Source organism: Myodes glareolus, chromosome 14 (assembly GCF_982192425.1).
Source record: "Myodes glareolus chromosome 14, mMyoGla1.1, whole genome shotgun sequence".
NCBI lineage: Eukaryota > Metazoa > Chordata > Mammalia > Rodentia > Cricetidae > Myodes > Myodes glareolus.
Genome location: NC_142039.1, coordinates 63,305,428 through 63,448,644, shown reverse-complemented (window position 1 = coordinate 63,448,644; position 143,217 = coordinate 63,305,428). Strand labels below are relative to the sequence as shown.

Here is a 143,217-nt window from a genome sequence, read left to right as displayed (position 1 = left end):
TCTATCATAAGAATTATGTGGTTAATTCATTAAGGTCTTTTTTGGTACCTAATTGTCTTGCTGTTGGGAGTATTGCTATCGTCAGCATGAATGTGTGGGCATTTCTTTGGCAGGATGTGGACAGCATCCTTGGAGTCTATGCTCAGGAATGACAGACCTGGGCCTATGGCAGTTCTGTTTTTAGGGACCTCTATGCCGATTACCACCATACTCCTCCATTTGCACACCCCATGGCAGTTGCTGAAGGTCCATTCCCCACACCCGTGACAGAATTTCTCACTTGTTGTCTGACCTCAGACGTTGTGGTTTAGGTGAGATGGAATCTCAAAGTGGCCTTAACTTAAACTTACTTGAAGGACAAGGATGTTGAAGACTTTGTAAAAATATTTATTGACCTTTGTGTGATACCTTTAGAAAACTGTTCAGTTTGTTAGTCCATTTATTGACATTTTTTTGTTTTTAATATTTGAAATTCTAAGTCCAAAGGAATCTCTTCCTATCCACGAGACAGTAGGATGCTCGTGACGTCATTAGAGACAAGCTGCTGCAGAGGATGGGCTCTGACACAGAGGCCCAGCATATTGAAGATGACCAGATGAGGAACCCCAGCTCTCTGAGAGCAGCTACTCCCATCACCAGCAGGGGGCACTATGCTTAGACGAACAGAGTGGATCATGGGCTGTGGCCATCCTACCAGCCCCAGAGGCCACAGCCACCCAATGAAGAACAGGTAGGTCACTGATAGGGACAGCAATCAGACCTCACTGCCCAGAGAATCTATGTCCCCAGGGGACTCTATCCTCATAGTCCTCAGGGGACAGATTCTGGGCTACCTTTACCTTGTCGTCAGGCAGTCATTCAATAATGTGGCTGGTCAGACCAACCCAGTGTTTCTCAGGCATGTTGGCAGAGGAAAGATTCTTCAGTAAAAATTCATCCTGATAGAGTAAATGCTTTCTTTCTTGTGTGAGCTCAGCTGCTTCTTCCCAGGATGGAGACTGCTTTGTGATTTTCTTTCTTTCAGCTTTCAGCGGGGTGGCTTCTGGCTGCACTGAGCTGGGCACAAGGCAAGGTCAGCATTTGGTCATCCTTGAAGCAGCTTATAGAAGTTAAGGGCACAAAGACATGACAGTGGCTCTGAGACTCACATTCACTTCTGTAACATGTTGGGCCTGCTTGTTTGTGTTTTCTGTCCCCGCCTGGTACCCCACAACCGGCAGGCCCCAGAGAAAACCAACCACACAAGAGTTCTCTATAAGTTATAATGCTGATTGGCCCATTAGGTCAGGCTACTTATTAGCTAACTCTCACATCTTGATTAACCCATTTTTCTGATCTATTTTAGCCATGTAGCACAGTACCTTTTTCAGTGGGGCAGCTCACATCCTGCTGCTTCGGTGATCTGGGCAGGAGTGGGAGGAATCAATTTCCTCCTCCCCCGAATTCTCCTGCTCTACTCCCATCATTTCCACTTCCTCTCTGGTTTTCCCGCCTACACCTCCTGCCTGGCCAATCAGTGTTTATTTAAAACATGATCGACAGAATACAGACAATTCTCCTGCACCACACCCCAAATCACTAGCTGCACCATAAGACTTGCCATCCCAGCATCAGAGAAGCCAACCCAGAAAGCCTTTACATATGTGGAGATGCACTAATCCTCAGGGTCTTGCTCAGCCTGGCCATCTGCTTTGTTTTACATTTGTGCCAGTGAAGGTATAGGTGTGCGGAGACACATGAAGGCCAGTACCTCACATGTCACAGGAGGGTTCAGGAATGTTGGGGTGTGGTGGTCTTCAGTTAAAAGGAGACTCCTGCATCATGGGTTTCCCGGGGAAAATAAATCCACAGGAGAGAATCCCCTGTGCTTCCTGATGGAGCCTGTGCGAGCTGAGCCCCACAGCCCCTAAGCTCTGCCTGGGTCACAATATAGTGTCACCCTTGAGCCTGTGTGATCTGAGCCCCATAGACTTTGAGTTCTGCCTGGGTGACAGTGTAATGTCATCCCCTGAGCCTGTGGGAGCTGAGCCCCGCAGTCCCTGAGTTCTGCCTGGGTAACAATGCAGTGTCAATCTCCCAGTGTTTGCCTTGCCCCCTCTTGTGCCACATTGAACCTAGGTTCTGCAGTGTGGTGTTTACAAGGTGGCATTTGAAGAGTGTGTCACCTGCCCAGGGTTCTCCTGCCTTTCTATCTGCTGAGGCCTGTGTGTGTAGTCATAGTTGCCACGGACAGCAAACCTCTGCTCTCACAGGACCTGGCACTAACTCTACCGATGAGATCTCCGACTCTGAGCCATCCTTTCTGTGATACGGTTCAAGGGTTCCTTGCTCTTGGACTCCACCACAAGCCTGGAGAGACCAGGTCCATCCCAGACTTCTGACAGCAAGCAGAGTCTTCAAACAGAATACTTATTCCTAAAAGCAGAGCTGACTACCCTGCTGTTCTTGCCCGTTTAATTCCAGAGGGATGAATCACTAATTGATGGGAAAGCTAGACCTAGGAAGTCTGGGACTCCTAGTCTGGCGACCTTCATGCATACACATGGCACTACCACCACATTTGGGGCAGAGAGGGGACATGATCAGAACATGACCTGGGAATCACACAGAAAGTCATTCCGGGCTTCCACCTGCCTTCCCATGACCAGCAGGAGACCAGGTTTTCCTACAGGGCTGGTTCACACAGGGAAGGGACTTGTCCACAATGTGACTGCAGCCTATGCCTTCCTCAGCTTCCAGCCATGCTTTGAGTCCCAGGACCCATCCACAAGGACACGAGGATGCATCAAAACAGAAGAGCAGTCACAGCGACTCCCATCAGCACCGTTTTCCTAACTTAAGTGCATGTGTGTGCCTGCTTGTCTCTATGGGCCCCACACACCTGCAGTGTCTGGAGAGGCTTCAGATCCCTGCGATTGGAGTTACCAGCAGCTGTGACCACCTGATGTGAGTACCAGGAACCAAACCCAGGTCCTGAAGGAGTGCTTCTGATGATCCATTGTCCCAGCCCCTCCACCTTCATCTTTGGAGACTCTGATAGAGCTCACCCAGGTTCTCCTAAGATATGCCCTTCAGACCTTCACATTTCCCACACAGAGAACTCTGAAGTCACTCCTAGACTCCCCATGGACATTTAGTGACACCCACACAGAGAATCCCAAAGTTCTCCCTCAGCCCCCCTCTTTCACAGACCTCTGGAGTTCCCTGCAATCTTCAGAGACTTCCACACAGAGTCCCCAGCGCTCCCATGGGGCTCTACATAGACACCCTCAAAGACACACTCACCACACCCTCTAGAGTGGCCACAGATCTCCACAGAAGGGCAGAGAATTGTACAGTGCTAACATTGAGAACCTGGAGAGACTTCTGACCAACACAGAAATGCCATGCAATAACACCTACAGCATGCAGCAAGAGTGCATGAGTTTCATGCACTAACACCTACAGCACGCAGCAACAGTGCATGAGCTTCATGCAGTAATACCTGCTGCACACAGTAATAGTGTACGAGCTTCATGCAGTAACCCCTGCATCACACAGCAGTAGTGCATGAGCTTCAGAGTTCAGAGATCTCACAGAAACCCTTCCAGACATGCTCACGTCACCATGCCAGCCACACTACACTGGAACATGCTAACATGTCATCTAGGAAAGGTGGCCAACAGGGCCTCTTGATTCTGACTTGACTTGGCTCCAGCGATTTGCCCTCCTCTGCGGTGATAACAGGGAAGCACTTGCTCCTTCACTCAGGACCTGGACCCCCTCCCCTCTACCTACCCGCTCACTGTCCCTGAATGACCTTTCCCATTCCTCAGCAATAGTCACATGGCCCCAAGATGCCTCTCAGTTTGGGGATCCTTCTGAAGCTTTGGAGTAGGCACCCCACGCACTTCCCTTATGTTCCCGAGGTAAGCTGTTGAACGTTTCACACACCATTTTCAGTGTCGCGGAGAGCTCAGAGAGAAGCGTGCTCATGTTGTGGGCACTGTGGTCGCTGGAGGGAGGCAAACTTCAGTGTTTGGAAACTTCCCTCGCTTCATCTATGAAATGGGGCAGGACTGAGTGTTAACATTGCATGCTGGAAACGAATTGCAAAACTGGGAACTCTGGGAGGCACTTGGATTACTTTTTCTTATTGCTTTTATTTTTTATGAATTGTTACTAATGTGATTTTCACTTGCTAAATAAACCATGCACAAAAAAGTTTTTTTTCCAAAAAAAAAATCAGTGTCATTTTTACACCTACTAGAGAAATATACCTGGGAAGGGCTCTGCTGGAGAGGTATGGAGGGAAACTGGAGGGAGGAAACAGGAGTAGACATAATCCTATTTCACTGTATATATGTATGAATTCAAGAATAAGGGCAATTAATTAATAAAAAACAGATTCATCACAGTGATGCTGTGAAATCCAAGCACTTGGTAGGTTGAGGCTGTAGAACTGTAGTTCTCATCTATCCAGGCACACATACTGAGATGGCTTCAAACCAGAAAACCGAAAGCAGCTCCCCAACTGCTGCAAAGACCAGATACAGATATTGATTTGCTTTTCTGTTGCTGCCACAAAACACTGACCAAAAGCAACTTAGGGAAGGGAAGGGTTTGTTTCATCTTTGAGTTCACACAATCCATTAAGGGAGGAGCTTTCTTGATAATTTGGGGTGAGGCTGCTGGTGGGTGGGACAACACGCTGGGAAAGCAGTGGGGCTGGATGCCAGGGGCGGGGCTCCTGTGAAGGGGTGGGCCTGTGTCAGGGGCGGGGCCAGTCCTAGCCTCACCTGAAAGGGTTCTAGGGATCAGACAGTTGAACGCCCCAGACCTAATGTACAACAGTCGTTGAGTCACGTGGTCACCGACTGCACACGTTGGAGCTGCGGTTCCTTCTCGCCCTCGGCTTCGCTGCTGCCACCGACTGTGGAGCTTAGCAAGGCACAGTTCCTGGCACCACGAAGGCCTCCTTGGTGTCCAAAGAGCCCTGAAGCCCTGTGGGTTTCCTCTGCTGCCTAGGGACACAGGGACTGAGGTCCTCCAGGGAGATGGCTATGGGCTAGTCTGATGGAGGAGGCAGAGGATTGAGGTAGTGATCTTTTTAAAACCGTGGGGTTATTTATCATTGTTCTTATACTAAAAACTTTTAAGGAACTTTTTTGTTTGAGGATCTGACTCAGTAGATCATCAGTTCTGAACCTGTGTCTCGCAGCCACCAAAAAAATTTCGATGGTCTAAGCAACTGAGACACCACTCGGTAGCAAAATTACAGTTTTGAAGTAGCAACGAAAATAATTTTATGGTTGGGGCGGGGGGCGGTCACCACAACATGAGAAACTGTATTGAAGGGTCACAGCACAGAGAAGGTTGAGAACCAGTGCTCTACGCAGACAGACACCCGTGGCGTAGACAAAAGGAAGCATATGTGGGAATTATTAAGATACTGGTAGCTAGTAGTAAAATGTGCCTTTATGATGCCTACTATATGTCCAGGATGCAGAATCCTGTGGCAGTTATTCCCAACCGTGGAATACCAGTTTTCAATTAGAAAAAGTCCACAACGTTTATTTTTGTATGTGAATTTATCTGAATAGTTCCTGTGCTGGCGTCCAGCCACTCGGCTGCCTTAAGACACGCAGCATCAGCAGAGGCTCCGAAAGGACAGCGTTCACTCTTTCTTACTCCTGGCCTTCACTTTCTCCTCCCATGGCACTGAGGCCCTGCAGAGGTGGCTGGCAGGCTTGGGCCCTAGCAAAGGCAGGAGAGTGCCTGGGAAGCCTGGCTACAGCACACTGCCCCCAAAATCTACAGCAAGAGGTGTATGATCGCTTTTTTTATATTTGAAATTGATGTGCTTTAGTGTCTGCTTTTTACTTTTTATCTACTTTTCAGAGTCCCCATCTTGCTGTGTCGAGACTGACCTGGACCTCACTGTGGCGCTCAGGCTAATCTTGAACTCTTGATCCTCCTGCCTCTACCTCCAGACTCATGGCAGGTTTGCCCAAAACATACCTGGAAAATGTACCAACACTTTGTTGAGTTTAGGAGTTGTGTTCATGACAGATATGGGTTTGTTGTTTCTGTTCTTTGCCTGGTTTGGGTATTTGGGTACTGCCGCTTTAAAAAAAAAGTTAGGTAGGACAGCGCACAACCTCTGTACCCTGAAGTGACTGCAGGGAATTGAGGGCAGGAGGCTGTGCTGGGGTCAGTCTCTGACACCGTCCAAATGAAAACATGGGGAATTGGTAGTTTTCTTCCATGAATGTTTTGAGGAATTTGCATTGACTCTATACAGCACTTAAGGCCAGGCAGGTAGCACACACTTATCCTCTCCAGACTCAGGAGGCAAAGGCAAGCAGATGTCCAGGCACGTCAGTGATATACAGTGAGACCCTGACACAGAAAAAAATTCTTTTTAAAGGTTGGTCCAGTAAGTTATCTTAGCAGGTAAAGGTGCTTGGCACCCAGCCTCCCTATCTGAGTTCAATTCCCAGTACCCATGTGGTGGAAAAAAAGAGCCAAGTCTCACAAGTTATCCTCTGACCTCTATGGGCACACAACAGTGCACACACTCCCACACATGTACACACAGAGTGTGTTTTAATAGAGTCAAGATGATTGACACCCAAAGAATGACAATAAATGTTGACCTTTCGCCCTACATATACGCACATACAGACAAACCTTCATATACACACCATGCACACACACACAGACATGCACCTACAGGCACGCACCACATACATACATACACACACACACAATGTACACAGGAAACTATAAATACGTGGTTTCCATATGAAAAAGGCAGGGAAATGGAGGATAGAGGAAAGGAAAGGAAGGAGGAATTACTCATCAGACTGGATGTCACCAGAACCAACAGTTCCAGAAGACCTGATTCTCTATGTCGAAAACAACACTGAATCTGTCAAACAAAACAGAACATATTAGAACTAATAAATAGTTTTAAGTTTATGGGAAATAATATTTCTACAAAAACTGTATTTCCACAAACCAAAAAATGTGCAAAGGGAACTAATCTAATTCTACAGTTTCATTCACAAAAGGACAAGCTATTTGGAAGTGAAGCGTTAAGGAGAGGAAGGGAAGCTGTGGTCTGTGGGTGTTGAGTGAGGACAGCCTTCCTCCAGAGGCATCTATGATTTCAGTGCAGCCCTTGCTCAGAATCCCAGCAGATTCTTGGGGGAAGGAAATTTGGCATGCTAATCCTAAAATTTACATTAAAGTGCAAAGGACCTAGAATGCCTGAACACAGGGAACTAAAAAGGTAAAGGACTTTGCATGTAACCAGTGATTACAAGAGAAGTAGAATCTTAGTAAGACATTTTCATGGGATCGCCTAGGAACATTCCCAGGATCCTGCTTAGACATTCAGGTTAATTTTCCAAACCTGTGACTTTGATGGTAGAGTACTAGGCAGTCTTCTTTACAGGGAGCAGGGGAGTGAAGGTGCAGAAGGACCTACTGCAGCTGTGAGGAGGATGCTTCCGGAAAGAGCTGGTGCTCTACAGTTGGTGAGAACAGCTTTTAGAGTTGGCCTTCTTTAAGAAGATAGACCTGTTTTATGTTGGTTTGTTTGTTTTTGCTTTTGTTTTAGCTATGGGTGGCTACTGTAGTTGCTGATGGAAGCCAAGGTCTTGTCCTGTATCTGAGCTCTAGTGTGTGTAAGTATAAGAGAATCATGAGTGGGAAATCGTTGTCCACACAACATTTTATACGGCCAAGTACAATGTCTCAGAGCTGTGGTCCCTTCAATCGTTAAAGAAACATAATTTTAGTTTGGATTATATTTTCCCAGTGGGTGCTCAAGACTATCTAGGTAACCAAAATTAATTTTAAGTTTTGCACCATTAAGGCCAAATGAAGATCTAGTCCTCAAGGGCTCCTGTGATTTTTGAGGAATCTCTGGCTCCTTGAACTGATCTTCACCAGTTGTCCATCTATGTGAGGATAAGCAAAGGCTTTTCCCACCCTGGCTGTGGCTTCCCTGGAAGCACGGAAGTGATCATCCCTCTGTGCTGACCCTCTTTGTAGACTGGACTCTGTTAAACTCATTAGAGGTCTCCATGGTCTCCCTGAGCAAAAGAACAGGTGATTTTCACAGTTCCAGAACATTTCTAGAGTTGACCAGAGACCCCTGGAACATCATTAATCTTGTGGGTGAGGGGGAAGTATTTTCCCTTTTAGTCCCTCTGACCACATGAGAATAGCCTTCAAGGATGGTTAGTTCCTAACCAGTTACACCCATGCTTTTAGCTACTATTTGACATTTTAGTAGTCAGATACTTTTAGATAAACTTTGATAAGACTTAGATTTTAGCCAGTTTTTATAATTGTTGTTGATAGACGTTAAGATATTTTAATAATATGTATAGTATCCTTAAGTCTTATCTTTTATGCACCTTAAATTACTTACTCAGAACTTTATAACTTCTAAAAGCTTAATCTTCATACACAAATGTTTCTATATTTAAGCAATTTCCATATTTTCATCATTATAACATTTTTATTTCTTAATGATACATGATAGCTTTAGAAATTAATTTACTAAGTCAATTTAGTACTCAGTACAAGATGTAAATAATAAAATCATAATCATATGTAAATAGACGGTTTGTATAATCATATGTAAATAGACGGTGTGTATCTATTTAATCATATATAAGACATATTTTTAAAAACTAAGATTTTTAAACATTGTTGCTTTTTTTGATTTTTACTGTGAAAGAGAAACTTAATTTATAGATGTTTAGTACTCATACTGTTAGACTGGGCAGAAACAAAAACAGTCCTGTGTGGAACAAAGTGGTCTGAGGAGGAGAGAACGTTTTATCTCAGGCGCATGCCCCGAGAGAACCAGCAGAAGTGCCAGGCATAGCGATGCAGCAGAGCCTGCTGCATCAGCTCCTCAGTCACTCACTGCAGCTCCGCTCCTAGTAGGGGCAGCAGAGTGGTTTCTCAGGAATGGTGACCGCTGCTTTGGTAGCGGGGCTGTATTAGCCAGACAACATCAGAGAGAGTGTTTAGTGAGGTGGGTTTCTAAGAACAGGAACGAAGATACAAAAGAGACATGGAGGTAAAAAAAGCCGAAGGTGCAGATGGAGTTACATGGAGGAACCTTAGACCATTTTTCTCCTGTTTTATGAAGTTAAATGAGCTAAGATATTAAAATCAAAAGGTCAAAATTCTGCTCAATAATGTTATACAGTGTTTATTGAGGTCAAACCTATACTGAGAGGCAAAGAGTCATCCCAGGTCTCAGTTCTCCTAATTGGAATTCACTGTTAGCCCACAAAGTTGAACAGAGTGTACAGATAATTTGGAGCCCACAGTGTGTGAGAGACCAAGGTAAAAAAAATGGGAGTCAAATTCCGCAACTGAGGCATCCCTTGAGTTTAGGGATTAATCAGACATGGAAAGCAGGAGAGGCTATTCCCTGAGTTGTGCCTTCAGGAGCCAGGAGATTGTGGAGCCTGTGCAAAGTTCCCAGAACTGTCAACTAAGTGAGTCTCAAGACGAGATGAGTGGACTCCTGCAGTCCTAACAGAGCACATCTGTTTTAGGTCTCATGAGTTACCTTGACCAGCTTGCTAACTGTGTTGGATGTATGTTCTAGTCAAATGGAAAATGACCTCTGAACTAGAGGTCAGACAATTATGATAGGGAGGAAGAGTGAGAGAAGCAGGGGTAGAGAAAACAAGAGAAAGGTAGAAAAACTGTCTAGCCATCACCCAAGCAAATGAGTTGGGATTACACAGAGCTCCATTAAAGCCCAAAGAGACTGTGTCTGGGGACTTGACCTGTTCACAGAGGCAGAGGCCACAAAGATCAGAGCTCTCAAGTAGGCTGGAGACTGTTTAGCCTTTATATTAAGATCACCAGGTATGTCTTTGCTCCTGTAGGACTAGATCCCAAGAGTAGACAAGTGCAGGAAGGCAAATTAAGAAGAAAGACCATGAGCCACCAGTGGGCAGTGGCCCCAGAAGTTCTCCCAGGTTTTGGCACCAGATGTTAGATTTAGAATGCAGGATATAGAAGCAAAAGTCAGGAAAGAGTCAGGATCTGACCTCAAGAGACGAGGCTTAGAGCACACAGCAAGGGCAGACTCTCTCCTGTAGGAATGGACGGTCTGTACAAAGGAGGGAACTGGTCAGGACTCATGAGAGGGGGTGGGAGACATAGAAATGAAAGTTGATAGAACTGTGGTGGGTACATGCAGGCTAAGACAGTCTTACGGAGGACTTCTCATGACCTTCTTTACTGAGAACTGATTTGCCCAAGAAAAATGGGATATCTTGAGAAATTGCTTGTCTTAACAAATAATTCTGTCTGAGATATGACTGTGGCTGACCAGTAACAGTTGAATAATGACAGAAAGACAGTCTAGTCTGAGGGGACTTCCGGTTTTCTTCAGCCAGGCATTTTATCACTTACAGACTGTTCCTGTCATGGATAGTGCCGGTCCCTTCAGAGGAGGTGGGCTTTCAACTGACATCCAAGTGCAGGACAGCAGCAAGTGAGAGGAGATCCTGACCTACCTCCAAGAGCCTCAAACACCCAGGATCCAGGTAGGAGCCTGGGGGCTGTGAGATAGAGCACAGGTATTATGGAGAGGGCTCCAGTTTCCTCTGCTCTTCCCCCAGCAGTAGTTTAAGTCCATCTGCTCCCGAAACAGAAGATCTCAGGTGGAACATCCTAGAAGATCAAGCATCCAGAAACTAATGAGAGCAAACAGGAAAAATAGAATACACTACGAACACAACAAGTGGTCTAACAGGATGGGCTCCCATGTCTCCTGTCTCTGCCATCCCTGCCCTGTGCCTCCTTCACCATGGGCATACCCAGGACAGGAATATGCTTCTCCCAAAAGCCTGTTTTACCATGTACTTAGTTTCAGTAGATAAATAAGATGCAAGAATATGTGTGAGAGTGTAAGCACCCCCAAAGCTGAATAGTTTACTAGAGCAAGGGTGGCAGCTGTGTCACACGCTCCCCTGTTTAGGAAGTCCATGAAGAGAGTGGGGCTGCTGCAGCTCATCAGCCAAAGGCCCCGAAGTCTCTTTATTTGCAGAATTTTTGCTGTTAATCTCTCTAAAGAAATTACTGAAAGCCTTTTGCCAATGTTTGTTTTCTTCCCATAATGAGGCCATTTCAACATTAGTAAAAGGTACCACAATTTCTGCTGGGTCTGTTCCTGCTAGTTGATGAAGTCTCATTTTTGCTTTCTGAATCAATTGAGAAACCTTTTCTACATAGGCCTTTAATTTCCTACTCTGTTGGTATGGTAAAAATATCCACTCTAAGATACTGTCTTCTCTGTGCATAAGAATTCCTGTGGAAGAGTGAGTAGAAGGCAAAGTAACTAAGACAGAATCAAGCTTTGAATTCCAGCAGTGCACGTTTGGATCCTGTAGTCTCCTTTCTACCAGAGTCAATTCTCTGTATGTCTCTGCTGATTATTCTCTTGGACTATTTATGTCCTTATCACAGTGTAAGACTTGAAATAAATTGCTTAACTCTTGGGTTGTTTACCTAATTTTGGGCCTTAGCCAATTAATATTTCTCAGCAATTTTTGAAATCATTAGGAGTTTGTAATTGATCTCTCCTGATTTGTACCTCCTGTCGTTGAATTTTCAGTAAGTCTGTCTTATGTCCTTGGTAATTTAAAAAATCTCCTCTTTATATTTTTTCAGTAACAAATTTTAATCCCTAAGAAGGCAAAGTTTTCTTTACTTCATCAAATATTTTTCCTAAGGTATCTGTATCTGAATCAGCCAGTAAGTTATCATTCATATAATGATAAATTATAGATTAAGGAAAGTATTTATGAATTATTTCTAATGATTTTGTACAAAATATTGATGTAAGTAGGACCACGTTACATTTTATATGGCAAGACCCTACACTGGTACCTTTGAACAGGTTGAGAATTATTATAAGTAGGCATTGTGAAATCAAATTTCTCTCTACCTTGCTCATGCAAACGGATCATGAAAAAGCAATCTTTTAAATCAATTACTATATAGGCTATATCTTATGTAATAAAGAAGTTAGTGGGATTCTAGTTTTAAGGAACTAATTGGTTGAATGATTTTATTGATTGCTCTCATATCTGCTAACATCCTCCATTTTTGAGATTTCTTTTTAATGACAAATATAGGAGAATTCCAAGGGCTGGTGAACTCTTTTATATGTTGAACCTCCAGCCACTCTTGGAATAGCTATTCTAATGCCTGTAACTTTTGTTATATAGTAACCAAATAAGCTAATGAATGTTGGTTTTTTTCTAACAACTTTTGTCTGACCTTCTTTTATTTCATTATATGATGATGTGGTGGCTCTTCTCTTAATCCTCCTGTCTCTGTCTTAGTATCTTTCTCATTGTTATTTATAAGTCTAATTTTTCTTCTAAGGCATGTCTTTTATCAATCCACATTTTATATTTTTCCTTCTTCTGTATTTTTAAAGCTTTGTTTTCCTTTGAGAAGCACAGAAAGCCACTGTGGCTCTTAGAATAAACTATGAGATGCCAGAATGAGAGTAATCATAATCAGTGTTATGCCAATCTCAGTTAAGTTCTTTATCTCTTCATTTTCTGTTTCTGTTTTTAAAGCATTTAATGTAGCATTATACAGGGTCCAAATGCCCTGTTATGGTATTTCCCATCCTTACATGGCTTATTCTTTTTATATTGATTTATTTTCTCTTTAAGAATTTATCTTTATTATTTTCAAATATTTTTTCTATGACTGTCTACACCTATTTTTTTCTTCAACCCCTAAGCACATTTTCAAGCATACTTACTGCACCTCTTCAGAAATTTTCTTGGTTTGAACCTGGCCTTCTGCATGCCTGTAGCTATTCTCTGACCATATGAGCCAAGCCTTAAAGGACCAGGCCACTTACCACAACCTATCCAACAGGAATAGGTGGATGCATACACCGAGCACTCACAAGCTTGCCAGAGAGAATGGGGCATGTGCGCCATGGTCCCGGGAAATGTTTGTTTTGTCCATCCATGCATCTGCAGGCTCCTTCTGTGGCTCCACTTGGCACATGGCACTGGCACCTGGCTCCACCTCCCCCTCGTGCCTTTCTAGCAGGCTACCCTACTGGTTCTGGTCTGTAGCAATTTCTTGCCCCTCTGTGAGAGTTGAGCCTTATGCCTATGGACACTGGCCTGGGGTGCCTACCTGCCCCTGCTCTGGAAAGTTGCTAGGCCCATGGTGGGGCTGGCATTTCCACCTAGCTTTCACTTAAGTAGTAGGGAGCACAACAGCTGCTCACAGGCCCCACTCAAGTGCTTGCTGCACAGCGAGGCCTCTTAAAGGAGCCATGCTTCTGTATATCACAAGGACAGAGCCTGTCTGAGGAACTGCTGTTGCTAGGGAGCCACATCCAGCTCCTTGTCTGGAGCTTCTCTGTTTTTTCGGGCACTATGCCTGGATAAATGTGCTCCACATTGGGCACCAAATATAACAACTCTTTCTCTCGACCACCAACTTCTGAATAATGACATTGAGACTTTTAACAATTATGAAAGCTTGGCTTTAACTTAGGCTTGTTGTCAACTAGCTCCTAAACTAACTCATTTATATAATCCTATGGTCTGCCACGTGGTTCATTATCTCTCCTCTCCTCACTACCATAGATCAAACTCCTCTGCGTCTGGCCGGGGATTCTCCTGTGTCTCAGATTATTTCTCAGAGTTCCTATCTCTCCTTGGAAGTCCCTCCTATCTTCTCCTGCCTATCTATTGGCCATTCACCTCTTTATGATACTAATCAAAAGGTACCTTAGGCAGGTAAGGAAGAACAGAGATACATCTTCACACAGTGTTACAAAAAGATTGAACAGACCACCATCCTGATTGTGAGGTGGAGTGAACCACCACTAACTTGTGTATGTCCTGAACAGCAGCCAACAATTATTGCCATCTCTTGATCCTGATTCAGGCTATTGAGCAGACACAGATACTATTCTTTATTTTTCATGCTTGCTTTTGTTTCTTGAGATAGGGTTTCTCTATATAATAGCCCCCCATTCCAGAATTTACTTTGTAGACCAGGCCAGCCTTAAACTCAGAGATTTGCCTGCCTCTGACTCCTGAGTACTGGGATTAAATGTGTGTGCTACCTTGAGCAGCTACAGATACTGCTCTTATGTTCTGTGCTGGGCTCCTGTTTGGCAGTTCCTTGAAAAGCTAGCCATCTGCCTAATACAGATACCATAAACTATAATGCAAACAGGAGAGGATCATGGAATCTACTGTATCATTGGTGCCATTTAGACACCATCTGTGCTGTATAAGCACGAAGGGTCCATGAATAGAATGAAGCATGAACAAGCCTATGCCATCACACCATCGTGGTGCCCATTGGCCCATCATAGAGCATGAGGGCCCAGTGAGTTTTGTGTCCATGGTTTGACCACTACACACAAACATACCTGTTCCAGCATTCAGACATATAAATACACGTGTGTGTTCACAGGTACACACATGCACACGCACACATAAAAAGATTTAAACAAACCAGAAGGCAGCAATGCATGGCGGTCATCAGACATTGTCATCTATAGATGAGCACTCCTGCCTGCTCCTGACTTTCTACAATGCAACAAGTGTTTAAATAATTCAGGTATCCATGAAAGACACATGAGGTGATGGAGCAAAACCTATGTCCATTAATCTTTTATTATCCATTTTAACAATTTATAGTTTTGTACAAGCTTCCCAAAAATAACATAAAATCAAAAGTGGGAAAACTTCACATGTACTAGTTTTCTATTTTTTAAAAAAAGGATTCTAACATATATGAATCAAAGGAAACGTATTTTTAACATATGTAAAACAAACAAAAACCACCAGAAAAAAATAGAATATGGTGTTGGTTAATTCTGACTAGAATAAACCATTTTATGGGCTTTTCTAGGATAAAACATCAAAAACAGTGGAATAAGACAGTCCACCATCTTCTAAGCCACTGAGGCCCACTGAAAGGCAGCCATGTTTGAGGGCCTTGGGGGAAACATCCAAGCTCATGAAGCTCGCAAGGCTAACATCCTTGGGCCTATCACTGTATACTCCACATGTTGACCTTCTGAGCCACCTTCTCTTTCCCTCCTAGGACCTTTGTGGGTCCAAAACTTTCACCTACTACTTTTGGAAACCCCAGATTACCCTAGCCTCTTGTCCCACACTGAGCCCTGCAACTCTCTCCCAACCTTGTCTTCCACCAAACCCCTCTTACTCCTGCTCAGAGGCAGTAGAGACCCTCTGCTCTCCCTGGCCTGGGCTTTTAGACCAAGCATTTGCAGATCCTGCCTCACTACCTTTGTAGATGGGAGCTCACTCATGGACAGATCAGGAAACTGCCAACAATCTATGCAGTGGTCATCCATACCAAGATTGTGGAGGCAGTCTGTCTACCAATGAAGACCATGTCACAAAAGGTGGAGCTGATTGCCCTCACTCTGGCACTCCAGATAGCTAAAGGAGAGGGTCAACATCTATACTGACTCAAAATATGCTTTCTTAAAAGCCCACACCCTTTCTGTCTTATGGAAAGAAAGAGACTTCCTCACTACCAAGGGCAATCCCATTGTCAATGGACCCCTTATAACCAAACCCTTGGAGGCCCTCCAGCTCCCAGCAGATGTAGCTATAATCTACCATCTGGGGCACCAGGCCTCCAAGGATCCAGTGGCCTTGAGCAATGCCAGGGCCAACTAGGTGACCCAGAGTCTGGCCTCTAGTTCCACTGAATCCATGAGACATACATTTTTTACTTCCTCCTATTAACTCTGTTACCAACCAGAGGAAAGAGACAAGCTCCCAAATAAAGGCCACACAGACAAAGATGGATGCTCTACCTAAAGAACTGCCTCATCCCTCCCAGGACCAGGCACTCCCCATCATTTCTGACATCCACAATACCCTGCATAGAGGTCCCAAGGCTTTGTTCCACTCTTTAGAGCCCTTCTTTGATCCCACCAATCCTCAAACCTATATTTTTTACAGATTCACACTTCCTGCCAGAGATGCACCAAGGTCAACCTTATTCAGGGGGCTCTACAGATAAGACAATCCCTGCACCCAATCTACAACACCAACCAGGCATGAACTAGCAGATTGACTTCACCCATTTGACCATTCATAAAAGGCTCCACTATCTCCTAACCTTTGCTGACACCATTACAGGGTAGATCAAGGCATTCCCAACTTCCAGGGAAATGATGGATGTGGGTGCTCAGGCATTCCTTGAACACATCATTCCTCAGTTTAAGCATCCAAAGAGACAACGGTCCAGCCTTTACTCCCTAAGTGGAGGAGCTCATCTCTAAAGTTTTGAACATTTCCTGGAAACTGCATATTCTGTGTCCTACACAGTCACTGAGAGCCAAAGGCCTCATCAAACAACTCTCCCAGCTCTCCCTGGAGCTCAGGTTGCCTTGGCCCTCCTGCTAACCTCCAAGCCATTCCATGCTCTCCATTGGCCTAGCCCCTTTGAGCCCCTTCATGGATGGCTGTTCCTCCTCAACCACCATCTGGTGGCCCAGGCTCCCTCACTGGCTGGCTACTTTCCCTTCTCTGGTCCCTCATCCATTCACATGCTACACTCTCTCTTGGTCACCACATCAAGGACTCAGCCACCACCAAACCTGCCCTTCTTTCCCCAGGGGATTGGATGTCTCTTAAACAGCTCTCTTCCAAGCTTTTGGAGCCTAAGTGGACAGGTCCCCATACGTAATCCTCACCATCTCCTCAGCAGCTATGTTCTTAGGATATCAGTGTTGGAACTACCTACCCAGGCTTAAAAGGGCATCTAAAAAGGATAGTTGGTCTGTTCATGGGCTGGTCTCCACCACCCTCTGGTTCAAACAGCAAACTCTATTGGCACTATAGGGACTCCTTCCTACCCATGTGAACCCTCAGCTTCTGGAAGGTCTGTACCCAGGTAATTCCAGCAGTCTTTGAACAGTTGATGAAAACAAAAATGTCTACCAAGAGGAGAGTCCCTCTTGTCCCAGGTGATGGTGTTTCACCAGTATCAGGTGGACAAAAGTGACCTATGCACTACCCTAGAGAAACCTCCCTTGATGTGGGACGCCCTTTATATGCTGTGAATATATATTATTACCATGGCCATTTGTTAAAAAAGCTGTTTTGGCCAATAGCTAGGCAGAATAGAGCCAGGTGGGAAATCCAAGGAGAATTACAGGGAAAAAGGAGGTGGAGTCAGGGAGATGCCATCAAACACTCCAAGAAACAACATGTCATAGCATTACTGCTAAGCCACAGGTAGGTGGCCATACACAGATTTATAGAAATGGGTGAATGTAAATGAATGTAAATGTAAGAGCTAGCAGGTAATAAGTCTGCCATGGCCAATCATTATGTAATTAATATTAAGTCTCAGAGTGATTATTAGGGAACTGGTGCGTGGAAGAGGAACCCCTAGTTACACTCTCTTCATGGCAGTACCTGTGTGAACCCCTTTTAAGGCCCTACCTTCTTCAATTCTACCACCAGTTCAGTCTTCCCTGATCCCGAGGATTCCCCTTTTCCAAGACCCCCTAGACTCCCAGTTTTCCTTTTGCTGTTCGGGTTCGCTCTCATTCTCCAACGTCACTAACCATCAACAGTCATTTGTGCACCCCTGGGATGGTTCTGGTGTAAGGGGAGCCTGCCTAAAAATCTCTCATCCACAGTCTCTCCACCCACCTCCCTGTGCCAGCCCTAGTCTCTCTGCCTGCCTGCCAGTGAATCGGGATATAAGATCTCATCTTCTGGACACAGAGGCCTCTGCAAATACAGTAGTGCATAATAGGTCCTACTGGGTGTTTACATGCCAACCTACAAACACTGCTAAACATCCTGTCCCTGGGTCACCATCCCACATAGGCTATCAGGGTATAGTTATCAGGTCAAGCTGAATATGACCTATACCTCCACGGCGAGTGTATGAGGGGTGGCTGGGGACGACAGTAGGTGCTGATTCGTAGCAGTGGACTTGGGGCAGCAGGCAGGTTCCTGTGGGGCACGGACATATCCAGCAGGGCCTGGTGCCTAACAGTGTTGATGCGCAGCTGCAGGGTGGTTCGTTCACTGGAAGTTAATACTTACTATGTGGAGCAGTGATGGTGTGTTTAGCCCTAGCCTTTCTGGTCTTTAAACACAGCAGGGTGGAGACTCCCAGTTCCATGTTCCACCTCTTCTCCCTTCTCAGCTAAATTCTTTCATCAGACCAAGGCATTTTTGCAGCCCTGGGCAGGGCCCAAGACTGTCAGAGCTGGAAATAACCCAACCTAGTCTTTGGAAGGGTTCTGCTCCTAGCCCAACCCCTCATACTGCAGGATGGAGGATGGAGAGGCACCTATGGACAAGGAAGAAGGGCAGAGTACATTTGCCTGAACCAATTCCTGTGCAGTGAGAACGACAAACAACCCAGATGGCTTAGAACAGGTATTTGTTTTCTCCAAGATCTGAGGTCCTGGGGTGTAGCAGGTCCAAGTCCTCTAGTGGCCTTGGGGGGGGGGTCTGCTCCAGTCAACCTCCAGCTTCTGTTTCCTAGGCTGGTGGCAGCAGAGCTCCAGTGTCCTCAGGTCATCTTCCCTGTGAGATTCTGTGTCTCAGGCTGCCTGGTCATAGGGCACAAGGCTGTGCGGGTTTCTCCTATGACTTTACAGCTTCCGTGACTTGTTTTAATTTTTAGACTTGCATCAGCCCTAATCATTGTGACAGGGAATTTTTCCACATGGATTTTGTATTGTTTGCTTTTCTAATATTTGCCTGCAGTCATTTGTGGACAGACCATTTTCTCTGCCTTGATTTCCATGGTTACCTCTGACAAAATTAGTTGACTTGATTTAGGGGGTCTGTTGCTGGACTCTGTGGGCGGCTCCATCTGTCAGGCCTCCATTCTTTCCCCTGAGGACTTTCTGCATCACTGAGGCTTTTGTGAGTGCGGGGACCTAAGTATGGGGTCTTCAGGGGTCTTCCAACTTCTACCAACTCTTCCAGGTTTAAGCCTAGTTGATTGTAGCTACATTTGATGTGTTGGGCATCAGTTTGTCATACTTTTGAGTCTATAGATGAAGTTCAAAAGATCTGTCACCTTAACCGTGCTGCTGAAGAACAGGGCTCCGAGCATCTACCCCTTTAAATTTCTTCCAGCCATGCCGCAGTGTTCTCAATGCCAATGTATGTCAACTACTCTGGATTTCTCCTCTAGTGCTGCAGTGTTAGGGTCTGTGGGAAACTGTATCTATGTGATACCAGAGAGAGATGGCCCACCTGGATGACAGGGGATGGGGCCCATGGTCACTGCCCTCCTCAGGAGATCCAGCCCAGCAGCCAGAGGCACGAGCGACCTGACTGGGACAAGGCAAACAGGGCTCAAGGGAATTGTCCTCTCACACCAAGTTTCCCACTGAGACCTTTCTCCTTCCCAAGGAGAGCCTCTGCTAAACCTCAGATCTGGCTTGGGAAACAAGAAGGGTACCCTGAACCTTAGGTGGACCCCGGAAAGGTAAATGGTTTTGTCACTCTCCACAGGGCATCATGTTGTAAGACTGGGTGGCAAAAATGAACTGGCTCCCAGAGCCAGTGCTACTCTCCCTAGGAGGCCCTAACCACATCACAGACACCACAGCTCCTTCATAACAGCATTAGCTTAAGGGTGACATGTTACAACCGCATCTACTCAAAGAAATTCCCCATAGCAAGGACTGTGTACATGGCAGAGTGTGCCTAGTGTGTGGGATTCTGGGGCTAAAGGGAAATACAGTGCCTGCTTACTTACTTTGTGACCTCTTTCAATGGACACCAGAAGGGAAAGCTCAGGGACTTCTGTCTGCAGGAATGAGCTTGGCCTGGCTGGACCTCAGCTGGCCAGAACCAGTTCCCCTTCAACATGGTTGCACCTGGGCCCTCTGCCTTGCTGCACTCTGCCTGATTTTTTCTCCACCTGAGTCAGGGTAAACATTTGGTCAAAGAAGCTTCCAGGTCACACCCAGCACAACTGCTGAGCTAACAGCTGTAGAAAGGAGCTGTGGGCAGGCCTGCTTTTCATCCTGCCCGGCTCCCACACAGCTAGCTTAGCCCCAGAAATAATAACACACAAGTTATATTCATTTAATATAACTGCCTGGCCCATTATCTCTAGAGAGTTAGTTACTGACTAACTCTCATATCTTGATATTAACCCATTTCTAATAATCTCGTGGTAGCACCACGAGGTAGTGGCTTACCGGAAAAGATTCAGCATGTCTGACCTGGTGGCTGGCTCCATGGCGTCTGCCTCATAGCCCTCTTCCCAGCATTCTGTTCTATTTACTCCGCCTACCTAATTTTCTGTCCTATCAAGGGGCCAAGGCAGTCTCTTTATTGACCAATGAAAATAACACAATAGACAGATAACCCTCCTCCATCAAACAGCTCTGAAAGCAAAGCACTGGCGTGCACTTTGGAAACTCCAAGGGCCCTGGATGTTGCTACAGCAGACATTGTTGCTGGGACCAAATGGCCTGGCTCATAACTTAAAGAGCATCCCCACCAAACATCCTCTGTCCCAGTGAGCAAGTTACTGAGCATCTCTGAGACTCAGCTTCCTCCCCTGTGGGGTGGACATCAGGGCTACTTTGGAATGGTGTATGTAAAGATCCTGGTGTACAGTAGCTTCTGGTGACTGCACACATCCCTCCAGCAGCGTGGGTATTGTGCAGCCAGGCACTGAGTGTGGTGTTGGGTTTGTGGACCTGCTCATCGCCTGACTATCTCCTCTCATGTTGAAGACTAAAAGCAACAACACGGCTTACTAAGCAGAGAGAACATCATCCCCACCCCACAGAGCTACCCAGGTACCCCTATGGTCTTTGGATAAAGCCTCTTTCAGAAAAGACCACCGAGTTAGTGGAGCATCTGTCTAGGGGCTAACAGGACATAGCTGCCACCTTCTCCTTGCCCAGGCCCTGACTTTACTGGGGTGTGGCTGGCCCAAGGGCCTAACTCAGTAGTTATCCAATGACCCGGACTCACTCTGGCCCCACTAACAAGCTCAGGGCTAGGCGGTGTGAGGTTTGCCTCCTACTCATGACCCTGATCCCATTCAGATGAACTGTCTGGCCAGGGATAGAATTGCCAAGAGGGCATGTCAGAGAAGCAGCAGGGAGCCATTGATCTCAGAGCATGGGCCCACCAGGAAGGAAAGCTCTGGTGGATGAAGCTCTGCTGGGTAAATCTCCAATAGGAAAGGCCCTGGCAACCTCAGCCCCAGCATGTCACTTGCTACTGCTGTGCCTTTGCATGTGTGCTGCTGTCATCTTTCTCTGGTATCTGACATGGCATGAATGGGCATGGGAAGATCCCCGCTGCCCTCCATGTAGTCTTGGAAATATCCTAATCTACTGGGCACTTTTACTCGTGGATAACTGTGAAGGTGATTTCCTCCTAAGCTGTTTAACTGAAGCAAAGGTTTTATATAATAATAGTATTGGTTTAAATAGGAATTTGACGATTGGGGTTCTTAATAAACATAGTAAGGGATTATGAAAGAGGTTAGGTTTTTTTTTTTTAGTGGAAAAATTAACCTAGGTAAATACAGGTAGATAAAATGTTGTCCCTGCCTCTGATAAAGCAGAGGCTCCAGAGGATAAAAAATGAAACAAGGAAGTATCACACAGCTAGAACACATGAGCTTCTGTTGAGGAGTTGTATAGGCTGTAACTTAAGTTAATGATTAAGGACTTGTGTCCCAGTAGCTTAAACTCTTTCAGTCTCAATATTGGGAGATGTGTTCGCAGGTTTCAGAGTACATCATAGCTGAAACAAAGCTATGAAAATGACGTAAGGCTATATTAAGATGTTTCATTAACAGTTCTGAGGTGAAAAACCCAAGGAAACAATCTAAAGTTTAGAAAGGCTCATGGCTGAGTCAGGGACTCATTAAGGTTGGTAAACAGGAACAAAGCAGCCCAAATATTATTAGGTGACATGCCTTTCTTGCCAGGATTGGTTGGTGACCAAAGGTGATGATTAATCCCTTATACTCACTTCTGCCCTTAGATTTCAGATAAAAAAAAAAATCTGTTGATGAGTTTGTATGCCCTGAGAACTTAGAGACGACTGTTTTTCATCTATGAAAGTTTAGGTTTGTGATTACTTTAAGATTCCTTATAAGATAATCTTTTGAAATGAATAATAAAATGATTGGTTCTTTCTTTTCAACTGCAAAGTGGTAATAAAATGATTGGTTCTTTCTTTTTAACTGCAAAGTGGTACCTGCCAGAAAAAAAAAATGGCTGAGAAAAATACCTTGATTGCTTACACTGATTATTGATAACGAGTTGCTTGGGTATGAATATATGTGGGTTTTTGCGACGACTTGTTTTTCACTTGTAGTACATAAAACATTTAATCATGATAAAAACATGGTGTTTTTTAAACTCGTAATTTAAATTTTAATCATTTTTGAAAAAGAGAATATAATCACATTGTAATTAACAGTTTTCTGTGGTATATAACCTATAAGGGAGAAAAAATAAAGTTAGAAGGAAAACATCAAAAACGAAGAAAGGAAAACATCAGAAAAGATGTAGAAGGAAAGTTAGAAGGAAGACATCAAGATAGAAGGGAAACAGACAAAAATATAGTAGATCAAGTGACAGAAAGAACTAACCTTTGGCCCTCAGGAAACTCCTCCTGTCTCTGTGTGTCCACTAGTTCACCTGCTCTGCATCTCCTCTTTTCTCTGACCTGCTGAAGGCTTGCCATTTATCAGCACCCTGGGGGAGATCCGGATATGTTGAAGATGCATGAGGTGTGTGTGTGTGTGTGTGTGTGTGTGTGTGTGTGTGTGTGTGTGTGTATGTGTGTGTGTGTTTTCTTTCATTGCAGGCCCCAAGTTGAGTTTTTCTCCCTCAGAGAAGTCCAAGGTCCACTGACTCCTTAGGCTCACCTCCAAACCCTGAGCTCTTGGAGGCTGGTCCTCATGGCAGAGATACAGGATGGCTGTCATGCTGTACAAGTGTGAAAAGATGCTGTCCATCTTCAACCAAGCTTTTCTCCATGATGGTCTAGGCACATGTCTTAGGGTTTCTACTGCTGTGAAGAGACACCATGACCATGACAACTCTTATAAAGGAAAATTAACTGTGGTGTCTTGCATTTCTAGAGGTTCAGTCCATTATCATCATGGCGGGTCATGGCAGTGTGCAGGCAGACATGGTGCTGACTGTGTCATGATCAGAAAGCAACAAGAAACGATCTGAGACATTAGGTGTGGCTTGAGCATATATGTGCCCTCAAAGCCCGCCCCACAGTGACACACTTCCTCCAACAAAGCCACCCCTCCTCCAACAAAGCTACACCTCCCAATAGTGCCAATCCTTTTGGTGATTATTTTCTTTCAAACCACTGCAGCATAGAAGGCCAGGGTGAAGGTGAGCTGTCCTCAAGACCCTTTCAAAGTCACACCTGTGCCTTCTCCCTGTCCTCCTTTGTAGGGCAGGCCAGTGACAGTTGTTCCTGGGGATGAGGCAGGCTGGCCTCAGCAACCTCATACTTCCCTTTGTACTCAGGCCAGGAGTGAGGTTAGATCAGACCCCTGCAGCTTATCTTTTCCCAAAGGACTCAGTGACATCTTCAGCAGTGAGAGCCCCATACATTTGGCCCCTGCATTCAACACTGTGTGGGTGGCCACTCTTAAGTGCAAGGAGCCACTCTCTACCCAGGAGAACATGCACACAACTCGTACAGCAAGACATACAAGCTGACAGTGCTGGCTAAAACCCCTAGCCTGATGGCGATCAATGTTTCTGTCTAGGCCTGACCCTAAATGTGGACACGGGGTTCAAATTAGTTCCACAACTACTAAGAATAGCATCTGGAGTTGCTATGCCCTAGGCCTGGCCAGGCCCACTCACCTCTACAAAGTGGTGCACAATTTCAGCCGTCCAAAGTGACACACAATCTTCTCCAGCTCGCTGGCACTGTCCTGAAAGACAGAAGACAGGCTTCCTTCTTGTGACCCACTGGCCCAGAATGACATGAGACTGGATCCTCTAGCCTGGACTGGACGAAGGCCATGGAACAGGAAGCAAATCCAACACCTGCCGGGGAGTCTGGGGAGTAAGGACATACAGCACTCTGGGGACACTGTCAAGCTCAGGTTTACCCAGGCTTTGCTCTGCACTGAGCTACAGGACTCAGCCATACTGAGAAGAATACCAAGAGGCATTCTAACACAGGAATCCCTCTGCCTCCTGACCACACATGACATCCACTAACCTGGCCACACTGGAATCCAAATCCTACAGCACCAATAGATGCAGCATCTTCTATTGTGTGACAGGTTGAGACCAGCATCCAACTAAGGTTACTCTACCTTGGCAAGACCATGAGTCAAACTGTTGTAGAGTCAATATACAAGGACGAACTCTGAGGCTCACAAGGGACAAGGACCTTAACAAAATCTACAAAGAGCTCACGACCTGTGTCAGGAGGTCCCCAAAACTGTCCTTGTAGGGCTGTCCACCCTGACAAGTGTCAACAATTTGTCACAAAAGACTGCTTGGGGTGTGGACTCAATCAGGCTAACCTACCTGGGCTCAGCTGGGGTAGGGATGGAGTAACCGTCGGTCTGGTGAGAAGATCATTGCTCCAACATTCTAAGCCATCTCCTCTCACACATGAGAAAATGACAGGTGAGAAGGGCAAGGGGATGAGACTAGGAGAATTCTGGGAAAAGGAAAGGCTCAGTCTGCGCCACCCAGACACTGAGGAAGCAAGATAAAAATGCTTCACTGAGATAAGGGACCAAGTCACATGGCTAAACATAGATAAGAATAACGAATAATTTAAGTTGTAAGAGCTAGTTGAAAATAAGCATGAGCTAATAGGCCAAATAGTTTATAATTAATATAAGCCTCTGTGTGTTTCCTTGGGACTGAATGGCTGCAGGACCAGGCAGGGCAGAAACTTCTGTTTATAGTCAACTTTCTCGGATTCCACATAAGGAGAGTGATGTGAGGTTGGGTCCTCAATTGTTGGCAGCACAGGATATGGCACACATGTTAAGGTACATATCCAGAAGCATGTGCAATTGCCATGTGTCAGTTACCAAAGGATGTTAGAAATGCATAAATTAAATAAAATACAGACGTGCACTTTGGTTCTCCTTACCTTTTGTGGGATTCCTGTCTTCCCCTTACACCTTGTTTTAGGTGACTCCATTGTCCCCTCCTTCCTGTGGAGCCACTCTTCTCTGGAAAGTACAGCTTCTCCTCTCAGCTGGCAAACAGCAGCATAATCTTCGTAAGCCCTTCACTAGTCTCCTCTTCACCTGCTTCCATCCACCCCATCGGTGAGGAGAGGCTATGGTCACTCTCTGGGGTTGGGCACTGGTGAGGTTTGGTTCCGATGTTTGCTGGGGGGTCAAGCTCTTGTCCTGATGAGCGTCTGTGGTGGTCACATTCTCAAGTCCCTCTTCGGAGCTCCTCGAAGATGGTGTATGCTGGAGGAATGAGCCGCTCTTAGGGGGATTTTCATTCTGGGCCTCCACCTGAGCAATGAGGTTTTCAGAAAGACTATCCAGGTGCTGCTCAAGGTCATGCTGCACAGGGCCACAGAACACACTCTTGGAAGCCCTGCTTCTCTTCTGCAGGCTCCTTCTCAGGAGCTGCTCATCATGGTTGGGCTGCATGGGACCACAGGACAAGCTCTTGAGAACAATGTCTCTCTTTTGTAGGCTGCTGCAAAGATGGTATTCATGGACATGCAGCACAGGACCACAAGACAGGACCACAGGACAGGCCCTTGGAAGCCCTGCTGCTCAGGAGCTGCTCATGGCCATGCTGCAAAGAACAACCCTGCACACCTGTGGAGTGAAGTTGGCTTTTTTGCTGGCAGCAGTGGACGGAAGGCATGCTGTGATTTTTTTTTCTGCTTTTCTTTATTATGAGTTTGTAATTTCCATGAGATGGATATTTTGCTGGCAGGGTAGAAGTGGAATTGCCGGCCTCACTCCCTATGCTCTTCAGGAAGTAATGGTGCCATGGAAATATTGGGCTGCATGAGCTTACCATTATGGTTGATGTTGTCTACAAAGGGTGACTGATATTTCAATATTAAGTGGGTGGCAATAATGCGGTCAAAGTTGTTATTACATAACGAGTCGCTATGTCCTTGGGGCTATAGCCCATGCCACACATGGCTGCCAAAATACTGGGGTTGGCCTTATTGGGGAGTGTTTCTAGGGACAGAAGAGGTTTTGAAAATTCTTCACTGAGCCACAGATATTTCATAGTATGATGTCTCTTGGGACTCAAGCTAGGATCAGTAGTGAAAAACTTTTAATATGAGAATAGAAAGTGTCCCAGTCCCAGAGTGGTGGCCCGAGCAGTCGTAGCAGACCAAGTGGTAGTAGACAACAGGCCCTTGGAGGAGCCAGGCCCAGGCAGAGACCACTGCCAGTCCCAGAGTGGTGGCTCAAGCCATGGGACTGAATGGCTGCAGGACCAGGCAGGACAGAAACTTCTGTTTACAGTCAACTCTCTCAGGTTCCACATAAGGAGAGTGATGTGAGGTTGGGTCCTCAATTGCTGACAGCACAGGATATGGCACACATGTTAAGGTACATATTCCAGAAGCGTGTGCAATATCCATGTGTCAGTTACCAAAGGATGTTAGAAATGCATAAATTAAATAAAATACAGAAGTACATTTTGGTTCCCCTTACCTGGTTTTGTGGGACTCCCCTGTTCCCCTTCCACCTGGTTTCATGTGACTATATTGTCCCCTCCTTCCTGTGGAGCCTCTCTTCTCTTGGAAGTACAGCTTCTTCTTTGGGCTGGCAAACTGTTGCAAGGGAGGGCCACTTGTTTTTCCTGGCAGCCCAGCCAGTTTAGTCTTGAAATAACTGTATTCATTAAATCACTGCTTGGCTCATTAGCTTTAACTTCTTATTGGCTAATGCTTACATCTTAGTTTAACCCATTTCTATTAATCTGTGTATCGCCATGTGGCAGTGGCTCACAGGCTAAGTTTCGGCAGCATGTCTTACTCTGGTGGTGGATCCATGGCTGCTCTCTGTCTCTCTGCCTTCCTTCTCCCAACATTCAGTGCTGTTTTCCCTGCCTACCTAAGTTCTGCCCTCTCAAAAGGTCAAGGCAGTTTTTTTATTCATTAACCAATGAAAGCAATGCATAAACAGAAAAAAACTCCTACACCAGCAAACAGCAGAATAATCTTCATAACCCTTCACTACTGTCCTCTTCAACTGCTTCCATCCACCCCATAGGTGAGGAGAGGCTATGGTCACTCTCTGGGGTTGAGCACTGGTGTGGTTTGGTTCAGATGTCCCTAGGAGTCTGTCTCTTGTCCTCATGAGCGTCTCTGATGTTCACATTCCCTAGTCTCTCTTCAGAGCTTTTTGAAGATGGTGTTTGATGGAGGAATGAGCTGCTCTTAGGGGGTTATTCATTCTGGGGTTCCAACTGGGTGATGTGGTTTCCAGAAAGAATACCCAGGTGCTGCTCAAGGTCATGCTGCACAGGGTCACAGAACACACTCTTGGAAGCCCTGCTTCTCTTCTGTAGGCTTCTGCTCAGTTGCTCTTCAGGGTTGTTCTTCACCAGACCACAGCATATGCTTTTGGAAGCCCTGCTTCTCTTCTCCAGGCTGCTGCTCAGGAGGAGTTCACAGTCATGCTACACAGGACCACAGTTCATGCTCTTGGAAGCCCTGCTTCTCTTCTGGAAGTGATGCTCAGATCTTCATCATGGTTGTGCTGCCTGGGACAACAGGACGTGCTCATGGCAGCCCTGCTTCTCCTCTCTAGGCTGCTGCTCAAGAGGTATTCGTGATAGCTGTGCTGCACCAGAACACATGGCATGCTCTGGGAAATCCTGTTTCGCTTCTGTAGAATGCTTCTCAAAAGCTTATTATGGAAAGGCTGCACTGGACCACAGGACATGCTCTTAGAAGCCCTGCTTCTCTTCTGCAGGCTGCTGCTCAGATTCTCCTCATGGTTGTGATACACAGGACCACAGAATACACTCTTGGAAACCCCATTTCTCTTCTGCAGGCTGCTGCTCTGGATCTGCTCACGGCTTTGCTGCATGGGCCACAGGACACATTCTGGGAAGCCCTGCTTGACACTTGCAGGCTGCTACGCAGGAGCTACTCATGGGCATTTTGTCCAGGAAACAGGACATGCTCTTGGAAACCATACATCTCTTCTGCAAGCTGTTTCTTAGGAGCTGCTCATCATGGTTGGGCTGCCAAGGACCACAGGACAAGCTCTTGATAGCCCTGCTTCTCTTCTGTAAGGTGATGCTCAGAAGGTGTTCGTCTTGGTTGGGCTGCATAGGAACACAGGACAAGCTCTTGGGAACAATGTCCCTCTTCTGCAGGCTGCTGCACAGGTGGTATTCATGGACATGCTCCACAGGACCACAGGACATGCTCTTGGGAACAATGTCCCTCTTCTGCAGGCTGCTGCACAGGTGGTATTCATGGACATGCAGCACAGGACCACAGGACAGGCCCTTGGAAGCCCTGCTGCTCAGAAGATGCTCACGGTCATGCTGCATAGGACAACCCTGCACACCTGTGGAGTGAGGTTGGCTTCTTTGCTGGCAGCAGTGGATGGCAGGCATGCTGTGATTTTTCTCTGTCTCTCTTTCCCACGAGTTTTTCATCACCATGAGATGCATATTTTGCTGGCATGGTAGATGTGGAATTGCCGGACTCACTCCCTATGCTCTTCAGGAAGTAACGGCAGGTGGAAGGATCTCCGGTTGCCATGCCAATATTGGGCTGCATGAGCTTACCATTATGGTTGGTGTTGTCCACACAGGATGACTGATATTTCAATATTAAGTAAGTTGCCATAATCCTGTCAAACTTGTTATCACAAAAAGAGTTCCTATAGTCCTTGGGACTATAGCCCATGCCCCACATGGTTGCCATAATACTGGGGTTGGGCTTGTTGGGGAGTGTTTCGAGGGACAGGGTGGGTTTTGAAAATTCTTCACTGCCCTTGAGTCATGGATATTGCATAACATGATGTATCTTGGGCCTCTGCCTTGGATCAGAGTGAACAACTTTATGATGAGACTGCCAATGTGTCCTGGGAGCTTCGGTGGAATGTAGCAATGTGGCTCCTGCATTTCTATCTGCATCTGTTCAAAAGCTGTTGCTTTGAAAGGGTAGTGCTTTGTCACCATGATATATAGAACCACTCCCATGCCTCAGATGCCAAGTGCCCTGGGGTCATAGCCTTGGCTGCTGAAGAGCTCTGGGGCACAATAGGGAAGGGTGCCACAGAACACTCTTGACTCTGGCTCAGTACTCACATTGACGGCTAAGCCAAAATCACAGAGCTTAACGTTTTTATTTGCATCCATCAGAATGTTTTCTGGTTTGATGTCCCTATGTGCAATATCGTTCTCGTGGTAGTATTTAATGGCACGCACCAGTTGTGTGAAAATGTGCCGGACCTCCACTTCCGGCATATAGCCCTCTTCTAAGATACGACTAGCCAGATCACCCCCAGAGGCATATTCCAAAGCCAAGTAGATGTGTTCAGTGGTTTCCATGACATGGAACAATTTGATTATATTAGGGTGTTGGAGGAATTTCATAATCTCCAACTCATTTCCAATTATTGTAGAATTTGTTCTACCATTTTCCAGCATCTTCAGAGCAACTGGTACCTCTGTGAGGAGGTGGACGGCCAGTTTCACCTGAGCAAAGTTTCCTGTGCCGAGGGTCTTGAGGATCTTGTAGTGATCCGTGATGACATCCTCTTCAGAGCATCTGTCCTGAGGATCCTGCTGCATCATCGCCTCCTCTGCCCTGCTTCCATCCATTGTCTATCTTGCTTCTCGTCTGCAAGCTGCTGCTCTGGAGCTGCTCGCCGTGGTTGTAATGCCCAGGACCACAGGCCATGCACTGGAAAAACCTGAATATCTTCTGCAGGCTGCTGTTCAGGAGCTGCTCGTGGATAGGCTGCACAGGACCACAGGACACGGCTTGTTAGCTCTGTTTCTCTTCTCTAGTCTGCTGCTCAGGAGCTTCTCATCATGGTTGTACTGCACCACAAGACACGCTCTGGGAAATCCTGTTTCTCTTCTGCAGCCTGCTGCTCAGTAGCTGCTCATCATGGCCATGTTGAACAGGACCACAGGAACTGCTATTGGAAGGCACGTTTCTTTTTTGCAAGCACCTACTTAGGAGCTGCTTAACATGGTCACGCTGCACAAGACCACAGGACACATTCTGGAAAGCCCTGCTTGCCTTTTGCAGGCTGCTACTCAAAAGCCACTCACGGTCATTTTGCCCAGGACCAGAGGCCATGCTCTTGGAAGCCACGTATCTCTTCTGCAGGCTGCCTCTCTGGAGATTCTCATCATGGTTGGGCTGCATAGGAACTGAGGACACGCCCTTGGAAGACATGCTTCTCTTCTGCAAGCTGCTGCTCAGGAGCTACTTGTGGATAGGCTGCACAGGACCACAGGAAATGCTTTGGCAGCCCTGCTTCTCTGGTGTAGTCTGCTGCTCAGGATCTGCTCACCATGGTGTACCGTACCAGACCACAAGACACGCTCTTGGAAACTATGTTTCTCTTCTGCAGGCTTCTGCTCAGGAGCTGCTCGTGGTGAGGCTGCACAGGACCACAAAACATGCTCTTGGAAGCCCAGTTTCTCTTCTCAAACCTCTTACTCGGGAGCTGCTCGTCATGGCCATGCTGCATAGGACGACGGGACATGCTCTTGGAAGCCAAGCTTCTCTTCTGCAGATTGCTGCTCAGGAGCTGCTCACAGTCATGCTCTGCAGGACCACAGGACATTATACTGGCCGCCATGCTTCTCTTCTGCATCCTGCTGCTCAGGAGCTAGCTGCTCATGGTTAAGCTGCACAGGACCACAGCTTTGGCTGCCTTGCTTCTCTTCTGCAGGCTGCTGCTTACTTCTCATCATGGTCATGCTGTGCAGGACCACAGGGTACGCACTTGAAAGCCACGCTTCTCTTCAGCAAGGTGCCTCTCTGGTGCTGCTCATCATTACTGGGCTGCACAGGACCAAGAGACATGGTCTTGAAGCCACGCTTCTCTTCTGCAAGCTGTTTCTTAGGAGCTGCTCATCATGGTTGGGCTGCCTAGGGCGACAGGACAAGCTCTTGATAACCCTGCTTCTCTTCTGTAAGGTGATGCTCAGAAGGTGTTCGTCTTGGTTGGGCTGCATAGGAACACAGGACAAGCTCTTGGGAACAATGTCCCTCTTCTGCAGGCTGCTGCACAGGTGGTATTCATGGACATGCAGCACAGGACCACCTGACATGCTCTTGGGAACAATGTCCCTCTTCTGCAGGCTGTTGCACAGGTGGTATTCATGGACATGCAGCACAGGACCACAGGACAGGTCCTTGGAAGCCCTGCTGCTTAGAAGATGCTCACGGTCATGCTGCAAAGGACAACCCTGCACACCTGTGGAGTGAGGTTGGCTTCTTTGCTGGCAGCAGTGGATGGCAGGCATGCCGTGATTTTTTTTCTGTCTTTCTTTTTTTTGAGTTTTTCATCACCATGAGACTGATATTTTGGTGGCAGGGTAGAGTTGGAATTGCCAGGCTCACTCCCTGCGCTCTTCAGGAAGTAATGGCAGGTGGGAGGATCTCCGGTTGCCATGCCAATATTGGGCTGCATGAGCTTACCATTATGGTTGGTGTTGTCCACACAGGGTGACTGATATTTCCATATAAAGTAGGTGGCAATAATGCTGATCTAAGTTGTTATTACATTAAGAGTCCCAGTGTAATTGGGGCTATAGCCCATGCCCCACATGGTTGCCATAATACTGGGTTTGGGCTTGTTGGGGAGTGTTTCGAGGGACAGGGTGGGTTTTGAAAATTCTTCACTGCCCTTGAGTCATGGATATTGCATAACATGATGTATCTTGGGCCTCTGCCTTGGATCAGAGTGAACAACTTTATGATGAGACTGCCAATGTGTCCTGGGATCTTTGGTGGAATGTAGCAATGTGGCTCCTGCATTTCTATCTGCATCTGTTCAAAAGCTTTTGCTCTGAAAGAGTAGTGCTTTGTCACCATTATATATAAAACCACTCCCATGCCCCAGATGCAAAGTGCCCTGGGGTCATAGCCTTGGCTGCTGAAGAGCTCTGGGGCACAATAGGGAAGGGTGCCACAGAACACTCTTGACTCTGGCTCAGTACTCACATTGACGGCTAAGCCAAAATCACACAGCTTAACATTCTTATTTGCATCCATCAGAATGTTTTCTGGTTTGATGTCCCTATGTGCAATATCGTTCTCGTGGCAGTATTTAACTGCACACACCAGTTGTGTGAATATGTGCCGGACCTCCACTTCCGGCATATAGTCCACTTCTAAGATACGACTAGCCAGATCACCCCCTGAGGCATATTCCAAAACCAAGTAGATGTGTTCAGTGGTTTCCATGACATGGAACAATTTGATTATATTAGTGTGATCGAGGAATTTCATAATCGAGGAATTTCATAATCTCCAACTCATTTCCAATTATTGTAGAATCTGTTTTACCCTTTTCCTGCATCTTCAGATCAACTGGTACCTCTGTGAGGAGGTGGAGGGCCAGTTTCACCTGAGCAAAGTTTCCAGTGCCGAGGGTCTTGAGGATCTTGTAATGATCCATGATGACATCCTCTTCAGAGCATCTGTCCTGAGGATCCTGCTGCATCATCGCCTCCTCTGCCCTGCTTCCATCCATTGTCTCTCAGTACCAACTCACAACACTAGACATAAAAAAATCAAAAGCAGTTCTGTTACATTTTGTTGTTATATTAAATTACTATGGCTGTAAAGTACATACAACAGAATTGATTTTGGTTTCCAGGGGGAGCATCCATAATGCCAGGCAAGGTGTGGTCAAAGTTGGAAGAAGCAAGAAGCTAAGAGGTCAATCATATTTTAGCCACACAGAAGAGCAAAGCAGGGGAGGCTATGAATGCTCAAAGCTCACCCCAAGGGACGGACTCTAGCAAGGCTGAACTCCTAAAGGTTCAATAACTTCAAACAGTGCCACCAACTAGGGACTAAGTGTTCAAATATGTGAGCCTATGAAGGACATCTTTTAAGGGGGAAGTTCATATTAGTAAATTCTCTCATAAAACAATCAGAGATATAAACAATCTGATCAAAACAGCCTAAGGAAATTAGCAGCAAGTGCTCAAAACAAGTGGTTAATAAACATTTTAAGTGTTTATCATCTTTAACCACTGATGTTGGGGGAACTTCTGTATTTTGAAATGATGTAGGAGGAACTTCTGTATTTCTGTTGCTTTCATTTGTTAATTAAAGAGACTGCCTTGGCCTTTTAATAGGGCAGAAAATTAGGTGGGCAGAGTAAACAGAACAGAATGCTGGGAAGAAGGGCAGTGAGGCAGACGCCATGGCTCTTCTGTCCGAGACAGACGCTGGTTAGACTCATGGCAGTAAGCCACAGTCAAGTGCCGATACAGATTAATAGAAATTGGTTAATCAAGTTGTGACAGTTAGCCAGTAAGAAGCTAGAGCTAATGGGCCAAGCAGTGTTTAAATAAATACAGTTTCTGTGTTATTCTGGGCTAAGCTAGCCATGCAGGAGCTGGGCGGGATGAAAAGCAGGTCTGATTGCCTCATCACTACAAGTCACCATAAAAATGCAAATTTAAAAGAGCTTGGAAAATCATTGCACTGCAATCAGAATGAGTATTATTAGAAAAACAAATCAGTAGAAATGCCAGGAGCCAGCAAGGATTTAGGGAAGAGGAACCTTTATTCACTGTGAGTGGGAGTACGAATGGGAGCGTGGGAGTACAAGCAGGTGTGTGGGAGTACTAATGGGTGTGTGGGAGTTCGAACGAGGGTGTGGGAGTATGAATGGGGGTGTGGGAGTGTGAACGGGTGTGTGGGAGTACTAACGGGTGTGTGGGAATATGAATGAGGGTTTGGGAATACTAACAGGTGTGTGGGAGTTTGAATGGGTGTATGGGAGTATGAACTAGGGTATGGGAGTAGTAAAGAGTGTGTGGGAGTATGAACGTGTGTGTGGGAGAATGAATGGGTGTGTGGGAATATGAACGGCTTAATGGCAGTATGAATGGAGTCCCTAAGGACTCCATCCCTACAGAGATTTACCTGTACTTCCGTGTTCACTGCTGCTCTCCTTATAGCAGGGGGGAGATAGAACAAGCCTAAGTGTCCAGTGGATGGATGAAAAATGAAAATGTTCATATCCATGATGAAATTTTATTTATTGGCAAAGAAATAAAAAATGATGAAATTTACAAGTGAATGGATGGCTCCATAAAATATCACACTGGGAGAGACAGATGCCATGAGAAGTCTCCTACAGGCCAATTTCAGTGATACATTTTTAAAGTTACTTGTTTAACATTGAATGCTAGTGATGGCCAGAAAGATAGAAAGGGACCATTAGATGGATGGAGGCATGAAAGAGGCCTTAAGGGGAAGGGGATAGCAGAACATATGAGACATGAAGGGGGAAGAAGGGACTGCTAGACATGGAAGCAGAAGCCAAAACTAAGGATATATGAAAAACGCATGTGAAAACATGATCATATAAGCTTATTAAAAACTACAATCTAAAAAGGAAATTTGTATGATAGTGTCCTCAATGAATGAATACATTTCCTTCTAAGAGCCATAGGTTAAGTAAATATCCCAGTGTCAGATACTGTCAGCCAAGGAAACCCCAAAGACCCTCAAAACAATACAGACCATAGCCACTATTCTTGGTTGTTCACCAGACTTGGTGGTGAGATCCTATTACTGGACACCACTCACTTGGTCACAGAAAGTACAAAAATCAAGTTGAAGATGAGTTGCAAGTTTTCTCCCTATGGGCGACTCTCCACAGTGCCAAAGGATGCTCTGCAGACTGCTGGGGGAGAAGAGTCACCAACAGTCTGACCCAGCTGTGAACCCAGGAGCTACAATAATGACTTCCCAAGCAAGACATGCTCTCTAGTGAAACTGTGGCTTAACAGGTATGGGGTTGACAACCACTTTCTGATTGGAGGGAACTCAAGTCTGATTCTGAAAACTGGTCAAGAACCCTTAGTAGGGAAGGTCATGGGCCCAGGGGGAACCTGCTGCTGTTGTTGACTTCATGTTGTCAGGTGACCTTCTAAATACACACGTTGATATTCATATATTCATAGATTGATGCTGCAGCCAACCATCAGTGAAGCTTCCTACTGCTGCAGCCAAAGTGACGAGATTAAGAGATAGATGGTGGGGTGCTTAGCCCTAACTGACACAGTCCTATCACCCCCTCCAAGACTCCAGGAATGCAGTCAAAGAGGCAAAGAGATGTCTCTGGACATGGCATGGCTTTCACACTCGTGAACTCACTTCAGTTGTGGTCATCCACACAAGCCTGGGCTCCTCAACTCTTTATCATTGGTAGGGGAGGGGTCTATAAGACCCTATGGCCTTCTGAAGGACTACTGGAAGGTACCATTGGTTGGAAAGGAATCATTTTCTTCAGTGATGTAGCCACTGTTAAGATGCCCTTGCTCAGGAGAACACTCCTCCATTGCTTCTGGGAGTGCAAACTTCATTATCACTATGGAAATCCATACAGCAGCTGTTCAGAATCCTTCCACAAGGTCACTCTTGCTCAACTATGTTCATTGCAGCTTTGTGCATAATAGTCAGAAACTGAAACTACCTAGACATCCCTCAACCAAAGAATGAATAAAGAAAATGTGGTACACTTATACAATGGAGTATTACTCAGTTGTTAAAAAATGACATGAAGAAACATGCAGGCAAAGGGATGGAACTAGAAAAAATCATCCTGAGCAAGGCAACCCAGATTTAAAAACTCAAACATAATATATATTCACCTGTAAGTGGGTATTTGCTGTTAAGTAAAAGATAACCACGCTATAATCCACAGACCCAGAGAGGCTAAGTAACAAGAGGGGGCTCTAGTGAGGGGGTACATGGATCTCTCTAGGAATGGGAAATAAAAAGATTTTGTGGGTGAACTTGGGGCAGGTGAGGATGAGAACAGGAAAAATCAAGTTGGGGAGGGAGATGGGAGAGAGTACTGGGAAAGATGACTGGAAGTGAGGTCATTTGGTGGGCGATGTGGAAAACTAGTCCAGAGAAAGTACCTGGAACCTATAAGGGTGACCCCAGTGAGGACTCCTTGTAATGAAGGATACAGAGCCTGAATTTTCCATCTGTGAACCTGGTAAGGTTCCAAGTAGTGGGACTGGGACATCAACCCAGCCACAAACCCTTCAATCTACAACCTATCCTGCCTGTAAGATGTGCTGGGGTAATGGCGGCTCAGAGCTTGTGGGAGTGGTCAACCAATGGCTGGTCTAACTTAAGACCCACACCAAGAGAAGGAGCTCAGGCCCTGACACTGCCTGGATCCCAGAAAGCTGGATCTCCCAGAGACCTAGGATAGAACCAAACATGACTGGCAAAAACAAATGAATGAAATGATTCCTAATGATATTCTGCTATGCTCATAGACTGCTGTTTAGCCCAATCATCATCAGAAAGACTTCCTCCCACAGTTGATGGGAGCAGAGGCAGAGACCCACAGCCAAACATTAGGTGGAGCTCAGGGAACCCCGAGGAAGAGGAGGAAGAAGGATTGTAGGAGCCAGAAGGGTTGAGGATACCAGGAGAACACAGCCCACAGAGTTAACTAATCAGTGCTCATAGAAGCTCACAGAAACTGAAGCAGCAACCACAGAGCCTGCATAGGGCTATTCTAGATCTTCTATAAATGTGCTGTGTTTATTTAGCTTGGGATTTTTTGTGGGACTCCTAACAGTGGGAGCGGAGGTGTCTCTGACTCTTTTACCTGCTCTGGGGAAGCTTTTCCTGCTACTGGATTGCCTCATCCAGCCTTGATATGAGGGTTTATGTTTTTAGGCTGACTGCATCTTCATGTCTTATTGTCATCTTTTTTGTTATGTCATCAGGTGATCTCCCTGGGAGGTCTATTTTTTTCTGAATTGTAAGGGAGAAGGAATGGATATGGAAGGAGAGGAGGGGGAGCTGGGGGAAACTGGGAGCAGTGGAAGAAGGGAAGGGTGTGGTTGGAATGTTTTGTATGAGATAATAATAAACAAAAAACCCTAAGCAAACGGGATGGGGATGCCCTTGCCCTTGCTCTGACAAATACTGTCTCACCCATACCAGAACAATACTTTCTAATGAAACTTAGGGGGCCACACATTAAAAAGAAAGTATGTAATTTGCAGGTGAGCTTCTTGAGAGGAAGGGCTCAGGCAAGACAGGGAGAGGCATGAGAATGAGAAAGGGGACTGGGATCTGAATGAGTAAAATTCATCCTATAACTATCAAACAATCAGAACTATACTAAACAACCTAATGATGCACTTCAGGCCGTAGAAAACAGAGCAAACCAGTTCCTAAGAAGTGGGCAGCAATGCATAAAAAAGAACAAAACTGAAATTAACAAAATGTTACCAGAAAAAAAAAGAAAAAGGAACAAAGCTATTTGAAAAAACGTACAAAACTAAAAACCCTTTACCTAAAACTAACCAAGAAAGAGGAGACACAATTTAATTAGATAAAAAAGGAGACAATATCATTTCAGGTACCATTGAAATCCGTGGACGCCTAGGAAATGTTTTGAAAACATACTTGAGTGAACTGGAGAATCTGGAATAAGTGGGCACATTTTTAGGCGCACATGACCTATCAAAATTGAAGCAACAACTTATTAAGACTTATTTGTAGATCAATAATAAATAAAGTTGAAAAGATAATAAAAAATCCTTAAACAGAAGAAAATTCCAGTGCCACAAAGAAATGTAGAGAGAGCCTATCAGAAAAATTGCAGAAATGATCCCTGGACTAGTCCATAGAAAGGGAAAGAATGCTTCCAAACTGCTTCTACAAAACCACACCACCCAGATCCCAAAACCTAATTAAGATGCCATAAACAGGAAAAATTATCAGCCTATTTCCTCGATGAGGCTTGGCTTGAAAATCTTAAGTGAGAATACACCAATTTCGGCAACACATGAAACAGGTGATATAGGTCACAATGGAGGGAGTTCATTCAGGACTCATCAATTCCTGGATGGTTCCACATATTCAGACTGATGAGGGATACAGCATATAAATAGCATCTGTGGGAAAATCACATGCTCACCATAAAGAATAAAATGTTGATGTTTTTCAGAAGCTTGAGATGATTGTGTATCATGTGACTAGACATTGTCATAATCAGAGGCAGGGAGATAAAGAGAGGGGCTGAAGGGAGGGAGGGAGGAGGGAGGGAGGGAGAGAGAGAGAGAGAATTAGATATATGGAAAAGGGTAATGACCCAGGAGAGAGAGAGAGAGCGAGAGAGAGAGAGAGAGAGAGAGAGAATTAGATATATGGAAAAGGGTAATGACCCAGGAGGAGAGAGAGAGAGAGAGAGAGAGAGAGGAGAAGTGGGTGGCCCACATACCATAAGGTGGGATAATTAGTTATATGGAAGAAGGTGGTGGCCCAGGAGAAAGAGAGACAGAGAGAGAAAGAATTAGGTATATGGAAGACAATGGTGGCCCAGGTGCAAGAGAGAGAGAGAGAGAGACAGAGGAAGAGAGGGGGAGAGAGGTATATGGAAGAAGGCAGTGGGCAGTAACATAAAACCCCACCCAATGAGGCACTGACAAATCACAAAACAATCAGAGTGAAGGATCCATGCTAACAGTGTAATGGCAAATGCCGTCCGGCAAGACTGTACCTGGGTGTTGGATGAGGAGAACAGGAAGAGCCTCTCCGAAATGTGTGACTCTGCACACTGTCTTTGCCACTGGCGTCCTTGTACTGAAAGCTCTGCTTTAAATACAAGATGGACGCCAACTGTCTCAGCTATCTAACCCAAACTTTTAACTATGAGTCCTGATTCACGACCTAGTTGGTCTCATGTGAAGAACCTAACCAATCAAGCCAAGCAAGCCAGGAGAGCTCATCTGATTGGGAAGGTTGAAGTCATGTGACCTGAGTGGCTCTGTAATGAGGAGGCTTTAAGGAGGGCGGGGTGAGTGACACAGCATGAGCATTCATTGTGACTGCTCCCCAGGGCTGTGCCTACCCAGTCTGGGGCTAAAAGCTATTCTGAGTCCAGCAGGCCTGGGAGAGTTAAAACAGTGTATGTGGGGTGTCAACTATGGGATGTCCAGCCAGGTCTGATGCCTAGCAGTGCATCCAGGATGGCACATAATGGGTGTGCCCACATACTCAATTAGGTATTAGACCCTTCTGGACCTTTCTCCACGGTAGCCGCAAAAACAGTTCTGCATATCCATTCCAGCTGCACACCCCTTCCACCATACATAATGTGCTAGGTATCCTGCCCTGCTACATACGCTCCTGGGGACTCTCAACATGCACTGCTCTTCATGAGACTCTACCGGTAGAAGCCTCCATATCACCACCTCCAAACCTCTGTGGATCAGGTCCTACTCCCCCACCCGACATGCATCCCACACGATTCCTAGCCTTGTAGTGAAATAGCCACAGTGTGGTGGTACCCAGGAGAGCCTTAAACCTAAGAGTGCATTTGAGTGTCCAGCAGGGCCTGATACATGGCGGTATACATGATGTGGCAGGCCAGGCTTTTGTCCATCAGGGTCCTAATGTAGCAGTGTATGTGGGTCATCTCCAGGGACCAGGGTGTTCAGGAGGACATGTTTTCTGATACATTATAGAGGGCAGGGGCAGAGGTCCAGCAGGACCTTATATGTAGCGGTGTAAGAGTGTTGAGAGCAGGACAGGAGTACCTAGAAAGGCCTTACACTTACAAGTTGATGTTGGGCAATGCTAGGCTGAGAAGTAGAATCTGAACCTAACTGAATATGTGTTAAGAGGTAACATGATAGAGTATCCCACGGAGCTTTACATCTCACAGCGTTTGTGGAGGTCAGTGTGCAGCAGTGAATAACACTTAGTAGTATATTCTGCTTGGCAGCCCCAGGAGAGGATGTCGTCTTCCAGGTTCTGATGCCCAGCAGTGTGTATGTGGAGGCAGAAACTATTCAGCAGAGTTTGATACTCTATGTATATGGAGGGAAGCCCAGGAGGGCATAACGTGTTCCAGTGTGTGTAGGGAGTTGATGGGGGTTACCATCCACGGTATGGCAACTACCAGCATATGTAGGGTGTTGTGAAGGAGGGTGTAGCCAGGAGTGATAGCTCACCATTTTTGAGGGGATCCGGGGGTGTTTTCCAGGCCCTGATACTTCATAGGGTATATAGAGCAGTTGAGTTCAGGTCATTCAGGACTTGATGCATAGCAGTGTACTCAGGGTGCTTATGGCAGAGGGAGAGGTGTCTAACAAGGCTTGGTATCTAGCAGTAGAATTTGATGATGGTAGGTGTCAGATGGCATCCAGCAGGACCTAACTGTATTGGATTGAGATGGCATAAAATGGCATAATATTTTATAGAGATATTAATTCACATGTAAAATTAATTATTTCTTATATTTCTATGACAATAAATAAAATTCATCTTGTTTATGAACATTTTCATTTTCCATCCATCCACTGGACACTTAGGCTTGTTCCATCTCCCCCCTGCTGTAAGCAGAGCAGCAGTGAACATGGAAGTACAGGTAAATCTATGTAGGGATGGAGTTCTTTAGGGAGATGCCCCAAAGTGGGATACTTGAGTTGTATAGCAGTTCTATACTTAGATTTTGAGGACTCTACAAACTGATTTCTATGGTGGCTGCACCCATTCGTACTGCCATACATCCATTCATGCTCCCACACAACCGTTCATACTCCCACACACCCATTTCTACTCCCACACACACGTTCATACTACCATACACTCGTTCATACTTCCATACACAGTTCATACTACCACACACTCGTTCATACTCCCATACACCCGTTCGTACTCCGATACACTCAATCACACTTCTACACACCCATTCACACTCCCATACACCTGTTTGTACTCCCATATACTTGTTAATAGTCCCACACACCTGTACATACACCCACACAACTGTTAATACTCCCACACACCCATTCAGACTCCCATACAGTTGTTAATACTCCTACACAGCCATAAACACTCCCATATACCAGTTAATACTCCCACACCCCCATTCATACTCCCACACCCCCATTCATACTACCACGCCCTCATTCATAATTCCACACACCCGTCAGTACTCCCACACACCTACTTGTACTCCCACGCTCCCATTCGTACTCCCACTCACAGTGAATAAAGGTTCCTCTTCCCTAAATCCTTGCTGGCTCCTGGCATTTCTACTGCCTTGCTTTCCTGATAATACTCATTCTGATTGCAGTGCAATAAAATTTCAAAGCTCCTTTAAATTTGAATTTCGATGGTGGCTAAGGATGATAAACACTTAAAATGTTTATTAACCACTTGTTTTGAGCACTTGTTGCTAAGTTCCTTAGGCTGTTTTGATCAGATTGTTTATATCTCTGATTGTTTTATGAGGGAATTTACTGATATGAACTTCTCCTTTAAAAAGTGTCCTTCATAGGCTCACATATTTGAACACTTAGTCTCCAGTTTGTGGCACATGTGAATCAATGTGAGTACTGAGCCAGAGTCAAGAGTGTTCTGTGGCACCCTTCCCTATTGTGCCCCAGAGCTCTTCAGCAGCCAAGGCTATGATCCCAGGGCACTTGGCATCTGAGGCATGGGAGTGGTTCTATATATCATGGTGACAAAGCACTACCCTTTCAGAGCAAAAGCTTATGAACAGATGCAGATAGAAATGCAGGAGCCACATTGCTACATTCCACCGAAGCTCCCAGGACACATTGGCAGTCTCATCATAAAGTTGTTCACTACTGATCCTGGGCAGAGGCCCAAGATATATGATGTTATGGACCATCAGAGGCTCAAAGACAGTGAAGAGTTTTCAAAACCCACCCTTGCAATAGAAACACTCCCCCAGAAAGCCCAAGCCCAGTATTATGGCAGCAATGTGGTGCATAGGCTATAGCCCCAAGGACATTAGAGACTCCTTACATGAAAAAATTTTAACAGCATCATGGCAACTTAATTTTAAACATCAGTCACCCTGGGTGGTCAACACTAACTAACTAAGCTCATGCATCCCAATATTGGCATGGCACCCGCAGATCCTCCCACCTGCCATTACTTCCTGAAGAGCGCGGGGAGTGAGCCCAACACTTTCACCTCTATTCTACCAGCAAAATATCAATCTCATGGTGATGACAAACTTGTAGAAAGAAAGACAGCAAGAATCACAGCATACCTGCCATCCACTGCTGCAATCAAAAAAGCCAACCTCACCCCACAGGCTCCAATGCCCATGCTAATGGCATGAGCATCCATTGCCGACAGTCTGAGAGTTAACTCGCTCCACATCATTGCTGGACATCCTGTGTACCTCAAGGACACCAAATATGAATTCTAACCCCGCCCCACAGGGTAAGAATGCTGTGGATGCCTAGAGCAGGAACACCAGTTTCCAGCAGATTGACAATGACAGAACATTCAGAAATTCATCACTTGACATAGTGTGTTACCTGAAGGATACGACCTGCCATTGTAACCCCGTCTATGAGCGATGCTGTGTCTGCTAATAGCGGCAATAGCACTTTGGAGGAGACTGAAATCAAACATCACCTTATGATATATGCTACATGACTCTCTCCAGAAAGGGAAAAAGCAAAAATGAAAAGAGTTGATCAGGGTTTGTACTCCAAGGAACCATCACCAGCTCCTGTCATCAACAAGGATCAGACTCAAGTGGGACCCACAGACCCCAAGACCATCAGAAGAAGAAGTTGGAAGGGGATAAGGAGGCAAATCATTCACATGTGTTCTTGTTTATTCTGCTGCCTTTCTACCTAAATAAAAGCAGTACTTTCCTCAGGTAAGGGGCAGCAAAGAAAGAAAATGTGGTTCCATGAGAAACTCAGCAAAGGCATGACCACCAACATTCACCTGTGCATGTGATCTTTGCTTTTTTAAGGCCCTTTTCCAATGACAGGCTGCACCCATTGATAGAATGTGAATCTTAAGACATTTTTCATCTTAAAATCTTTCCTCCTTGTGCAGGGGCCATGCTAATCTTCTCTGTATCGTTCCAATTTTAGTATATGTGCTGCCGGAGCGAGCTGGGACTGAGCGAGCACGTGATCCAGCCAGATTCTCTGAATGAGGCCGGATTCTCTGAATGTGGCTGGCCCGGAGTCTTTCTGAAAAGCCATTGACAATGACACTGGGACTTGTTTTCTCTGCATATACTGGATTTCTGGGATCCAGTCTGTTTGGATGCTCACCTTCCTGGACCTGGAGGGAGGGGGAGGAGCTTGAACTACCCACAGGGTGGGAGACCCTGACTGCTCTTGGGGATGGAGAGGGAGGAGGGGAGGGAGTGGGGGGAGTGGGAGGGGGTTGGGAGGAGGGGCGTAAATGGAGACTTTTGTATTTTAATAAACTTTGAGAAAAAAAAAGAAAAAAATCTTTCCTCCTACATTCTGTTGGGCCAAAATTATCTTAGAGCCTTTACCCCAAGGCCTGTAAGACAGAAAAAAGCCTGGTTGGAGTTTGAAGGATAGTCTCAACTATCATTCAAAGCAACAACTTTTTTATGAAAAGATGAAGGAGAAGATGCAAGAGCCACATTGCTACATTCCGTCAAAGCTCCCAGTACACATTGCCGGTCTCATCATGCAGTTGTTCACTACTCATCCTGGGCAGAGGCCCAAGATACAACATGTTATGGAACATCAGTGGCTCAGGGGCAATGAAGAGTTTTCAAAACCCACCCTGTCCCTAGAAACACTCCCCAATGAGCCCAATCCCAGTAATGGCTGCCATGTGGGGCAGGGTACTTAGCCCCAAGGACATTAGAGACTCTTTACATGAAAAAAATTTTCAGCATCATTGCAACTCTACTTAATTTTAAGACATCAGTCACCTTGATTGGACAACACTAACCATAATGCTAAGCTCATGCGGCCCAATCTTGTCATGGCACCCACAGAACCTCCCACCTACCATTACTTCCTGAAGAGCATAGGGAGTGAGCTGGAGAATTTCTCCTCTACCCTTCCAGCAAAATATCAGTCTCATGGTTATGACAAACTTGTAAGGAAGAATGATAGCAAGAATCCCAGCATGTCTGCCTCTACTGCTGCCAGCAAAAAAGCCAACCTCAACCCACAGGGGCCTAGTGTGGCCCTTAGCAGCATGACCATGAGCAGCCCCTGAGCAGCAGCTACAGAAGAGAAACATGGTTTCCAAGAGTGTACCACATTCCCACCAATACCAGAGTAACTGCCAAGGTCTAGAAAAAGGTTATCAACAAGCTACCAGGGAGCACCTCCTGGTGGACCTCATGAAAAGACAACAGCCTTATACATGGAAGCTATTTCAGTTAGTGAGCACAGCAGTAAAATCCTTTTGTGCACAGAATTTGTAGCAGGGGAGATTGGGTCAAACTCATAAGCAGCCTTTGGCCTTATGAAGAAGGAGGTACACCCCATTTTCTAGCAGGTGGTACCCACAGTTGAGTACCTTCATAAAAGAAACATCAGCCACTAGGACATAAAATTAACGAACATCCTATAGATGTGGCTGAAAATACCAAACCATGTGACGTTGGAATGGCAATCAAAGCTGTCATTTGCCAGATGTCACGGGAGATCAGTGGCACATACCGTTACTTAGCACAGGAGGTTGGGCAGGACAGAGGCTACCACGGACTTGCCAATGACACGTGGTGCCTTGGCACACTAATTCACTTTGTAATACACAGTACCAGGTAATTGTCATCTCCTAAAGCGTCTGACTCCACACAACTCTACACATGTTGCAAATCTTATCTCCTAATTTACTGTTGTAGATCCCATATAAAGTGTGACCATCTGCCATCATGTGGGGAACCCATGGCTGTGTCTCTGGGATGAAAGCTGGCCACTGGCCTACAGAGAAACAGCTTCCATGATCCCAATGGCCATGATTGTGGAAGTCATAGGAAGCATGGGATACAAAGGTCAAGAAATCATGTGAACTCTGAGAAAGCAAAGTATTAATGCTGCCATGGCTACCCACAATAAATATTCATTAAGTAGTGGATACATTTTTAAATGAACAGGGAAGCTTGTACAGCCCAGCTCAAACATGAGCCCGTCAGGTGGTCCCACCTGCTTTGCCCACTTTCATCTAATCTGGGAAGAACCAACTGCAGGAGGTGGATGAAGAAGGAAGGAGCAAGAGCTGCTCAGGGCTCAGCTTACATGATCTACAATGGTTCCTGGACTCCAGCTGCCCTTGGAAGTCTGCTCCACAGAGTAACAATGTGTATGCTAACATCATTAGCAACCACTGCCTAGAGACTGAGAGTTAACTCGTACCACATCATTGCTGGACATCCTGTGCTACCTCGGGGACACCGATTATAAATTTTAACCCCGCCCCACAGGGTTAGAACGCTGTGGATGCCTAGAGCAGGAACAACAGTTTCCAAGAGATTGACAATGACAGAACATTCAGAAATTCATCACTTGACATACTGTGTTACCTGAAGGATACGACCTGCCATTGCAGCCCTGTCCCATGAGTGATGCTGTGTCTGCTAATAGCAGCAATAGCACTTTGGAGGAGATTGAAATCAAATATCACTGATGATATATGTTTCATGGACCCTCCCCAGAATAGGAACAACAAAAATGAAGAGTTGATGAGGGTTTGTTCTCCAAGGAACAATCACCAGATCCTATCATCAACAAGGATCAGACTTAAGTGGTATGGACAGTCCCCACAACCACCAGACGAGGGGGCTGGAAGGAGATAAGGAGGCAAATCATTCGCATGAGTTCCTATTTATTCTGCTGCCTTTCTACCCAAAGAAAAGCAGTACTCTCCTCAGGTAATGGGCATCAAGGAAAGAAATATGTGGTACCATGGTAAACACAGAATAGGCATTACCACCAACATTCACTTGTGCATGTGTTTATTGCGTTCTTAATGCCCTTTGCCAGTGACAGGCTGTGCCATTTATAGGACGTGACTCTTAAGATATCTTTCACCTTAAAATCTGTCTTCCTGCATCCTGTTGTGCCAAAATTTTTTCAGGGCCTGTACCTTAAGGCCTGTAGGACAGAAAGAGCCTGGCTGAAGATAGAAGGATATTCTATTTAAGAATCATTTAAAGCAACAACTTGTGAAAAGATGAAGGAGGAAATGCAAGAGCCACGCTATTACATTCTGCCAAAGCTCCCAGTACACATTGTCGGTCTCATCATGCAGTTGTTCACTACTCATCCTGGGCAGAGGCCCAAGATACATGACGTTATGAAACATCAGTGGCTGAAAGCTGTGAAGAGTTTTCAAAACCCATTCTGTCCCTAGAAAAACTCCCCAACAAGCCCAACCCCTGCCTTATGGCATCCATGTGGGTCATGTTCTATAGCACCAAATACATCAGAAACTCCTTACTTTAAAAAAAAAAACTTAATAGCATCATCCAACTTACTTAACATTAAAACATCATTCACCCTGAGTGGCCAACACTAACCAAAATGCTAAGCTCATGCAACCCAATATCGTCATGGCACCCGTAGACCCTCCCACCTGCCATAACTTCCTGAAAAGGATAGGGAGTGAGTGCGACAATTCCACCTCTACCCTGCCAGCAAATTATCAGTCTAATGGCGATGACAAACTTGTAATGAAGAAAGACAACAAGAATTATAGTATGCCTATCATCCACTGCTGCCATCAAAAAAGCCAAACTCAGTCCACAGGTGCGCAGTGTGGTCCTTTGCATCATGACCATGAGCAGGAGCCTACAGAAGAGAATCAGGACTTTCAAGAGCATATCCTGTTGTCCTGTACAGCCTAACCTTTAGCATCTCCTGGGCCACAGCCTGCAGAAGTTAAACATGGTCTCCAAGAGGTTGTCTTTGTTCCTGTGCAGCAGTACAATAACAAACAACTCCTGAGCAGACGCTTACTGACGAGAAGTGTGGCTTCCAAGAGCATCTCATGTGGTCCTGTGCAGCCAAACTATGAAGTGCAGCTCCTGAGCATCAGCTTGCAGAAAGGAGCATGGTTTCAAAGAGCCTGTCCAGTGTGACCACTATGAGTTGCTGAGCAGAACCTGCAGAGGAGAAGCATGGCTTCCAAGATCGTCGCCTGTGGTCCTGTGCAGAATGACTGTGAAAATCTCCTGAACAGCAGCCTGCAGAAGACAAGTAGGGCTACCAAGAGCATGTCCTGTGGTCCTGTGCAGCACAACTATAATAAGAAGCGGAGCAGCAGCTTACAGAAAAGACGCATGGCTTCCAAGAGTGTGTTTTTGGCCCTGTGCAGCATGACCTTGAGCAGTACCTGGGTATTCTTTCTGGAAACCACATCACCCAGTTGGAACCCCAGAATGAATAACCCCCTAAGAGCAGCTCATTCCTCCATCAAACACCATCTTCAAGGAGCTCTGAAGAGAGACTAGGGAACGTGACCACCACAGATGCTTATGAGGACAAGAGACAGACCCCTAGGGACATCTGAACCAAACCACACCAGTGCTCAACCCCAGAGAGTGACCATAGCCTCTCCTCACCTATGGGGTGGATGGAAGCAGTTGAAGAGGACAGCAGTGAAGGGTTATGAAGATTATTCTGCTGTTTGCTGGTGTAGGAGTTTTTTCTGTTTGTGAATTGTTTTCATTGGTTAATGAATAAAGAAACTGCCTTGGCCTTTTGAGAGGGCAGAACTTAGGTAGGCCGGGAAAACAGCACTGAATGTTGGGAGAAGGAAGGCAGAGAGACAGAGAGCCGCCATGGATCCACCACCAGAGTAAGACATGCTGCCGAAACTTAGCCTGTGAGCCACTGCCACATGGCGATACACAGATTAATAGGAATGGGTGAAACTAAGATGTAAGCATTAGCCAATAAGAAGTTAAAGCTAATGAGTCAAGCAGTGATTTAATGAATACAGTTCTATGTGGTTATTTCAAGACTAAGCTAGCTGGATGGCCGGGAAGAACAAGTGGCCCTCCCTTGCAACAGTTTGCCAATCCAAAGAAGAAGCTGTACTTCCAAGAGAAGAGAGGCTCCACAGGAAGGAGGGGACAATATAGTCACATGAAACCAGGTGGAAGAGGAACAGGGGAGTCCCACAAAACCAGGTAAGGGGGATCAAGATGCACTTCTGTATGTTGTTTAATTTATGCATTTTCTAACATCCTTTGGTAACTGACACATGGCAATTGCACCTACTTCTGGGATATGCACCTTAACATAACCTGTGCTGTCAGCAATTGAGGACCCAACCTCACATCACTCTCCTTATGTGGAACCTGAGAGAGTTGACTATAAACAGAAGTTTCTGTCCTGCCTGGTCTTGCAGCCATTCACTCCCAAAGAAAGGCACAGAGGTTTATATTAATTATGAACTGTTTGGCCTATTAGCTCACACTTATTTTCAACTAGCTCTTACAACTTAAACTAACTCATTATTCTTATCTATGTTTAGCCATGTGACTTGGTCCCTTATCTCAGTGAAGCAATTTCATCTTGCTCCCTCAGTGTCTAGGTGGTGGCTGCAGACTGAGCCTTTCCTTTTCCCAGAATTCTCCTAGTCTCATCTGTTCACCTATACTTCCTGCCTGGCTACTGACCAATCAGCTTTTTATTAAACCAATATGAGTGACAAATCTTGGCAGGGTACAAGAGCATTATCCCACAGCAGTTGACTAGAGGTAGACAACAGAGGATGGTGACCAGAGGCTGGGGGAAAGGGCAATTAGAGGGCTGTTGGCTAAAGGGAGCAAAGATGAGGGGAGGAGTCGGGTGGGGCCTATGCACAGCAAGACTGGCACAATCAGCAGTAAATTCTGTGGGTTTCAGCCACAAGACAGTGCCTTTCATGTGTCTTTCTGCTTTTAAGCAATGAGCCTCCATGGATGCCGAACCACAGGGTGAGTGGGGATCTGCCTGGAGTGGACTGGGACAGTTGCAGCAGGAGTCAGGCAGGACATCTCAGTGGCAGTGTGTCTACATGTCCTGCACAGAAGGCTTTGTCCAATACAGGAGGAGGTAAGCAAACTACCACAGGCTTCTCCTCAGGAAATCCCAGCCAGGAGCAATCTGGCCCAGCATTTCACAGTGTCCTGCTTGGAGTGGGATTGACTGCCTGGGTGAGAAGCACCTGTAGTCCTTACTTGGAGCAAGCATCAAAGGTACCTGATGGGACACATCCCCCTGCCCTGCTCACCTGTCTTTTTCTCATGTGTGAGAGGAGATGGCTTAGAACGTTGGAGCAATGATCTTCTCACCAGACAGACAGTTACTACCTCCCTACCCCAGCTGAGCCCAGGTAGGTTAGCCTGATTGAGTCCACACCCCAAGCAGTCTTTTGTGACAAATTGTTGAAACTTGTCAGGGTGGATAGCCCTACAATGCTATCCAAAGCTTAGATGTATTCTTGTCATATTGCCATCCAGAATTTCTCCTACAGTAATCTTGATGCAAAGAGATGATATTATCTTGGAATGGATCTTTTTACCACACAAACCAAGTAAAAAATTAAAAACTTATGTGGAAAAAGTCTCTGAATTGATTACAAAAGGAAAATTGAGACTTCGTCAATTAGCAAGTATAGACTCAGCAGAAATTATAGTGCCTTTCACTGCTGATGAGATAAGAAAGTTGTGGGAAGACAATGAACCATGGCAAAGAGCTTGTGCTAATGTTTTGGGAGAAATCAATAACAATTACCCAAAAAGGGTGTTGGATCATTTGGGCATATGCCATGGAGTAGACTAGCTGGGTCATATGGTAGATTTTTAGCTTTTTGAAAATTGATGTCATCTTTTTTAATTGTTGCTGCCTTTTAAGCTATGACTAGCCTATTCAGCAACTGCACCTCCTGCCGATTCTAGCAATAGTTTGATCACTAGAGTCGCAGTCTGAGGAAATTTTGTTACCTCAGGCTTCAACTCTTTCAAAGCTACAAAAGGAACGTATCTAAATCTCTTTCTGAGGAACTCAAGATTCAAAGGTTGAGGTAGAATCCTGCTCCCCAGAGAGGCTGAATAGCAAGCAGCTCACCTAGCTCACCTCCTTGCTTCACCCGAGAAGTTCTTGTGCTTCTCCTCACCCTCCCTAAAGATCCCTTGTCCACCTGGCTCTAAAACTCTTCATTGTGTTTTTCCCATTCTGGGAGGGGCCATGGAGCATATATCATCAGGTGATGTTTGATTTCAATCTCCTCCAAAGTGCTAGTGATGCTATTAGCCTCGGCCCTGCCAACCTCCTGTGCTAAATAACAGTGTGCGCCACGGATCTCCTCCAGCATCTGCTCACTGCTGACTTTCACAGTTATTCCAAAGTCATACGGTTTGGTACTTCCAGCCACATCTATAGGATGTTCATGACTTTTATGCCCCAGTGGCTGATGTTTCTTTCATGAAAGTACTCAGCTGTAGGTACCATCTGCTGGAAAATGGGGTGCACCTCCTTCTTCATAAGGCCAAAGACTGCTTGTGAGGTTGACCCAATCTCCCCTGCTACAAACAATAGCATAGTTTTAAGAGCCATGGGTCATTATGAAAACAATAAAGAAAAGAAGATTCCTGCTCAGTTAAAAGTATAACAAGGTCACCTTTCAGTTCACTCCAGCTACGCACGTAGTAATCAGCTTCTGAAATTGGAGCCTGTGTTTTTGCAGAGGCTTGGAAACAAATGGCTGCTGACCACACAGCTTTGCACAAAGTTCCCTAATTTCATAGCACCCTGCTACATAACCTCTTCAAAGTCCGCAGAGAGATGAGAGAATATTATGCATCCAGCAAGCAAAAACTGGGTACTTTAAAAGGAGTGTTTAAACAGGAATATTAAATAAGCATATAAAGGAATAAAATCACAATGGAGATCTGGAGGCAAAACTCAGGGCATCGATAAAGCGTAACAAGAAATTGAGGACAGATTGAAAAAGAGGATGAAAGCGTTTGCAGATACAGCAAACGAGAGATAGTTTATGAGATGTTTGCGGGAAAGTTTCCAAGTCTGAGAAACAGAAATGTGTGTTGAGGAACAGACCATCATATACTCAGGGCAGAGACTAGAAAAAGACTCAGAGTGAGGAAAATTCTTCAATTTTTTAAAGATGTTGGACACCACAAGAAGGTGCATAAGCCATGACTTTTTATGATGTAAACTTGGAATTCACTAAGAAAAGGTTTTTAACATAGATTGGGCAGAGGCACTAAGGAGGAGAGAGGGGCAGGGGTGGGCACGGTACACACTCAGGCTCCTCAAGGGAGAGCACTTGTCCTTTTAGACAACCAGCTCCTTGAAGCCATGACTATCTGCAGTCCTGTTGGTCCCTGACTCCAGCAGCTGACAGAGACCCACCCAGTAGTGAACAGTTTCTTGTCTGCCACGTCCCTCAGAAAGAGAGCTAGTGGCTGGAGACAAACCCAACCTCCAACCTTCAGAAAGTCAGTGCAGGTTCTTTACAAGTGAGATGGGGACTGGGGAGGGAAGAAGTGTGCCCTGAATTCTGTGGACAGAGGCCAGAAAGGTGGGGGAGGCGGCAGGAGCAGGCACAGCCCTGGGGAGCAGTCACAATGAATACTCATGTTGTGTCACTCACCCCGCCCTCCTTAAAGCCTCCTCACTACAGACCCACGCAGGTCACATGACTTCAGCCTTCCCAATCAGATGAGCTCTCCCGGCTTGGCTGGCTTGATTGGTTAGGTTCTGCGCATGTGACCAATTTGGTCGTGAATCAGGACTCAGAGTTGGAAGTTGGGCTTAGATAGCTGAGACAGTTGGCGTCCATCTTGTATTTAAAGCAGAGCTTTCAGTACAAGGACGCCAGTGGCGAAGACAGTGTGCAGAGTCACACATTTGGGAAAGGCTCTTCCTGTTCTCCTCATCCAACACCCAGGTACAGTCTTGCCTGTTGGCCTTTTGTAATGAGCATGGAAACAACAGATCCCTCTGAATAAATAAAAAAAAGGAATCTGTAATGTAGGTAAAGTAGGAACGCTGTAGTATAAGGATAAGTCTAATATAGAAAATATAGGATAAGTATAATTTAGAAAATGGAAAATAAGTAAAAAAACTGTGTGGCAAATTATTAAGGAGGAATATTAAGGGAACATTTTGCCCACTTGGAGGCTGTCACACCCATCTGGCCCTGCCAGAGGGGAAAGCTGCAGCCAGTAACCTTGGAATGACAGTAATCTTGTCACACGAGAAGGACCCCAACCTCCTGTGTTAGGTCGGTACTGATAGCCTAGGACATCTGGCTATTAGAAGGATCGGACGGGAGGCCGTTTCCCATGGGCATAAAAAGAGAGGGCAGAAGCAAGGCAGTTACCTCACTTTCGTGATGGCCCTGGCATGTTGCTGAGCCTCGTGGTGGGAACCTCCAAACGCCTGTCTTCTGAGAGTACAGCCATGTCTCCTGAAAGTAGAGCTTGCTTCCTGAGAGCAGAGCCTCGTAACAGCACCATGGCAGAGCAGATGGAATGCTTTGCCTCCAGAGAGTCAACCCGAGAGCAGACAGAACGTTTTGCCTCCCCAATAGCAGACCTGGGAGCAGACCATCGCCGGACCACACAGACTGCGTGGTCAAGAGTTGAGCGGTTGGGCATCCATCCTGAAGAAACCCAAAAGTCCCTTTCAGGACTGAAGAAATCTTTTTTTAAAAACATCAATTTATTCATTCATTTATTATGTATACAATATTCTGTCTACATGTATGCCTGCAGGCCAGAAGAGGGCAACAGACCTCATTACAGATGGTTGTGAGCCACCATGTGGTTGCTGGGAATTGAACTCAGGACCTTTGGAAGAGCAGGCAATGCTCTTAACTGCTGAGCCATCTCTCTAGCCCAGGACTGAAGAAATCTTACAGAGGATATCAAGTCATAAAATGCCATTTAAAGATTAGGAAATGTTATTTGATAAGTTTTGTTAAGGTTAAGAAAGGTTTTATAATTGGTAAAGATTAGGAAATGTTAATTGATGAGTTGTATTAAGGTTAAGAAATGCTTTATAGATAATTGGTATGTCAAATGGAGGTTAGGAATTGGTTTTATGCATTAGGATTAGTAGGATTAATAATAGTGATATGGAATTATTTATGTGTTGTCTATTGCATGAGTGCTAAGAGTGTAAACCCCCTTAATGCATTGGCTATAGAAGCTACTAGTAAAGAATCATTATAAAGACAATTCTCTTGCTTGTTCTGGTTACTCATCGCTCTCTGGGGAGAACCTTGAGCTGAGAAAAGTCACAGTGACTAAAGTAACTAAACCCAACAGCTCATGACACATTTGCCATTACACTGTTGGCATGTATCCTTCACTCTGATTGTTTCATGGTTTGTCAAAGCCTCATTGGGTTGGGTTTTATGTTACTGGCTACTGCTCCCACAGGCTACCTAGCCCACTGCCTTCTTCCATATACCTCCCCCGCCCCCCTCCCCGCTCTCTCTCCACCCCTTCTCCTTTTTTTCTCCCCGCCTCTCATTATGACACTGGCTAGTCACATGATACACAATCACCTCCAGCTCCTGAAAATTGTCTACATTTTATTCTTCTTTATGGTGAGCATGTGAATTTTCTGTGGATTCTGTTTATATGCAGTATCCCTTATCAGTCTGAGTGTGTGGAACCATCCCTGAATTGATGAGTCCCGGATGAACTCACTCCATTGTGACCTGTATCTCCTGTCTCATGTGTTGCTGAAATTGGTGTGAAATACTGAGTATTCACACTTAAGATTTTCAAGCCAAGCCTCATGGAGGAAATAGACTTAATAGTTTTTCCTATTTATGGCATCTTTATTAGGTTTTGGTATCAGGGTGGTCTGGTTTTGTAGAAGCAGTCTGGAAGCATTCTGTCTCTTTCAATGGACTCGTCCAGGGATCATTTCTTCAATTTGTCTTATAGGCTCTCTCCACATTTCATTGTGGCACTGGACATTTCTTTTGTTTAGGGATTTTTTCATTACCTTTTCAACTTTGTTATTGATCTACTAATATGTTTTACAAATTGTTGCTTCAATTTTGATAGACCATGTGTGCCTAGAAATGTGCCCACTTATTCCAGATTTTCCAGTTCACTATAAAGTATATTTTCAAAACATTTCCTAGCAGTCCTGGATTTCCCTTCAGAAAAGAGCAGACCTCCAGGGAGATCACCTGATGCCATAACAATAGAGATGACAATAAGACATAAAAATGCAATAAAACTAGGAAACATAAACCCTCATAACAAGCCTGGATGAGGCAATCCAGTAGCAGGAAAAGGGTCCCAAGAGCAGGGAAAAGACTCAGAGACACCTCCGCTCCCACTGTTAGGAGTCCCATAAAAACCCCAAGCTAAACAAACACAGCACATTTATAGAAGATCTAGAATAGCCCCATGCAGGCTCTGTGCTTGCTGCTTCAGTTTCTGTGAGCTCCTACGAGTCCTGCTTAGTTGATTCTGTGGGCTGTGTTTTCCTGGTATCCTCAACCCTTCTGGCTCCTACAATCCTTCTTCCCCCTCTTCCTCAGAGTTCACTGAGCTCCACCTAATGTTTGGCTGTGGGTCTCTGCCCTGCTCCCATCAACTGTGGGAGGAAGTCTCTCTGTGATGACTGGGCTAAACACCAGTCTATGAGTATAGCAGAATATCATTAGGAATCATTTCATTCACTTTTCTTTAGCCAGTCGTGTTTGGTTCTATCCTAAGTCTCTGGGAGATCCAGCTTTCTGGGATCCAGGCAGTGTCAGGGTCTGAGCTTCTTCTCTTGGTGTGGGTCTTAAGTTAGACCAGCCACTGGTTGACCACTCCCACAAGCTCTGAGTCACCATTACCCCAGCACATCTTACAGGCAGGATAGGTTGTAGACTGAAGGATTTGTGGCTGGATTGATGTTCCAGTCCCACTACTGGGAGCCTTACCAGGATACACAGATGGACAATTCAGGCTCTGTATTCTTCATTACTGGGAGTCCTCTCTAGGGTCACCCTCATAGGTTCCAGGTAGTGTCTCTGGACTAGTTTTCCACATTTCCCACCAAATGGCCTCAATTCCAATCATCTCTCTAAGTACTCTCTCCTCCCAACTTTATTCTTCCTGTTCTCATCCTCACCTGCCCCAGGTCCACCCACAGAAGCCTTTTTATTTCCCATTCCTAGAGAGATCCATGTACCCCTTCACTAAAGCCCCCTCTTGTTACTTAGCCTCTCTGGGTCTGTGGATTATAGCGTGGTTATCTTTTACTTAACAGCAAATACCCACTTACAGGTGAATATATATTATGTTTGAGTTTTTAAATCTGGGTTGCCTTGCTCAGGATGATTTTTTCTAGTTCCATCCCTTTGCCTGCATATTTTATCATGTCATTTTTAACAGCTGAGTAATCCTTCATTGTATAAGTGTACCACATTTTCTTTATTCAATCTTTGGTTGAGGGATGTCTAGGTAGTTTCAGTTTCTGACTATTATGCACAAAGCTGCAATGAACATAGTTGAGCAAGAGTGACCTTGTGGAAGGATTCTGAACAGCTGCTGTATGGATTTCCATAGTGACAATGAAGTTTGCACTCCCAGAAGCAATGGAGGAGTGTTCCCCTGAGCAAGGGCATCTTAACAGTGGCTACATCACTGAAGGAAATGAATCCTTTCCAACCAATGGTACCTTCCAGTAGTCCCTCAGAAGGCCATGGGGTCTCATAGACCCCTCCCCTACCAATGATAAAGAGTTGAGGAGCCCAGGCTTGTGTGGATGACTGCATGAAGTGAGTTCACGAGTGTGAAAGCCATGCCATGTCCAGAGACATCTCTTTGCCTCTCTTTGACTGCATTCCCGGAGTCTTGGAGGGGGTGATAGGACTGTGTCAGTTAGGACTGAGCACCCCACCATCTATCTCTTAATCTCGTCACTTTGGCTGCAGCAGTAGGAAGCTTCACTGATGGTTGGCTGCAGCATCAATCTATGAATCTATGAATATCAACATGTGTATTTAGAAGGTCACCTGACAACATGAAGTCAACAAAAGTAGCAGGTTCCCCCTGGGCCCATGACCTTCCCTACTAAGAGTTCTTGACCGGTTTTCAGAATCAGACATGAGTTCCCTCCAATCAGAAAGTGGTTGTCAACCCCATACCTGTTAAGCCACAGTTTCACTAGAGAGCATGTCTTGCTTGGGAAGTCATTATTGTAGCTCCTGGGTTCACAGCTGGGTCAGACTGTTGGTGACTCTTCTCCCCCAGCAGTCTGCAGAGCATCCTTTGGCACTGTGGAGAGTAGCCCATGGGGAGAAAACATGCAGCTCATCTTCAACTTGATTTCTGTACTTTCTGCAACCAAGAGAGTGGTGTCCAGTAATAGAATCTCACCACCAAGGTGGTGAACAACCAAGAACAGTGGTTATGGTCTGTATTGTTTTGAGGGTCTTTGGGATTTCCTTGGCTGACAGTATCTGACACTGGGACATTTACTTAACCTATGGCTATTAGAAGGAAATGTATTCATTCATTGAGGACACTATCATACAAATTTCCTTTTTAGATTGTAGTTTTTTAATAAGCTTATATGATCATGTTTTCACATGCGTTTTTCATATATCCTTAGTTTTCGCTACTGCTCCCATGTCTAGCAGTCCCTTCTTCCCCCTTCATGTCTCATATGTTCTGCTATCCCCTTCCCCTTAAGGCCTCTTTCATGCCTCCATCCATCTAATGGTCCCTTTCTATCTTTCTGGCCATCACTAGCATTCAATGTTAAACAAGTAACTTTAAAAATGTATCACTGAAATTGACCTGTAGGAGACTTCTCATGGCATCTGTCTCTCCCAGTGTGATATTTTATGGAGCCATCCATTCACTTGTAAATTTCATCATTTTTTATTTCTTTGCCAATAAATAAAATTTCATCGTGGATATGAACATTTTCATTTTTCATCCATCCACTGGACACTTAGGCTTGTTCTATCTCCCCCCTGCTATAAGCAGATCAGCAGTGAACATGGAAGTACAGGTAAATCTATGTAGGGACGGAGTTCTTTGGGGAGATGCCCCAAAATGGGATACTTGAATTGTATAGCAGTTCTATATGGAGATTTTGAGGACTCTACAAATTGATTTCTATGGTGGCCACACCCATTCGTATTCCCACACACTCGTTCATACTCCCACACATGCATACATACTCCCACCTATGCGTGCATACTCTCACACACTCATTCACACTCCCATATACTCGTTCATACTACCACACACCTGTTTGTACTCCCACATACCAGTTCCTACTCCCACACACCCACTCATACTACCACACATTCGTTCATGCTCCCATACACCCGTTCATACTCCCATACAACAGTTCATACTCCCACATGCATGTTCATACTCCCACACACCCATTCACACTCCCATACATTTGTTCATGCTCCCATACACCCGTTCAAACTCTCACACACCCGTTCACACTCACATACACCCATTCACACTCCCACACACCTGTTCATAGTCCCACACCCTCGTTCGAACTCCCACACACCCGTCAGTACTCCCACACACCTGCTTGTACTCCCACGCTCCCATTCGTACTCCCACTCACAGTGAATAAAGGTTCCTCTTCCCTAAATCCTTGCCAGCTCCTGGCATTTCTACTGATTTGCTTTCCTGATAATACTCATTCTGATTGCAGTGCAATGAAATTTCAAATCTCCTTTAAATTTGCATTTCCATGGTGGCTAAGGATGATAAACACTTAAAATGTTTATTAACCACTTGTTTTGAGCACTTGCTGCTAAGTTCCTTAGACTGTTTTGATCAGATTGTTTATATCTCTGATTGTTTTATGAGGGAACTTACTGATATGAACTTTCCCCTTAAAAAATGTCCTATTTGAACACTTAGTCTCCAGTTTGTGGCACTGTTTGAAGTTATTGAACATTTAGGAGTTCAGCCTTGCTTGAGTCCGTCCCTTGGGGTGAGCTTTGAGCATTTATAGCCTCCCCTGCTTTGCTCTTCTGTGTGGCTAACATATGACCTCTTAGCTTTTTGCTTCTTCCATCATCGACCACACCTTGCCTGCCATTATGGATGCTCCTCTGGAAGCCAAAATCAACTCTGCTGTATGTAGTTTAGGGCCATAGTAATTAATATAACAACAAAAATGTAACAGAACTGCTTTTGATTTTTTTTATGTCTAGTGTTGTGAGTTGGTACTGAGAGAGACAATGGATGGAAGCAGGGCAGAGGAGGCGATGGTGCAGCAGGATCCTCAGGACAGATGCTCTGAAGAGAATGTCATCATGGATCACTACAAGATCCTCAAGACCCTCGGCACAGGAAACTTTGCTCAGGTGAAACTGGCCGTCCACCTCCTCACAGAGGTACCAGTTGCTCTGAAGATGCTGGAAAAGGGTAAAACAGATTCTACAATAATTGGAAATGAGGTAGAGATTATGAAATTCCTCCAACACCCTAATATAATCAAATTGTTCCATGTCATGGAAACCACTGAACACATCTACTTGGCTTTGGAATATGCCTCTGGGGGTGATCTGGCTAGTCGTATCTTAGAAGTGGGCTATATGCCGGAAGTGGAGGTCCGGCACATATTCACACAACTGGTGTGTGCCGTTAAATACTGCCACGAGAACGATATTGCACATAGGGACATCAAACCAGAAAACATTCTGATGGATGCAAATAAAAACGTTAAGCTCTGTGATTTTGGCTTAGCCGTCAATGTGAGTACTGAGCCAGAGTCAAGAGTGTTCTGTGGCACCCTTCCCTATTGTGCCCCAGAGCTCTTCAGCAGCCAAGGCTATGATCCCAGGGCACTGGACATCTGGAGCATGGGAGTGGTTCTATATATCATGGTGACAAAGCACTACCCTTTCAAAGGAAATACTTATGAACAGATGCAGATAGAAATGCAGGACCCACATTGCTACATTCCACCGAAGCTCCCAGGACACATTTCCAGCCTCATTTTAAAGTTATTCAAAACTGATCCTAGACAGCGGCCCAAGATACACCATGTTTTAGAATATCCGTGGCTCAAGGACAGTGAAGAAGTTTCAAAACCCACCCTGTCCCTCGAAACACTCCCCGACAAGCCCAACATCAGTATTATGGCAGCCATGTGGGGCATGGGCTATACCCCCAAGGACATTAGGGACTCTTTAGGTGACAACAAATTTGATAGTATCATGGCAACTTATTTACTTTTAAAACATCAGTCACCCTGTGTTGACAACACCAACCATAATGGCAAGCTCATGCAGCCCAATATTGGCATGGCACCCGCAGATCCTCCCACCTGCTTCCTGAAGAGTATAGGGAGTGAGCCCAACAGTTCCACTTCTACCTTGCCACCAAAATATCCACCTCATGTTGATGAAAAACAGAAAGACAGAAAAAATCACAGCGTGCCTGCCATCCACTGCTGCCAGCACAAAAGCCAACCTAACTCCACAGGTGTGCAGTGTTCTTCTTTGCAGCATGACCGTGAGCATCTTCTGAGCAGCAGGGCTTCCAAGGGCCTGTCCTGTGGTCCTGTGGAGCATGTCCATGAATACCACCTGTGCAGCAGCCTGCAGAAGAGGGACATTGTTCCCAAGAGCATGTCCTGTGGTCCTGTGGAGCATGTCCATGAATACCACCTGTGCAGCAGCCTGCAGAAGAGGGACATTGTTCCCAAGAGCATGTCCTGTGGTCCTGTGGAGCATGTCCATGAATACCACCTGTGCAGCAGCCTGCAGAAGAGGGACATTGTTCCCAAGAGCATGTCCTGTGGTCCTGTGGAGCATGTCCATGAATACCACCTGTGCAGCAGCCTGCAGAAGAGGGACATTGTTCCCAAGAGCATGTCCTGTGGTCCTGTGGAGCATGTCCATGAATACCACCTGTGCAGCAGCCTGCAGAAGAGGGACATTGTTCCCAAGAGCATGTCCTGTGGTCCGCTGCTGCATGGTCATGAATACCACCTGTGCAGCAGCCTGCAGAAGAGGGACATTGTTCCCAAGAGCATGTCAGGTGGTCCTGTGCTGCATGGCCATGAATACCACCTGTGCAGCAGCCTGCAGAAGAGGGACATTGTTCCCAAGAGCATGTCAGGTGATCCTGTGCTGCATGGCCATGAATACCACCTGTGCAGCAGCCTTCAGAAGAGGGACATTGTTCCCAAGAGCATGTCAGGTGGTCCTGTGGAGCACAACCAAGACGAACACCTTCTGAGCATCACCTTACAGGAGAGAAGCAGGGCTTTCAAGAGCTTGTCCTGTGGTCCCATGCAGCCCAACCATGATGAGCAGCTCCTGAGAAGGAGCCTGCAGAAGAGAAGCAGGGCTTCCAAGAGTGTGTTCTGTGGCCCTGTGCAGCATGACCTTGAGCAGCACCTGGATATTCTTTCTGAAAACCTCATCACCCAGGTGGAGGCCCAGAATGAAAATCCCCCTAAGAGCAGCTCATTCCTCCAGCATACACCATCTTCGAGGAGCTCCGAAGAGGGACTTGAGAATGTGACCACCACAGATGCTCATGAGGACAAGAGACAGACCCCCCAGGAAACTTCAGAACCAAACCTCACCAGTGCCCAACCCCAGAGAGTGACCATAGCCTCTCCTCGCCGATGGGGTGGATGGAAGCAGGTGAAGAGGAGACTAGTGAAGGGCTTACGAAGATTATGCTGCTGTTTGCCAGCTGAGAGGAGAAGCTGTACTTTCCAGAGAAGAGTGGCTCCACAGGAAGGAGGGGACAATCGAGTCGCATAAAACAACGTGTAAGGGAAACAGGGGAGTCCCACAAAACCAGGTAAGGGGACCAAAATGCACTTATGTATTTTATTTAATTTATGCATTTCTAACATCCTTTGGTAACTGACACATGGCAATTGCACATGCTTCTGGATATGTACCTTAACATGTGTGCCATATCCTGTGCTGCCAGCAATTGAGGACCCAACCTCACATCACTCTCCTTATGTGGAACCCGAGAAAGTTGACTGTAAACAGAAGTTTCTGTCCTGCCTGGTCCTGCAGCCATTCAGTCCCAAGGAAACACACAGAGGCTTATATTACTAGCTCTTGCAACATAAACTAACTCATTATTCTTATCTATGTTTAGCCATTTGACTTGTTACCTTATCTCAGTGATGCAATTTGGTCTTGCTTCCTCAGTGAGCCTTTCCTTTTCCCAGAATTCTCCTAGTCTCATCGGCCCACCTATACTTCCTGCCTGGCTACTGACCAATCAGCTTTTTATTAAACCAATATGGGTGACAAATCTTGGCAGGGTACAAGAGCATTATCCTACAGCAGTTGAGTAGAGGTAGACAACAGAGGATGGTGACCAGAGGCTGGGGGAAAGGGCAATTGGGGGGCTATTGGCTAAAGGGAGCAAAGATGAAGGTAGGAGTCGGGTGGGGCCTATGCACAGCAGGACCGGCACAGTCAGCAGTAAATTCTGTGGGTTTCAGCCACAAGACAGTGCCTTTCATGTGTCTTTCTGCTTTTAAGCAATGAGCCTCCATGGATGCCGAACCACAGGGTGAGTGGGGATCTGCCTGGAGTGGACTGGGACAGTTGCAGCAGGAGTCAGGCAGGACATCTCAGTGGCAGTGTGTCTACATGTCCTGCACAGAAGGCTTTGTCCAATACAGGAGGAGGTAAGCAAACTACCACAGGCTTCTCCTCAGGAAATCCCAGCCAGGAGCAATCTGGCCCAGCATTTCACAGTGTCCTGCTTGGAGTGGGATTGACTGCCTGGGTGAGAAGCACCTGTAGTCCTTACTTGGAGCAAGCATCAAAGGTACCTGATGGGACACATCCCCCTGCCCTGCTCACCTGTCTTTTTCTCATGTGTGAGAGGAGATGGCTTAGAACGTTGGAGCAATGATCTTCTCACCAGACCGACGGTTACTACCTCCCTACCCCAGCTGAGCCCAGGTAGGTTAGCCTGATTGAGTCCACACCCCAAGCAGTTTTTGTGACAAGTTGTTGACACTTGTCAGGGTGGACAGTCCTAGAAAAACAGTTTCAGAGACCTCCTGACACAGGTCGTGAGCTCTTTGCAGACTTTGGTAAGGCCGTTGTCCCTTCAGGGCCTCAGAGTTCCCCCTTGTATATTGGCTTGACAACGGTGTTACTTGGCAATGGTGTTGCCAAGGTAGAGACACCTTAGTGAGATGCTGGTCTCAACCTGTCACACAATAGAAGCTGCATCTATTGGTGCTGTAGGATTTGGATTCCAGTGTGGCCAGGTTAGTGGATGTCATGTGTGGTCAGGAGGCAGATGGATTCCTGTGTTAGAATGCCTCTTGGTATTCTTCTCAGTATGGCTGAGTCCTGTAGCTCAGTGCAGAGCAAAGCCTAGGTAAACCTGAGCTTGACAGTGTCCCCAGAGTGCTGTATGTCCTTACTCCCCAGTCTCCCCGGCAGGTGTTGGTTTTGCTTCCTGTTCCATGGCCTTCATCCCTTCCAGGATAGAGGACCCAGTCTCATGTCATTCTGGGCCAGTGAGTCACAAGGAGGAAGCAGCCCCTTTTGCATGGACTTAAATCAGAGTCAAGTCTGTCTTCTGTCTGACAGGACAGTGCCAGCGAGCTGGAGAAGAATGTGTGTCACATTGGAAGGTTGAAATTGTGCTCTGCTTTGTAGAGGTGAGTGGGTCTGACCAGGCCTAGGGCATAGCAACTCCAGATGCCATTGTTAGTAGCTGTGGAACTAATTTGAACCCCATGTCCACATTTAGGGTTAGGCCTAGACAGAAATGTTTACTGCCATCAGGTTGGGGGTTTTAGTCAGCACTGTCAGCTTGTATGTCTTGCTGTACGAGTTGTGTGCATGTTCTCCTGGGTAGAGAGTGGCTCCTTGCACTTAAGAGTGTCCACCCACACAGTGTTGAATGCAGGGCCAAATGTATGGGGCTCTCACTGCTGAAGATGTCACTGAGTCCTTTGGGAAAAGATAAGCTGCAGGGGTCTGATCTAACCTCACTACTGGCCTGAGTACAAAGGGAAGTATGAGGTTGCTGAGGCCAGCCTGCCTCATCCCCAGGAACAACTGTCACTGGCCTGCCCTACAAAGGAGGACAGGGAGAAGGCATAGGTGTGACTTTGAAAGGGTCTTGAGGACAGCTCACCTTCACCCTGGCCTTCTATGCTGCAGTGGTTTGAAAAAAACAACCACCAAAGGGATTGGCACTATTGGGAGGTGTAGCTTTGTTGGAGGAGGGGTGGCCTTGTTGGAGGAAGTGTGTCACTGTGGGGCGGGCTTTGAGGGCACATATATGCTCAAGCCACACCTAATGTCTCAGATCATTTCATGTTGCCTTCTGATCAAGACCCAGTCAGCACCATGTCTGCCTGCACACTGCCATGACCCACCATGATGATAATGGACTTAACCTCTGAAAGGCAAGACACCATAGTTAAAAGCTTTTCCTTTATAAGGGTTGCCATGGTCATGGTGCTCTTCACAGCAGTAGGAACCCTAAGACATGTGCCTAGACCATCATGGAGAAAAGCTTGTGTTGAAGATGGACAGCATCTTTTCACACCTTTCTGACAATAGGTGAGGTTATATAACATGTAGCCCATGGCTCCTTAAGCAAATGCTGTCACTGAGGAGCTGTGGTGTCCTTGATGTGGGTAGGGACTTTGAGGCCTCCTAGGGAGAGTAGCACATGATTTTCCCAGGCTCTGGGAGCCAGTTCATTTTTGCCACCCAGTCTCATGCTACCCTGTGGAGAGTGACAAAATGATTTACCTTTCCAGGGTCCACCTAAGTTTTTGGGTGTCCTTCTGCTTTCCCAAGCCATCTCTGGCCAGAAGAGTGAATCTGTAAAATTATGGGTTTGAGGATTGGTGGGATCAAAGAAGGGCTCTAAGGAGTGGAACAAAGCCTTGGGACCTCTATGCAGGGTGTGTTGGATGTCAGAAATGCCTGGTCCTGGGAAGGATGAGGCAGTTCTTTAGGGGGAGCATCCATCTTTGTGTGGCCTTTATTTGGGATTTTCTCTCTTTTCTCTGGTTGGTAACAGAGTTAATAGGAGGAAGTAAAAATGCATGTCTCATGGATTCAGTGGAACTGGAGGCCAGACTCTGAGCCACCTAGTTGGCCCTGGCATTGCTCAAGGCCACTGGATCCTTGGAGGCCTGGTGTCCCAGATGGTAGATTATAGCTACCTCTGCTGGGAACTGGAGGGCCTCCAAGGGTTTGGCTATAAGGGGTCCATTGACAATGAGATTGCCCTTGGTAGTGAGGAAGCCTCTTTCTTTCCATAAGACAGAATGGGTGTGAGCTTTTAAGTGATGTAGGAGAGTCTTCTATCTATCTGTTGCTTTCATTGATTAATTAATAACAAAAACTGCCTGGCCTGATAGGTCATAACATAGGTAGGCGGGGAAGACAGAACTGAATTCTGGGAGGAAGAAAGCAGGGTCAGGAGAGCCGCCAGCCATAAAGCTGCCAGGTCAGACATGCTGAATATTTCCCGGTAAGCCACGTCCTCGTGGTGAGATACAGATTATTAAAAATGGGTTGAAGCAATATGTGAGAGTTAGCCAATAAAAGGCTGGAGGTAATGGGCCAGGCAGTGATTAAAAGAATATAGTTTCTGTGTAATTATTTCAGTAAAGCTAGGTGGGCGGGCGGCAGGAAGCGGCCTGCCGTTCCTTTTTTACAGAGTGGCGGCCCAACATGGTAACTAACTCCACATAAAACCTAAGAGGAAAAATCTAAGAGGGCTTAAAAAGGAATTCTAGACACAAATATAGAGTTTAACACAGCTTTTGCTGTTTGCTAGGACATGCCGTAGAGAGATTTCCTGTTTCAGCAATAGCAGCAGAAGAAAAGCCTTGTCATTTTAAAGCGCGGCTTCCTGGGCTGTGCCACCAGAGCAAACTCTGGCTTTAAAGCATTTCAATGGCTTTTATGGGACTGGATGTTTATATGCCCACTCGGGATCGGGAAGAAAGTACTCTGAGACCATGCCAATGGCTCAGCACTCTCCACCTGCACCTAGGCAGATGGCGAAATCAGGCTTAGGCAGGCGGGAGAGCATGGCGGATTTCTGCTGCCATACAGAGAGATGTTTCCAGGCTGCGCAGTGCTCTGCCTATCAGATTTGGATGTAACTTGAATGAAAAGAGTTTCTGTGCTGCACGCTCAGTCTCAGAGTTAAACTGCTGACTGTGGCTCCTACCTAGTCATCCCAGAGCTAACAGAAATGGTACATTCGCCATTTTGAAATTGGAGAGAGGTGGAGCCAACATCTAGAGCAGCCTGCGACTCTGCAGCTCAGAGGCACAAGCAGTTCCGCCATATTGGACTGGGCGTGGCAAGAAGGCAGTACCTGTTTTTGACCTAGGAATGTCACAGCTTAGATTCTTAAGTGCTTAGCGATCTAAAAGTGCAAAGCAAAAAATGTTTCTGGACAGTAAAAAATTACAGATTCAAAATAGGACAGATTCAGACATAAAAGACCTCTAAATGGGTCACAGTGTTGGCTTGGGAGAGAGAAGAAAAAGAATATAGAGAATAAAATTAATGCCTTTAAAAAAAGGTAAAGTCTTTAAAGAGACAGAGTACAGATAGTTATAGATTGAAAGAAATAAATAAAAATAAGCCACGTAAAAATGGAAAATTCACAGAGAGTCTAGATTATGCACATTGTGTTTTCTTTAAAAGTTTTGACTGTGAAGGAGCTAAATACAAAGAGACATTTCATTGTATGGGCTGCTATGCTGACCTAACATGTATGTTCTAAAGGTATCATAACTTCCAAATTTGGGTCTAAGGATATGATGCTTTGGAGAGGATCTTCTTTTGTTTTCACAGAGGATGAGACCCTGTGGATTGCTTCTATCCCAATATGGTATGATAGACCATGCCCTCCTGAAAGGTTGCTGTGAACACCCTCAAAAAATTACTTCATTCAACTGCCAACTAAGATGAACCTAGCACACAGGTTTTACTATGAAAGACCTGATTAACAGCACCCCTACACAGCAGGAAGAAATTTAGAGAGAAATAACTATGTCCATATTCCCAGATATTGTTTATAAATGTTCTTTTACATTTAAAGGGGGATATGATATAGATACGAATAATTTTCATTGGTATGGATTTTAAGGTCAATTTTGTTATATGTATATGTATTTCTGCTCTTGATTAAGGTATTGTGATTGTGTAGTTCATTTTAAAAATGTAATGTATAATTAGGAAATGTAGGTTGTTAATGGATAATCATCAATAATAGTAAAGCTTGTAGTAATGTTATTTAGATTTTCTAGATATGCATAGATATATTTCAGATAGGCATTCTTCATTTCTTTCAAAGACTACAGAATATGACATTTAATGTTTTAACAACTTAGGGCTTTTCATGACAATGAGACACGTCTGCTCCTGGCAGCACCAATCTACTTCAAGAGAAAGATGGACATCGGAGAGGCTCTTTATGGAGTTGGTTAGCCATTTGGGCAAGTAACTGTTGCATAAACTGGACACAAAGAACCCACAGAGAGAGGACTGCTGAACTTGCCTAAAGGTGAGATCGTCTTTTGGGGTTCCTGATTCATGAAAGAGTCTGCAAGACATTCTACAGGACACAGCAGATAGTGACTGAACTGTCTTTGAATTTTCCTGCTTCATGGAAATGTCTACTGGATGCTATGGACCTGTAGGCTGAAGATGAATGCCCCAACAGTACAAAAGAACTTTGGGTGACTGTCCAGGCAGCGAGATGTCTCTGTCATTTCTAGAGTTTGGAAGTTGCTTACTTCTTGTTTACTTAGGTAATTTTATATCCTTCTGGAGTCTTTGATGGAGTTAAAGAATAGATAGTTAGTTATAGTTTTCTTTTGTTATGATAAAAGATAAAGTAGATATAAATATTGTAACTGTAATTCTTGCTTTATAACTGTTTTGCTATATGTAATTTTACTATGTTAAATTGAAAGCCTTTCTTTTTTGTTTAAATAGAAAAAGAGGAAATGATGTAGGAGAGTCACCTATCTATCTATTGCTTTCATTGGTTAATTAATAAAGAAAACTGCCTGGCCTGATCGGTCAGAATATAGGTAGGCGGGGAAAACAACTGAATTCTGGGAGGAAGAAAGCAGAGGCAGAGAGCCGCCCAACATGAAGCTGCCAGGTCAGACATGCTGAATATGTCCCGGTAAGCCACGACCTCGTGGAGAGATATAGATTATTAGAAATGGGTTGAATCAATATGTGAGAGTTAGCCAATAAGAGGCTGGAGGTAACGGGGCAGGCAGTGATTAAAAGAGTACAGTTTCTGTGTAATTATTTCAGTAAAGCAAGGTGGGCGGGCGGGGGAAGTGGCCTGCTGTTCCTTTTACATTTAAGAAAGCATATTTTGAGTCAGTATAGATGGTGAGCCTCTCCTTTAGCTATCTAGAGTGCCTGAGTGAGGGCAATCAGCTCCACCCTTTGTGACATGGTCTTCATTGGTAGACAGACTACCTCCACAATCTTGGTATGGATGACCACTGCATAGACTGTTGGCAGTTTCCCGATCTGTCCATGAGTGAGCTCCCATCTACAAAGAGGGTGAGATGGAATCTGCAAATGCTTGGTCTAAAAGCTCAGGTCTAGAAGAGCAGAGGGTTTCCACTGCTTCTGAGCAGAAGTAAGAAGGGGTTTTTGAGTAAGACAAGGTTGGGAGAGGGTTGTGAGGCTCAGTGTGGGGCAAGAGGCCAGGATAATCTGGGGTTTCTACAAATAATATGTGGAAGTTTTGAACCCACAAAGGCCCAAGGAGGGAAAGATAAGGTGGCTCAGAAGGTCCGACAGGTGGAGTATACAGTGATAAACCCAAGTATGTTAGCCTTGTGAGCTTCATTAGCTTGGATGTTGCCCCCATGGCCCTCAAATATGGCTGCCATTCAGTGGCCCTCAGTGGTTTAGAAGATGGTAGACTGTCTTAATCCAGTGTTTCTAATGTTTTGAACCTAGGAAAACCCATAAAGTGGTTTATTCTAGTCAGAATTAACCATCACCATATTCTATTGTTTTCTGGTGGGTTTTGTTTGCTTTACGTATCTTAAGGAAATATGTTTCCTTTGATTCATTTATGTTAGAAATGGTTTTTAAAAATAGAAAGCTAGTACATGTGACGTTTTCCCACTTTTGATTTTATGTTATTTTTGGGAAGCTTGTACAAAACTATAAATTGTTAAAATGGATAATAAAAGATTAATGGACATAGGTTTTGCTCCATCACCTCATGTGTCTTTCATGGATACCTGAATTATTTCACAACTTGTTGAATTGTAGAAAGTCAGGAGCAGGCAGGAGTGCTCATCTGTAGATGACAATGACTGATGACCGCCGTGCATTGCTGTCTTCTGGTTTGTTTAAAACTTTTTATGTGTGCGTGTGCATGTGTGTGCCTGAACACACACATGTATTTATATGTCTGAATGTTGGAACAGGTATGTTTGTGTGTAGTGTTCAAACCATGGACACAAAACTCATTGAGCCCTCATGCTCTATGATGGGCCAATGGGCACCACGATGGTGTGATGGCATAGGCTTGTTCATGCTTCATTCTATTCATGGACCCTCCGTGCTTATACAGCACAGATGGTGTCTAAATGGCACTAATGATACAGTAGATTCTATGATCCTCTCTCGTTTGCACTGTAGTTCATAGTACCTGTATTAGGCAGATGGCTAGCTTTTCAAGGAACTGCCAAACAGGAGCCCAACATAGAACATAAGATCAGTATCTGTAGCTGGTTGTGGCGCCGCACATCTTTAATCTCAACACTCGAGGGGGGGGGGCAGAGGCAGGCAAATCTCTGAATTTAAGGCTGGCCTGGTCTACATAGTGAATTCTGTAATGGGGGCTATTATACTGAGAAACCCTATCTCAATAAACAAAAGCAAACAAATGAAAAGTAAAGAATAGTTCCTGTGTCTGATGAATAGCCTGAATCAGGATCAAGAGATGGCAATAATTGTTGGCTGCTGTTCAGGACATACACAGGTTAGTGGTGGTTCACTCCACTCACAATCAGGATGGTGGTCTGTTCAATCTTTTTGTAACACTGTATGAAGATGTATCTCTGTTCTTCCTTACCTGCCTAAGGTACCTTTTGATTAGTATCATAAAGAGGTGAATGGCCAATAGATAGGCAGGAGAAGATAGGAGGGACTTCCAAGGAGAGATAGGAACTCTGGGAAATAATCTGAGACACAGGAGAATCCCCGGCCAGACGCAGAGGAGTTTGATCTATGGTAGTGAGGAGAGGAGAGATAATGAACCACGTGGCAGACCATAGGATTATATAAATAAGTCAATTTAGGAGCTAGTTGACAACAAGCCTAAGCTAAATCCAAGCTTTCATAATTGTTAAAAAGTCTCCGTGTCATTATTCAGAAGCTGGTGGTCGAGAGAAAGAGTTGTTATATTTGGTGCCCAATGTGGAGCACATTTATCCAGGCATAGTGCCCGAAATAGCTGAGAGAAGCTCCAGACAAGGAGCTGGATGTGGCTCCCTAGCAACAGCAGTTCCTCAGACAGGATCTGTCCTTGTGATATACAGAAGCGCGGCTCCTTTAAGAGGCCTTGCTGTGCAGCAAGCACTTGACTGGGGCCTGTGAGCAGCTGTTGTGCTCCCTACTACTTAAGTGAAAGCTAGGTGGAAATGCCAGCCCCACCATGGGCCTAGCAACTTTCCAGAGTAGGGGCAGGTAGGCACTCCAGGCCAGTGTCCATAGGCATAAGGCTCAATTCTTACAGAGGGGCAAGAAATTGCAACAGACCGGAAACAGTAGGGTAGCCTGCTAGAAAGGCACGAGGGGGAGGTGGAGCCAGGTGCCAGTGCCATGTGCCAAGTGGAGCCACAGAAAAAGCCTGCAGATGCATGGATGGGCAAAACAAACATTTCCCGGGACCATGGCGCACATGCCCCATTCTCTCTGGCAAGCTTGTGAGTGCTCGGTGTATGCATCCACCTATTCCTGTTGGGTAGGTTGTGGTAGGTGGCCTGGTCCTTTAAGGCTTGGCTCACATGGTCAGAGAATGACTGCAGGTATGCAGAAGGCCAGGTTCAAACCAAGAAAACCTCTGAAGAGGTGCAGTAAGTATGCTTGAAAATATGCTCTGGGGTTGAAGAAAAAAATAGGTGTAGACAGTCATAGAAAAAAATATTTGAAAATAATAAAGATAAATTCTTAAAGAGAAAATAAATCAATATAAAAAGAATAAGCCATGTAAGGATGGGAAATACCATAACAGGGCATTTGGGCCCTGTATAATGCTACATTAAATGCTTTAAAAAAAGAAACAGAAAATGAAGAGATAAAGAACTTAACTGAGATTGGCATAACACTGATTATGATTACTCTCATTCTGGCATCTCAGTTTATTCTAATAGCCACAGTGGCTTTCTGTGCCTCTCAAAGGAAAACAAAGCTTTAAAAATACAGGAAAAAATATAAAATGTGGATTGATAAAAGACATGCCTTAGAAGAAAAATTAGACTTATAAATAACAATGAGAAAGATACTAAGACAGAGACAGGAGGATTAAGAGAAGAGCCACCACATCATCATATAATGAAATAAAAGAAGGTCAGAAAAAGTTGTTAGAAAAACTAACATTAGCTTAGTTGGTTATTATATGACCAAAGTTACAGGCATTAGAATAGCTATTCCAAGAGCAGCTGGAGGCTCAACATATAAAAGAGTTCACCAGCCCTTGGAATTCTCCTATATTTGTCATTAAAAAGAAATCTCAAAAATGGAGGATTTTAGCAGATGTGAGAGCAATCAATAAAATCATTCAGCCAATTAGTTCCTTAAAACCAGAATCCCACTAACTTCTTTATTACATAAGACATAGCCTATATAGTAATTGATTTAAAAGATTGCTTTTTCATGATCCGTTTGCATGAGCAAGATAGAGAGAAATTTGATTTCACAATGCCTACTTATAATAATTCTCAACCTGTTCAAAGGTACCAGTGTAGGGTCTTGCCACATAAAATGTAACATGGTCCTACTTATGTCAATATTTTGTACAAAATCATTAGAAATAATTCATAAATACTTTCCTTAATCTATAATTTATCATTATATGAATGATAACTTACTGGCTGATTCAGATACAGATACCTTGGGAAAAATATTTGATGAAGCAAAGAAAATTTTGCCTTCTTAGGGATTAAAATTTGTTCCTGAAAAAATATGAAGAGGAGATTCTTTAAATTACCAAGGACATAAGACAGACTTACTGAAAATTCAACCACAGGAGGTACAAATCAGGAGAGATCGATTACAAACTCCTAATGATTTCAAAAATTGCTGGGAAATATTAATTGGCTAAGGCCCAAAATTAGGTAAACAACCCAAGAGTTAAGCAATTTATTTCAAGTCTTACACTGTGATAAGGACTTAAATAGTCCAAGAGAATTATCAGCAGAGACATACAGAGAATTGGCTCTGGTAGAAAAGGAGGCTGCAGGATCCACACGTGCACTGCTTGAATCCAAAGCTTGATTCTGTCTTAGTTACTTTGCCTTCTACTCACTCTTCCACAGGAATTCTTATGCACAGAGAAGACAGTACCTTAGAGTGGATATTTTTACCATACCAACAGAGTAGGAAATTAAAGGCCTATGTAGAAAAGGTTTCTGAATTGATTCAGAAAGCAAAAACGGGACTTCATCAACTTGAAGGAATAGACCCAGCAGAAATTGTGGTACCTTTTACTAATGTTGAAATGGCCTCATTATGGGAAGAAAACAAACATTGGCAAAAAAGCTATCAGTAATTTCTTTAGAGAGATTAACAGCAAAAATTCTGCAAATCAAGAGACTTCAGGCGCCTTTGGCTGATGAGCTGCAGCAGCCCCACTCTCTTCATGGACTTCCTAAACAGGGGAGCGTGTGACACATGCTGCCACCCTTGCTCTAGTAAACTATTCAGCTTTGGGGGTGCTTACACTCTCACACATATTCTTGCATCTTATTTATCTACTGAAACTAAGTGCATGGTAAAACAGGCTTTTGGGAGAAGCATGTTCCTATCCTGGCTATGCCCGTGGTGAAGGAGGCACAGGGCAAGGATGGCAGAGACAGGAGACATGGGAGCCCATCCTGTTAGACCACTTGTGTACATAGTGTATTCTATTTTTCCTGTTTGCTCTCATTAGTTTCTGGATGCTTGATCTTCTAGGATGTCCCACCTGAGATCTTCTGTTTCGGGAGCAGATGGACTTAAACTACTGCTGGGGGAAGAGCAGAGGAAACTGGAGCCCTCTCCATAACACCTGTGCTCTGTCTCACAGCCCCCAGGCTCCTACCTGGATCCTGGGTGTTTGGGGCTCTTGGAGGCAGGTCAGGATCTCCTCTCACTTGCTGCTGTCCTGCACTTGGATGTCAGTTGAAAGCTCACCTCCTCTGAAGGGACCGGCACTATCCATGACAGGAACAGTCTGTAAGTGATAAAGTGCCTAGCTGAAGAAAACCGGAAGTCCCCTCAGACTAGACTGTCTTTCTGTCATTATTCAACTGTTACTGGTCAGCCACAGTCATATCTCAGACAGAATTATTTGTTAAGACAAGCAATTTCTCAAGATATCCCATTTTTCTTGAGCAAATCAGTTCTCAGTAAAGAAGGTCATGAGAAGTCCTCCGTAAGACTCTTAGCCTGCATGTACCCACCACAGTTCTATCAACTTTCATTCCTATGTCTCCCACCCCCACTCATGAGTCCTGACCAGTTCCCTCCTTTGTACAGACCATCCATTCCTACAGGAGAGAGTCTGCCCTTGCTGTGTGCTCTAAGCCTCATCTCTTGAGGTCAGATCCTGACTCTTTCCTGACTTTTGCTTCTATATCCTGCATTCTAAATCTAACATCTGGTGCCAAAACCTGGGAGAACTTCTGGGGCCACTGACCACTGGTGGCTCATGGTCTTTCTTCTTAATTTACTTTCCTGCACTTGTCTACTCTTGGGATCTAGTCCTACAGGAGCAAAGACATACCTGGTGATCTTAATATAAAGGCTAAACAGTCTCCAGCCTACTTGAGAGCTCTGATCTTTGTGGCCTCTGCCTCTGTGAACAGGTCAAGTCCCCAGACACAGTCTCTTTGGGCTTTAATGGAGCTCTATGTAATCCCAACTCATTTGCTTGGGTGATGGATAGACTGTTTTTCTACCCACCTCTTGTTTTCTCTACCCCTGCTTCTCTCACTCTTCCTCCCTATCATAATTGTCTGACCTCTAGTTCAGAGATCATTTTCCATTTGACTAGATCATACATCCAACACAGTTAACAAGCTGGACAAGGTAACTCATGAGACCTAAAACAGAGGTGCTCTGTTAGGACTGCAGGAGTCCGCTCATCTCGTCTTGAGACTCACTTAGTTGACAGTTCTGGGAACTTTGCACAGGCTCCACAATCTCCTGGCTCCTGGAAGGCACAACTCAGGGAATAGCCTCTCCTGTTTTCCATGTCTGATTAATCCCTAAACTCAAGGGATGCCTCAGTTGCAGAATTTGACTCCCATTTTTTTTTTAACTTGGTCTCTCACACACTGTGGGTTCCAAATTATCTGTACACTCTGTTCAACTTTGTGGGCTAACAGTGAATTCCAATTAGGAGAACTGAGACCTGGGATGACTCTTTGCCTCGCAGTATAGGTTTGACCTCAATAAACACTGTATAACATTATTGAGCAGAATTTTGACCTTTTGATTTTAATATCTTAGCTCATTTAACTTCATAAAACAGGAGAAAAATGGTCTAAGGTTCCTCCATGTAACTCCATCTGCACCTTCGGCTTTTCTTACCTCCATGTCTCTTTTGTATCTTCGTTCCTGTTCTTAGAAACCCACCTCACTAAACACTCTCTCTGATGTTGTCTGGCTAACACAGCCCCGCTACCAAAGCAGCGGTCACCATTCCTGAGAAACCACTCTGCTGCCCCTACTAGGAGCGGAGCTGCAGTGAGTGACTGAGGAGCTGATGCAGCAGGCTCTGCTGCATTGCCATGCCGGGCACTTCTGCCGGTTCTCTCGGGGCATGCGCCTGAGATAAAACGTTCTCTCCTCCTCAGACCACTTTGTTCCACACAGGACTGTTTTTGTTTCTGCCCAGTCTAACAATATGAGTACTAAACATCTATAAATTAAGTTTCTCTTTCACAGTAAAAATCAAAAAAATGCAACAATGTTTAAAAATCTTAGTTTTTAAAAATATGTCTTATATATGATTAAATAGATACAAACCCTCTATTTACATATAATTATACAAACTGTCTATTTACATATGATTATGATTTTTTTCTTTACATCTTGTACTGAGTACTAAATTGACTTAGTAAATTAATTTCTAAAGCTATCATGTATCATTAAGAAATAAAAATGTTATAATGATGAAAAGATGGAAATTGCTTAAATATAGAAACATTTGTGTATGAAGACTAAGCTTTTAGAAGTTATAAAGTTCTGAGTAATTTAAGGTGCATAAAAGATAAGACTTAAGGATACTATACATGTTCTTAAAATATCTTAATGTCTATCAACAACAATTATAAAAACTGGCTAAAATCTAAGTCTTATAAAAGTTTATCTAAAAGTATCTGACTACTAAAATATCAAATAGTAGCTAAAAGCATGGGTGTAACTGGTTAGGAACCAACCATCCTTGAAGGCTATTCTCATGTGGTCAGAGGGACTAAAAGGGAAAATACTTCCCCCTCACCCACAAGATTAATGATGTTCCAGGGGTCTCTGGTCAACTCTAGAAATGTTCTGGAACTGTGAAAATCACCTGTTCTCTTGTTCAGGGAGACCAGGGAGACACCTAATGAGTTTAACAGAATCCAGCCTACAAAGAGGTTCAGCACAGAGCGATGATCACTTCCGTGCTTCCAGGGAAGCCACAGCCAGGGTGGGAAAAGCCTCCGCTTATCCTCACATAGATGGAAAACTGGTGAAGATCAGTTCAAGGAGCCAGAGGTTCCTCAAAAGCCACTGGAGCCCTTCAGGACTAGATCTTCATTTGACCTTAATGGTACAAAACTTAAAGTTAATTTTGGTTACCTAGATAGTCTTGAGCACCCAGTGGAAAAATATAATCCAAACTAAAATTATGTTTCTTTAACAATTCAAGGGACCACAGCTCTGAGACATTGTACTTGGCCATATAAAATGTTGTGTGGACAACTATTTCCCACTCATGATTCTCTTACACTTACACACACTGGAGCTCAGATACAGGACAAGACCTTAGCTTCCATCAGCAACTACAGTAGCCACTCATAGCTAAAACAAAAGCCAAAACAAACGAACCAACATAAAACAGGTCTATCTTCTTAAAGAAGGCCAACTCTAAAAGCTGTTCTCACCAACTGTAGAGCACCAGCTCTTTCCGGAAGCATCCTCCTCACAGCTGCAGTAGGTCCTTCTGCACCTTCACTCCCCTGCTCCCTGTTAAAGAAGACAGCCTAGTTCTCTACCATCAAAGTCACAGGTTTGGAAAATTAACCCGAATGTCTAAGCAGGATCCTGGGAACGTTCCTAGGCGATCCCATGAAAATGTCTTACTAAGATTCTACTTCTCTTGTAATCACTGGTTACATGCAAAGTCCTTTACCTTTTTAGTTCCCTGTGTTCAGGCATTCTAGGTTCTTTGAACTTCAGTGTAAATTTTAGGGTTAACATGCCAAATTTCCCTCCCCCAAGAATCTGCTGGGATTCTGAGCAAGGGCTGCACTGAAATCACAGATGCCTCTGGAGGAAGGCTGTCCTCACCCAGCACCCACTGACCACAGCTTCCCTTCCTCTCCTCAACGCTTCACTTCCAAATAGCTTGTCCTTTTGTGAATGAAACTGTAGAATTAGATTAGTTCCCTTTGCACATTTTTTGGTTTGTGGAAATACAGTTTTTGTAGAAATATTATTTCCCATAAACTTAAAACTATTTATTAGTTCTAATATGTTCTGTTTTGTTTGACAGATTCACTGTTGTTTTCGACATAGAGAATCAGGTCTTCTGGAACTGTTGGTTCTGGTGCCTTCCAGTCTGATGAGTAATTCCTCTTTCCTTTCCTTTCCTCTATCCTCCGTTTCCCTGCCCTTTTCATATGGAAACCATGTATTTATAGTTTCCTGTGTACATTGTGTGTGTGTATGTATGTGGTGCATGCCTGTAGGTGCATGTCTGTGTGTGTGTGCATGGTGTGTATATGAAGGTTTGTCTATATGTGTGTATATGTAGGGCAAAAGTTCAACCTTCAGTGTCAATCTTTGGGTGTCAATCATCTTGACTTTATTAAAACACACTCTGTGTGTACATGTGTGGGAGTGTGTGCACTGTTGTGTGCCCGTAGAGGTCAGAAGATAACTTGTGAGACTCGGCTCTTTTTTTCCACAACATGGGTACTGGGAATTGAACTCAGATAGGGAGGCTGGGTGCCAAGCACCTTTACCTGATAAGATAACTTACTGGCCCCACCTTTAAAAAGAATTTTTTTCTGTGTCAGGATCTCACTGTATAGCACTGACGGGCCTGGACATCTGCTTGCCTTTGCCTCCTGAGTCGGGAGGTGATAAGTGTGTGCTACCTGCCTGGCCTTAAGTGCTGTATAGAGTCAATGGCAAATTCCTCAAAACATTCAGGGAAGAAAACTACCAATTCCCCACGTTTTTATTTGGACGGTGTCAGAGACTGACCCCAGCACAGCCTCCTGCCCTCAATTCCCTGCAGTCACTTCAGGGTACAGAGGTTGTGCAGCTGACCTACCTAACACCTTCTTTTAAAGCGGCAGTACCCAAATACCCAAACCAGGCAAAGAACAGAAACAGCAAACCCATATCTGTCATGAACACAACTCCTAAACTCAACAAAGTGTTGGTACATTTTCCAGGTACGTTTTTGGCAAACCTGCCATGAGTCTGGAGGTAGAGGCAGGAGGATCAAGAGTTCAAGATTAGCCTGAGCACCACAGTGAGGTCCAGGTCAGTCTCGACACAGCAAGATGGGGACTCTGAAAAGTAGATAAAACTTAAAAAGCAGACACTAAAGCACATCAATTTCAAATATAAAAACAGCAACCACACACCTATTGCTGTAGATTGGGGGGGGGCAGTGTGCTGTAGCCAGGCTTCCCAGGCACTCTCCTGCCTTTGCTAGGGCCCAAGCCTGCCAGCCACCCCTGCAGGGCCTCAGTGCCATGGGAGGAGAAAGTGAAGGCCAGGAGTAAGAAAAAGTGAACGCTGTCCTTTTGGAGCCTCTGCTGATGCTGCGTGTCTTATGGCAGCCGAGTGGCTGGACGCCAGCACAGGAACTATTCAGATAAATTCACAAATAAAAATAAACGTTGTGGACTTTTTCTAATTGAAAACTGGTATTCCACGGTTGGGAATAACTGCCACAGGATTCTGCATCCTGGACATATACTAGGCATCATAAAGGCACATTTTACCTCTAGCTACCAGTATCTTAATAATTCCCACATATGCTTCCTTTTGTCTACGCCACGGGTGTCTGTCTGCGTAGAGCACTGCTTCTCTATACTGCGACCCTTCAATACCGTTTCTCTGTTGTGGTGACCCCACCCCCGCCCCAACCATAAAATTATTTTCGTTGCTATTTCAAAACTGTAATTTTTCTACCGAGTGCTGTCTCAGTTTCTAAGACCATCGAAATTTTTTTGATGGCTGGGAGACACAAGTTCATACTGAGTAAAATCCTCAAACAAAAAAATTCCTTAAAAGTTTTTAGTATAAGCACAATGACAACCCCACGGTTTTAAAAAGATCACTACCTCAATCCTCTGCCTCCTCCATCAGACTAGCCCGCAGCCATCTCCCTGGAGGACCTCAGTCCCTGTGTCCCTAGGCAGCAGAGGAAACCCACAGGGCTTCAGGGCTCTTTGGACACCAAGGAGGCCTTCGGGGTGCCAGGAATTGAGCCTTGCTAAGCTCCGCAGTCGGTGGCAGTAGCGAAGCCGAGGGCGAGAAGGAACCGCAGCTCCAACGTCTGCAGTCGGTGACCACCTGACTCCACGACTGTTGTTGTACATTAGGTCGGGGGCGTTCAACTGCCTGATCGCTAAAACCCTTTCAGGTGAGGCTACGACTGGCCCCGCCCCTGACACAGGCCCACCCCTTCACAGGAGCCCCGCCCCGGCATCCAGCCCCACCCCTTTCTCAGCGTGTTGTCCCGCCCACCAACAGCCCCACCCCAAATTATCAAGAAAGCTCCTCCCTTAATGGGACTGTGTGAACTGAAAGATGAAACAAACCCTTTCCTTCCCTAGGCTGCTTTTGGTCAGTGTTTTGTGGCAGCAACAGAAAAGCAAATCAGTATCTGTATTTGGTCTTTGCAGCAGTTGGGGAGCTGCTTTCGGTTTTCTGGTTTGAAGCCATCTCAGTATGTGTGCCTGGATAGATGAGAACTACAGTTCTACAGCCTCAAACTACCAAGTGCTTCGATTCCACAGCACACTGTGATGGATCTGTTTTTTATTAACTAATTGCCCTTATTCTTGAATCCATACATATATACAGTGAAATAGGATTATGTTTACTCCTGTTTCCTCCCTCCAGTTTCCCTCCATACCTCTCCAGCAAAGCCCTTCCCAGGTATATTTCTCTAGTAGGTGTAAAAATGACACTGATTTTTTTTTTGGAAAAAAAACTTTATTGTGCATGGTTTATTTAGCAGGTGAAAATCACATTAGTAACAATTCATAAAAAATAAAAGCAATAAGAAAAAAGTAATCCAGGTGCCTCCCAGAGTTCCCAGTTTTGCAATTCATTTCCAGTATGCAATGTTAACACTCAGCCATGCCCCATTTCGTAGCTGAAAGCAAGGGAAGTTTCCAAACACTGAAGTTTGCCTCCCTCCAGGGACCACAGTGCCCACAACATGAGCACGCTTCTCTCTGAGCTCTCCGTGACACTGAAAATGGTGTGTGAAACGTTCAACAGCTTACCTCGGGAACATAAGCGAAGTGCGTGGGGTGCCTACTCCAAAGCTTCAGAAGGATCCCCAACAGAGAGGCAACTTGGGGCCATGTGACTATTGCTGAGGAATGGGAAAGATCATTCAGGGACAGTGAGCAGGTAGGTAGAGGGGAGGGGGTCCAGGTCCTGAGTGAAGGAGCAAGTGCTTCCCTGTTATCACCTCAGAGGAGGGCAAATCGCTGGAGCCAAGTCAAGTCAGAATCAAGAGGCCCTGTTGGCCACCTTTCCTAGACGACATGTTAGCATGTCCCAGTGTAGTGTGGCTGGCATGGTGACGTGATCATGTCTGGAAGGGTTTCTGTGAGATCACTGGACTCTGAAGCTCATGCACTACTGCTGTGTGATGCAAGGGTTACTGCATGAAGCTCATACACTATTACTGTTTGCAGCAGGTATTACTGCATGAAGCTCATGCACTGTTGCTGCGTGCTGTAGGTGTTATTGCATGGCATTTCTGTGTTGGTTGGAAGTCTCTCCGGGTTCTCAATGTTTGCACTGTACAATTCTCTGCCCTTCTGTGGAGATCTGTGGCCACCCTAGAGGGTGTGGTGAGTGTGTCTGTGAGGGTGTCTATGTAGAGCCCCATGGGAGCGCTGGGGACTCTGTGTGGAAGTCTCTGAAGATTGCAGGGAACTCCAGAGGTCTGTGAAAGAGGGGGCTGAGGGAGAACTTTGGGATTCTCTGTGTGGGTGTCACTAAATGTCCATAGGGAGTCTAGGAGCAACTTCAGAGTTCTCTGTGTGGGAAATGTGAAGGTATGAAGGGCATATCTTAGGAGAACCTGGGTGAGCTCTATCAGAGTCTCCAAAGATGAATGTGGAGGGGCTGGGACAATGGGTCATCAGAAGCACTCCTTCAGGACCTGAGTTTGGTTCCTGGTACTCACATCAGGTGGTCACAGCTGCTGGTAACTCCAATCGCAGAGATCTGAAGCCTCTCCAGACACTGCAGGTGTGTGGGGCCCATAGAGACAAGCAGGCACACACATGCACTTAAGTTAGGAAAACGGTGCTGATGGGAGTCGCTGTGACTGCTCTTCTGTTTTGATGCATCCTCGTGTCCTTGTGGATGGGTCCTGGGACTCAAAGCCTGACTGGAAGCTGAGGGAGGCATAGGCTGCAGTCACATTTTGGACAAGTCCCTTCCCTGTGTGAACCAGCCCTGTAGGATACCCTGGTCTCCTGTTGGTCATGGAAAGGCAGGTGGAAGTCCAGAATGACTTGCTATGTAATCCCAGGTCATGTTCTGATCATGTCCCCTCTCTACCCCAAATGTGGTGGTAGTGCCATGTGTATGCATGAAGGTCGCCAGACTAGGAGTCCCAGACTTCCTAGGTCTAGCTTTCCCATCAATTAGTGATTCATCCCTCTGGAATTAAACGGGCAAGAACAGCAGGGTAGTCAGCTCTGCTTTTAGGAAATAGTATTCCATTTGAAGACCCTGCTTGCTCTCAGAAGTCTGGGATGGAGCTGGTCTCTCCAGGCTTGTGGTGGAGGCCAAGAGCAAGGAACCCTGGAACAGTATCACAGAAAGGATGGCTCAGAGTCGGAGGTCTCATCGGTAGAGTTAGTGCCATGTCCTTCCTGTGAGAGCAGAGGTTTGCTTTCCGTGGCAACCATGACTACACACACAGGCCTGAGCAGATGTAAAGACAGGAGACCCCTGGGCAGGGTGACACACTCTTCAAATGCCACCTTGTAAACACCACACTGCAGGACGTAGGTTCAGTGTGGCACAAGAGGGGGCAAAGCAAAGACTGGGAGATTGACATTGCATTGTCACCCAGGCAGAACTCAGGGACCGCGGGGCTCAGCTCCCACAGGCTCAGGGGATGACATTACATTGTGACCCAGGCAGAGCACAGGGGCTGTGGGGCTCAGCACGCACAGGCTCCATCAGGGAGAACAGGGGCTTCTCTCCTGTGGATTTATTTTCTCCAGGAAATCCATGATGCAGGAGTCTCCTTTTAGCTGAAGACCACCACACCCCAACATTCCTGAACCCTCCTGTGACATGTGAGGTACTGGCCTTCCTCTGTCTCTGCACACCTATACCTTCACTGGCACAAATGTAGAACAAAGCCAGATGGCCAGGCTGAGCAAGACCCTGAGGATTAGTGCATCTCCACATATGTAAAGGCTCTCTGGGTTGGCTTCTCTGATGCTGAAACGGCAAGTCTTATGGTGCAGCTAGTGATTTGGGGTGTGGTGCAGGAGAATTGTCTGTATTCTGTCGATCATGTTTTAAATAAACACTGATTGGCCAGGCAGGAGGTGTAGGCAGGAAAACCAGAGAGGAAGTGGAAATGATGGGAGTAGAGCAGGAGAATTCGGGGGAGGAGGAAATTGATTCCTCCCACTCCTGCCCAGATCACCGAAGCAGCAGGATGTGAGCTGCCCCACTGAAAAAGGTACTGTGCTACATGGCTAAAATATATCAGGAAAATGGGTTAATCAAGATGTGAGAGTTAGCCTGACCTAATGGGCCAATCAGCATTATAACTTATAGAGAACTCTTGTGTGGTTGGTTTTCTCTGGGGCCTGCCGGCTGTGGGGTACCAGGCGGGGACAGAAAACACAAACAAGCAGGCCCAACATGTTACAGAAGTGAATGTGAGTCTCAGAGCCACTGTCATGTCTTTGTGCCCTTAACTTCTAGAAGCTGCTTCAAGGGTGACCAAATGCTGACCTTGTCTTGTGCCCAACTCAGTGCAGACAGAAGCCACCACGCTGAAAGCTGAAAAAAAGAAAATCAGGAAGCAGTCTCCATCCTGGGAAGAAGCAGCTGAGCTCACACAAGAAGGAAAGTCTTTCCTCTATCAGGATGAATTTTTACTGAAGAATCTTTCCTCTGCCAACATGCCTGGGAAACACTGGGCTGGTCGGACTAGCCACTTTATTGAATGACTGCCTGACGACAAGGTAAAGGTAGCCCAGAATCTGTCCCCTGAGGACTATGAGGACAGAGTCTCCTGGGGACATAGACTCTCTGGGCAGCGAGGTCTGATTGCTGTCCCTATCAGTGACCCACTTGTTCTTCATTGGGTGGCTGTGGCCTCTGGGGCTGGTAGGATGGCCACAGCCCATGCACCACTCTGTTCGTCTAAGTCATAGTGCCCCCTGCTGGTGATGGGAGTAGCTGCTCTCAGAGAGCTGGGGTTCCTCATCTGGTCATCTTCAATATGCTGGGCCTCTGTGTCAGAGCCCATCCTCTGCAGCAGCTTGTCTCTAATGACGTCACGAGCATCCTACTGTCTCGTGGATAGGAAGAGATTCCTTTGGACTTAGGCCCGGACTTAGGCAAGGGCTCAGCTTGCAGGTTTGGCAGGCCCTTGCTCCTGCAAGCCTTTTCCTTACTTGTCCAGTTCTGGGCCTCCCTGGACCACCTCTCTCCATGGTTGTGGAAGTATCCTGCTGGGACTCCTTCTGAAACCTTCTCTGTAGTGACCAGCTCCTGCTGCTCTGGGCTGTACCTACAGTTCATTCAGAGCACAGGAGTTCACCAAAGTCTCCATGCTTCTCCTAGATGCACTCTGAGAGGTGCTGAGAGATGCAGGGAGCAGGTTGGCTGGGTGGGGAGCAGGGCACAGCAGGAGACCAGGAGGAGATAATTGCATTAAGTGTGTATCTTTGTCACTATTGTGTGTACCGTTGTCAATATTGTGCTTTAGGCCCAGATATTATTTGAATATTTATAATAGGCAAGTTATGTGAACAAAAAAAAAAATAAGCAAAGAAACATCAGAATTAAAAGACATCATACATCAAACAGACTTAGTAAGTTTCTATTAAGTAGAATATACATATTACCCACCAGTACATAGAAGTGTCTCTAAAATAAACTACATACTCAGACTCAAAACAACAAATTGAAAAATTGAAGTGACTGCGTATTCTATATGACCCTAGTGGAATAAAACTTAAAATCAACAGCAAAGCAGTGTCTATTCAATAAATGAACTCACACAAATGAAACAACACATTATGAAATGATCAATGGTTCCAATAAGAAATCATGAAAATAGCTTAAAATTCCTGAAATTAAATGAAAATGGAAACCTAACACAGCAAAATCTCTGGGACACCCTGAAAGCAGTCTTTCACACAGAAGGGGAGTGGATAGCTTTAAGTGCCTACATTAAAAAATCAGAAAGATCCCCCCAAACAAATGACTTAATGATGCAATTCAAGAATTTGGAAAAAGAAATTCAGTAGGTAGAAAAAAATAACACCAAAATCGAAATTAATAAAATAGAAAAAACCCCAACAAATCTAAGAGGTGGTTCTTTGAAAAGACAAACAATATTGGCAGGCCCTCAGTCCAATTGCCCAAAAGAGAAGGAAAGAATCCAAGACACAGAGACAACAGGGAAAGATTACAACAGATACCAAAGGAATTCAGAACACTATAAGGGTATACTAGAGACTCCGACTCCACTAATCAGAAAATCTAAGAGATGAATGCCCTTGTAAATTTACACTACCAAAGTTAAATCAAGAAATTTTAACATAAGATTTAAGTTGCAAGGGTATCAGTCTATTAAGGAGATTCCATGTTTATAACCTACTTATGTCCAAACGGCCATATCACACTAGGGATTGAAGCTTCAGGGGAAGGACAGTGACAAGCACGTAGTTCCTAAGAGCAGACTTCATCAGGGAATTAAGCCAAGATGGGAAAGTTCCACAGAGTGAACAAAGTAGTTGTTATCAGTTCAATAGACAGCAATAAAATCTCTTTCCATAAATAAAAAAGAAATGCTAGTTGCCTTTATTTGACTGGGTGTGCTACCACATCTGTTTTATTTTCTTTTTTTTCTGTTTTATTTTCCTTAGCATTCATTTTTGTTGATGCTTTTAGGTTTTTCATACAATATACTTTGGCCATAGTCTTTCCCTGCCTCCAACTCTTTTCAAAATTCTCCCTGACTCTGCACCCAACTTCTCATTTTTTATCTTAAGAAAAACAAAACAAAATTAAAACAAATAAAAAGCACAACAATAATAGTGCTTATAACTTTAAAACATGACGAGCATTTAGAGAGCTATCTCATAAGAGGTGGAAAGCCTTCAAGGTAAAATTTTACAAAGCCGTGAAAAGATACATTTAAATATGCTAAAGTTAAAATGGTCACATCATCTCCATAGTTTCTGTGGGGGTGTCCATCCTCCCACAGAAAAGGGGGACTAGTGTGGAAAGTCCTTTTGTCTATGTGATGCTTTTATTGGTTAATGAATAAAGAAACTGTCTTGGGCCTGTGCAGGGCAGAATAGAGGTAGGTGGGGAAAACTAGACTGAATGCTGGGAGAAAGAAGGAGGAGTCAAAGAGACGCCATGTAGCTGCCAGAAGGGAAAGACAGATGTGAGCCGCCAGGTGGAACCTTGCTGGAAGGCCAGGAACCTCATGGTAAAATATAAAATAATGGAAATGGATTAATTTAAGATTTAAGAGTTAGCCAATAATACACTTAAGCTATTGACCAAACAATATTGCAAATAACATAGTTTCTGTGTGATTATTTTAGAGGCTGAGCAGCTGAGAACTAACTAGTGGCCTCCCATAACAAGAGCTGACTGATTCTTTTTCATATATAAAAGTTTAAGTTTGTGGTTCCATTAAGACTCCTTATAAGATTATCTTTCAATATAAGTAATAAAGGAATTGGCCCTTTCTTTGTAACTGCAAAATGCAGCCTGCCAGTAGAAGACCTGACAGGAATAACTTGCTGGCCTGCAAGTTGCTTGGGTTTGAATGTATGTGGATTTTTGGGATAATTTGTTTTTCACCTACACTGTGTAAAATGTTTAATCCTGTAAGGAAGCTGGAAAACAGGTTTTTACCTGTATTCGTTATACTCATTCACTTGAAAAGCAGAATGTAACCACATTGTAATTCTTATATTGTCTGAAAAGCTTCGTTGGGATATAAAGCTGTAGAAAAAAGTAAACAGCAGAAAGAAAGAACAGGGAAAGATGAAGAGAGAAAAGAGGAAGAATAAAAAAGAAAGCCATCCAGAGAGTGTCTGAGTGCTTCCTTTCCTAAAATCCCCCTCAGAAAAGTTTAGTTTATGCTGACACCATTGAATTCCATTCAAAGCCATGTGCTGTCTGGAGGCTGCCCCCGCGCCCCTCCCCCACCAGATGGCAGTATCCAAGCTCCAGTCTCCAAGTTAGCAGTGACCTGGAACAGTGGCCATGGTCACAGCCCTCCTAGAGATCCAGCCCAACGGCCAGGCACAGAAGTGTGCTCACTTCTCAAGGGTCTCCTGAGGCTTTCTTAATCTGCTCAGGCAGGCTTTCTGAGCATCTGTGAGGACAGAGATGCATGGGGTGACCTGCACTGAAAATGCAAACAGGGCTGACTGATGGGGATATTTTCAATTGTCAGCCCCCACCACAGCTTTCCCTGCTGCAAACTCCAAGATCTTATTGAGGAGAGAACAGAGAGGTGCTGGTCTTCTTTTGACCCCTGGAAGAGAAGGTTCATCATCCTTCACAGCTTGTCCCACGTTGACTGAGGCTGACTGGCATTTCATCCCTTCTTCCAGAACCGCAGGAACTGATGTGCTAGTTGCCCCAGTGAAGGAACTGGAAAGTCCCTCTCCACCGCCACCACAAGGCTTACCACTGCAGGTTGTCAAGGCAAAGAGTCTGCAGGATGTGGTCAAGCGCATGGAAGAGGAAGAGTCAAGGAGAAGCTGACAGAAAGTTCCATCTTCTCCAGAGGTGGGATCTGTGCATGCCACAGAGACAGATGAGACTTTTTGTGCAAACACCAGCATGTTTTATAAGGAGAAGAATTGGAAAAATAGCTCCATGATCTTTACTCTTCGTTGTCTTTTAGTCAGGTATACAGTGGGGTATACATACACAACAGGAAAAGAGCCTTGGAATAAATGGCTATTTATTGGAATAAATAAATAATAATAAATGCAATAAATGGTGCTGGCACAACAGGACATCCACCTAAAGAAGATTTTAAATAGATCTGCGTATCTCACCCTGCTCAAAAGAATCAGTTCAAAATAGACAGAAAATCTTAATTTAAACCCTGTCATGCTGAAGCTGTTGGAGGGAGAGAAAGGAAAACACTTCACACACAGGCACAGATAAGACATGTCTGACTAGCATACCAATGACACAGGGAGAAACCCTATAAATTGACAAATGAGGTAACATGAAATTAAAAAGCTTCTGTGCAAAAAGATGCTATTATTAGAGAGAACGGACAGCCCAGAGCATGGCAAGATCATTACTGGTCATGCTTCCTATTGGGGCATTAACATTTAGAATGTACAAAGAATTTCAAATATTAAAAACAAAAAAGGTCAATAAACGGACTAATGAACTGAACAATTTTCTAAAGGTATCACACAAAAGTCAATAAATATTTTTACAAAGTCTTCAACATCCTTGTCTTTCAAGTAAGTTTAAGTTAAGGCCACTTTGAGATTCCATCTCACCTAAACCACAACGTCTGAGGTCAGACAACAAGTGAGAAATTCTGTCACGGGTGTGGGGAATGGACCCTCAGCAACTGCTATGGGGTGTGCAAATGGAGGCGCATGGTGGAAATCGGCATAGAGGCCCCTAAAAACAGAACTGCCATACGCCCAGGTCTGTCATTCCTGAGCATAGACTCCAAGGATGCTGTCCACATCCTGCCAAAGAAATGCCCACACATTCATGCTGACTATAGCAATACTCCCAACAGCAAGACAATTAGGTACCAAAAAAGACCTTAATGAATTAACCACATAATTCTTATGATAGAGCACTGAATTTCTGTTAGCAGTGACATTCTATTAATAGAAGTTACGAAATTAAAATTATATTCTTTTAAATTTTATTGCAAATTGGCAATGCTAAATAAGTGTAGGACAAAAGGAAGTTCCATGTCTGACTTGAGGCAAGAAATGACCTCATAATGAACAGACATGGATATGCAGAGAAGACACCCTGAGAGCAACAATCCCTGAGACACAACTCAAGATCCACGGAAAAGCCCAAACTCTCAAAAACTGTGAACCTGATGGATTCAAACAAGCATCTTCCAGGAGACCGAGAAATTCTAGGGCTCAGGGGGAGGAACAAAACATGGAGGAAGGTCTATCTTAGACTGTTTCAGCAGGGGGACTTGGAAGGAGGGAGCAGGGAAACCAGGAGGCAGGAGGGTCTGCTGGCCTTGAGGCTGGGGAGGGGCTGTGGCTCCTTCCCTCCTGCCAGGAGCCCTTTGTGATGAGGAGGCCACAGCTGTGTGAGGTGATGGCCTGACAAGCCTGCTGGACTCCCAGGACTCAGTGGCTTGGGGACAGCAGGGCAAATCAGAAGATGGAGAGTTTTCTCCTTCAGCTGAGCAGCATTAGTGACTACTGGATGAGCCTCAGCTCCATTGTCATGGAAATGATCGTTGGTGTTATGTGTGGAGCAGGGCTCTTCTTCCTACTGATCCCCTTCCTGAAGAAGCACCCAGTGTCACCACCACCTGGGAGCAGAAAGAACCCCCCAAAGGTGAGGAAAGCCTTGGTTGAAACACAATGGAGTGTGTTCAGTCTGTTGCTCACTACTGTTACTTCCTCATTTCCTAGTCAAGCAGAGAGATATCTGAGAGGAACTCTCCAGAAACAGCAGCACCTCATCTGCAGGGGCTGGGAAGTAGGGCGCAGGGGAGAGTGGCCTTGAGGTGTGTGCCTGAAGCTCTCAGACCGGCTGTGTGGAGTGGCTGAGAGGCCACTAAGGAAGACTGGATCCGTGGGCAGACTGCATTTCTGAGATGGAAGGGACCTTAGGGATAGGACAGGCTCTGAGAAAGATGTCATCTGTCCTCTGTTCAAGCCCATGGTTTGTGTGTTGAGCTGATATGAACGGGGTGGTGAGACCAAGGGCCTCAGACCAGGGTTCAAGTCACCTCAGGTCTGAGGAAGCAACCTTACCCAACAGCCCAAAGGCAGCAGCAGAGCTCAGCCTTGGGTAGGATCCTGTCTGAGGAACACTGCCTGAGGACATCCATCTAAGTGTGGAATAGACAGCCCCTTCTTGTGTTTTCCAACAACGCCAAAGGGCGCTGTGTTTATGCATAAGACAACTGAGTCAAGGATGTGGTGTGGGAAGTCCTGTAAATGTGTTGCTTTTATTGGTTAATGAATAACCAATGAATAAAGAAGCTGCAGGGAAAACTAAACTAAATGCTGGGAGACAAAAGGCAGAGTCAGGAGATGCCATGGAGCCGCAATGGAGACACCAGAAGGGAACGATGCAAGCTACCAGATGGTACTTTGCCAGTAGGCTACAAGCCTTGTGGTAATATATATACATATATATATGTATATATATATCCCATTTCTTTAAAAGAAATGGGTTAACCAAAGATATAAGAGCTAGCTAGCAATACATTTAAGCGATTGGCCAAGCAGTGATTTAAATAATATAGTTTCTGAGTGGTTATTTCAAGTCTGGGCAGCTAGAAACGAACAAGCAGCCTCCCCTACAAGGACAGATGAGAGAAAGCTCTCCAGGAAATGTGGATTTCATGTGAAAGAGCACCCGGAGGGTGTCTCACATGCGTGGAGACCCGTGCCCAAGAACCAGGTCCGAGAGCCACTGGATGCAAGAACAAGAGGCAAACTTTAATGTTCACAGGCCTGTGGGTGCTGCAGTCACATGGAGAACTGAGCACCCCGAGCTACTTCTTGGGGTATCTTTATATAGGCAGAAGCAATGTTACAGAAGCAAAAGCGCGGTTACAGGGGTCCCATTGGCCAGTTTGAATGAGGCGAGGGGTGAATTTGAGGGCAGGCCTCGTGGTCCTTGGCCTGGATCAAAGAAACCAGATAACTGACCTGTCCCTATCTCAAGCATATATGGTCAGTCTTTTGAAGTCTTTATTTCCCCCTAGGCCAGATGTCTTGACCATAAATTCCCTGTCCTGCAGCCTGATAAGGCTGTCCTGGGTATCTCACCAGGTGTCTGACCATAAATCCTCTGTACTGCAGCCTAATAAGGCTGTCCTCGTTCTGACCTCAGGTATCCTGCCTTGCTCAGCATTCCGGGGGCCCTTCTCTGAACTGAGCTTCTTTGCAAAATGACATAACTGTGGCTAAAATGAGTTGTGGTCCTTCACATGTTATCCACCAGCACAGAGGCCAGGCAGCTTGGCCACCAGAGAGGAAGAATGGGCCCAGCTCATGTCTGTTCTTTCTCACTGTCAGGTGGTGAGGAGGGGGCGGAGCAGGACCAGGAAGAAAATTGATTCTGCAAAAGGTAGGCTTCTGTTTCCTCTGGAGAGGCAATTCCTTCTGCCCTGTCCTCAGTGATGAGAGCCATGGTGAGAGCCATGCTTCTGAGATACAGGATGCAGAGCACTAAGAAGAGGAGGCAGCTGGGAAGGAAATCAGAATCAGGGAAACTCCCAGGTTCTGTGAAAGAAGGAAGCTTGGCCTGGGGTTGGTGCTGCCCATGGGCTGGGGTGAGGGTGTGGTTCAAGACAGCTGTATGCTGTGTCCCTGTAGGGGGAACTCTCAGGTCCACCCAAGAGGAGGTAGCTGCAATTCCCTCAGGCCCACTTCACTTTCAGATGACTCATCCTGTGTCCTCACAGTGTCATAGGGGGAATGCCAGGGACTGAGGAGGAGCAAGGAAAGTGTAAATGAAGAGATGTGGTCCCTCCATGCCACTTGCTCGTCCGCAGTGTTCTCTATGCTTGGACTCTGGAGGTTGGGCAGTAGAGTCCTAGCATGGGAGGTCTGTAAGAGGAGTGCCGCACTCTCCTGGGAGATCTCGGTCCTCTCCTTCATCCTGCATAACCACTTCCAGGTGGCAGAGATGGCAGAAAGAATGTGGAAGAGACCCAGAATGCATCACGACCTGTGGAAATGTGAGAAATTTCTATCTTGTGGAATTATTCATATCAGGATGTGAGCTCAGGGTCTGGGGATCTTTGTACTGGAGATATGGCATAGGGTGGAATTGGGCTACAGCCCTGTTGGACGAGACAATAAAGGATATGGGAGGTGGGGGCTGTGGAGCAACTACGGGATGCAGGTGTTATATTTATACAGATTGATGGGCAGCTTGACCATCTGCTTGGGACTGATGGTTTTGCCTCCAAACTTCTGCAGCCCCATCAACCAACCTTTATTGGACTCCACATCGCTCCCTATTTGGAACTCTAATAAGAAACTGGATCAGCTTCTCCTCTCTCAGCTGCTGTCTGACCTCAAGGTCTTGGAGGATCTTATACAGAGAAAATGTAGCCAGATTTTCTGGGGCATGTCCTCTGTGCTCTCTGAGTCAGTGGTGGCTTCTGCCTGGGTCTCCAAGAGATCTTCCTCTGCAGGACCTAAAACTGAGAGGTTCAGTGACGCATGTGGTCATTTCTCAGCTCTACCCATGGCTCAAGGACCTCCACAGATTTCCCAGACCCAGCCCTTTCCCCACCAACCGGTGACACTAAGCTTCACAGGTGTGAAAGAGGCCCAGACACTGGGCGGCCTCCCAAGCTCTCCACCAAATCGAGCACTTTCTTCATCTAGAAGTAGGGTCTGTGTAAAAGATTGTTCTACCACTGAGTCAGAGATACAGGTATCCCTAACAACTGAAGACCAGGATCTGAAGTGGAAAGACACTTTAGACTCTAGTGCCCCAATACAGCAAGCAGGCATTAGCTGGCCCACTCACAACTTGCCCAGGGGCACCCTGCCCCCTGAAGTGGTCAGGTCAGCCTCCATCCTTCCTGAGCATTGTCAGTTCCTCCAGCACCATGAGGAGACATGGAGCGAAGACAAGGTGACTAAGGTGAGAGAAATTCAAGACTCCCCCTTCACAGTCCTCTCATCCCCGGAACTGACACAGCTGTTGGGACATTTCCCAGCCAACAGACCTTGCCAGCCCAAGAACAAGTCTGAACTCCCTCAGCCTGCCCAGCCCTCCATCCTAGACTTCAAAAGCTACAAGTTGAGCCAGATGATGGGGTCTGTGTCCTCAACGATGCCCTTAAAGAAGCCATCAATATGTGACATACACGACCCCATCAAGAAGGGCCCCAGTTTAAGGGTCAATGACTTTCCTTGCACTTCAAGCAGCAGCCCCGGGAAAGGCCTGGAACCCAGAAACCCTGTGCTGAGGACAGATCAGCAGTCCTACGTGAACACCGCCCAGGACCTTTCCTTCCTCGACCCAAAGATTCAAATGAAGCTGGAATTAAACATCATGCAGCTTCCTGTGAAACGCAGATGGAGATCATATCTACAGACTCTTGAGTCAGGCGATCTCACCCCTCTGGGGGTTCCAGCCTCATTCCTTCCCCAGCCTGTATATCCCTCCTCACCCTCCTGTGTTTCTAAGGCTGAATACTATTCTAAGGCTGCCATGATCTTAGAAAAATTGCATCACCGAGATCCAGGAGGAACAAGGGTAGAAACTGTGTCAACTGCCAGGCTGTGGAGGCCTCTGTTTGCACACTCACCTTCACAGGTTCAGGTGATGCAGAGAGCCACTCCACCAGCTGCCAGCCATAGGCTGTCCAAGGCCTATACACGCAAGAACTACCTGAGCACTAAGATCTGGGCTTTCTGCTTCCAGGCAAGAACCCAGCAGAGCAGGACTGTCCGAGGGATTGGAAGAGGCAGCCTGCAACCAAGGACCAGCCCAAGAATTTACAAGCATGCAGCATGGATAAGGTTTGAGAATATGGCCTCAGGACATCCCTGCTGGAGTGGGACAACGCTGAGCCCTCAAAAAAGGATCCCACCTTCAGTGGTCAAACAAATCAATAGGTCGAAGGAGAAAGAAGGGACCCCTCCTACATGGAAAGTGAGTCTGAGATTCACAGAGATTCCCAGTGACCAAGTCACCAATATCCATCTCAGGGACTTTGAGTCTACAGAGGCCAATAGAAGTCCAGGCCATTTCCAAACACCCACTCCATGGCACTCGGGAGACTCAGCTCTAAAAACACAAGTATGTAGTGAGATTGGCTTCAGATCAAGCAAGCAACCACAGTCCTGGTCTGTGGGTCATCGTCCAGACAGCTCCCGTTCAGTGAGCTTGCCTTCAGAGCACCTGCTTCCCAGCTTCCAGAATAGAACCAAAAAACCCAAGACTTCCCAGAGCCTGGATGATGTCTTCATGAGGAGGGATTGCAGCCAGGAGACCCAGGACTTCAGAGTTCCCAAGGATAAAATTCAAGCAAAGGATCACAAGGTGTTTCATCCCAATGAAAAGAGGAAGGAATTTATGAGATCCAGAGCCACAAGCCAGGGAGAACAGCCAGGGAGAGAGAGCCCCTCTACTCCAAGCTCCACCTGGTTCAACGATACAGCCATGACCAAGACTGAGCCCTCTCTTGATATGCCAGGAATAGAACAGACCCCTCAAGAAAGATATCTGATAAAAATCATAAGGACTATTATGCAATACATAAACCTCAGCACAAAAGACAAGGGGCAGGAGGATTCTCTGAAGAAAGCAAGCTCCCCGTCATCATCTATGATGACCCAGGAAAAGCTCATCTACAGCATGGCAACTGAAGTGCAATCTCTCATGAATATTGTGGTTCAGATCCTGGTGAACTGGCTGGGCCTTAAGGTAGGGCACCCACCAGAGGCACAATGGTGTAAAGTGGAACCACTGATAGACCAGCTGAGAGACTCTTTTTTTCATTTTCCTGAGGGCGTCTATGAAACAAAGAACAGCAGAGCAGAGCAAATAAGCTCTGGTCCCCACACCAGCCCCACCGCTCAGAGTCACACATTCATGAACAAGGTGACCGGGGACAAACAGCAGGCAGGTATTGCTACCAAGGAAACCTGGGTTCCACATCAGAACAGCGTGAAGAGAGGAATGGGCTGTGAACAACTCCCCTCTCCCAAAGGAAACAACCATCCATGTAGGCACGAGGGAACTGGAGACAAGCAGCAGTTAGGTGTTGGTGCCCCGAGAACCTATGACTCAGATCAAATTAGAACGAAGAGTGGACTGGGCTGCTGTCCACATACCAGCCCCAAGGGGCACAACCATGATTTATGCACAGAGATGTTGGAGACAAACAGCGATCAGGTGTTGTCCATAGAGCCCGTGTCCCACATCAAAGTACAAAGAAAGGAATGGGCTGTGGTCCCCTCACCAGTTCCAAAGAGAACAATTATCCAGTCACACACAGGGGAATTGGAGACAAGGAGCAGTCATGTGCTCCTACCCAGGGAGCTGGTCACCCCAAACAGACCTTACCAGCATAGGTGAGGAGCAGGTGCCTCAGGCCACCTTGGTCTTTGTGCAGCATGAAATACTTCATAAGATATCCCACCTGCCCAACCATTGTTTCCCCTGTGATTTCCTGGCAATAAATGTCATTTTATCTTATTTTTTCTGGCAAAGCAAATCTTCTTCCTGCTGACACTCATCCCGTGGCTGATGGCTTCCGAGAGACAGGAGCTGCTTCCTCGTTTATGCTGGTTCCTTTTAGTGCAGTGGTTTCTGTCTTGCAGGGATGGGGAAGAGAAGGTCAGCATTCCGTCTGCCACAGTGCAGTCTCTGCAAAGGATGGGGCTGTGGGGAAGTCACGGTCACTGAGGTGTCCTCATCAGTCCCATCCCTGTGCAGCTGTCATTCCGTCATTACAGAGACAACAGTCTGGGGAGTTTCAGGATGAGCCAACCCTGTGAAGACCCCACCCAGGTCTGGGGCTCGTTGTCTTTTCCTTACTTTGCTCCACCTTGACATTTGTCACTGTGCAGGTTGGTGTGCAGAGACCCCAGGGAGTCAAGACCCTTCCCATGTCACAAACTGTTAAGCCCCCAGTTCAAAGGGGACAATCTCACCCTGCATTTCCAGGACAGGCACAGAGAACACCTATCCCAGGAGCCGCTACTCACCTTGATGCAGGCTGAGGATGGGCGGACCCCCAGCACCTCTTTCCTCAGCCTGGGTGACAGGGCAGTGACACTGTCCATAGTCTGCCTTCCTTTCTGACTAGAGCAGGGGCCAGACTAGAGCTTGCAGTGTGTGACCACAGTTGGCTACTGAGGGCTGAGTCACACAGGCCTGCCCAGTAACACAGGAAGTGCTCTCAGAGCCAAACATCTCATTGGGGTCACTCAGTCCCCTCCCTGGAGATCTGCATCCACCCTGCCCATGCCATTACCAAGCTGCCACCAGGATGTGCAGCTCATATGACGTTGTACCAATGCTGCTCAGGTGTAGAGAATGTCTAAGTCAGTTTACAGATTAGTTCCTGGTGGAAGACGTCTATATGGATAGTAATGTGGAAATCCATGCTCCCACTTTACGTTCCTTCTGGGCTCTGAGGAGATAAAAGACCCTATCTGCATCCGTAGTCTGACACAGCTCAACCCTCAGTCTTTCCTCATATTTCTGTCTGACTCTACACTCTATGTCGCCATGACGTGTCCTAAACAATCGCTTTCTCTCCCTCCCTCCATCTCTGTCTCTCTCATACACACACACACACACACACACACATACACATAAATATACACACAAAATTCACCAGATCTCATCTTTACTATTTCTTCTTCATTTTCTTAATATATTTGTTTTTAGTGTAAAATGAGAAATACAGAAAAATATATATGGGATGTCATTCCATTATATAATATAAAACCCTGCACAAACAGCCCCAGGGTGAAAACAAACACTGCTGCCAACCCCTCAAAGCCATGTGACCCCCTCCCCCAGGGAAGCCACCTTGGCTTAGGAATTCCCTCCTCATATTTAAGTGGCATCCTGATTCTAGGCTTACAGGCTCCCACTTGGCAGCCTTGTTTGCCCACAGTGTGTCTCCTTTGTGCCTGGCATCTCCACCCCACATCGTACCATGGCAAATGCAGGACAGAGTTGGCCAGTACAACGGCTTGTATAAATAACTTACTTATTGCTAGAGGATCTAGGAACAGCACCTTCACGATAGGTAGGTTCAGAACTAGCATCCACATGAGCCTTTCTTAAGGGAAAACCTGACAGCCAAGATAAACAAGTCATTCTTGGAGACTGAAGAGATGGCTCAGCAGTGAAAAGCACTTACTGCTTTTATAGAAAGAAAACCCAGGTTTGGTTCCCAGCACCTACATGGTGGCTTACAACTGCTTGTAGCTCCCCTACCAGAAGACAGAATACCCTCTCTTGACTTCTGCAGACGCACACATATGGATATATACATGAATACAGGCAAAACGTGCATACACATAAGATAAAAATAAATCTTTTTAAAAAGTTATTTACAGCCAGGTGGTGGTGGCACACGCCTTTAATCCCAGCACTTGGGAGGCAGAGGCAGGTGGATCTCTGTGACTTTGAGTCCAGCCTGGTCTACAAGAAGAGCTAGTTCCAGGACAGGCTCCAAAACTACAGAGAAATCTTGTCTCAAAAAACCAAAAATAAAAAAAAAAAAGTTATTTACAAACTGAAGAATTATTTCCCCTCTTTTAAAACAGTTAAATCTTTCAATGCAGAAGATTTAAGAACTAGACAAAACTTAAAGAATTAGAGCACTCGATTTTTATTAAATACTTCACTGCAAGCAAATCCGTCATCACTCAAGCAACAACAAGCTCAGGTCCAAATCCCCTTGAATGGCATCCAAGCCAGGCAGGATCTGGTCTCAGTGTCCCATTCTGGAAGCAGCCATCCCCAGCTGTGATTCTCTCATCACCTGCCCCGCCCACCTCCCCCCACCCCACCCCCACCCCCAGTGATCCACAGTCTCCTCATCCTCCACTTCCCGCTGCACACTCCACACACTGCACCATGGGCTCCTCCACAGACAGCCAGGCAAGGACTAGGGCCGTGTCAGTACAGCTCCAACTCTCACTCCGCATCAGCCCATCCTTGAGGGCACAGCTGGAGTACCTGCCTCCCGGAGCTCCTCAAAGGCAGGCTATCTGAAGAAACCTCGAAAGCACCTCTCCTCTTTGACCTCCCTCGAGGTGTTGCCATTGTTTTTGGAAAATCTGGAGGGGGGGGGGAGAATAAACCATTAAATTATTAGCATGTGCTGATATTTCAAGTCATTGTCAAGAGGAGGCTGAGTATAAAACCCCCACTTCCAAGTTTTTTAACCTCCTGATGTCTGTCGTGTATAAAAGGAGAACAAGCCAAGCATGCTGATGTGCACCTGTCAGCCTTGAACTTGCGAGGCAGAGGCAGGAGGACCAGAAATTCCAGGTCATCCTCTGCTACACAACAATCCAGGCCAGCCAGGGCTGCATGGGTTACCTTGTCAGTTTCTGCTATGGCCCCTCCACCTAACTGTCCTCTCAGGGTTTCCTCGATCTAGGTGTCTTAGTATAAGACTTACTTATTTCTCCTGAGTACAATTAAGAAATACTTAACTTGTATTTGGACAGGAATACTCCTACACAGAATACGAGAATCTGGATTAGATAAAAGCACTATTATGTTCTACTAGACAAATCTTAACAATTTTCCAACTAGTCTGTTAACAGCAAGGCTAAACAAGCATTGAGAGCAAACATCTAGCTGGGTGTGGCCACTCGTGCCTGCAATTCCAGTGGAGAAGGAGAAGGTGACAGAAGACTGGGAATTCACAGCCAGTTTCAGCTGCACAGTGAGTTCAAGGCCAGTCTGGAAGTGAGGCGCTGTCTCAAAACCAACAAAACCAAACATCTATGAATTAGGCATTGAAACCATGAAAGAGTATTAGAAAATATTCGATAAGAAAACGCTTAGAGTAAACAATGACCTAGAATCTGTAGTTATTAGGCCTTTCCTGCCATTGCTCACACACCTAAGGGAGGGAAGAGGAGTAAGGAGGACATCTGCGTGGTAAGTAACTGGGAGCAGCAAAGTGGCACCACAGAGGACAGGAACTGAGTCCACGCCATGTTAATCTTGGAGAAAAGTCTGAAGACCTTATATACTCAGTTTACACTTGTAAGTTGCATTCATGTCCACAAGTCCAGTTCTCACAAATTATTAACAGCACACGGAAACTCTCACATCCACACTAAGAAATTACAACATCAATACTGTGGGTGGTTCAACTTTTCATTACTTTCTGCAAGCCAGCAGAATGCTAGCTACAAACACAGTAAGCCTACATATTCTAAGATACAGAAGACGACTTTTTAAAGAGGCATTTTTTTTCTTTATGTTTATGTACTGGGGTGGGGGTAGGGCACATACCATGGCACAAGTGTGGAGGTCAGAGGTCAACCTCTGGGAGGAACCAATTCTCTCCTTCTCCCATGTGTGTTCCAGGGATCAAACTCAGGTTATTAGGTTTGGCAGCAAAAGCCCTTTACCTGCTGACCCATCTCTGTGTCTCACTGGCCCCCAATGGGGAGTGGAGGGTACTAGTTTAGTTCAATGATAAAGGACAAGCCTGGTGTGCATGAGGCCCTGAACTAAGTCCCCAACACAAAAAATAAAATCAGTGCCACGGACTCCACTACGCTGGTGCAGTGCTAATAGTAGAAATACAATCTACCTCAATTCTTGTTAAATAAAGGCTTTCTGAGCCTGGAGGTGGTGGTGCATGCCTTTAATTCCGAGTTCAAGGCCAGCCTGGTCCATAGAGAAAGTTCTAGGACGGCCAGAGCTACACAGAGAACCTATGCCAAAACAACAACAATGAACTTTCCAGATTCCAGTTGCACTTTTTAAAATTAACTTATTTTATGTTGTGTTGTAGGCAAGCACTCTACCACTGAACTACGTCTTGTGCCTCATTTGTACTTTCAAAAAGGGTGTCCAACTTAACTATTCACCTAAGTATTTTCACATACATAAAATACATTTCTTTACATGTAAAACATGTATTCTGCATTCACAAGATGGGCCACAAATAAAATATGTAAATATTCTGTTTTCACGAAGCCTAGTTAGTACATGTACATACTGTAGCAAGAGCACTTGAAGCTCAATGTGAGGTTCAGGAACACGAGAAATTAGCCTTGATTTATGCAACACTGAACGTAAGCCAGAAAGGCATGGCTCCTAAAACCAAGCATGGTTTCCAGAAATTTCACATTTTTACACCTAAACAGTAGAAAACAGGCACAAATAGGCAGCAAGAACTATCTGAAGAAATGAGCCCCGGGGAACGCGCGCGTCTCTCGCCCAGGCTCGCCCCACAGCCGACCGCTTGGTGTGGCTTCGTCACCCGAAACCCGCCGCCCTTTCCCAGGGCGCGCCAGTGGAGCCCTTAGTCCCTACCTCCGAGCGCTGGCCAGGCGGCGGCGCTGCTGCACAGGACGGCAGGATCCGCACCAGCAGCTGTAGCACCTCTGCCACCGCCGCTTCCACCCCTATCACGGCGTGACCCGAAGTGGGAGGAGCTCGCAGGCCCAGGGAGTGGGCGGGTCCGGGCGCTCGCCCCGCCTCGGCCATTTCCGCCGCTGCACAAACTTCTACGCGCTCTGGGCGGAGCCCTTTTGTGGGGGCGGGGGCGAGGCTTTGGTTTGGCGAGCAAAGGCGTTCGCCGGTTCTGGGAGGGGTTCGCACGCCTGGGTAGGACCAACGGGACTGGAGCCCGTGCGTCTTCTCCGGGGTGGGGCCTTCGTCTTTGAGGCGGGGCCTTTGTCCCCGAGGCGGGGCCTGAGTGTCACTGCACGGGTCGGGTTGTTGCAGACTCAGGTGCCCCCTAGGATCAGAGGAAGGCGGCAAGGGCGCAGCCAAGGTAAGTGCTCAGTCGGTGAGAAAAGCAGTTCTTTTGCTAAGACTGTGTGCGCTGTTACAGTGTTCTTCAGAAGGGAGTGTGTGAAAAGCACGGATGACCAGCTACCCGCGTCCCGAAAAGGGGCTTCGGGAACCGCCCCAAACCAGGGGAGAGATCAGAATGCAGAGGCTTTGAGTCCTCCTATTAAGTAGACTCCGTGCTTAGTGGCGTGTTTCACGTGTTTTACACATGTCCAAGTGTCATTCCATAGTCATGCTCGAGATCTGTGCACTTTAGTGAAGTTACTTTTTAGTTTTAACGAAATTTAGGAATAAAGCTAAAGCAGACGTCAGGCGTTATGGTTCAGGCCTGTAACCCAGCACGAGAGTGCTGAGGCAAGAAAAACTCAGTAAGTTAGAGATCTGCCCCGACTACATGGTGAAATCCAGAAAGACCCTCTGTTAAAAAAATAAATAAATAAATAAAATAACCCTAAAGCAGAAACAAGTGTTTTTTAGGGCTTGGACTAATGAGCATACTGGAAGTGAACATTTCTGAAAGGAAACTACTGAGGGTTTGTCTTTTATTGTCGTACTTTGCACTTTTATTGTGTTCAGAATTTTATTTCTCTTCTAGAGAAATAAATTTCACTGTTTCTAACGAACAGTGAAAACCACATTGAGGCACTGTTACTACAGCTAAGTGGTTGTATTTATGACACGTTCAGCCCCAGCTTCAATGAGAGGGATAGAGCTGGGCAGGGTAAAGATTATTCGAAGTTCAGAAGAGCACTTCTTTCTGAGGGCAACTTTTGGAGCCACAGTTCCTGATGATAGGAAATGCAGATGGGAGAACAGCAATTTTCTTGCTTTTCTATATCCACAATAATCCCATACTTGCTGCTGATCTTTCAGAATTCTGACGTCAGGACCTGGAAAAAAGACTTTTGTTAGTAAACACTTGCTGTGAAGTGCATCTTTGTTCCCAGAGTTAAGGGTGGTGTCCTTTAATCCTAAGCACGGACTCTAAATCATGTAACAAAACGGGCATTTCCTTAAATTGCTTTTGTGATGTTTGCTGTTTCACAAATAAAATCTTTACATTCAAGTCATATGATTGCCAGTGATTTAAAGGGTGGTTGGGAAATCTGGGGGAAAATTTATATATCTTTATTTTACTTTATGTGAACAAATGCCTGATTTGTATGCCTGTGTACACATATATACAAACCACCATGAGACACTATGGAATTTCTGGGAACTGTACCTTGGTTCTTTGCGAGAAGAATACATGTTCTTAATCACTGAACCATCTCTCTAGTTCCTAGAATTGTGGTACTATATTGCCCTTAATATTGAAAAGGCAGGCATTCCTTACACACTCAATCTGGAGTTGCAGGTACACGAAGCTTCTACCCTCTCAGTCCCTTTCTTGTGCATGTTCTCGTGCAAGTGGGAGCAGGGCTATAGCTCAGAAGCACAGTGCTTGCCTGGAACACATGAACCCATAGGTTCAATTTGCAGTAGCCTTCCAAAAGCTATGAGAACATTATTTGACAATACAATCTTTCAATAATGTATCAGTAATATATTGAACCCATATATCTACCTTTTTCACCCTCCTGAAGCCCTACCAAATGTCAGGATTTTTAAATGTGTCAACCATTAATGAAGGAAGCAGAGGACTGCTGGGTAAGCCCTCCACGGGTTCAACAGGCTGAACTCTGATGTGGCCATGGGGCCAACCAATGGATGATATCGGCAGTACAGAATCCCGAACCCTCCTATCTTAACAGTACTAGTCCCAGAAATGGGTGTGGGAGTGGAACTAGGGCAATGGTCGGCTGAATTTCTGGTTTCCAAAAGGCTAAAATCACAAACTCCTTTCGTCAACTTCTTAGAGCCAGATTTCCACTCCTTGTTACATCTGCAGGCTTGTAGGGTGGGGTGCAGGTTATTCTCTGAAACCGACTTTCCTGACAGAACAATGAAGTGTTCTTAGTCCTAGACTCGCTGAAATGTAATTTTCGGTTTGACTTACTGGATGTTAAAAGTTGGGTTTTGTTGTTTGGCTGTTTTTGGTGTTTGTTTCTTTTGATACAAGGTCTCACTGTAGCCCTGACTGTCCTGGAACTCACAGAGAGCCTCTTGCCTCTGCCTCCCTTGTGCTGGGCTTAAAGGCATATGCCACCATGCCTGTCCTGTCTGTTTTTGAGAGAGAGTCCTACTATGTAGCCTTGGCTGGCCTGGAACTGTCAACAACCCTCTTGTCTCCCAAGGACCGGGGATATGTGATACCACTCCTGGTTTTGAAGTTGACTTTCTTTTAGATTTATTTATTTATTATGTATACAGTGTTCAGTCTACATGTTTGTGCCTGCAGGCCAGAAGAGGGCATCAGATCTCATTACAGGTGATTGTGAGCCACCATATGATTGCTGAGACTTGAACTCAGGACCTCTGGAAGAGCAGTCAGTGCTCTTAACCACCGAGCCATCTATTTTTAAAAAGCTATTTCCAAAGGGTCTTCTATAGTTCATCAACAGAATCACAGGTCCTGATGTCATTGCAGATATTTTTCCATTTAGGCACTGGAGATACCAGCCTCTGAGACAAAAATTGTCTAAAAACTATGGCTGATGCCACCCCACTCAATGTGAAAGAGCTCCCCAATGCTGAAGTGCAGAAGAACCGGGTACTAACCCTGGAAGAATGGCAGGATAGGTGGGTGGTCCGTAACATCGGATTTCATCAGGAACAAGGGCATCGGTAAGATGTGTTTGGTCTCTGACAGAGAAATGCTTCATCAGAAATTGGCTAGGGTGAGGTGGGGTGGGGAGGTAGTGTGTGCCTCAGTTAGTAGAGAGCTCTCTTACCATGCAGTACACTTGGTGTGATCCACAGCACTGAACTAAACTGGGCATGATAGCATATGCCTGTAATAACAATTGGGAAATGGGAGCAAGAAGGATCAGAAGTTCAAGTTACGTAAGTGAGTTTGAGGCCAGTGCTTGGCTCCATGAGACTTTGCCTCTGATAGAAAAGGAGGGGGGAGCAAAAAGAAGCTGACTTTAAAAGTAATATTCAAATACAATTTTGAATTTATTTTTATTGTAATAATCTCATATTATGCAGCCTCTCAGATATCAGAAAGTATCCATGGCCTGCCATATTTTAATTAGCAGTGTGTGTTTTCTTTCATGGTATAATGATATGACTTACAGACGATGACATTTAGATTTATGAAATGTGTTTTCTTTTTTAAAACCACCCATACTTTGGTCATGGTGCTTATACATGCAGCAAAATGCTGAAGCAAGATTTAAGTTTTGTCTCTGTATGTTCAAAAGTGAGGGTGAAGGCCGGCAACCTGGCTCCGCCCAGGAAGGCACGTGCCACCAATACCAACTGTCTGCCTTTCATCCCTAAGCCCCACAGGATGGAAGGTGAGAACTGACACCTGGAAGTTGTCTTCTGACCCCAGACATGTGCCATGACAGACGTGTACACACACACACACACACACACACACACACACACACACCATAAAATTAAAATTTAAAAAGAGTTAAGCTCATTGAGACACTATTCTGTATTGAAAGGATTGAAAATGTAGATAGGTCTATAGAACACTTAACACCACTTAGGTCACAACAAAAATCAGAGTGTAAATGTGGTGATTAGTACAGACTTTTCCAAACGTATCACTCACGGAAGCAGAAGTTATTTTACGGTCGTGAAAACTCAGGTCGTTAGTCATATTAATACTAAGTAGCTCTGTAATGAAGCAAGTTCCTTAGCTTCCCTGCTTCTTTAAGTGTAAACTGGAGGTTGTAATAATTAGCGTTATCTTCTTGTTACATTGTTGGGAGCATGGGAAGATCTTAGTGTCATTAATTCTATTTCCTTCTCCTGTGCATTGGGCTAGTTAAAGCAAGCACTGTTGTAACTTTGTTTTTCTCCCCAGGCTATTAAAGAAGCATTTGGATACATTTCTTAAAGGCCAGAGTGGACTGAGAGTGTTTTTCCCTCTCTGTGGAAAAGCAGTTGAGATGAAATGGTAACCATTAACTAGTTTTTGTGGAGTAATACTTGGGGTGAATATTTAACAATATATGTGTATTTTTTTTAAAAAAAAAAAAGAGGGTAGGGGAGCAGGAGAAGGGTAGGGAGTGGGAACTGGGATTGGTATGTAAAATGAGAAAAGATTGTTTAAAAAAATTTTTAAAAAAAAAACATTCTCAGAGTCATCTGTGGCAGGACATGCCCATAATGGTAGTACGTTGGCGGTGACAGCAAAAGGTTCAGGAACTCAAGACCAGCCTTGGCTACACACACACACACACATATGTATGTATTGAATATATATATTCAATGTATATATGAATATATATTCATGTATATTCAATGTATATATGAATATATTCAATGTATATATATATATATTCAAGGGCCACTAGGCTAGGTGAGGCCCTGTTCAAAAAGCCAGTCAAGCAAACATTCAAAGATTAACAACAACATACCATCCTCAAATACGAATGTCTTTATTTTAGGAGACTCTGTCATAGTTATAAAATTAGAGATACTGTTTCCAAACAACAAGAGTGTAAATTGAGTCAGGTATGACCTTGTCTTCCTGCATTTTTTTTCAAAGCCCCCCCAGAAAATAGTTTGGGGGAACATGAGGATTTAGCACAGTTGATAGAACACTTGCCTAGCATGCACAAGGCCCTGAATTCAGTCCCCGACATTGCTTAAAACAGGGGTGGTGATATACACTTGTGATCTTGGCAATTACGGGGTGAATTAATTTGGAACCAGCAGGGGAACACTAGCCTCCTTTTTCGTATCTCCTGGATCTGTGTATGTGATCTAATGTCTATAAGTAGCTTAGACATTTCAGTAACTATGGATGTTTGAAATGGAAGGGAACAGAAAAACATAAACTGCAGCACAAGCTTTTAGCAGGGCAGTGTTTATGGTCCAGAGTTCAGCTCAGCTCTTCCGCCCGTGAGCTAATGGGAGATTTTGTTAGTGTGAGCCACCATTATAAACCCAGTGGTGAGGAGAGTAGTTCTTGTGAGCAGTGCTCTGCAGAAAGAACTCACGCCAATCAACAAGCCGCATTACAACAGGGCTACCCTGAGTCACAACCCTAGAAATTATTTTTGGACACAACACTGCTGTCATGATAATGCACAGCCACAAACATATCCTCCAAGATGTGTATTTGCTTAAAATCTTAAATGTTGAGAACTCCTATCGATCACTAAGCAGGAGAGAAGAAAAGATAATTTTAAAAGGTGAGTAAATATAAAATAGACTTACCTTTAAAATGCTCAGCCCCCACCCCCATGTCAATACCAGTGATCTACCCACAAAACATATGCATTTGGATTTTATTCTCCAATAGAGAGTAAAATTTTTCGCAGCCCACACTCAACTTGTAGCTAAAGCATATATTAAATGGTTGTTACAGGGCTAGGTAGGTAGGTAGGTAGAGGATAGGGCTCTGGTTAAGAGCACTGCTGCTTTTAAGAGGACGCAGGTTCAATTCCCTGTACCCACATCAGGTGGCTCACAACTACCAGGAACACCCTCTTCTGACTTCTGTGGTCTCTCTCTGTCTCTGTCTCTGTCTCTGTCTCTCTCTCACACACACACACACACAAAGAGAGAGAGAGAGAGAGAGAGAGAGAGAGAAAGCATACATACAAAGATATACACATAAACATAAAAAATTAATAAGTAAAAACTTTAAATGGCTGTTATAACCTGAGATTCACATGTAGCCAAGAAATTAAGGATTATATTTCTTATTAGAGCCATGCTTTAATGGACTCTTGCCAAACCAGAAGATAGTGACTTTGCAAGGTACATATGAGAAAACAACTCTGTAAACAGAAATGGTAATTCTGTGGCTGGAGCCGAGAGTTTAGGCAACAGTAATGAGACTGTATAGCTAGCTAGCTGGGTGTTTATCGGCTATTTTTGGGTTCTCAATCCATTTATAACAAAAAAAATTTAAGATTTGGGATGTAATTCAGTGGGAGAGTCCTTGCCTGGAATCCACAGGCTCAGGCTTCATTCCCCCAAACTGCAAAATAATAATAAAAGTTGAAATGCAAATACATAACGGAGCTGCTGTCATTGTATGTAAATTATCTTTTCACTCAGGTAACTGACCTATGTGTGTTCAGGCATTGGATATGAGCAGGTAAACTAAGTAGGAACAGGGGCCCAAAAGCATTAAGATGAAATAAGAACGTTATTTTAGGGTTTCACTTTTGCTTTATTTGTATTCCAGGTGATGGCACATGTGTTGGCTGGGAAATAAAAATACATGCAGCCAATTTGGATAACTCCTTTGCTTACATTTTCTAACCTCACAAACATGTATGAAGAATGAAGAACTAGTCTCTGTGCGCTAGAGTACAGATTCCTGGGCAGTATGAGAGACAGGTTATTAGTGCACTTCACTTTAGAACTGTAAACAGTGCGCGCTTTGCCCACGTTGGGAACGTGCACTCTTGTGTCGATAGTAGACACAGTCCGGCTTGTTCCTGTTTTGTAATGTACCGTCCATTCTCAGTTAACAGATGCGAGACTGGTTGGAACATCATGTGACGTTCACCTCTGGTCACCTGTGGCTTCATCTGCAGAAGACATGAGATAAAAGCCAAACTCCGCACCCATGAGTGAAGCTGCATATGAGCAGACTAAATCCAATGTGTGCTGTTCAGACAGTGCCCTGCTGCCTCAGTTTACCCCCCGCCCAGCCTTTCTCCTCCACACTTAGTGTTAGAAACTTCCCGTTCAGTTTCCCTCAGCCCATCACTTCACAGCGATTCAAACAGAACATTTTCCAACACCCGCCTTCTGAAACCTCCACTTCTTGCCTTTGTAAGAAGCCTATGCCCCATGCCCAACTCACAAAGGTTTTCATATTGTTTCCTAGCCCTTACTTTCCCCCCAGCCTTGTGATTTCTATGTATGACTCTGAATAGTGCAGTAACATTTCGCTAGATTTCTTCTGCTTTATGGCAGAATTGTCTAGTTTTTAATGTAATTTGATATCTCAGTTTTTGGATACCTGTTACCTTTTTTCTGTTTAAGATTTCTGCTACTGTTTACAGTCCTCAGAGTGTGAAATCTCTAACTATAAAACTGGTTAGGAAAATGTTGCTGTTTGCATATAGTAATAAGATTCTTTTCTTAATCATGTTTATTATTAATAATTGGAAATTATAGGATTATTACCAAAAATGCACAAAGTATCTCAGGTTTGCACTCTAGTATGGCAATACTAGTCACATGTGGCAATTTTCAAAAATTCACTTAATTATATTTTTTCAGTTTTGAAACAGAGTCTTGCTGTATAGTCCAGCATGGCCTCAATCTCAAGCTCTTCGGCTCCACAGTACTGGAACTAGTGGCATAACATAATGCTGGACTTCGCTACTTAAATATAAGCCAAATAGAAATTTAAAATTATTTCTATGGGACTGACCAAATCGCCAGATGCATAGTAGCCAGCGTGGCCAGTGGCTCTGTTTTGTACAGAACAGAGATAGGCATATCCATCATCACAGAAAATTAATCAATAGTAATTTAGAGGAACCAAAAAGCATTTTCTCTAGTCAAACACATTTAGATGAATGTCTGCGAAGATAAGAATCCCTTAAAATTAAGGAAAAGATGCTGGGTAGTGGTGGCGCACGCCTTTAGTCCCAGTACTTCGGAGGCAGAGACAGGTAAATCTCTTGTGAGTTCAAGGCCAGCTTGGTCTACAGGATGAGTTCCAGGATAGGCTCCAAAGCTACACTGTCTCTAAAAACCAATAAATAAATAAATAAAATTAAGGCAACATACAGATTTATTTTCTTTTGTTATTTCCTTTCTTATGGTGATGCACTTTCAGCACAGGGCATGGCAGGGACTCTGGTTAGTGAGTTGTATTCTCAGCCAAAGGTACTGTCTGTCTGTTATGACTTTTTTTCTGTGCTGTATATAAAATAAACTTGCAGTGTAACTCTTTTTCTGCAGGTTTGCAGACCGGGGCCACACTGTAGTTGGTGTCGAAATCAGTGAAATTGCGATTCGGGAATTTTTTACAGAACAGAATCTTTCGTATACAGAGAAACCACTGACCGAAATTGCTGGTGCCAAAGTATTTAAGGTTTGTATCAGTTGTAACTAAGTATTTTCATGCCTCACACATACACACAAAAAAAGGACTTTTTTTTCTTTTAACTACAAGTAATTAAGATGTTAAACAGTGTCAAATGTCAAACAGATTAGCTCCATGTGATATCCTACAGTGAGCAACAGCTTCAGCATGCAGATGGTAGCTCAGCACTCCGCAGGTGGAGGCAGGAGGATCATGAATTCAAGGCTAGCCTAGGCTACTTAGGGAGATTTTTTTTTTGGTCTCAAAACAAAAGATGCTAGATAGATAAATATTAATGAAAAATGATAGAACTAAACATATAGATGACAGTTTGATATGTAGATGATGATTAATAGCTAAATTGATATTAGGACTAGATATTGAGATGGTAGATTTTATATATATATATATGTATGTATGTACGTATGTATACACACACACACACACATATATGCATATATCATGGTGCCCATGGAGAAGGTAGAATCAGTTCTCTCCTTCTACCATGGAAGACCCAGGGACTAACCCCAGGTTGTCAGACTTGGCTGCAACCTTACCCTCTGAGTTATCTGGCTGCCCCCATCCAGGTTTTAAAAGAAAACATAAGTTACAGTTATACTCCAATGAAGTTATTATATTAATGAATGTTCCCCCTGTTTCCTTGGCTTTGTCTGAACCCTGTTTGCTTTCCTTGACTATTTAAAGATTTCCTAGCTAAGTATAGAAAATGATGGCTCAAGTAGTTAAGAGCACTGGCTGCACTTCCAAGCACCCAGGTTCAATTCCCAGCACCCACATGGCAGTTCACAACTGTCTGTAACTCCAGTTCCAGGGTATCTGACACCCTCATACAGACATGCATACAGGCAAAACCCCAATGTACATTAAATAAATAAATCTTAAAAAAAGAAAGAAAGAAAATGTTTCCCATTGTTTTATTACAGAGTTCTTCAGGGAACATCTCAGTGTATTGCTGCAGCCTGTTTGATCTTCCCAGGTAGGACTGAGTGATCCCTTTGCACCAGTGTGTGAGTGTGTGTGTGTAAGAGAGAATGAATGTGGGTGTGGGTGTGTGTGTGAAAGCGTGAGTGGGATGTGTGAGTCTATGTGTAAATGTGGGCAAGTGCATGTATGTGTTAATGTTAGTGTGTGTTTCTCTGAGTGACTGCGTGCTCTATCGCCACTATTTTGTATGTGAGTGAGAGTGAGTGTCTGTGCCCAAGCGTGTGAGAGTGTGTTTATGTTCGAGTGTGTGCATGCTGTGGCACATGAGTGGCAGTCAGGGGACAACCTTAGATACCAGTCCTCGCCTCCCACCCTGTTTGAGACAGGGTTCCATGGCCCTGTGCTAGCTGGCCTTCAGTGTCCACCTCCCGTCTCACCAGGGGAGCACTGGTATTACACAGGTAATACACGAGTGTCTTGCTCTTACACGGGTTCTGGCTGTCTGAACTCACATACTTGTGCTTATGTGCTAAGTGTGTAATCCCCAAAACAGCCATTTGTTCATTTAATAAGGGCTAGTGGCACATGCTTTAACACAGCACTTGAAACAGGCAGATCTCTGTGAGCTGGAAGCCAACCTGTTCTAGATAGTAAGTTCCAGGTCAGGGCTATGTATGAGATGCTGCCTCGAAAAAAACAAAACAAAACAAAACAAAAAACAGAAGAAAAGAAAAGAAAAAAGGTGGTTCTTGGTCCATCAAGATGGCTAAGAGGATAAAGGTGCTTGTCTTGCAAGCTTGATGACCTAAGTTCAATTCCCAAAACCCATGGTAGAAGGAAAGAAGAAACTCCTGAATGTTGTCCTCTGACCTCTATATGTATGCCCAGCTTAGTGTGCATGTACTTCCACACACGCACCACACATAAGAATAATGAGTAATAACAGTAACAATGGAGGTGGCATTGTTTGGCAGTGCTGGGGTGGGGGATCTGTTTGCCACTTCTGTCCACTCTGCAGCAACAAGCATTGTCCTACAGCTGTCCTTACCAAAGCCCCATCTTTCCACTTCATGGGCATAGCTCCCAAACTTTCAAAATCGTTTTTACAATCCAGAGTAGACATGAAGAGAGGAAGGCCCAGTCTTCTACCTGGCAGCTGAGCCTGTAACCAAACGAATTCCAAGGTGCAGGAGGCAATGTGATACCTGCCAGAGCCTGATGCCGAACCAGGGACAAGAACAGAGCTGTCACCCACTGCCTCTTGCGGGATATTTGTACACTGTGTGAAGATGTGTCGCTGTGATTGGTGTAATAAAAAGCTCAACAGCCAATAGCTAGGCAGGAGGTATAGATGGGACTGCCAGGCAGAGAAAACTTGGGAAGAAGAAAGGCAGAGTCACCAGCGAGACCAGGAGAGGAAACAGAAGTTGCAAGATGGAAGAGAGGCAATACCAGAACAGATTAATATAAATGGTTATATTAATCCCATTAATGATGGTAGAACATAGATTAATATAAATGGGTTAATTTAAGTTATAAGAGCTGGTTGAGATAAGCCTAAGCCAAAGGCCAAGCTTTCATAATAAATAATAAGTTCCCATGTCATTATTTGTGAGCTGGCAGCCGATGAAAAAGCTTGCTACAACTTCCTGTTGACAGATTCCATCTACAGCTGCCCTCTGCCCTCCCTCCTTTTCCCAAGTCACAGCAAAACAGGGAGGCTGCTGAGAGAGTAGAAAGTGGGCAGTCCCACACTGGGCCAGTACACCCCTCTAAAGTCATAAAGAAAAGCCACCATGAGGCCCTGCTACCCTGATGATAGGTGAGATTTCCAGCATGTCCTCTGGAGAACCCCAGATATCCTGTTTGAGATTTGACCTTTTCCAGACAAAATGGAACAACCTTTACCCTCTCTTCTGAGCAGAGTGAATATTGGCAAGTTTGACAGGATTTGGGACAGAGGATCTTTAGTGGCTATCAATCCAGGTGACCACGATCGGTAAGTCGGTTTCTTCGGTTGTTTTGGTTTTCATTGTGTTTAGCTGAGCTTGAGGGAAGCTAAAGAAGTAGGAAGACTCCGTGGTTCACTCACTTTGCAAGCTCTGTGGCCTCCACCAAAGCACTGTGGTTCTCTGAGCTTCAGTTTGTTCCTCTGCGACATGAGACAATTCTGCTAGTGCCAGCACCGATGCTGACTGCTGTTGGACTCCTGTCCTCTGCCAGGCATTGTTTGGAATAGTCAGTGTGCGACAACACATTTTACTAGCCTGACAGCCCTATGACATGTGTGCTGTCTTGATTCCAATATGCCTGTGAGAAATTTAAGGTCAAAGAGTTGTGTTCCAAGTTAGACAGCCAAGACCTGACAGTTGAGTCTAACCTGCCGAGTTTGTTCAGAATGCCACATCACATGACCTTGAAGAGTCGCTATGGGATTCAAAAAAAAAAAAAAATGTGAGCCAAGTGTGGTGGCAGGTTGCAGGGAGTCCAAGGCGAACCTGGGCCATAATGAGGCCATGAGACTATGTCTCCTAAATAAAAGAGCAAGGAAATCCATGAGAAATGTGCTACTAACTCTGGCTGAACTTACAAAAGCACTTGTTGATCCTTTGAGTGATCCTATTTATACCTAGCCTTGCTAGAAAGTCAAATTAAGAAAGCGTGTGAGGGAAATGCAATTCCCCTTTTCCTGTGTAAATGCTGCATAGGCATCTCTTCAGATTTGGCCAGTTAGATACTGAATTACTCATTACACAGAGACAGGCTCTTCACACGTGGCCAAAAAGTTCAAGCTCCATGTCAGTGACACATATTTTTTTTTATTTAAAAAAACAATTGCTTCATATATAAGGCCATTGTCAAACCTAATCTTTGAAAACTAGAACATCCCACACCAGAATTATACATATTTTCTTTTTCACTGATAATTTTTCTCTCTCTCCTCTCCCCTCCTCTCACTTTCCCTCCTACACCCCACCCCACCCTGCATCCTCATCTGGGCTTTTCTCTGCCGTACTTGCTCCTGAACGACCATTTGAATTCTGTTCCTGGCATTCAGCTTTTCAACAGCTACTTGTTACATTCCTATTGGATTCTTAGATGTCCCCTATGTCAGGTGCTGGGGAAGTGGGCGTGACTTTTGCCACAATGGTTCTTCTGTCACGCAACTCTTCCAAACATCCACATCACATTTCCAGCACATGGCCTGCATTTCCCATGTGGCGTTCGTGTTCTTCCTCAGCACAAAGCATCACCTGAAATCCCTTTGTCTTCATAACACACTGTATTTGTGGACCACATTCAGTTCTGCAAAATGCTGAAGTTTGCAGCTATTTCCAGAGCCCTCTCCAGGATGTTCCTCTGTTTCTTTGGGATTGGTTCCTTCATGGGTTTTGGTTTGCTCTATAAAAATTCACAGGTTGCCAGGGAGAAAGCAGGCTGTTGAGTTCAGATCAAAGGGAAAGCAGGTTCAGTGGACTCGGCTGTTCTCTTAGTATTAGACCTGATATGCACTTAGTGCAGGTAAGATATCTGTAATTGCTGTGACTAAATGAAGACAGTCAAGCTGTGCATCAGGCAAGACAAATGTACCGTTTCTTGCATCAGCTCCTCTGACCTTAGTTGTGAAGGCCACCCTACTGGACTCTGGCCCTCTGTTCATGGCTAACAAGGCAAGTGGCACCCAAGGGGAAGCTTACTCAGAGAACCAAGTTCTAGCTGGGCAAGAGTCACGATCCTCCCTATTCCCCTGCTCTGCCTCTTCTTCCCCTATCACCCCTCCCCCATGTGTGTCTGTGTGGTCACAGGGTAAAAACACTCAAGCATGTTGGACATTGTTATCAGGATTAATTACTTTGAGATGTTTAATTCTTTTGTTTGTGTGTGTGTGTGTGCATGTATGGTGGATGACCATGGAGGTCAGAAGAGGGCACTGGATACCGTGGAGCTGAAGATGCAGGTAGTTGTAAGCCAAACAATGTGGATGCTAGGAACCGCACTTCGGTCCTCTACAAGAGCAGTTTGTGCTTTCTCTGAGCCATCTCTCCAGCCCTACTCTTCTAGATTCTGTTTGAGGTTGATTGAAAGTCCACATTCCTAGAGGATTGATGGCTGTCAGTTCCAAGAGGCAGGGCTGAGCCACTCTGATGGATCACCTTTCTAGGGACAGGTTTCTTCTTCCTGCTTCTTAAGAATGAGAGTCACACCAGCTGTGGGGCTCACATCTGTAAGCCCAGCACGTGAGAGGCTCAGGTAGGAGGGTTGCTGGCAATCTGATGCCAGCCTAAGCTACATGGTGAGTTCCTGGCCAGCCAGAGACTATGTGGGGGTGGGGGGTGTCAGAAAGTTAAAAGGTGAAGAATTCTGCTCAAAAGATTACTTTATTGTTTCTTTCGTTTATTAAAAAAAAAAATTGAAGATAAAGTCTCAAGATGAAACCAAGCCTATCCTCAAACTAGCCCAGGCTGACCTGGAATTTGAGGTGCTCCTTCCTTGGCCTCCCAGCTCCTAAGATTGTGGTGTGTATCCCCACCCTTAGTATGCTTCTGTTGTTTCTCTTCCCACATATCTGACTCACCGACGACACTCAGCCTCCTCGGCTCTGGGCACCACTCAGCACAGATGCTGTATATAGCTTTCACCGTAGCCACCATGGCTGACGATCAGTCCCTCTCTACTTCCTCAGTCTCCCTCATCACCCCGTACCAGGCCCAGACCTGCTTCCTGATCGGTCTACTGCTTCATCAGCGTCACAGCCCACTTCTGCACCAACACATGGCTGGGAAGCTGTGTCACCCGCTCTTCGGGGCACCCACTCACGGACTGTCCACAGCACCGGTGGTTAATGCCGTCTTTATAGAGCTTTGATGCTCCATCACCTCAAACTCACCTGTAGCCTAGTCTCCCCGCTCCATCAAACCAGATGAAAGGGATTCTGTTCTGCCCCTCCTCCTATGTGTGTCTCTAGTGGCATCCTAGTCATGCGTGATAATTGTTCATTGTCAGCTTCCCAAACCCAACAGCAGACCTACTCAGTCAAGCTGTGGGCAGAATTGAAGCATCTTTCCTTCTAGCATGTGTCTGGTGTTTTTGATCCCCAGCCTGGTCTGGGAGCCCCTGCCCCTGAGCACACGTGGATTGGTAGTCCTTCAGGAACCATCTGGGCGAGGCCACCAGGTCCCGTAGGACCGTATCAGCCTCTGTGTGTCCTGCGGTGTCTTCATAACCGACCTACCCTGGGAGAAGGCTTCAGCTTGATTCTTCTCTTCACTATTTCCTAGCTCTGGTGGGGAGCCGAGGGACATAATTTGTTCTATGCATTTCTTGCTTTTAAATAAGAACCCCTGGAGGCTGGAGAGGTGGCTGTGGAGTTAGGAACACATCCTGATCTTCCAGAGGACCTAAGTTCACCTCCCAGTACCCGTGTCAGAAGGCTCACAATTGGCTACAACTCCAGCTCCAGGGGGATCAGAGCCTTTGGTTTCCCTGGACACCAGTACTCACATGCACATATACCCCTCCCCAAATACACAGACACACAATTATACATAAGTAAAATATTAACTCTTTCAAAGAACCCCTACATAGTTGCATGTATATGGTGGTACGCAGACATCCATGCATATAAAATACCCACACATAAAATAAACCTTGCCTGGCATGCACAAAGTCCATGTTCCCACCCTCATCCAGCCATCGACTTAGGTGGTGTTGCAGGCCTATAATCCCAGCACTTAGAAAGTGGAAGGTCAACCTTGGCTACCTAGTGAATTTGAGGCCAACCTGGGGCACAAGAACCAGGTCATCTTAATTCTGTTCTGTTGCTGTGAAGAGACACCATGACCAAGGCAGCTTATAAGTGTGAGCATTGAATTGGAGGCTGGCTTATAGTTTCAGAGGCTTAGTCTATGACCATCGTGGTGGGGAGCCTGGCAGCATCCCTGGAACAGTAGCTGACAGCCCACATCCTGATCTGTAGAAGGGAGAGCGAGATAGAGCGAGAGCGAGAGTGAGAGAGAGAGAGAGAATAGGGGGGTGGAGAGACCGGACCTAGCTGTGCCTGGCATGGACTTTTGAAACATCAAAGCCCAACCCCAGTGACTTACCTCCTCTAACAAGGCCACACCTCCTAATGCTTCCCATTTAATTCCACTAACTGGGGACCAGTGCTCGAATCTGTGAGCCCCTGGAGACCCATTCTCATTGAAACCACCATACAGGTTTATATGGTTACTAGGAGAATTTCACTGCAGGTAGTAGTGTAGTGTATATGTAGATGCTGGCTTCCTTCATTGCCCTTTGTCCCCTCCAGACTCTGTCTGTATAGAGAAATGAAACATACTTTTTTGTGCCCTTTCTAGCTATGCAGATGTAATACTGTCCCTACTGAATAAAGAGTTTCACTACCTCGTGGCCATCCTTTCTTATGATCCAACGAAACATGCAGGTAAGCCACACTTGTTTTGTCTGCTTTGTTCCCTGATTTAGTTCTATTATTATTTCTTCTTCCCCATCTTATCTCATAGGATGTGTACTGCTTATGTGTGTGAAGATAATTCTGGGATAACGAGAATAGTAAACCTTTGTGCTCTTCCACACAGTCCTTGTTTTCTTATATTCCTTTCTTGTTTGGTTCATCAGTCATAGTTCAAACTGTAGAAGGGGGAAATGGATGATCCTAATGTAAAGAGATAGCTCAGGGTCCTAGAGTAGAAGAAAGAAGTGTGGCTATCCTTCTACGGGCATTGCGTTATTGCTCTGCTGTGGGCATTGCATGGTTGCCCTGCTATGGGCATTGCATGACTGTGTTGCTCCCAGAGGTGGCATTGCATGAAGCGAATGTTGATACACACTCAAATGCATTCTCACAGGAATTCAAACAGAAGGGGAAGAGGCATGAGGAACTGTGGGGGTTGTGGGGAAATCTCTCAAATGGCGTGCTTTTGTTTTGTTTTTGCAACAAAATCTTACTTTAAAGCCCAGCCTGGTCTAGAACTTACTATGTAGCCTAGGCTAGCTTCAAACTCAAGATCTCTGTGCTTCAGTCTCCCAAGTGCCTGGACTGTAGACATGGGCCACCACTCCTAGCTAATCTTAGGTTTTATCTATTGGATGTTACTACTGTCTCTCTGATTTTGTTTGTTTTGTGTAACATTTGGCATCAGTGAGAATCAAACCCAGGGCATTGTCAGTGCTAGGCAAGCCTGTTCTCACTGAGCTTCCTCCCTGGCCTGATTATTTTCAATCTCTGGAAATGATGGTTCCTCTGACTCATTGTAGGCAGAGTTTTCCTTTCCCACAGTCATTCTCAAATAATCACTCAGATTTTACAAATGTTCAGCCAGTAGCTCAGGCTTATAACTAACTAGCGCTTACATTTTAACCCATATTCCTTATTTATGCTCTGCCACATAGTGGTACCTTTACTAGCATGGTACATTCATCTCCTGCACCCTCTGTGTCTCCTGGTGACTCCAGACTCTGTCCTTCTACCTCCCAGCATTCTCCTTCTGTGAGATAATGCTCTTGTACACTGCAAAGATTAGTCACTCGTATTAGTTTAGTAAAATGATGATTGGCCAGTAGCCAGGCAGAAAGTATAGGCGGGATGACCAGACTAAGAGAATTCTGGGAAGAGGAAAGGCAGAGATTCAGTCACCAGCCAGAGGCAGAGGAAGAAAAATGAGAATTCCATGTACCAAGACACATGGCTAAATATAGACAAGAATTATGGGTTAATTTAAGTTGTAAGAGCTAGTTAATAATAAGCCTGAGCTGATAGGCCAAGTAGTTTATAATTCATATAAGCCTCTGTTTGTTTCTTCTGGACTGAATGGCTGCAGGACTGGGCGGAACAGAAACTTCCATCTACCTTCTCCTAGTCTGGCTCTCCTGCCTAACCTTACTCTGTTCAGCTATTGACAGTCAGCTTCTTTACTAAGCCAATCACAGCGACAGCTATTCACATTCCACGGCAACTCATTTTGTTGCATTGGGAGGAAGCTTTCTCAGTACTGGGGATGGACCCCAGGGCCTTACAGGTACTAGGCAAGTGCTATCCCACAGAACTACCTCCCAGCCTTGGACACTGGAGCTTAGTGTTTGCCTTGGACAGGCTTGTATTTTCATGAAGGAGTTAAAATCAAGTATTTAGACTTTTAATTTGTAAGAATCCTGGTGGTTTTCTTGTTGAGGGAGAAGGATGTTGGTTGATTGGTTGGTTAGTTGGTTGGCTGCTTGATTGTTTTTGAGGCAGTGTCTCATGATGAAGCCCATGCTGATCCCAAACTCAGTATCCTTCTCCCTCCACCTCCCGAGTGCTGGAACCGTAGCTGGGGTTGTTTGTTGGTTTTTGAGAGGGGGCAGTTTCATGTAGCCAAGAGTGGCCTTGAACTCTTGATCCTGTCATTGGGATTTCAGGTATGAGCTAGTGTGTCTGGCATTGTTTGATTTTTAATTGAGCTTTTTTTAAGTGCCCCATTTTATTAATATTTATGTGTGGTAGTCTTTTGTTCTATTTGAAAACCTTGGGTCTAAAAAACTCATTAAAAGATGAGTCATGGTGTCTGTAATTCTGTCTGAGGCAGTCAGAAGGAAGGAGAAGTCAGTGGAGGCTGAAGTGAGCTCTGCTCATCTCGTTTAAGTTCTGCTCATGAGCAGGAGGCCCAGGGAAGGCACCCTGGGAAGCAGCACAGCTCTAAAGGACAGAGGGGAAGATGCTGCAAGTCCCTGTCCCACAGCCGAGTGGGAGGGATGTAGTGTCAAAAGGCCGAAATCAACAGCCTGGAAGGCAAAGGACACCTAGAGGAACATGTCAATGGGCTCCACTCTGATCTCTGATATGAGATATACAAAAGCCAGGTCGGGGGAAAAGGAATGTAGCTGAGTTGGTTGCCTAGCCTGCAGGAAGTCTCTGGACTGATCCCCAGCACTGTGTAAACCAGATGTGACAGTACATGCCTGTAATCTCAGTACTTGGGAGATAGAGGTAGGGGGTCAGAAGCTCAACATCATCCTTGGCTCCACAGTGAGTTTGAGGCCTGCCTGAACTACATAATGCCGCTTGCCCCGGTCTGCGCTCTATGTGCTAGATCGCAGTTCGCGAGCTTCGGGAAAGGGGCTGGAGGTTAAGAATACTTACGCAGAGACAGACCGACACACAGACCTTCAATCACTGGTACCAAAAGCCCTCCTTTAATAGTACCATGGAGGCTTAAATACCCTGCAGTCAGTGGCCAACAGGTAATAATCCCATCCTCTGATCCTCTAGGCAAAGCACAGCTTTTAGTAACTTCCATTAGAAGGCTCTAGCAGCTGAAGGCCAGGAACCCAATTGGTCCCAACAACAGAAGACTCTATATCTTTAAGACACGCAAACACATGTATACACACACTAGAAAGTCCTGCTAAATGCTCACCTCTCTGGATTTCTGAGTAGTTTATAGAATAAGTCTCCATAAGATGACTGAAATTACACTGAGAGTTGAATCCCACAAATTTGTTTGTTTTCAGAATTAGAGTTGGAGAGATAAACTATTCTTCACCAGACTCTTTTTCTCTTAGGCCCGCCATTTTATGTTCCAGATGCTGAACTTAAAAGGTTATTTGGTAAGTTAACATTCCTCTTTGATACCCATGCCCTGAGTGTGTGTGTGTGTGTGTGTGTCTGTCTGTCTGTGTGTCTGTGTGTGAGTGTGTGTGTGTGTGTCTGTCTGTCTGTGTGTCTGTGTGTGAGTGTGTGTGTGTGTGTCTGTCTGTCTGTCTGTCTGTGTGTCTGTGTGTGAGTGTGTGTGTGTCTGTCTGTCTGTCTGTCTGTGTGTCTGTGTGTGAGTGTGTGTGTGTTTGTGACATGTAGAGGTCACAAGGCAAACTTGCAGAAAGTCAGTTCTTTCCTTCCACATTGTGGATTTTGGAGATTGACTCGGGTTATCAGGCAAACTTGCAGACACCCTACCATGGGTTAGAAGTTATGTGCTCCCTTTTTCCCTGGCACAATCTTGTCTCTGTGTAGCCCTGACTATCCTAGAATTCACACTGTAACCCAGGCTGGCCTTGAACCCAAGAGACCCACCTGCCTCCGCCTCCCGAGCGCTGGGTTAAAGGAGTGGTGCTCTTTATACTTTTAAAGGTTTTTTTTATTATTTTAATTATGTATATGCGTATACATGTCTTTATGGATATGTGCACATGTCTAGAGAGGCCAGAAGCATCAGAGCCCCAGGTATTGGAGCAAACTTGGCTCTTCTGCAAGACAGGTAAAGCGCTGTACTGCTGAGTCATCTCCAGCCCCAATTATGTTCTTTGTAAATAAAGTCAGTAAATCAAGCGTGGTAGACACAACTGTAATCCCAGATTGCAAGTAGCTAAATCAAGAGGAGAAAGTTCCAGGCCAGTCTGAGTCTAGATCAAAGAGAAAAGCCTGTCTGAAAAATAGAATTAAATAAAAATAAACCAAGAAAGTAAACAGTCAACTGTTGGGTTGCTAGTGAACTATTGGTATATGCAATTAAAGCATATAAAATATAAAAAGCAGAGACTATGGTATGGAAGAATGTTTTATCCTAGAAAAGAGACTAGTGTGCCCTTTATCTGTGTGCTTTATAATAAAGACACCACCTGTGGTCCTAGCTTTTGGGAGGCTGATGCTGGGGCATCAGAAGTTCAAGGCAATCCTTAGCTACATAACAAATTCAAGGCCAGCTTCATTTACAGAGGGCTGGGAAGATAACAACGTAGTCTGTGCAGTGCCTGCGAGGCAAGCAGGAAGACCTGAGTTTGGATCCCCAGCACCTACATCAAAACCAGACCTGGTCATTCATGCCTGTGACCCTAGCAGCTGTGGTGCAGGGGCGCAGGCAGATTCCACAGCTCTGGGATCACTGAGAAATCCTGTATCAAAAGATAAAGTAGAGAGTAATACAGAAGATGCCAAAAACAGCCCCTCCCCCATACGCGTGAATGCACACGCACGTACACAAGCACTCACAAATGCACAAAAAGATAAAGATTTTTAGCCACAAAATCCTCTAGGGCTTTTGTAGAGCCACCCCTGATGTCCTTCACAGTGTTTTATTTAACTTGTTACCTTTCTGACTTCAGGTACCAAGTGCAGCATTCGGTTCCTTGAGGAGGTGGATGCTTTTGAAGAACGACACAAAGCCTGGGGAATTGATTACATTTTTGAAAGATTGTATCTCCTTACAGAAAAGTAAAAAAACAGCTGGTGGTGTTGGTGCACGCCTTTAATCCCAGCCCTTGGGAGGCAGGGGCAGGTGATTTCTATGAGTTTGAGGCCTGTACACAGCTCCAGGGCAGCCCAGACTATGCAGAGAAACTCTGTCTTAGAAAAAAACAAGCAAAACAAAAACAATCAATCCTTGTATGAGTTTTTGAAAAATGAAAGATTATGTTAATGCTTGAAAGTATAAGCACTTTTATATTTTCTTATGCAGCGTACAGATCTTTGCCCATGGCTTTTTAAGTGAAATCACACATTAAATACCATGTGTCTTTTTTATAGTCAGCATGTATTACTTCTATAATCAAAAATCTAATGCCTGTAACTTTAAACAACAAATAAAAATATATATTATGTATGAAAACTGGAGTCACGGAGGAAACATAAGATCTTAGTAGGATAAATCATTTTATTAAAAATTGTGCTTTACTATAAATCCTAATCTATTTAGGTCCTGGGATCCCAGCTTCACATGTTTCTCCCCTTGAATAATTTTATATATAACAGAAACAAGAAATAACAGAGAACAATTTTAAACCAACCTGTATGGAAAAAGTATTTTCTCCAAATTGTAAGAATAAAACCTCAAAAAAAAATTTTTTCTGAGTTTGGCAATTTTTTTCTTTTAATTTAGTCTTACTTAGATGGGTGGCACATGGCTATTTATTGTGCAAGTTTAGGTTCAGAATTTGTCAGTTTTTATCAATAATCACATTTTGTTAACTTAGACATCACTCTGTATCTCCATGCCTCCTAACACAAAAGTGGTTTATATTTCTAACTTGTGTTAATACAGTAATGTGTATTAGTACAGTAATGTGTATTTTAGAAAATAGGTCACTGTGTATCTGTGGGAATATTTGTGCGAGTCCTAAGGTAATGGTTGTTATTGGAAACACCATTAATATTAATATTGTATATATTCTCCATAGAGATTATCTTTTAAAAATTAAACCTGGGGCTGGAGAGAAGGCTTAATGGCTAAGAGCACGTGGCACTCTTGCAGAGGCCAGAGGTTTGGCTCCCAGCATGCATGTGGCAGTTCACTACTGCCTGTTACTACCTCTGGGGAGGCAGCACTCTTTTCTGGCTCTGGTGGGCAACAAGCGTGCATGTGGTGCAGTATATACATGCAGGCAAACTTCTCAACACATAAAAATATATTTTATTTTATTTTTTAACTGTCAATCACTGAGGTTTTATTGAGTTCCCGAGGCTCTTCAAAATTATCAGTAGGGGAGTAGAATTTCACTACTGCTGATTTTTCTGGAACATTCAGATTTTGATGCTCCTGAATTTGACAACTGTTCACATTCGATCTGTCATTTCTTCACTCCCACAAGGCCCAAGAGAAGTGGCTTCAGTTCGGCCTGACCTTTTGGCATTTAATTTCCTTAAGCCTTCTTTTCCTTTCATCTTATTCGGCGAGGCAGTCGCATCTTGCTTCTTCTGTAGCTGGGTCAGGACTCAAAAATACATTTTAAATATTAAACTTTGTGCAAACTTCTTCTCAGTGTTGACCTCACATCCTCCATGACAGCATTGAGGATGCTGTCCTTGGATATCTTCTGCCATTGATTTAGTCAAATATCCTGATCAGACTTGCTTCTCTGAAACCTGCCTCGGTCTACGGAGTGAACTTCTAGACGCCATGAGCACGTGACCTCACCTTTGTAGCCATTTGGACGAACAATATTGGACCACTGAGCTGGGTCAATCCAATTCTCTTTAGAGATTTTTTTTTTTAAGCTCAAATCTGAAAAGACAAGTAAGCTGCTCGGAGGGCAAAACGAATAGGTACAGCCAGGATCTCTCGAGTTGCCATGGCTACCACAGAGCTGAGAAGTGGAGACACAGACAGTAGAGGGGGCGCCAGTGTTCCGGTCCCCAATTTTGCCTTCCAGAAGCCCTGCTGCCCACCCTAAGGAAGAAAGTCTCTCTCCTCCGCTCATGCAGTGGCTCGAGTTCACCTCCGTAACTCCAACCCAGAGTCTTAAATGGCACAAATGAGATCGCTTTATGTAGTCAGTCTTTTATATAAAATTTGTCCTCACTGCGGGCATAATTGAGAAAACCTTAACTGACCATCAAATGCCATACTTTTAATTTACTATTTGGGCATGTCATACTCACACCTGTGATTCCAGAACGGGGCAGGAGGATCATGAGCTCAGAGTCAGCCTCAGCTCCATAACCAATGTGAACGCAGCAGGAGCCACGTGAGACCCTGACTCAAACAAACCGAAACAAAAATCAGACTCATTGTTAGGGGCTTGATGGCGAACCCCTGGGAGTAGATTACGCCTGTTAGGCCCCAAAGCCTGGGGCTAACGTGCTGATGGTGTAGTACCGTCAGTGGCCTCACAGGGGCAGCAAAGGATTGAGAAGGCCGAACAGGTAGGCTTAGGAAGCAAGTTGTTACTTATCTCTGGGGGACATAAGCTTGGCTACAGGCTGCAATGAATTGGGGTCGGGTTACAAGCACGGGTTCAGTGAGGTCTGTCTGGGAAATACTTTCAAAGGTAACATCTCATAGCAAGACCAGGTCTGCATTTGTCAGGCTCCATGTGGAAGCCACCAGGAGCATGTTAGCTTATCTGAATTGGGTGCACCGTGAGTGTAAAACACACTAGATTTTACTTAGCGTATAAAAATGAGTATAAAATATCTCTCATATTTTCAAGTGATTACAAGTCCAAGTGATGGTTTAAAGAATACAACTAAATCAATTTCATTTTCTTTTAACTTTTAAGAATGGAGTTACGGGGAAATTATTTTAAAACGTGGGTTTCATTATATTTCTGTTGGACAAGACTGGTTCTAAAAATAGCCCAGTTTTGCTTCCCTGAATGTATTTCTCAATTTAAAAATTATTTCTGAGGAGCTGGAGAGATGGCTCAACAGTGAGGAGTACGTGTGGCTCTCGCAGAAGATCTAAGTTCGACTCCCAGGGCTCATCTCGTGGCTCACAGCCGTCTGTAATTTCAGTTCCAGGAGTCTTGATAGCCTCTTCTGATGTCCCAGGGCGCCAGGCATGCACGCAGCACATATACATAATGCAGAGAGAGCGCTTGTGCACATAAAGTAAAATAAATATTTGTGTTACTTCTGAGGGGCTGGAGAGATTGTTAGTAGTTAAACACACTTGTTGCTCGGTCCTGGGGCCCTGCATTTTGATCCCACCATCCACACAGCAAATGGCTCACAAATGCCTATAATTCCAGCTCCCAGATACCTAACACTCTCTTCTGGACTCCAGAGGTTCTCATAGAGACACACAGACACACACATGCACACACACACAGAAACAAATAAATCTTCTTAAAAATTAGTATGAAGAAAAATTTGTATAAGATATGCTTTTAGATGGTTTCTTATTTAGAACAGAAATGTGCTCTGAAGTCATAGTATCAACTTGGTCATTCTGGTCTAATGCTCATGGAACACTTGATGAAATGTTTTTCTTTGCCTTCCATAGAATCTCTCTCCAGGAGTGTTAGACAAGATTGGGCCCTCCATTTTCTTGGAAGTCTATGGAACAAGAGTGTAAACAATCATGATCATGACTTGTAAACAAGCAGGGATAATAAACCTGAACGTCATAATGGATTCCTGAAGATTACAGTGGCCATAACTTTAAGATTATTCCAAGATATGTAGATCATCTTTACTTTCAAGTTTTCAATTTTTAAATATTTCTTATAATTATTTATATGCATGTGTGTATGTTTGTGTGAATGTATGTCACATGCGTGCAAATACATGGAGACCCGAAGGGGACATTGGATTCCCTGGAGCTGGAGTTACAGGTGGTTGTGAGCTACAGTGTGTGTGCTGGGAACCAAACTCATGTCCTCTAGAAGGACAGCAAGCGCTCTTTAGCACAGAGTCATCTCTTCAGGGCCTCTACTTTTAGGCTTACGTGAGACTGGAAGGCAGCGTGAATGAATCACTGGCTCAGACGTCCCTGTACATTATAATCCTCTTCACAGCTCCCTGCAGCCCAACCCTCACCCTGGACGGTTAAGCCTTTGGCAAAGAGACTCAAGCATTTGCCATATACAGACATATTTGATGATCAGCGCCAGATAACAAGAGGCTCTGGAGTCAAACTCTGGAGTCAAACTGCCTGCCCATCCTAGTCTGGCCATTCTTTGTCCGAGCCATTTCCATTATCCAAGAGGCCTGACTGAAACAATGCATGCAATCACTGAAAAGAAGGCAGGCATGTGATGAATTCTCTAGTAATTGCTATTAACTAGCAGTTTTGTTGTTGCTTGTTTGTTTCCTTGAGACAGGTTTTCAGTATGTCCCTCTAGTGGGCTTGGAGCTCACTATGTAGTACACCATGCAAGGCAACTAACACCTTTTAAATATTCCTTCCACACAAACACATTTCACACATATTCTTTTGTTTGTTTTGTTTGGCGGGGTGAGAAGGCTGAGACACTCTGTGTAGCCTAGGATGGCCTAGCTAACTAACCGCTAGTTTCTGCCTCCTGAGAGCTGGGATTTTAGCTACCATACCCAGGGCTGCAAGTGTGATAAAACACAGCAAAGAAGTATGTGTGCACACTTGCCTCACCCCCTTGAAGTTACCTTCTTTAGTGTCTCTCTCCTCAGTCAAATCATAATAAACCTAGGCTAGGAGCCCTCTCTTACTCCTGCCCAGTCCTGGTACCCAGCACCCAGCGCCGCTGATTAGCAGCTCTGCGTGTCGTCAGCATCGGGAGACTAGGTTCTGGTGGGTGCTGGCTTTGCCACTTACAGTCTAACAGCGAGCGACCCATTCGTTCTCCCAGGTGTGGCTCACTCTAAAGCTTGGATCTCTCACCCGGTACGTGATGATCCACGGCTCCGCACGGCGCATGCGAACGACTGCGGCGTGTGCCCGCCAGGGGGCAGCAGCGCGCACCCGACCAGTCCGCGTCGCCCCACGTCAGGGCGGATGCCCCGCCCCGTGCCCGTGACCGTGACCGTGACTGAGGGCTGCACGGGGGCCGCGGCGCGGCGGGAGCGATGGGGGAGGAGGAGACGGGGGTGCGGCCCGAACTGGTGCGCGAGGCGGAGGTCAGCCTGCTGGAGTGCAAGGTGTGTTTCGAGAGGTTCGGCCACCGGCAGCAGCGGCGCCCGCGCAACCTGCCCTGTGGCCACGTGGTCTGCCTGGCCTGCGTGGCCGCTCTTGCGCACCCGCGATCGCTGGCCTTCGAATGTCCCTTCTGCCGGCGGGCCTGCAGAGCCTGTGACACCAGCGACTGCCTGCCGGTGTTGCACCTTCTGGAGCTCCTGGGCTCCACGCTTCGCGCGTCCCCGGCTGCCCTCAGCGCAGCCCCCTGCGCGCCCGGGGTGCTCACCTGTCACCACGCCTTTGGCGGGTGGGGGACCCTGGTGAACCCCACGGGGCTTGCACTGTGTCCCAAGACCGGACGGATCGTGGTCGTGCACGACGGTAAGAGGCGAGTCAAGATCTTTGACTCTGGAGGAGGTGGTGCACACCAGTTTGGAGAGAAGGGGGACGCAGCGCATGATGTGAAGTACCCACAGGACGTCGCCGTCACCAACGACGGCCACGTGGTTGTCACCGACGCTGGCGACCGCTCCCTCAAAGTGTTTGATTTCTTCGGCCAGATCAAGCTGGTTGTGGGAAAGCAGTTTTCCCTGCCTTGGGGTGTGGAGATCACCCCTCAGAACCAGGTCCTGATGACGGACACAGAGGCAGGGACGTTGCACCTGCTGGAAGTGAACTTCCCCGAAGGGGTCCTTCGGAGGACTGAGAGATTACAAGCTCAACTCTGCAGTCCCCGTGGGGTGGCTGTGTCTTGGCTCACTGGGGCCATTGCAGTCCTAGAGCATCCCTGGGCCTTGGGGACATCAGGCAACAACACACGGGTGAAGGTGTTCAGCGCCACTATGCAGCTGATTGGCCAGGTGGATAGCTTCGGACTGAACCTCCTTTTTCCCTCTAAAATAACTGCCTCAGCTGTGACCTTCGATCCCCAGGGAAATGTGATCGTCGCAGATACCTCCGGACCAGCCATCATATGCTTGGGGAGACCTGAGGCGTTTCCGGCCCTGAAGCCCATGGTCAGGCATGATCTTTGTCGTCCTGTGGCACTGACCTTCACCAAGGAGAATTCTCTTCTTGTGCTGGATACGGCTTCCCACTCCGTAAAAGTCTTTAAAGTGCTGGAGGGTAATGGAGGGTGATGGGGACCCGCGGTCCTGGAGTTAGAAGTTCTGGTGTCCTTAGGAGTGAACTGCACCCTGGATGAGTCACTATCACTCATCCATCCAGGCAGGAATAATGGGAACTGCCTGACCGAAGTGCTGGGTGTGAGACAGTTATTAAAGACTAATAATTAAATTTGTCATTTAGTGAACGTCTGTTCCCGCTGTTAAGAAATGTGCAAGTCTTAGCTCGTTTGTTCCTTAGCACAGAGAGATGTGATTTCTGTTATTAGCCCCATTTCAGAGATGAAAAGGCAGATCCAGAGAATTTAATATGATGTCTTCGAGTCGTTTGTACTGGGACAGTCACAATTGAACTCGATTCTGACTCCAAACCCCTTGCTCTTAAATATGATGCCAGATGTTTAAAAAAAAAATGTGAGTGTGTCTTATGTATGTTCCCCCTACAAGTAGCTAACTGGTTAAGTGCACCAAGAACCAAAAGAAAGGGGTCTCTGAGGAGTTTTCAGGAGACAAAGGATTGTGTTTGGATGTCAGTCACCTTTATCTGGGAGCTTCCCCAATGGCTGAGTAGACAGATTATTACTGATCCCAAGACTTGAATAAGAAACACAGTTGAGGTCTTGCCTTATAAGGCAAAAGTAGTCTAGTGGCTCTTCATAAAACCCACAGAGGAGACTGGACACCTCCTCTTTGGATCCTGTCTGGAGTCTAGTTGGCAGTGTGTGCCAATAATCCCAGCACTTGAGACGCTCTGGAGTTCGATGCCATCGACAGCTACCGAGTTTGAGGCTAGGCTGGGCTACACGACATCCTGTCCTTTTTAAAATAGGTGCCAGTGTTTCCTCCTCCACAGGCCCTGGGGACATCCCTGAGTGGTGTTTGAGCAAAGCCTGCAGAGCCACTGCCTGCTAGTGGCATGGACAGCTGAGACTCTTCTGTTAATTAGGAGATGCCATCCCAGCACATTCATGGCCGAACATTCGTGGCAGGAATGGCTTCGTTTGCTCTCTGGTCCTCTCTGCCGCCTAAAGTGCTTTGTGATGGGAGTTTTCTCTGTGCGCTTTAAAATGTGGTTCTTACGCTGTCTGCTCAATAAACAGTTGCCTCGTCCCTTTGGAGCACTGTAAACATGTCTTGCGCCGAAGCATAACCTTGGCCCATGCAAGGGCTCCTTAATGCTGCAATTAAGGAGAGGAATAGGAGGAAATTTGGGTGAAGTGCTGATCCTCTGTATATTTTATGTTTTTTAAGCAAGTGCAAAAACCTTTGAGTTTAAGGCTGTTGAAATTATACCAAATAACTTAAACCTCTGACGCAGCAGGGAAATGTTTTCTGGGGGCTGCTCTCAAAAGGGGACAGTTTGCTTTCGATAGTCATGGATGCCTTGTCAGCAAAAATAGTATTCTTTTAGCCAAAGGGGCTGTTTGTTTCTGAGACAAGGTCTTGTATATCTTAGACTGGCCTTGGACTTGCTCTGTAGCGAAGGATGACCTTCAACTTCTGATCCTCCTGTGTCACCTCCCAAATGTTGGATGACAGGCTTGCACTGAAACGCTTGGGGTTCTATTAGGTACTGGGGGTAGATAGAACCCAGGGCTTCTACCTGCTAAGCAAGCATTCTACCCTCTGAGTTACAAATAATTTTAAGAGAGAGATTGTATCCACTGAAGGTTGCCTCGAAGGTATGCGTGAGATATCTTCCCAAAGGTATAAAAGCTGACATTAGGAGCCCAAAATGAAAGCCTAGCTCCCGTGCCAGTCCATATAAATCCATGTTGCTTTTATTTAAAAGTTATTACACTTTATTTACTTAGTGTGTGGGGTGCGTATGCCATCCTGTTTGTAGAGATCAGCAGACAACTTGAATCTGTTCGCTTCTGCCACCTTCTGGGACCTCGGGGATTGAACTCAGGTCATCGGCCTTGGTGGCAAGCACTTTTACTCCCAACTCCTCTCCCATCCCCGCCCCTCACTGTTGCTTTCTTGCTTTCATTACATAGCACCAACAGTAGCATCTTGGGTATCCCATAGCACCGTTAGTCCTCTAGTAGGAACTCTGGGGGTTGATTTCTCCCCCATCACTTGTCCTTCAGCTGGATATGGTGGTACATACCGATCGATAATCCTAGCACTTAGCTCGCTGAGGCCAGCTTGGGATACATCGTCAGACCCTGCCCCAAACAAACAAAATTAAATAAATTATCACCGGTGGACAAGTGACTTCACAGCTATTTTGACAGTATAACAGCAAAACTTCTAGAGGGAAATGTGAGTTCACTGGGAAGGAGGGCAACTATGGATCGGTCTTAATGTTTTTCTTCCGAACCACAGCATTTTACTGATGTTAGTGTTCATTGACCCAATTCAAAAGATTTTTTTTTTAAAAAAAAATTATCAATCACATCTTTTAGTCTACACTCTATCGTGTATCTTTAAGGGAGCATATCCAGCACCCAGGTGGTTGTGAGGAGTGGCTTGTCAGCAGGTGGAGAGTCAGCTGTGGGTTTGAACACCGTGCCAGAATATCCTGGTGATGTGATGACCGTGACCGGTGCTCTGTGACAGCTTGTCTTCCTTGGGAACAGGGTGGGTCAGGGTACACAGCAAGAAGCATCTAGGGCAGATCTTGGCTAAAGATGTTGAGGAGTTCTCAGATAATCAAGAAGAAATGGTTCCGGCACACCACACGGGGTGCCAGCGTGATGGAGGAGAGATGAAACGGGACAAGAAAATATGACCAGGAGTAAAGAACAAAAGAAACGAATTCTTCCAGGACACCGGTGATGGCCATCTAGTGACCACAGAAGCGAACACAGTGCCTGCTTCAGCTCTCAGTCACCTTCCACCGCTTCCCCTCAGGCATTGTCAGCTGACTTTGACCTCACTCTGCTCTCTAGACCTGGCTTTCCCCATCTTTTGCCTTTGGCATTTTTAAAGAATGGTTTAGAGTCTTAACTCTCTCTTACAGCCACCCTCGCTTTGGTGCTGAAGGCTCAAACCGTCAAACTTGGTAGGTCCTTGTTTAGACCTGTCAGGGTTCCACTTGGAAGGGGTGCAGACCCCTCTGGAGATTAGCTATATGAACCTTTTGAGGAAGAAATGTAATTCCATATACATCAAATGAACATGAACCGCTGATGGTCACAGATTTAATGTTCCTTATGTTTGGCCCAGACAAAAGAAATACATCCTGGGGACAAGCCAGATCACAGTGAGAAGGCTCTAGGCAGAGAAAAAAAAAAAACCCACTAGAGTACCTGGGTGAGGATTCATTAGTTGTGGGATAATCTTTTTTGTACACTGTGAAGATGCATTTGCCTACAGCAGAATGGTTTAATAAAGAGCTGAATGGCCAATAGCTAGGCAGGATTAAATAGGTGGGACTTCTAGGGGGGAGAGAAGGAAACTCAGGAAGGAACTGAGGTGCGTTGAATTAAGCAAGCAAGATGTAGAGCAAGTGGGACCTATGGTATGGAGAGGTCATGAGCCATGTGACAGAATGTAGATTAATGTAAATGGGTTAGTTTAGGTTATAAGAGCTAGTTGGGAACAAGCCTAAGCTAAGGCCAAACATTCATAATTAATAAGAAGCATCTGTGTCATTATTTGGGGGCTGGTGGTCCAAAGAAAGTCCAACAAGAAAGACTCACTATATGCACTGGCAGACCAGGAAGATGGCTCAGCCAGTGAAGGCACTTGTCACCAAACCTAACTACCTGAGTTGGATCCCTAAGTTTCACATGATGGAAGGAAAACGTTTAATTAGATGGCTTACATTTTCAGAGGTCTAGTCCATTATCAATGTGGTGGGACATGGTGGTGCACAGGCAGACATGGTGCTGGAGAAGGAGCTGAGAGTCCTACATCTTGATCCACAGGCAACAGGAAGTGAACTGAGACATTGGGCATGGCTTGTGCATGTATGAGACCTCAAAGCCCACCTCCACAGTGACACACTTCCTCCTTCAAGGCCACACCTACTCCACCAAAGCCACACCTCCTAATGGTGCTGCTCCCCTTGAGCTCACAGTGGCCGATTATATTCAAACCATCACACTTCCCAAGTGTCAGGATTCCCATACCCAGCTCAAAAGTTATATTTTGCTGACCTGTTTGCAGAAAATTGGACTTAAACCTACAAGTTTGGGTGCCAAAACTAAACTAAATCTGAAGGGAGTAGAAATCTCCCATAGATACAATCCTGGTGTTCCTGAAATCAGGGCACAAGTGGGAATCCCTGTGCCAAGGGTCTAAACAGTTAAGTTATACAGTAAGACACACTGATCCTCCTACTTTGTCAAAGGCAAATATAAATGCTAACAATACATTATCATTGTGAACTGGAGAACCAAATTACATTTTTTGAATATCGGGAGGTTTTCCTCAGCTTGGCAATGCTGCATTTTAAGAAGCTTGTAGTGACACACAGCTTTCTTTAATCCTAGCATTTGGGAGGCTAAGGCAAGAAAATTTCAAGTTTCAATCTAGCTTGGACTCCAGAGTAAGAGCCAGTCTCAAACAAACTAAAACATACAACACTTAAGCCAAGCTGAAATGTATTTAAAGTGACGAAGAATGGACAGAATTTATTTTCTATCCATTTTTAACTAGAATGTAATTCCTCGTGAATGACATTTGTGCTGTCCAAAGCAGTATCTCCAATGCCTGACACACTGTAGGCATTCAGACATATTTTTGAATTCGTACGTGGTTTTTTTTCCCCGAAGAAAACTTCTAGATTCTGTTTTCCACCCCCTGATGAGAAGTGGAGTCCTGTAGCATGGAGCATGGCTTTAAAATGAGGTGGCCTGTGGTGGGTTTGTTCAGTGACTTGGAGAAGCAAGGACCCTGTGGTGGCCTTCTGGTAGCCGGGTTTGGTTTGGTGTGAAGAACTTTGTGTTTTTAGTCGACATGTTTCCTATCTTCACTCAAGAACCGGGGTAGTGAAGGCCTGGAGTTGCCTGAGACATCTTTGGTCAAACCTCAGGCAACCAGAAGTAGTAGTCCTGGTTATAACTCTTCGATGTCAGAAAGTGATTTCAAGCCAATCTGGAGGCGGATGAAACTCAATGCTCATGGGTCACGTGCCTGGCCATGCTTGAAGCATTACTGAAGTTACTTCTGGGTTAATCTTGGCTAAAAACATGCATAAAGTGGCTTCTGCCGTCCTCAGGAATGACGCGCTTGCTAACTCCAAACTGTGAAAAAGGTCCATTACTGTAGCTGACCAACAGTCCCTGCTTTACTGAAGAGCGATGCTATTAGAGCGGTAATCTCCTAACGAGAGGTTATTGGGTGGACAAATGATGACATAAAAGCAGTTAGAGGAAAAATCTAAAATCATTTACAAATTGTGCCTTAAGCCACTTAGTTTTAGGAGAGGAAAGAAATTATATTTTCTATTACAGTGTACTCTGTAATACGGCCCAGCTCCAACTGAGGCCGACAGAAACAGAAAACTGGCTGAGGCTGCACAGCTAAGGGAAGAATTAACCAGGAATAGGTGCCAATTTGCCCCGTCTAGTGGGAGAGGATTTGACAGTCAATGACTGAGAACACACACACACACACACACACACACACACACACACACACACACACTTGTTCTTTACCTTTGCACTTTCCCTAAGTGACCTTTCATTGTTTCATCATGTACACTAGGATCTCATACTGTTTGCTTCTCAGAAACACCCATGTTTGTACACACAGTGGTCCGGGAACACTACTGTTTTTCAGACTGACCCGTTTGACCATAACCTGAAGGTCGTTCTCTTTAGTGTTGTCTACATAAGCCTCTATGGGCCCAGAAGCATAAGACTCGGTCCCTACAGTGTCAATTCTATTCCATGGTCATCAGATAGAGTCTGTGCTCATCTTGTCACAGGAAAGAGCCTGTGCCTGCAAGAAGCCCGTGAGAGAACCCAATGTGACCAGCTTGTCTCGATGTTTGCCTGACTTTAGGAAACAATCCATTTATTTGCTCTTGACAACATCTCTTGAAGCAGCGAGATTTTTCTAGACTTTTAGGTGGAGAAACTGTGGTTCACAAAAATGGAGTGGCCTGCTCAAGATGACATAGTTGAACCCTGTTATTTTTGCTTTGGGAGAATGAGTGGATTTTTTTTATCTAAATTTATTTTATGTGTGTGAATGTTTTATCTGCATGTATTTCTGTGTCTGCATGTATGCCTGTGCATCTCATGTGTGCAGTACCCATGGAGGCCAGAAGAGGGCACTGGGACTGGAGGTACAGATGGTTGTGAGCTGCTTTATGGGTACTGGAAATTGGACCCAGGTCCTCTGGAAGAGCAGCCAGTGCTCATAACCACTGAGCCATCTCTCTAACCCAGAGAATGTTTTTTTTTTAAAAAAAAAAAAACACTCCTTGCCCACCAAGGTGATTTCCTTGTTCACCCAAAGTTGGATATCACTTCTCTACCCTACCAGCATAGAACCTAAATATCCCTTCGTGGTATTGTTTCCACTGTGCACACTATTTGCCCCTGTAGCAACCCCCGTGATGTTTGGGGTGAGAAAGAGTGCCACTCTTGGCAGGATTCAGAGCCTAGGCCTACAACAAAGATGGACTGTTCACTTCTGAGTGTCGCATGATCTACGCAATAGTCCCTTCTTTGACCAGCTAGAGAGCCATCACCACATATGAAGGGACTTGTTTCTGAGCTGGAAGATCTCCAATAGGGTTTTGGGGAGAAGGTTTCATGATGGGAATCAAGTTCAGTGAATTTCTTTAAATCAACTACTGTCATTAAAAAAAAAATGAAATGAGCTTGCTTTCAGAATTGCCAGCATTCTGTAGCTTTCTGACCAGACTGTTGCATAGGACCGACTCAATGCTGGAAACGACTTCAACAGGGAAGTGCCAAATGGTGGGCCAAGAAGACACTGCTCTTTCCATACTTGGAGTCTTCAAGGTCTTCTCATAGTCCATCCTCTTGTCACCTGAGAGAAACGGAAATAACAGGATGTGTACGCATTGTAAGAGAAGATTTGTAGGATGGCTTTCCCCATAGCATTTGAGTAGGCCATCTGCGGGCCCTAGAAGCAGAGAAATGGTAGCTGTTTCCTCAGTCCATGAAGCCTTGACAGTACCAGTTACGAAGACCTAGAGGATTCCTGGAGAGCTGCTGGTATCCAGTCTGCCTCAGTCTGCAGCAGTGGCAGAAGGGCAAATGCCCTCGGGAAGGAGGGAGAGCAGGCAGATAGCACTGCCTTTCCTTGGACCTTTTCTATGTGGGCCACCTGCTGGAAAGTGCTGCCCACTCTGAGAGTTGGTCTTCCCCCTCAGTTAATCCTCACAGGCACACCCAGGTGTGTATCTTCAGTCACAATCAAGATTAGCCATTGCCCTGTCATTCCCTTGATGGCTATCTGCCCCTCCCCCAACAATAGAAGCAACACATGCTTACTGTAGTGTTGGAAAATGCAGCTAAATATAGCACTTTCAGTTTTAAAAAAAACCTACAGTTACTATTTTTTGCAGAGTTGACTGTTGCCAACCCAGGATTAATAGTCTTAGAAATTACATCATATACCCAAATTTCATTTTTTTTTAAAAAAAAAACAGTGAAGGCATTACGTAAGCCACAAATTCCTCTGCCAAAAAGAAAATTTTAGGGACGCACAACCAGACATGGGAAGGGAAGCTCCATGGGGTTGGGAGTGAGCACAAAGACAGAAGACATCTGCCCTCCTCATGTCCCAGCCCTCTGCAGCACAACAGGATCATGTGACCAGCTCTTCTGTGCCCTGAGAGGACAGGAAGAGAGAAGGCAAAAGTGATGTAGATGCAGATAAATGTTGAGGTTAAGCTGAGCTCTCCTGTTTTATAATGCTAGCACTGTATCTGCATGGATAGACAAGGCTTTGGGTACACCAGGTGGGTACACTGCCGGCACTGTATCTGCACGGATAGACAACGCTTTGGGTACACCAGGTGGGTACACTGCCAGCACTATGTCTGCACAGATGGACAACGCTTTGGGTACACCAGGTAGGTACACTGCCAGCACTGTATCTGCACGGATAGACAACGCTTTGGGTACACCAGGTAGGTACACTGCCAGCACTGTATCTGCACGGATAGACAATGCTTTGGGTACACCAGGTAGGTACACTACCATACACTATATGTGCATGGATAGACAACGCTTTGGTACACATGGTGGGTAATACTGCACTCATTCTCTGCTCCTTGTTCTGTGTCTTAAGTTTCTTTTACTTAGCATTTTCTGTGCTAGTTTCACAGTTTCTTCTTCTTTATATTTAATAAATATATTTATTTATTTTACATCCTGGCCTCAGTTTCCCTTCCCTCCTTTCCTCCCAGTCCCTCACCCCCATTCTCCCTCTGTTCCCACCCTCCAATCCACTCCTCTGTTTCTGTTTAGGAAAGGACAGGTCTTCCATGGTTATCAACAAAACATGACATACCAAATATGCAATAAGACTAAGCACCTCCCATTTATTAAGGCTGGACAGTATGTGGAGTAGGGTCCCAGAAGCCTGCAAAAGAGTCGGAGACAGCCCCTGCTGTGAGAGCTCCTTCCACTCCTTCAGCCAATAGCCTTTAAGATTCCAGCCCACTTGGGCGTGGTCTCTTATACTATAAATACAGCTGTAAAGCCTGCGCTCGCTCTCCTGCTTCCGGCTCTCACTTCTGGCTGCTAGACTGTTCCTGTTCCCCGTTTGTGCAGAGGACTGTGATCTAGGACAGTGATCTGTAAGTCTCCTCTACATAAATAGCCCTCAATTATGCATAATCCTAAACAAGTGTGGAATTATCTTCTTTCTTCCGCCATCGAGCCCCTGTTCCAACTGTTAGGAGTCCCACAAGACGGCCAAGCTACACCTATGACATATATGCAGAGAGCCCAGGTCAGTCCCATGCAGGCTCCCTGGTTGTCGGTTTGATCTCTGTGAGCCCCTGTAAACCCAGGTTAGTTGATTCTCTGAGTTGTTTTGTATCTTGAGCATGCAAAGTTGGGTAGCTGGGGAAGGGGTATGGGTCTGGGAAGGTTGCATAAAGATCATGAAATGAATTCTATGAAATGTTCGAAGGACTAGTAGAAAATGAGGAAAAACAGGAGTGTTTACTGCTCTTGCACAGGACACAGATTCAGTTCCCAGCACACACAGCAGGTGTCTCACGACTGCCTACAGCTCCAGAGATCTTACACCCGCCCTATACTGCAGCTCCAAGACACCTGCACTCCCAGAGCGTGCGCGCACACACACACATACACACACACACAAGCTGAAAATGATAACCACAAATCTTAAAGGAGTAATAAGATGTTAGGGAGCCTGGGAATAGTTTTGATTCCAGGCACACATCACTTGGTCAGGAAATCCAGAATAAATCCTGACAATGCATTGACTCCATAGGCTGTTTCATGGCCCAGTTTAGAGGTATTTGTTGCCAGTTCATATATTAAATTTTCTATGAGGTGCTATCTTTGTGGTGAAGCTTGCCAATAATTTATGAATGGTGTTGAGCACCATCCCCTCATGAAATCGCCACCAATGAAAGACTTCCCGTGAGGAGGTGACCTTCACTTGGGTTCCATACTGGCTCTTCCCGCCAAGTTAAACTCTCATTACCTTCTCCCTCCTGGGGAGACTGGGCTGACCCCCAGCACTCTCCTGCTGGCATATTCTGAAGCTGGCTCCTTTGGGGCTTTCAGCTTTCAGGTCCCCCATTTAGTAAGGGGCTTTAGTTAAAGGGTTTTTAAATCTGGGATGCACCGTCCAGTACACAGGCTTGTCACTGGCCCCCAAGCAGGATGGATGACAGTCCTGACCCTGTCCTACTCGCAGACCCAAGCTGACAAGGCAAATACTTTCTCCCATGGTCCTCACTGGAGGTGCCCTCCTGCCATCCCCTGTGCTCTTGCCGTATCATGATGCTCTGCGCCCCCAAACAGGCTCAGCCGGGCCAAGGCTAGAACTGTGACCTTGAGGGCGCCACTTCTGTTCTCCTTTGCCCAACGTCAGTGGCTCAGGTGGCAGAGCTCTTGTGCTCTTACCAGGGAATGATCCAGTCCAAATCAGCCATCCACTGTGATATGTTCTTTGTTACCTAATGCTACTACATGGTGAGCACCCACGCAGGCTAGTTTAATGTCACCTGGACACAGGCTAGAGTCATAGGGAAGAGAGAACCTCAATTGAAAAAAAAAATGCCCTCATCAGATTGGCCTGGGGAGCATCTTCTTGATTGATGATTGAAGTGGGTGGGATCATCCAACTGTGGGCACTGCTGTTTCTGGGCAGATGGTCTTGGTGTGTAAAAAAGCAGGCTGAGTGGCCAACCAATTGGGGACCAACTCAGGAAGTTCCATCCTCTATGGCTTCTGCTTCAGTTCCTGCTTGCTTCCTGGCTCCTGCCTTGAGTTCCTGCCCTGATTTCCTTTGCTGAAGGCCTGTGATGTATGAGTGTCAGCCAAATGAATCATTCCTCCCTGGGTTGCTTTTGGGCATGGTGTTTTATCACAGCATTAGAAGCCCTAATTAAGACAGTACTCATGAGTCCCAAATCTGAAACTTAGACAATGCTCCAAAATCTAAAATGTTTGAGTTCTAATAAGTAGAAAGTTTCTAATCAGAACTTCTGTCACAGACCATAAACAAAAAGCATATATTTTTCAAATATTGTGGAAAGCAGGCTTAAGGCACTGTGCTTACAGTGCGCAAGAAACATAACGAACTTGTTTAAACATGGCTCCCACACCCAGATGTCTCATTATGTGATATGCTAATATTCCAGACCTTGCCATGGCCAAGAAACCTCCCATCCCAAGCACTGATGAGATACCAGATTCCTGTAAAGAACACTGAAGTTATGAAGTTTGGAGTAGGAAGCCAATGAAAATATTCCATTTTTTTTTAAGGAGCAGAGCTGCTGAGCATTAACTGAAATGATTTCTCTTAATGCTTCTTAGGTACATAAAACTTTAAAGTCTACCACAATCCCAGAGGTGCTGATGCCTACAAACCCTGATGTCTACAAATGAGGAACCTGAGCCTGGGCGGATCTCGGGAAAGATAAACCAGAGAGCAGAAAGACTGGGATGCTGAACTGTGCTACACAGTGGTGGAGTGTGCACGGGACATCTTTCTGCGTGGATACAAAGGGTGAAGGATAAATGGATGACGTCAGCTCACTTGACTCCTGACCTACTTTTCCCCACGGTGTCTTACTCTTTCTACAGGCAAGCATCTCCCCTGTAGCTACCGTGTTCACTTAAAATCAATCACCACGGTAAACATAACCAGTGCATGGTGTAGGCCCCTAGGCATATGGAAAATAATAAAATGAAGTCATGTGTTTACATACATTTACAAGTTAAATAGATTTTTTTTTTACTGTAGTACTTTAGTACTCTGTGTCATTAATAAGTTATTCTGCATCGTAAGCAGGGTGGGTAGGGTTACACGCACGGTACAGTGCCTGACAAACCATGATGTCACCGACCTAGCACTGGGAAATGTCTTAATGGAGCCAAGAATTTGCACCTTTCTTCCCAAAACTGAACAGTCACCTCTCAATGATTCAGCCTATCTTTCTCTGATTCTTTTATTTTTTCTTTTTCTCTTCTTCCTTCCTTCCTTCCTTCCTTCCTTCCTTTCTTCCTTCTTTCCTTCCTTTCTTCTTTTCTTAGAGACAGGATTTCACTCTGTAGCCCAGGCTGGCCTTAAACTCATGGCAATCCTCCTATGCCAGCTTCCCAAATGCTGGGATTATAGGAGTGAGCCACCACAACTTTTCCTTTGGCATTCTTTCCAAATCTTCGTATTCATTTCTCAGTCTCATGCGGACATCTGCATTCTTGCAAATTCAGATACTCAGTTGTCTTACTTATTGCCTCTATTGCTGTGAAGAAGGGGCACCATGACCACGGCAGCTCTTTTAAAGAAAAGTGTTTGGTTGGGGCCAGCTTACAGGTTTAGAGGTTTAATCTTCTATCAGCATGGTGGGGAAACATGGCATGCAGGCTGACATGGTGCTGGAGAAAGAGCTGAGAGTTCTACATCTGGATAGGCAGGCAGTAGGAATGGACAGTCACACTAGGCCTGGCTTGGTCATTTTAGACCTCAAGGTCAACCTGCAGTGACACACCTATTCCAACAAAACTACACCTACTCCAACAAGATAGTACCTCCTAATAGTGTCACTCCCCATAACCAATCATTCAAACCACCACACTTAATAGTTTTCCGGTTATGATTCTTATATGTAAAGGTTTTATTCTCTGGATAAGGTGGTACACTGAGCCAATGTCTCTGGCAGGTTTTATTTAAGGAAGAATGACTGACATGGCCCACTCAGATGGTCAGAAGGAACTCTAACTTAATTATATATCAATAGGCCCCCGCCTCCAGTGATCTTGTGGGAAAGGGTAGATACCCATGCTTGTTGTTTTGCATTCAATGCAGTGGCTGCTGTCCCAACTGGCAATTGCAACTGCGCAGCTACCAGCAGAGGTTCGGCAGCGTGGACCGCAGTCAGGTGGGAATTCTGTTCCCTCAGGCACACGCTCCATCACAGCTGCTTAAGGAAACTGTATATAAATCTCTATCCTACAGAACTCAAGATTCAAAAGTTGAGGTGAAATCCTGCTACCTCGGAGAGGCTGAGTAGTAAGTAGCTAACCTTCTCTCCTTGCTTGCGTCTCCCCAAAAGGGCCATCCTTCAGTTCAATCCCCATTTAAGAACCCTAGCTACACAGGTGGTTCCTCCCTACCACTTCCTGTCAGCCAGTTGCTGACTCAGCCTCCTGACCCCAGGTTAATTTTATTTAATCAAACAAATGTAACATGTCTTTGTATCCTTAACAAAAGCAGCAGAAGCAAACGTTACACACCTTTACACAGTTAAGATAATCTTCCACAACACGCGCCTACAAGAGTCACGAACGTGACTGTCCCCCACTCAGCCATACTTGTTCTCCCAGGCATGAGCCTGGCAGGGAGGCTTCCCTGAGAACACCTAAGCTTCAGAAGCCATGTTCCTGACTGTCAGCATGTCACAGACAAGTCAGACGCGGGTCAGCCTCTCCTCTTCGGGAAAGCTGGCCCTACGAGCACTGTGGCATTTGTGTTCTGACTAGAAGGTCTGTGGCAATAATTACTATGTATAGTGCTGTCTTTTCTTTCACAAGTATTCCATTTTGCTTGGGTTTCATTTTGAGATATAGTCTTATGAAGCCCAGGATGCCCTCAAATTCAACTATATAGCCAAAGCTAGCCTTTTTTTTTCCCTTCCTTCACCTCTGGAGCTCTGGGATTACAGGTGTACACCATCACACCAGATCTTTCTAAAGTGCTCTGCATTGTCCAAGTTTGCTTTCTTGTGCCCTCCAAATTCTATTGGTCATTATGACCATGCTCTGCACTCTGGAAAGAGTGTGTTCACCTGCAGAGGTGGCTCAGAGGCTAAGAGCACTTCTGGTTCTGGAAGAGTGTGGGGGTCTGAATACGAGCCTGTTTTCACATTGACCAAAGGTCAGAGAGTGGGAACTTGCCTCTAGTTCCTTCCTTCAAGGTTATCATACTTCTACCTCAAAAGTCCCACCTAGAGGTGGGTCAGAGAGTTCTGCTCTCTCAAGGTTATTGTCAACAGGTGTGGCTAATAGCCAGACCTTTTGCTCCAGGAATAGAGAAGTAGACCTCCCTGTTCCTACCTCAAACGAAAGCCTAAGGTTCCAGCTAAATTCCAGTTCCTTTAAGGAGGTAAGATTGGATTCCAGCCAGGGAGTGGTTTGTCTACAGAATATTTTGGTCTAGGGTGTGAGTGTGAGTAACTTGTTTGGTTCTAGCAACAGAATGTTTAACTGTGAAGGTAGCCCACGACCTTCAATTGGTCTGTTCATTTCCTTGTGTCCTGTTAATGCAGTCTTTTGTCTTACTTCTACCTTTTGGGGTCAGGGATATTTTAAGCAATTGGAAATTAAACGCAGGTGAATTTCTGGAACTCCCTCCCAATACTATCCTATATGTTTCTCTGTTTTATTTTTTTCATTCACGTCTTCATATTTCTATTTCTATCCTGGCAAGAGGTTTTTTTTTTTTTTTTTTTTTGTCGAGGCTAGTTCCCAACAGCAGAGGACCTGGCTTCAGTTTCCAGCAACCTCATGAAGACCCCCAACCTGTCCCAGGAATCCTTCTTCTGGCCTCTGCAGATACTGCATGCAGATGATGTAAGACTTTAAGACAATTCTGAAGCCATTTCTGACAATTCTGAACCCTCTCAGCCTCCATGCCATTATGCTTACCCTCCTCCGCTGGGAACCAAGGACCTAACAGCCACACATGCATGTATGTTCTCCAGAAATTGGGGCAAGATAACCTTTAAGATGTTGACTCAGTTCCTGAACAATTACCTATGCACATATGTTTTGATTCAGTCCTTAGGGAAACGGGGTCAAAATGATCTCTTACCTCATCTGATCTGACAATAGCTCTCCAACCAATTATTGGTATTAGCCCTTTTCAAATAAGCCAATCATAATGGTCAAAGAACAACCCCCTTGTTTCTATGGCCTTCTCCTTTAAAAGTAGACTGTACCAGCTATTCAAGGTCTCTCGGCTTCCCGAATGCTGAGGGACCCTGTCATGACAGAATTAATAAAAATCCTCACGCTTTTGCATTGACTGTGGTGTATGAAATGGTCTCTGGGGGTGACTCCTTCTCGGTGTTTGGACACTAGAGTCCAAGAAAGGCTGATGTGAAATGATGGATCTAAAGGTACACTTGCCTTGGTAGGTAGTGCTGGAGGTAGTAGAGAGAATGAATGTCAGGTTCAAAGCTGTAAAGGCTCCTGAAGGCATGAACACCCTCTAGGAGTTCCCAATAAGGCAAAGGTCAGATAAGAAAGCTGTGAGTGGAAACATAATGACTTAAATCTAAATGCCTACGCAGGAGCCACCTAGGCAACCATTTTGTTAAGGGCAACACTTTTCCCGATGGCTTGTGTGAGCTCTTTGTGGTCTAGGTAGGATACATTTTTTTTTCATTTGCATCATTAAAATCTCTCTTTTTCTCTCTCCCTGTCTCTGTGTCTCCATGTGTGCATATGTCTCTCTCTCTCTCTGTGTGTGTGTGTGTAGGTATGCATGCGTTCTTATTTTCATGTTTGTATATGGAGGTTCTTGTTCACATGTATGAGTGTGCATTGGGTATCAGAAGTCAACCTCTGGTGTCCTTCCTTCCTTCCTTCTGTTCTTCCTTCCTTTCTTCCTTCCTGACAGGTTCTCTCCCTTTTACCTGGAGTTCCTGAGATGGTTCTGCTGGCTGGCTAGTGAATCACAGGGATCAGCCTGTCTCTGTTTCTGTAGCCCTGGGGTTACTACCGTTCCTGGCTTTTCTTCAAGGGTTCTTGGCATCAAACTCAGGTCTTCATGCTAGCAGGGCAAACATATTACTGGCTGTCTCCCCAGTCCCTAGAGTCGCTATTAGTAGTCTATTGCCCCATCATAGAGTACCATAAATTTAATGGCTTAAAATCACATGGTGATTGTCTTTCAGCTCAAAGTTCAGGCATCGTATGCCTGCCCTCTCTCTTTAGATCCCCATGAAGCTGACATTAAGAGGTGGCTGCACTGAATTCTCCAGTCAAGACTGAGATCAACTATGGAAGAATCACTTCCAACTCCTTTAAGTTGTTGGTGGGAAGACAAAGGAACTGGGTTTCCAGTTGCCATAGGACCAAGGTGTCTGTGTTCTTGTTTGTTGTTGGCTGAGGACGGTGTGGAGAGGTTGCTTGTGGGTCCTTGGCTTGTGGCCACTTCCAACTTCAAAGTCAGTAGTGAAGAAACTTCCTGGCATTAAATCTTTCTCACGCTTCCAATCTCTTTTTATAAGCCTAGAGCTTTGATATGGTCCCCATGATTGCATTCAGACTCATTCAGATAATATCCTTTCTTAAAGGCCCATAGATCACCTGGTCACTGGAGCGCATAGAGCACTGTGTTCAAGGCAGAGGATTATGCTGTGTGCATATGCCAAGGGTCAGGAATCTTAAGCAACACAGTGTTCGTTAGCCCACGGAGACCACATCCCTCGGGGGCTGGAAGTGGATAGAGAATGTTCTAGACTCTAGCACTGTGCCTTGCCGTTGATGTAGCTCAGCTAAGACAATTGATCTAGAAAACACATCTCTGCCAAACCTCACTTTCTTTACTCTCAGCACTCAGCACAACCTGGCATGCTACATATATAGATGGACTGTCCCTTACTCGGGTGCATAGAATCAAAGTGCTACAGGTGCAAGTCTGTAATATTCATATGTACAGAACTGGGTATCTTGGCTATGACCCAAGACTAAGTATGGAATCCACGTATGACATATGTTTTATACACAGAACTGAAAAGAAACTACTGTGCTATTTTAAGAAAATTTTGTGCTTGAGACAGCATTTTGTGGCGAAGAATCATCTCTGGTGTCGGGCTGACATCTGAAGGGCCTGAGAATTTATGACATTTCGGATTTGCAATTATTATAGCATATAAGTATATATATATATATATGATATATACTATTAAATATGTCTTTGTTCACTATCGGACTTCCCACAGTTCAATGGAACCATCTTTGAGGCATGGGCCTTTTCTAGCTTATTCACTTATCTTGCGTCCCCAGTATTAAAACTAGTGCTTGACACATGATAAACACCAAATAACTAATAACGTGTAAGAGCTGGGGGAGATGGCTCAGTGAATAAAGTGCTTGCTGTTCAAACATGAGGACCTCAGTTCCGATCTCCAAACCTATAAAAATCCCAAAACCTGTGAGAAAGCCTGGAACAGTAGTGCATGTGTTTATGATCCCATGCTCGCTGTCCACAGAGACCAGAGAAAAGTATCAGAACCCCCAGACAGGAGTTAGGCTGAGCTTGCAGCCTCCAAAGCTTCACACCAAATAAACATTTGTTCTTTATCAGACCTCTAGCCTCGGGTGTTTTGCTATAGCAGCCAAAAGCAAACCTTGCAGTCACACACCACCTCGTTTTATACAAGATCTTAAACCTTCACTGCTCCAATGAGCTAATCACACACAGCAACTAAGATTACTAAAGCTCCCGTGCCCTGCCTGGCCCCCATTGTCATTCATTTACCTTGTACCATGGTTTGGATATGGTTTTATTGTATTCCTCCCAAAGGTTTAATTGCTCAAAATGTGGCAGTGTTGAGGTAGCAGGTCCCCAGCCAGGCAGGAGAATAGGGGTGTGTGTGTGTGTGTGTGTGTGTGTGTGTGTGTCTATGGTCTATGTGTGTGTGTGTGTGTCTATGGTGCATGTGTGTGTGTGTGTGTATGTGTGTGTATGTGTGTGTGAGGCTCCGTGGTTAAGAGGTCTTGTTGCTCTTGCAGAGGGCCTAAGTTCGATTCCCAGTACTCACATCCATCAATTCACAGCCACCTAACTGCATCCAGCTCCAGGGGTTGATATCCTCTGTCCTCTTCTACACACATCCATATCCATAACAAGAGCAGAAAGAATGCCAGACCTACGCAAATCTACAGTCTGCATAATCTTCATCAAAATACCCATAGCCTTTTTTATTCTCCAGAAACTGAAAATCTGATCCTCAAATTCACGTGGAAGTACAGAGGCTTCAAGGTGCCGTGACAGTATTTGGAAAAGGAAAACTGGATTGGATGATGCACTCACTCCCCATGTCACATTTCCTATAAAGTGAGGTAGTCACAGCAGTGTGGTGCTGGTGTCGAGAGAAGCATACAGACAGCAGATAAACTGAGAAACAAATCCACACATCTAAGAACAATTGATCTGTAGCAAGGGTCCTGTGGTAGTTTAGATGTAATTGGCCCCATAGGCTCATAGAGTGGCACTATTAGGAGGTGTGGCCTTGTTGGAGTAGATGTGGCCTTGCTGGAGGAAGTGTGTCTCTGTGGGAGTGGGCTTTGAGGTATTCT

General features: G+C 45.3%; 4 protein-coding genes, 2 long non-coding RNA genes, 2 other non-coding genes and 2 pseudogenes across 12 annotated transcripts; 6 read left to right on the top strand and 4 right to left on the bottom strand.

Annotated features, from left to right (window-relative positions):
- Positions 1 to 22,445: 22,445 nt before the first annotated feature.
- On the bottom strand, positions 22,446 to 32,072 carry LOC146892082 (uncharacterized; annotated as a pseudogene). Its single transcript, XR_015734921.1, has 4 exons — positions 27,487 to 32,072; positions 23,936 to 25,835; positions 22,969 to 23,114; positions 22,446 to 22,795 (listed from the first exon to the last, which is right to left on the bottom strand). The product of XR_015734921.1 is annotated as an uncharacterized LOC146892082 (transcript).
- Positions 31,456 to 32,795, bottom strand: LOC148119892 (sperm motility kinase X-like; annotated as a pseudogene).
- A 10,311-nt stretch (positions 32,796 to 43,106) lies between these two features.
- Positions 43,107 to 43,213, bottom strand: LOC146892081 (U6 spliceosomal RNA). The gene has a single exon (XR_015005271.2). It is a non-coding gene; the product is annotated as a U6 spliceosomal RNA (small nuclear RNA).
- Positions 43,214 to 58,298: 15,085 nt separating this feature from the next.
- On the top strand, positions 58,299 to 68,415 carry LOC148119891 (uncharacterized). 2 transcript variants are annotated; one of them, XR_015734891.1, is made up of 3 exons: positions 58,299 to 60,882; positions 61,587 to 62,728; positions 66,449 to 68,415. XR_015734891.1 is itself a non-coding variant. In XM_087896554.1 (1 exon), the coding sequence occupies exon 1, from the start codon at positions 58,299 to 58,301 to the stop codon at positions 60,840 to 60,842; it is 2,544 nt and encodes an 847-aa protein (XP_087752680.1). In that variant the 3' UTR covers positions 60,843 to 63,648. The 2 variants fall into 2 exon arrangements, 1 of the variants encoding a protein (XP_087752680.1); XM_087896554.1 differs by lacking the exon at positions 66,449 to 68,415 and having other exon boundaries at positions 58,299 to 63,648.
- A 9,656-nt stretch (positions 68,416 to 78,071) lies between these two features.
- On the top strand, positions 78,072 to 85,911 carry LOC148119890 (uncharacterized). The gene is made up of 3 exons (XR_015734892.1): positions 78,072 to 78,183; positions 78,969 to 79,184; positions 81,744 to 85,911. It is a non-coding gene; the product is annotated as an uncharacterized LOC148119890 (long non-coding RNA).
- Positions 85,912 to 86,547: 636 nt separating this feature from the next.
- Positions 86,548 to 93,443, top strand: LOC146892067 (spermatogenesis-associated protein 31E1-like). Its single transcript, XM_087896553.1, has 4 exons — positions 86,548 to 87,596; positions 89,294 to 89,345; positions 89,898 to 89,958; positions 90,203 to 93,443. Exons 1-4 carry the CDS (start codon positions 87,417 to 87,419, stop codon positions 93,321 to 93,323), a joined length of 3,414 nt encoding a protein of 1,137 aa, XP_087752679.1. The 5' UTR covers positions 86,548 to 87,416; the 3' UTR covers positions 93,324 to 93,443.
- On the bottom strand, positions 88,691 to 94,440 carry LOC148119889 (uncharacterized). Its single transcript, XR_015734893.1, has 2 exons — positions 93,956 to 94,440; positions 88,691 to 93,629 (listed from the first exon to the last, which is right to left on the bottom strand). It is a non-coding gene; the product is annotated as an uncharacterized LOC148119889 (long non-coding RNA).
- Positions 94,441 to 98,590: 4,150 nt separating this feature from the next.
- On the top strand, positions 98,591 to 119,667 carry Tpmt (thiopurine S-methyltransferase). Of its 3 annotated transcripts, none has more exons than XM_087896555.1 (9): positions 98,593 to 98,739; positions 101,306 to 101,486; positions 102,685 to 102,777; positions 106,764 to 106,896; positions 107,832 to 107,884; positions 109,757 to 109,831; positions 114,192 to 114,277; positions 117,394 to 117,438; positions 118,930 to 119,667. In XM_087896555.1, the coding sequence occupies exons 2-9, from the start codon at positions 101,350 to 101,352 to the stop codon at positions 119,040 to 119,042; spliced, it is 735 nt and encodes a 244-aa protein (XP_087752681.1). In that variant the 5' UTR covers positions 98,593 to 98,739; positions 101,306 to 101,349; the 3' UTR covers positions 119,043 to 119,667. The 3 variants fall into 3 exon arrangements, with proteins under 3 accessions (XP_085555578.1, XP_087752681.1, XP_085555576.1); XM_085699450.2 differs by having other exon boundaries at positions 98,605 to 98,739; positions 101,290 to 101,486; XM_085699452.2 differs by lacking the exon at positions 102,685 to 102,777 and having other exon boundaries at positions 98,591 to 98,739.
- A 4,375-nt stretch (positions 119,668 to 124,042) lies between these two features.
- Positions 124,043 to 126,370, top strand: Nhlrc1 (NHL repeat containing E3 ubiquitin protein ligase 1). Its single transcript, XM_048460300.3, has one exon. It carries the CDS (start codon positions 124,088 to 124,090, stop codon positions 125,273 to 125,275), a length of 1,188 nt encoding a protein of 395 aa, XP_048316257.3. The 5' UTR covers positions 124,043 to 124,087; the 3' UTR covers positions 125,276 to 126,370.
- LOC125398119 (small nucleolar RNA SNORA26) lies at positions 125,865 to 125,974 on the top strand. Its single transcript, XR_007231296.3, has one exon. It is a non-coding gene; the product is annotated as a small nucleolar RNA SNORA26 (small nucleolar RNA).
- Positions 126,371 to 143,217: the final 16,847 nt, after the last annotated feature.

Bases quoted from the DNA above. Each gene is read 5' to 3' on its own strand.
- LOC146892067 (XM_087896553.1), top strand. From the start codon at position 87,417: ATGGAGAGTTTTCTCCTTCAGCTGAGCAGCATTAGTGACTACTGGATG. The intron at 87,597-89,293 runs GTGAGGAAAGCC...TCTCACTGTCAG, and splicing joins GCAGAAAGAACCCCCCAAAG to GTGGTGAGGAGGGGGCGGAG. The intron at 89,959-90,202 runs GTGAGAAATTTC...AAACTTCTGCAG, and splicing joins GCATCACGACCTGTGGAAAT to CCCCATCAACCAACCTTTAT.
- LOC148119891 (XM_087896554.1), top strand. From the start codon at position 58,299: ATGGATGGAAGCAGGGCAGAGGAGGCGATGGTGCAGCAGGATCCTCAG.
- Nhlrc1 (XM_048460300.3), top strand. From the start codon at position 124,088: ATGGGGGAGGAGGAGACGGGGGTGCGGCCCGAACTGGTGCGCGAGGCG.
- Tpmt (XM_087896555.1), top strand. From the start codon at position 101,350: ATGGCTGATGCCACCCCACTCAATGTGAAAGAGCTCCCCAATGCTGAA. The intron at 101,487-102,684 runs GTAAGATGTGTT...TTTTCTCCCCAG, and splicing joins CATCAGGAACAAGGGCATCG to GCTATTAAAGAAGCATTTGG. The intron at 117,439-118,929 runs GTAAGTTAACAT...TTCTGACTTCAG, and splicing joins TGAACTTAAAAGGTTATTTG to GTACCAAGTGCAGCATTCGG.